We start from the raw sequence: 140757 nt of genomic DNA on the forward strand, positions 1-140757 counted from the left end.
TACATGCCACTTTTGTCAAATTATATGCTGTTCTCTTTATTTCCTAAGTGTGTGATTGCACTAAAAACTGCTCAGAGCTGTAGGAGCCAACAGATGCTTCAGACTACAGTTCCTCGCTCCTGATTCCAGAAGCTCACCACCAGCTGAACAGCCAAACCCACATAAAAAGTTTTCAAGCAGTAATTGGGTCTCTAATCATAGGTTTTCAATTAGCAATTTATTTTCTTTACGGGTGGTATATGAGGCGGGAGCAAAAAAACACACTGAACAATGATTCAGCTCTTGATTTCAGAAACTTTCTGTTTAAGGATTGGACTCAAAGGGTGCTGTTCACTTTAAAGCCATTAGCCATAGCTCTACATACATAAGAATGATCAAATGATCTTTAAAAAATATGAACATATATATAGTGAGTCTAAAAGTCCACGATCATAAGTGGAAATGCTCTTTATCAATAAAATGAGTGAAAGGGTTAAATGAAAAATGTACATAAACTGTAGAATAATTTAATATGTGGTATATGTGGAATATATTTAATATTCAGTGTTAATGACAGCAACACTCGTCATTATCCGGGATAATCTGAGATGTTTCAAAAAGCATCTTGTGCTTCAATAATAGCATGCAAATCTGACCCTTTGTACAAAGTTCACATGCAAAATTGCTCATAAATAAAATCAGCAGGATTTGAAATCATTCTTATTAAGTAAAGAAAATCTATATTTTAACTTTGATTTATTTCCTGTTTGCTAAACAAGGTTTTCCATGTGGTCTCAAACTGCTGTATATGGGCCTACAGAAATGGTCCAAAGGCAGAGCTGGAAATGTCTTGGAAACAAAATGTGTTTTTTCCAAAAGCTGTGTATGTATCCAAGTTACAAAATCCTAGTAATTGTCCAGTTATTCCAGTTTTTCTTTGTAAAAGGCAAAAGGTTAATCATACTGATTTCAAAGTTAAGGATCATAACATCTTAGTTGATAATTTTTGACAAAACATCCCATGAATTGGTAGTGACAGCAATGCTACCACATCACATTACAGAATTTTAACTTGCATATTAAAAAAACTACTAAAACACACTAAAATACAAATAATTTGCATAACTGTACAAAAATTTTGTTTATTTCCCCCAAATAAAGAATTATGCATTCCCTTTTGTTTCGGTAGTGACAATTTTATGGGATAACACCCAAAAAAACAAAGATGTCACATTTGGTGAAGTTTCGGTAAACTATCACTACCGTAATGGTCATGACCGAAACATCTGGTGGAGTTTCATTTGTGACCTTTAAGGTAGTGACAGTTTCATGGGATAACACCCCAAAAAAAGTTCCGGTAGTGGCATATTTGCCTTTTTCTGTCGTAATGGTCACGACCAAAATATTTGGTGGAGTTTCGGTCGTGACCATTACTGTAGTGACAGTTTTATGGGATAACACCTAAAAAAAAAAAAAAAAACACAAAGATGTCACTACTGAAACTTCACCAAATATTTTGGCCATGACTGTTACAGTAGTGACAGTTTCATAGGATAACACCCAAAAATAAATTAAGATGTCACTACTGAAACTTTACCAAATGTTTTGGTCGTGACTGTTACGGTAGTGACCGTTTTATGGGATAATAATACCCAAAAAACAAAGATGTCACATTTGGTGAAGTTTCGGTAAACTGTCACTACCGTAATGGTCATGACCGAAACATCTGGTGGAGTTTCAGTTGTGACCATTACGGTAGTGGCAGTTTCATGGGATAACACCCAAAAAAAAAAAGTTCCGGTAGTGACATCTTTGCCTTTTTCTGTCGTAAAGGTCATGCCCAAAACATTTGGTGGAGTTTCGGTCGTGACCATTACTGTAGTGACAGTTTTATGGGATAACACCAAAAAACAAAAAAAAAAACAAAGATGCCACTACCGAAACTTCACCAAATATTTCGGCCATGACTGTTACAGTAGTGACAGTTTCATGGGATAACACCCAAAAATAAAGGAAGATGTCACTACCGAAACTTCACCAAATGTTTCGGCCGTGACTGTTACAGTAGTGACAGTTTCATGGGATAACACCCAAAAATAAAGGAAGATGTCAGTACCAAAACTTCACCAAACGTTTTGGCCGTGACTGTTACGGTAGTGACAGTTTCATGGGATAACACCCAAAAATAAAGGAAGATGTCACTACCGAAACTTCACCAAATATTTCGGCCATGACTGTTACAGTAGTGACAGTTTCATGGGATAACACCCAAAAATAAAGGAAGATGTCACTACCGAAACTTCACCAAACGTTTTGGCCGTGACTGTTACGGTAGTGACAGTTTCATGGGATAACACCCCAAAAAAATGTAGATGTCACTACTGAAACTTTACCAAAAGTTTTGGTCGTGACTATTGCGGTAGCGACAGTTTTATGGAATAACACCTAAAAAAACAAAGATGTCACTGCTAAAAACGCCACCAAATGTTTTAGTTGTGACCACTGTGGTACTGACAGTTTTACAGGATAACACCCAAAAAAAACTAAAATGTCACTACTGAAACTCCACCAAATGTTTCGGTCGTGACGTTTCAATAGATAATAGAAGGATCTTAGTAAGCATCTAAGATTTAAATACGGAAATGCTTTTTAAATGTGTTTTTGGTTGTGGGACAACAGTTTGCATCAATTCTATAGAGTGGCCATATACAAAACCATACCTGTGGCAGAAAAAAACTAATTATATCATAAGACATCAAATAAGAGCAAAGGAAGAATCAGTAATCCAGAGCTCAGATTTTTCAAGACACCAAATTCTGCAATTAAAAGTCAGAGATCTTGTCTTAAGTCTCCGGAGACACAAAAGAGCAACCTCTAAGCAATAAAACTGTCCTCTGCATAAAAGCGCTGCTACTAATGATGGCTGTAAGGTTGTGTTAAAAGAATCAACAGAGTCCTCAAAAGTGTCTGGCGGCAGATTAGTCTTTGAGTTTGTCATATTATTAGGACATACACTTACTAAATTATATCAAGACTCCAAATGAGTAGTCATAATGGATCTGTTCCAAAACTTAGTAAGCTGCTTTACTGCCGGCTAACTAAATAGACAGCTGTCTTATAAGGCGGCAGATGGAACATTAAGAATTGTTATAATAACAGTTTGTTCCAATACAGTTTAGCATCAGTGTGTTGCTAATGATCAGTGAGTAAACAGCCCAAATAAGAATAGAAATTCCATTAACAAATATTAGATAAAAGAGTCATAATGTAAATGGAGTTAATTATCATTACAACAGATTTACTATTGAATGCATTATGGCTATTGCCAATGTAATGGCGTTATGTAATTTAATTACAAAATAAATGTAACTGTAATCGTTACAGTTACTTAGAAAAAATGTGTAATTAAATTACAGCTACTTATGAAAATGTTAAAGGGACAGTTCTCCCAAAAAATTCTGTCACTAATTACCCATATGTCGTTCCAAACTCATAAGACCTTTGCTTATCTCAAGAACACAAATTAAGATATTTTTGATGAAATCTGAGAGCTTTTTAACCCTGTATAGACAGCAATGCAACTGACACATTCAAGACCTCAAAAGGTAATAAGGACATTGTTAAAATAGTCCACATGGCATCAGTGGTTTAACCGCAATGTTATGAAAAGCATGGAAGACTGACACAGAAAAGAAGAAATTGTTGAATAAAGTTGCTATTTTGTTTTCTTCACACACAAAAAGTATACTCATAGTTTCATAACATTTATGGTGGAACTACTGATGTCACATGGACTATTTTATCGATGTCCTTACTACCTTTCAGGGCCTTGAACATGGTAGTTGTGTTGCTGTCTATGCAGGGTCAGAAAGCTCTCAGATTTTATCAAAAATGTCTTACAAATGTACGTTTATTTGTGTTACGAGTGAGCCTCCCGCAGTGTCTCTCCCGCACCATCAGAGGGAGCCTTCACCCGAGTACTAACCTGTCAATTCGGACTCCATTTCCCATGTGCCCCATGCCTAAATGTTATGTAATAACTCACAAAAAAGTGTGCTTAAATGCAGAAAAAATATGATTTTATATGCATTAGGCTTACTGATATTTTAAATATTATTGAATTGACAGGTTAGTACTCGGGTGAAGGCTCCCTCTGATGGTGCGGGAGAGACACTGCCGGAGGCTCACTCGTAACACAAATAAACGTACATTTATGCCCAGGATTGACCCCTCACCTGTAGCTCATTACCCACTTCCTTTATAATGGCTGCCTTCCTGTCTGTTCCTCGTGAAGTTTTGGTTTGCCACGATGATCAACTTTTTCCTTGTGTTGTTTTCCTCGTTGTCGATTGGACTGTTTCCTCGTGCATGACTCTAGCTGCCAGCCCCGACCATTCTGCCTGTGTATCGGACTTTGATTCTAACCGCTTCCCATCACACTGAAACTATCCGGTTCTACGTCATCCACTCACCCAACCACCCGCTTATCCTTGGACTTCCCTGGCTGAGAGAGCACGAACCATACATCTCCTGGAGGAAGGGTGAGATTCAACAGTGGAGTCCAGGCTGCCATGACCATTGCATATGTCCTCAGTATCTATCATTCCAGTTAACACCATCACCTGTGCAGAATCCTCCAGCGATATCCTAGGCATACCTGCCGAATACCACGACCTTGCCATCGCCTTCAGTAAGCGCAAAGCATCCCAACTTCCACCACACCGACCCAGCGATTGCGCCATTGAGCTAATTCCAGGGAGTTCACCACCCCGGGGCAGGATTTTCCCCCTATCCCAACCCGAGTCAGAGGCAATGAGGACATATATTGAGGAGGAGATTTCTAAGGGTTTCATCAGGCCATCTACTTCTCCTGCATCAGCGGGCTTCTTCTTCGTTAAAAAGAAGAACGGTTTCCTCAGACCCTGCATAGACTATCACGGCCTCAACGACATCACAATCAAATTCAGGTACCCTCTTCCACTAGTCCCAGCAGCCCTAGAGCAATTACGTCAGGCCAAATACTTCACTAAATTAGATCTACGATCTGTTTACAATCTCATCCGAATCCGAGAGGGAGACGAATGGAAGACTGCTTTCTCTACCTCTACTGGCCACTACGAGTACTGCATCATGCCCTTCGGTTTGGCCAACAGTCCATCAGTATTTCAATCGTTCATCAATGATGTTTTCAGAGATGTGCTGCACCGCTGGGTGATTGTGTACATTGACGACATCCTTATTTATTCAAGCTCCTTCCAAGATCACATTCTCCATGTCAGAGCAGTTCTTCAATGACTCATCCAGCACCAACTCTACGCTAAGGCTGAGAAGTGTGAATTCCACCAGACTTCCATTTCGTTCCTGGGCTACATTTTCAGCCACGAAGGCGTCTCTATGGACGAGTCCACGGTTCGAGCAGTCACACAATGGCCACAACCCCAAACCCTGAAGGAACTACAACGTTTTCTGGGTTTTGCTAATTTCTACCACCGATTCATCCGAGGATATAGTATTATTGCGGCTCCCTTAACGGCCATGACCAAACGTAATGAAAGCGGCAATGGAGGAGTGGCGTCACTGGCTAGAGGGCGCTCAACATCCATTCTCACCTTCACCTCCGTACCTCCGTTCTGCCAAACGTTTAAACCCAAGACAGGCAAGATGGGCTCTCTTCTTTACTCGTTTCAACTTTACCGTGACTTATCGCCCTGGAAGTAAGAACACCAAGGCCGACTCTCTGTCCCGCATGTCAGAATCTGTGTCACAACCTACCACCGAAGAAACCATCCTCCCAGAGAACCTGCTTATCGCACCCGTCCAATGGGATATCGTTACAGAAATTAACCTGGCCAATTCTCAACAACCACCTCCACCTGACTGTCCACCACAACTTACCTACGTTCCCGAACCACTACATAAGCAAGTACTACACCATGTCCACTCCTCGCTCAGTTCTGGGCACCCGGGTATCACTGCTACGCTCCATCTTCTTCAAAATCAATTCTGGTGGCCTACCATGAATCAGGACACTCAGGATTTCGTGAGTTGCACTACCTGTAATACTTGCAAACCATCTCGCCAACTCCCTGCCGGACTGCTTCAACCTTTGCCTATACCACAACATCCATGGTCCCACATTGCTATCGACTTTGTCACCGACTTACCCAACTCTAGAGGTAGTACCACCATACTCACCGTGGTGGATAGATTCTCCAAGTCATGCCGCCTCATACCGTTGCCCAAGCTCCCCACGGCCTTAGAAACAGCAGAGACTCTGTGTAACTTCATGTTCCGATTCTATGGACTAGCTGAGGACATAATCTCGGACCGAGGCCCCCAATTCACCTCCCGCGTCTGGTCAGCCTTCTTCGGTCTCCTCAATGTTAGTCTCCGCCTCAGACGTCACGCCCACGGAACGTTGGCTAAACGTCTGATGCATATGGTACACTTAACTGGAAACACTTCAGGAATGTCGAAGTCGTCATCTGATTAGTTGAATTTGACCGGAATTCCGGGAGACGCAAGTGTCGCGTTTATTTTCGGTCCGCCGGGAAACAAAGCGAGACCTACTCGATTTAAGACGCCGGGGTGGGGTACTCCAGTACCTAATCGATTGGGAGGGGTACGGTCCGGAGGAACGGTCTTGGGTCAATGCCAGAGATGTGTTGGACTCCTCGCTCAAGGAAGCCTTCCATCAAGCCCATCCGGAGAGGCCGGCCCCTCGCCCACGAGGAAGACCCCGGCGTCAACGGTTTCCTCGCTTCAGGAGCCGCTCGCAGGGTGGGGGCTCTGTTACGAGTGAGCCTCCCGCAGTGTCTCTCCCGCACCATCAGAGGGAGCCTTCACCCGAGTACTAACCTGTCAATTCGGACTCCATTTCCCATGTGCCCCATGCCCAGGATTGACCCCTCACCTGTAGCTCATTAACCACTTCCTTTATAATGGCCGCCTTCCTGTCTGTTCCTCGCGAAGTTTTGGTTTGCCACGGTGATCAACTCTGAGCGTTTTTTCCTTGTGTTGTTTTCCTCGTTGTCGATTGGACTGTTTGCTCGTGCATGACTTTAGCCGCCAGCCCCGACCATTCTGCCTGTGTATCGGACTTTGATTCTAGCCGCCTGCCCCGACCATTCTGCCTGACCTGGATTACGATTGTTGTGTATAGTTTGTTTGTACTACTTGTAACATCAATAAACGTGCTGCAAATGGATCCACCTGCCTCTGACTGACAAATTGTGTGTGCTCAGAGTACCGACAAAACATTGCACTTTTATAAAATAATGAAAGCAAACAGGCGCTTTCTGCCATCTCGGTCTCTCTAAACTTGAGAGTGAAACTCTTGCCTCTTGTGTATAAACTCTTGTGTATACTTGCCTTACAGACATGAAAAACGTATCTATAGAGAGTGAAATGTCTACTTTTAAATAAACCAGTTCAAATTAAAAACAAATATTCTCATATATAATAATTTGTTACATTTATATAGCGCTTTTCTAGACACTCAAGGCGCTTACAGTGTCAGGGGTATCTCCTCATCCACCACCAGTGTGCAGCATCCACCTGGATGATGCGACGGCAGCCATAGTGCACCAGAACGCCCACCACACACCAGCTTACTGGTGGAGAGGAGACAGAGTGATGAAGCCAATTGGAATATGGGGATGATTCGGAGGATATGTTGGTCAGAGGCCAATGGGCAAATTTGGCCAGGATGCCGAGGTCACAACTCTACTCTTTTCGAAAGACATCCTGGAATTTTTAATGACCACAGAGAGTCAGGACCTCGGTTTAACGTCTCATCCAAAGAACGGTGCTTTTTGGCAGTATAGTGTCCCCATCACTATACTGGAGTGCTAGGACCTACACAGACCTCAGAGTGAGCACACCCTGCTGGCCCCACTAGCACCTCTTCCAACAGCAACCTAGTTTTCCCAGGAGGTCTCCCATACAGGTACTGACCAGGCTCAACCCTGCTTAGCTTCATTGGGCGACCAGTCTAGGCCTACAGGGTGATATGGCTGCAGATATGCATGCATACAGGCGAATCACTACGGTGGAGATGACAAATCAGTGCCGCCGACTTCATCTCTTCAGCCAAAAACAAAGAAAGCACTAGTTTATCAATAAATTATTAAAACATCAATGCTGTCTTCTTGCTGACACATTCATATTTATTAAATCTGCCGATGCATTGTGGCAAGCTTTTTTGCATTAAAGGCTCATTATTATGATTTATATAGTTTATTAATAAATGTGCGACTAATTGTCGACTAATGCTTAAAATGAACGACTACTAGATGTTTAGTCGAGGACAGATATAAAGCAGCACAACTATTTTCAACTTAGATAATAGTAATAAATGTTTCTTGAGCATCAAATCTGTGAGGCGGTCATGGATTGATCCGGAGACGATGGATCCATTTGCAACGATTTTATTAATACAGATAATGTAAACAGGCGTGAGTCGTCAACGGCAGACAGGTATAGAGGAGACAGTTCAAAAGAGTTGTTCAGAGTCCAGGCAGAAGGTCGAGGCTGGCGGCGATCAGATAGGATAGTCCGAACAACAAGCGAGGGTCGATATGAGGCAGGCAGAAAACGTTCACAGAGTCGATAAACAGTCCGGTTGGCAACAGATAGACAGTCCGATGAAAGAACGCTCAGGATTGCTAGCATGACTAAACAAAACTTTGCAAAGAAAACTCCGGCACGGCACTCCTTAAAATGGCCGACGGGGGGAAATGACCCGGGGGACCCGGAACCTGAAGTTAGCGCGCCAGGTACGGGAAAGATGGGAAATGTAGTGTTAAAAGTCCGGTGAGGGTTCCCGCTGGCGGAGGTTAGAGGGAGCCACAGAGACCGCGTTTGTGATAAAATCAGCATATTAGAATGATTTCTGAAAGATTATGCGACGCTAAAGACTTGAGTAATGACGCTGAAAATTCAGGTTTGCATCACATAAAAAAAACACATTTTAATAAATATATGTAAATAGATATCAGTTATTTTAATTTGTAATAAAAAAAAATTAAAAATCATACAAATGTAGCCTTGGTGGGCACAACTGACTGCTTTAAAAAAAAAAAAACTTTTGTAAAGTATTGTGTGCACAATGTTTTAAATTAGCACTTGTGTGGGCCACTAACCATGTTTTGTAACAGAGATAATAATATCACATACTCCATATTCAAATAAGCCTCACTGAGCTATGATCTGTAATCGTTTTGTTTATTTATCCACATGAGGGGGTGGAAAAGTTTAGCCGAAACTACTACTTAGAGATGGAAAGCTGATTCATGATAAGACCCGGACACGAGTGAAATGCACAATCCCGTAATTCCCCCATCTGTATTTTCACCGCATATCCGTGTGCAGAGCAACTTTAAGCTACAGTCTGCTGTCTGCTACAATGTTTGTGTCTCTGCAGAATAAAGCTACGTGGTAATGAACACAGCTAAGGCATTGCAGTTCTAACTGCCGGTTTGTTGTGTAATGCTTCAACAAAAGCCTCAAAGACACTGTGCATAAACAATGTACGTTGTAGTAAGAAACTATCTAACAATACAGGCATTTCCTTTACATCACGCAAGAGCCCCTACGAGCTCAATCACCCCGCGAGTCTCTTTCCTTTTCTTATGCAGTCGGGGGAGTTTTCTGGCTGAGTTATTACTGATCAACATGCAATATTCATCTGAGGAGGCATTATCATTTTGCCGAGCTCCGTAGCCCTTTGCCCCTTCGCGTTAGACTGGCTGAAAGATAAATTGCCTGGGGGCTGCTCCGGGCCCTGATTGCCTACCGCCGCAACTTGTCAGAGACAGGGGAAAAGGAAGAGGACACTTGGAAGGGAAGAGATAGCTGACACACAGGCTAGTACGGGTGCCATGCATTTTTCATACCGCTCCCCTAATTGAGGCACCTGCGTGAGAAACTCACAGCCGTTTGCTTGCTGCCGCTGTTGTTGTTGTCGCCGTTCAGATTTACAGGGATTCGCCCACTTTTGAAATCCAATCTCTTTTCTCCCAGAGCAGACGAGGCCTTGATTTGCCTCTTTTTGAAGAGCTCAGGTGAAAACAGAATGGAAAATTTGTGGAAATGTCTCGTTTTGCCGCAGAACTTTACGGTAGCCAGTGTGAACCCTCAATTTTGTCTTAAGTGCACTTCAGAGACATAAAACTGTGGCTGTCTGTTAGAATCCAACAATCAAGCGCAAAAACACGACCTCAAAAAATGTCTAGGGATGCTTTAAATATTAACAGCCGAGATCACAAGGACCTACTTCCATTTGCAAATCAGTTTTATCTTCAATGTTTTTTTTAAGTCAGAGAACACCATGTAAAAAGAACTACAAAGCTTCTAAATCTATTCCAAGACTCCACCAGCAAAGCATTTAGAAATAAACAAGGTGCTCCAAACTAACATGCTTTGTGCTGCTTCTGACACACTTAAGAGAACATCAACATGCTTCTTATCAATGATAAAAGCTTGGCTTCTGGGAAACAAGCATCACAAACAGATATTTTCAACAAAACACTTGAAACCCAGTGTGATGAATCAACATATTCCATGCTTTAGTATCACTTGGAGGGCACAGGAATATTGCAGTAACTTTTTTTTAATGCTGCAATTTCTAAGTAGTCAATCTGTTAGTCTGAGGCAACACTGCCACCTAGTTGTAGCTTTCATTGTTGTGTTCTCTCTGTTTAGATGTAAGCACGGTTTGAAATTAACATCCACCAACCTGCCAAATGCGGGTAAAAATCAGCTGTGGCGGGTGACACTGTCAAATTACTAGCATTTCATTTTGTGTATGTTCACTCATTAACTTATTGGGGAAGTTCATGCAAGTCAAATCTGCGCAGGTTTAGCGCAAATACTGAACTTGTGAGACATCATGATATCATAGAGTATATTGCACAAAACAAACAAAACACTCCTACAGAAATGCACGCATTCAGGTGCATTGTGATATGTGATAATGTCTGGTTAGATTTAGTGCGTGTGCGCATTTAGAGTGCGTTCTTTCGCTGCATGAATCAGTCTATTTATATGCATTAAAAATGATCACATAATTCAAGATATGGGACAGAAAATGTATATATTTATATCATTTCATATAGTTATAAAATCACACAAAGAGTGCTGTTTTTTATTACAAATTACAAATGTGATATTGATTTTATACAGTTTAATAAATAAGAGACTTACATATGTTTTAGACACCATATTGGCTGTTTTTGCTCTATTTCGCCAAAAAAAAAAAAATAATTTCAAACACAGCCACAACACTGTTTTGCATCTTACAGCAACATGATGGTGTTTCTTTCCTGAATGAATCAACCTTTTAAATTATTCGGTTCAATTGCAATGACTCACTTATTAACAGTGACTTACTGCCACCTACTGGTGGTTTTAATTTTACATTTAAAGCATCTTTTGACTTTTAAAATAATTTCAAATATCAGTATTCAACATTTTATGTTTCAAAATATCAAAACATTAGTTATGCATTTGTAACTGCAGGTTAAAGCATTCCATGTCCCTCTGTGCTTCATTAAACAGTGTGTAAATGACACCTTAGATGCAACTTCTGCAAAGATGAATTTTGCTGATACTGATTTAATTTGTTTAGTAACAGCTTAAATGTATTACTATTATAATTCACTCATTAAATGTAAGAATTTCACTCTAAAGATGATGCACACTTTTAAAAAAGTGTCTATTGGGAAAGATTAATTTTTTATCACTGCAGTGAACTGGCCACACAGAATATATAGAATATTAAAGAATTCAGGAGTCAGTTGTTCATGCACAATAACACATTCCACATGATATTGTCTAATTATCTTTAATACCGTTATTGATAAAATCCCAGAAAATATTGAGATAGTTTTGTCATCAATATCACACGCCCCTAGTAATGACACCAAATGATTTGCAACGGTCGCTTTGTCACGTCCGGTGTAGATAGCCTCAAGCTGTTGGTTTATTTCTGGTTGTTTTTTTTTTTTGTTTGGTTTTTTTTGGGGGGGGGGGGGGGGGGGGGTCATAATAATAAAAAAAAAATAGTAGCCAGTTTTAGATCTTTTCTGCCAATATGTAAATACTGAGAATGTATGATGTATGAGCTCTAAGAAAGCCAAATACCCCATGCAGTATGATCAAAAAGTCAAATCAATACATTTTTCTATTACAAACTATATAATCAGCATAACAGGGTAAGTAAAACTCAGAATTTCAATCATCGAAATGTTATTGTTAATGTTATTTTAGTATTTTTTACATATTATAGTATTTATTCATATTGTGAACTATCTTTATTTTTATATTTTCAAATTTTTATTTTTTTTAATCTTTATTCTTAAAATGTTTCGACTTTATTTCCATAATTTTGACTTTATTCTCATAATATTTTGACTTTATTTTCGAAACACTTTGACTTTATTTTCGAAATATATCGACTTTATTCTAAAAACATTTAGACTTTATTCTATATAATTTTGAGTTAATTGATGAAATATTTTGACTTTATTCTCATAATTTTAATCTTTATTCTCAAAATGTTTCGACTTTATTTCCATAATTTTGACTTTATTCTCATAATATTTTGACTTTATTTTCGAAACACTTTGACTTTGTTTTCGAAATATATCGACTTTATTCTATATAATTTTGAGTTAATTGATGAAATATTTTGACTTTATTCTCATAATTTTAATCTTTATTCTCAAAATGTATCGACTTTATTTCCATAATTTTGACTTTATTCTCATAATATTTTGACTTTATTTTCGAAACACTTTGACTTTGTTTTCGAAATATATCGACTTTATTCTATATAATTTTGAGTTAATTGATGAAATATTTTGACTTTATTCTCATAATTTTAATCTTTATTCTCAAAATGTTTCGACTTTATTTCCATAATTTTCACTTTATTCTCATAATATTTTGAATTTATTTTCGAAATATATCGACTTTATTCTCAAAACATTTAGTCTTTATTCTTTATAATTTTTAGTTTATTGACGAAATATTTTGACTTTATTCTCGTAATTTTAACTTTATTCTCAAAATGTTTCGACTTTATTTCCATAATTTTGACTTTATTCTCATAATATTTTGACTTTATTCTCAAACACTTTGACTTTATTTTCGAAATATATCGACTTTATTCTCAAAACATTTCAACTTTGTTCTCATAATTTTGACTTTATTGACAAAATATTTAGACTTTATTCTCGTAATTTTAACTTTAATCTCAAAATGTTTCGACTTTATTTCCATAATTTTGACTTTATTTTTTTGCACCCTCAGATTGCAGATTTTCAAATAGTTGTATCTCGACCAAATATTGTCCTATCCTAACAAATCATACATCAATAGAAAGCTTAATTATTTAAATTCAATTAAAATAGTTGACCTTTATGGACTGGTTTTGTGGTCCAGGGTCACATATATTAATCAATAAATCAATCATGTAACTAGAGTCATAATCTTCCAGGTAAAAATCCCACTGCTTAGAAAGGTAATAGCACACCTCTCCTCAAAAAGTCACATGTTTAAGCTATTATTCAAGTCTGAAGCACAAAGTGGGTTGTGAAAAAGTATAAACAACACTAACACAAAAGGTTTCAACTTTAATCTCGTAATTTTGACTGTATTAATGAAATATGTTGACTTCATTCTCGTAATTTCGACTTTGTTCTCAAAACATTTCGACTTTATTCTCATAATTTTGACTTTATTGACAAAATATTTTGACATTATTCTCATAACTTCAACTTTATTCTCAAAATATTTCGACTTTATTCTCGTAATTTTGACTCCATTCTCAAAACACTTCAACTTTATTCTCGTAATTTCAACTTTATTCTCAAAACTTTTCGACTTTATTCTCGTAATTTTGACTTTATTAACAAAATATTTCGAATTTATTCTCGTAACTTCAACTTGATTCTCAAAATATTTCAAATTTATTCTCAATATATTTAAACTTTATTGTCATAATTTCGACTTTATTGGCTAAATATTTTCACCTTATTCTTGTAACTTCAACTTTGTTCTCGATATATTTTGACTTTATTCTCATAAAATTTTGACTTTATTCTCATTATATTTAAACTTTTTTCCTCGTAATTTTGACTTCATCACAAAAATATTTTGACTTTATTCTCAAAACATTTCGACTTTATTCTCATAATTTTGACTGTATTAATGAAATATTTTGACTTTATTCTCAAAACATTTCTACTTTATTCTCATAATTTTTACTTTATTGACTACATATTTTCACTTTATTCTCATAACTTCAACTTTATTCTCGTTTTCACTTTATTCTCGCAATTTTGACTGTATTAATGAAATATTTTGACTTCATTCTCGTAACTTCAACTTTATACTCAAAATATTTTAACTTTATTCTCGTAATTTTGATTTATTCTCAAAACATTTTGACTTTATTCTCATAATTTTGTCTTTATTGACAAAAATATTTTGACTTTATTCTCATAACTTCAACTTTATTTTCGAAATATTTCAACTTTATTCTTGTAATTTCGACTTTATTCTCAAAACATTTAGAAAGGTAATAGCACACCTCTCCTCAAAAAGTCACACGTTTAAGCTATTATTCAAGTCTGAAGCACAAAGTGGGTTGTGAAAAAGTATAAACAACACTAACACTAAAGGTTTTCCTTTGCAAACACCTCGAATAAACACATAAGAAACAGAGTAATCAGTGTGGCTGTCTGCTAAAAAGCTTGCTTTTTAATTCACAGTGTTTTGTCAAAACTTTAAAATCGTTTGAGAGCTAAACTATGTGCAAATTGTTTTGTCAGATGTATTCTTATTCAAAGTCAGTCCACAAGAGGTTTTTAATGGTCCTCTCTGTTGCTGCTCTAATCATTCCACAGAGATCAATAACCCACCCACCATGACTGATTCCACAACTTCTACAACAAATACACCATTTATAACAAGCCACGGCCTGACATTTCTCTTCAAGCAACAACATAAGGCCATGATCCCCTTGCTTTAAAGGAATAGTTCACCTAAAAATGAAAATCTGCCATCATTTAGTCATCCTCAAGCCTTTCCAAACATTTCTTGAAGAAGGTTTTAAAGGTGAAAGGGTACTTTCATTTAAAGATCTGGGCTAATGAGAGGTCAAAACATCATAGCTGCTGAATAATATTTCCAAAAGATCTTCAAAAAAGTGCAAGTACTTACTGAAATTGTGAGCGATCTTTGAATTCAGCATGATTTCCATAGTACTGATGGACTCTGATCTGCCCACGCAGCCTGTCTCTTTCACTCCAAAGAGCTCGTACAAGCGTGCGGTGTCAATTTCAGTCTTCCTGGGGTTCTTGCGAGACCACATCGACTTCTCAATCTGCAAAGGCAGGGAACAGTCAATACCTCCATTATTTCATATGATATTATTTCATATCAAGACATCGCCTTGACTGCAAGTGATCTTCATCAGGCGTAAAAATGATTGCATAATAGAAAATCTAGCGCAAGAACTATTTCCCTGATGAAACAAACATGCTGGGATTGCATTATGCAATGCTAAATTACTCTTTTTAGTGAATTTATAAGCAAACAACATCATCAGACACACATTTAACAAAAATGAGCCCCAGTTGGGACCTTCCTTCATCAAAAACAATAATGGTCGTTTGCATTTTAAATCCAATTTTTGTGTAAAACAAAGTTATTATAGTTGATTATAACTAAAACTTAAAACTAAAATTAAAACCATACAATAAAATAATATATACTTTTTAATTTAAGCTAGTTTCCATTGTAATAACATTTCACAATATTACTTTTGATCAAATAAAGGCAGCCTTGGTTAGCATTAGAGACTTTTTCAAAAACATGCTCATAATTAATCATCTTAAATAATAAATCAACAATTAATTTAGCAATTTTTATATTGTACAAATGCATTTAAACTGAAATGGCAATTCAGTAACATTAAAAAACATTTTTACTTAAATAAAATATATTTTTTTTTAAATTCAGCTATTTCAACATTTCTCATTTTATTTTAATTAACAATAAAATACAAAAGAAAAACAATTAAAAAAATTAACTAAAATATACTAAAACTGTAAAATTAAATGAATGAAAACTGAAAATATAAAATAAACAAATTAAAAATATTCATAAAAATAATAAAATCATCTCAAATACACGAAAACAACACTGTCTAAAAGAAAAAAAATATAGACGTATTTAAAAAAAAAATACAACTAATACTAAAAGGTTATATATAAAAGGTTAAATAATAATAATTTACTGAAATTATTTATAAATTACAATGAAAACTGGAAACATAAAAAATATAATAACATAAAAAACTAATTCAAAATAGTAATAATAGTATCTCAATGACACTAACACCTGTCTTAAAAAAAATTATATATATATATATATATATATATATATATATATATATATATATATACACATACACATACATGCATATAGTAATTCAAAATATTTATAAAAATATGTAGACACATTTAAAAATAAACATAATAAAAAAACATAAATACTAAAAGATTACCTAAAATGAAATAAACAGAAAATATAAAAAGAAAAATGTATTTTAAAATATACATAATAACCATAAGAACGGATATATTTGTAGCTATAGCCAAAAATACACTGTATGGGTCAAAAATATAAATGTTTCTTTTATGCCAAAAATCATTAGGATATTAAGTAAAGATCATGTTACATGAAGATATTTGGTAAATTTTATACCGCAGATTAATTAAAACTTACTTTTTGATTAGCAATATACATTGCTAAGAACTTCATTTGAAAAACTTTAAAGTTGATTTTCTCAATATTTAGATTTTTTGCACCCTCCGAATAGTTGTATCTCAACTAAATATTGTCCTATCCTAACAAACCATACATAAATGCAAAGCTTATTTATCTCAATTAAAAAAAAAATTGACCCTTATGACTGGTTTTGTGGCCCAGGGTCACATAGTAATTCAAAATATTAATAAAACCAAAAAAGCATCTCAAATACACTAAAACAAAACTGTCTAAATGAAAAAAAAAATGTATATATATATATATATATATATATATATATATATATATATATATATAAACACAACAAATACTAAAAGGTTACCTAAAACAGAAAAATTAAATTAAATTAATTTAAAATATTTATAATAACCATATATTATCTCAATGACACAGGTCTAACCAAAAATCTGCCAAATCTGGAGCCCTTCCAAATATAAAACACAACACATAAGCTGGCTGATACCTTATCCTGAGCCACCAGGTCCCAGTGAAAAGCTTTTGTCCTCTCTGAAAGCGGCTTGGATTTCATGGGCAGCGGAGGGGGCAAAGGGGCAGGCGGGACACAACCTGGCATTGCTGACGGCACAGGCAACGGCGGGGGCAAAACAAACGGAGCCGGTGATGAACACGTGGCCGCTGCGGAGGTCACGGGCACTGCTGAGGGCGTCCGGTCTGGCTTGCGCACAGCTCTACTTGGTGCTGTAGGGACTGACTTTGGTTTTGCTTCTGGTGTCTCCAAAAAAACGCTTTCTGGCACTGGTCCTGCTGGAAAAGGTGAAGGAACATTTGGGGATGTTCTGGCCAAGCGTGGTCGCACTGAAGGTGGCACTGGTGGAGGTGCGACTGGCACGTGGTTGTTCTGCGTCTTACTTTCTGTCTCTGTATCATCAGTGTGCTCTTTTTCAGGGGCTTCATAGAAGTGTTCAAGTTGAGATTTTCGTCTCCAGTCCACACATAGCTGTTTAATCGCTTTCACCCAGGCATCTCGCTCACTTGTTATGGCCTCTGGGGTCATGTGGTCACTTTTTGCTATTCGGAACCTGACAAGAAAGAGCGTTGTTAGGAAACATTCAGTCTTGCAATCATCTTCTCTTTACTGTTATTTACTGAGAGGTCAAGATCAATCACTGAAAGCGCACTCGACTCACACAAAGTCATTCTTGTCGTCGTGCATCGTGAAGGTGTCGGTGTTGCAGGGGGTGTCCACCCTGACATTACCGTCTGAGAGATGGATGACAAGAGCTGCCCCATCAACCCTAACTGACCTGACATCATCCAAACTGGTGTAAATGTCGGAGAAATTCCAGACAGACTCGTTGGAGGAAACAGAAACGCCTGCATCACCGCCAGCAGATTGCTGAGCAACTGGGAACAAGGTCAGCTGACCGGTCTGAAGATGCGCCTCATATCTACAAATGCAGAACATACCATAATCTTTAAATAAACACAAATAGTTTAGATCAATGCTGACCTTAAGGACTCATATGCAACTATTACAGAAGGTTTAAACGCTCACTGATGCTTCAGAAGGAAACACAATGCATTGAGAGATGGGGGAGAAAACTTTTGGAATTTGAAGATCAGGGTAGATTTAACTTATTATGTCTTCTGAGAAACATGCAAATATCTGTACACATTTTCATTCTGTTCAAAATTTTTCACCCCCCAGCTCTTAATGCAGTTTTTCCCTCTGAAGCATTAGTGAGCATTTGAACCTTCTGTAATATGTGCAAAGAAGTACCTCAATTGTCCTCAGTGTAAAAAGATAGATCTCAAAAAATCATACATTCATTGTTGGAAAGGGTTCAAATACACACACACACACACACACACACACACACACACACACACACAAACACACGTTTGTTTTTGTGAATTGTGGGGACATTCCATAGACGTAATGGTTTTTATACTGTACAAATGATATTTGCTATCACCCTACACTTTCCCTACACCTAAACCTAGCCCTCACAGGAGACTGTGCATATCTTTACATTCTCAAAAAAACGTATTCTGTATGATTTATAAGCCTTTTGAAAAGTGGGGACATGGGCAATGTCCTCATAAGTCACCCTCTCCTTGTAATACCTATGTCATACCCATGTTATTACACCAATTTGTGTCCTGATATGTCACAAAAACAAACACACACACACACACACACACACACACACACACACACACACACACACACAAACACAAACACATACACACACACACACACACACACACACACAAACACACACACAAACACGGGACCTGAAGGATTTTTTCTGAAGAACAGCAGACAACGATCAAATGAACAACTATCACTAAACAAAAACACAGCTGTGGATCATTCAGGTAACACAACAGTATAAAGAATCAAGTGTATGTAAACTTTTGAACAGGGTCATTTTTATAAATTCAGCTATTATTTTCTCTTGTGGACTATATGTAAACATCTTTTGTGTGAAATATCTTATTCAGGTTAGTACCTATGAAAAAATAACATGCATTTTGTATGATCCCTCTTATTTTGGTAAAATAATGAACATTTTGCAGATTCTGCAAGGTGTATGTAAACTTTTGACCTCAACTGTACATTTGACACTTTTTATTGATTGACAGCAAAACACATTGCGGAAAACAATCAGAAAGCCCTATTAATTAAGGTTTGATCCTCCAAAAGAAATTCAAACAAGAATGTTGACATTATACATAGATACACTGCTGTTTAAAAATTTGGGTTCAGTAAGATTTTTTATGTTTTTTAAAGTCGTCTTTTCTGCTCATTGAGGCTGTGTTTATTTGATTAAAAATACATTAAAAAAAATAGTATTGTGAAATATTCTTGCAATTCAAAAAGTGGTTTTCTATTTTAACATACTTTAAAATAGAATGTATTACTGTGATGTAAAGCTGAATATTCTGCATCATTACTCTATTCTGATTTATTATTAATGTTAGAAACAGTTGTGCTGCTTAATATTTTTTTGGAACCTGTGATATGTTTTTTAGGATTCTTTGATGAATAAAATGTTAAAAATAATAATAAAAAATAATTATTTATTTAAAATGGAAATCTTTTGTAACAATATACACTACCATTCAAAGACTGGGGCCAGTAAATCTTTTCTTTGTTTCTGTCTTGGGGAAAAAAAATTACACTAAAGACTATCAAGATTTCTATTTTGGATGAATGGTGTTCTTTTTAAACTTTTTAACATTTCCATATCACAAATATATCACAAAAACACTTTGTTTAAAAAGTCTAGGGGTGTCTAGAGGTGTCAAAAATGAAAATGAAATGTTATGGTGTTTGCAGTACAAAACCTGCTGTGACACTGCTAGGCTATACACACAGTTTGCTAAATTGCTGCAATGCAGGCCCTAAGGCGTTTTTAGCACATTGCTATGAGGTCGCTAGGGTCTGGATTCAGATTATTGCTACAGGGTGTCTGGTGTGGTTGCAAGGTTGTTGCTGATATTCTGGGTCTGGATTTATGAAACAATAAGAAGAAATTAAAAAATTTAGAACATTTTGTATTCCCCAAAATACTTACGAATGTTCTTATCTTTTTACTTAAAATTATTCTTAAGACAAAAAAGTCCTTGAACCTTGTTAAAATTTGAAGGGGAGACACTGCAGGCAAAAACAGTTTTTTCATGCACCTATCAAGTATGAGATTTTGGGCTTTTTGGTTTATCATAAAGTGTTTTTTTCAGACTAGTGGAAAGAAAACATCCAAAAAACACCGTTAAGCATTTTTTTTGTATAGCACTTTATCTATTTGTGTCAATAGATTTCAATTACAATGCATATTTTTAGAGGCTGTTTTCTCAAAATGAGTTTTTTCTTCTACATTGAGCCATAAATCTCCACTTCAATAACACTTACACACACCAAACTTTACATTTTTATTCCTGTCTATATCCTGAAGGTTTTAGGGGGATTGTTCATTTATATTTTACTTGATTTTATGAAACATTTTATTCCCCAAAAAATGGTAAAATAAAAAATATAGTGTTTTCTGTCTGTCCTTTCTGAATTATGGTGTATCGAAATGAGATACCCAAAATTCCCTCTGTAAAAACTTTTGACTCTAATATGTCAAAAAATTAAACAAGAATTTTGAAACTGACTTCATCCAGTGTTTAGATTTTTGTACTAGAAATGTATGCAAATTAGCACATATTTAATTAAATAGTGCCTCATTTGCATATTTAAGCCTAACATTTTAGAAAACTTGTAACACAATAAATGTTTGCAATTATCAATGTAATCAATCAACTGGGTAAGTAAGGGGATAACTATTAGTTTTTTTTAACCCTATTCACCTGCAGTGACTCGACTTAAAATTAAAATAGCCTCAAACTTGTCTTAAATCCCCAAAGGCTAATTCAGATTAATTCAAATTATTCAGATTCAATATAATACATATTACTAGGGATATAATACATATTACTAGGGATTTGCATGTTTTCAGAAGTGACACACTAGTGATCAATAATGGTCATGAATGATTATGCATGATTACACAACTATTTGTTATACTGAAAAAACAGTAACTCTATACAACTCTATACAGTCAAATAGGGAGTTTGTTTTTTTATTTTAGCCTATAAATAAACTATTTAAAATAAACAGCGCTTTAAACAATGTGAAGCCGAGTGCTGAACACCCGTCGAGCAAGTTATGAAAAAAATAGCTTATTATAATGACTAAGGTAATCTGCAGGCAGTGCAAAAAAACGGCCTTTGAAGTGTTTTTCGAGTCTTCAGCCATGCAGTCAACCATATAACTTCAAAGACTATAATTTTCTTCTTAATAAAAAAATTAAATAAAATGTTCTAAAGAACATATTTGAGAACTTTTCAAGAATTGCACTCTTACAAACGTCAAATTATCTTAAAACATTTCCTAATGTTTTTCACAAGATTTTAGCAAATCCGGACCATAGTTCCTATTTATGATCAAATGTAAGCCTATAGGATTTTTTAGCCTGTTTATAGGTGAAATAAAACAAAGAAAGTTGTTTTAAAACATAATGTTATTTTGAAAAGCAAAACATATGAGTCAGTGGATGCCTGTCTTATTGAGTAAGCACCACTAAAATGTTAACAAAGATGGCCTAAAGCTGATAAGATGTTTGTGACTTAATTCCTAGTCAAACTAGTATAACAACTGCTAAGCGCTGGTTTGCAAGAAGCAGACAAAACATAAAAAGTCCATTCATGTTCATACTTCTTCCATTTGAATGATGCCAGTCCTCCTCTCTGGAGTAAAAGGTGACCCTCTTTGAGGTTGTCTGGAGTTGGAGGCAAGCGTAAAGTTTCCCTTTCCACAGAGCCATTCTCAGGAGGGCTGTATATGTTACTGTAGATGACCTGATTTACCAGCTCCATGATCTGAGAATCACAGTTTGATTAAATTAATAATTGTGCATTATCATCGACCGAGCATGCAAACTTAGAATAACAATAATGATTTTTTAAAAAGCAGCAGATTTGCTATGCATTTAAATAAATATTTTTGCCGAAAACGTACTCACCCTCAGGCCATCCAGGATGTAGATGAGTTTGTTTCTTCATCAAATTTGGAGAAATGTAACATTACCTCTTGTTCACCAGTGGATCCTCTTTAGTGAATGGGTGCCGTCAGAATGAGAGTCCAAACAGCTGATAAAAACATCACAATAATCCACACGATGTAGTCCATTAATTAACATCTTGTGAAGTGATAAGCTGTGCATTTGTAAGAATCAAAACCATCACTAATGTGTTTTAAACCTAAAGCAACGCTTTTGGCCAAAATAGTCGATAATCCATTATATTGCTTGAAGATCTACTAACATATTTGTTCAGCTCTTTTTGCTTTTTTGGGTTGAAGTTGAGGTTTTAATATTAAGGATTTGTTTCTTAGAAACACACAGCTTTTAATTTCACAAGATGATAATTGATGGACTGCAGTGGTGTGGATTACTTGTATATTATTGTGACATTTTTATCAGTTGTTTGGAGTCTCAGTCTGACCGCACCCATTCACTGCAGACAATCCATTGGTGGGCAAGTAATGCTACATTTCTCCAAATCCAGTGAACAAATAAAGTCATCTACATCTTGGATAGCCTGAGGATGAGTACATTTGCATTTTTGGGTGAACTATTAATTTAATGATCTGGTACAGAATTAATATTCATTCCACATTGCTTGTGATGTTCTCACCTGCTGCTTGTCCTCCAAGGACGCAGCTTCCAGCTCATAGTCGGACCGATCTCTAAACGAAATGGAGAACCTGGTACCTGGACCATCATGGCAGTTTTTCACATCAGAGAAGCAGAGCTGCCGTTTTATAATGCCTTTCTCGATGCTGCACAAACAGCTTGTCCTGAAATCAATCTAAAGCAAAAAAAGTGTGCACTTGTTATATGAAACCCTGGCACATGGGTATATTTGTAGCAAAAGCCAACAATGCACTGTATGGGTCAAAATTATTAATTTTTATTTTATGCCAAAAATCATTAGGATATTAAGTTACCATGAAGATATTTTGTAAATTAAATCTTAAAAATAAAGGTGCTTCACGATGCCATAGAAGAACCTTTTTGTCTAAATGGTTCCATAAAGAACCTTTAACATCTGAAGAACCTTTCTGTTTCACAAAAGGTTCTTTTTGGAGAAAGAAGGTTCTTCAGATTATAAAAAGGTAAGAAAGAGATGGTTCTTTAAAGAACCTTTGTCCGAATGGTTCTTTGTGGAACCAAAAATGGTTCTTCTATGGCATCGCTGTGAAAAACCTTTTAAAGCACCTTTATTTTTAAGAGAGTACGTGGTTTCTAGAGATCAGAGATGTATTCGAGCAGCTCAGCTTGTAGATACACACCTGCAGCACCCGTTTCTGCCATATGTAGCGGTTGAACTTACGGACACTGAAGTTGTACTGTGACTGTTTTTCCTGCAACAGAGATATCAATGATAATGTGAAACAAAGAATTCGAGAAATAACTAATAATACTTCCTCATCACAAAAGGTCGCATAACAAAACTCAACTAGGACAGATTACAATCACCATAGAGAGCCACTCATAATATAAGGGCTCATCCTATGAAGACTGGTTGAACAACAAACCATTTCCTTAAGAAGAACAGTGTCAAAACATACCTGCCACTTCAAAGTTGTTAAGAAAAAATATGCCACTAATTTAGTCTAACTGCTCTGAATAACTAACACACCCATTTTGCCGGCCTATTTTTAGATTTTTTTAAAAGATAAAACTCAATAGGAAGACATTTTTTAAATTTTAAGATCTTCATTTAACATGAAGGTCAAGAGTTTTAAACATATTGCATACTGCACCTCCAGCTCAAAGTTCCTCTGCTTGTGTAACATGCCATTGTTAGCACGAATCAGAGCTTCATCGATACTCATTTTCCCTGATTTCACCCAGTTCATGACATTCAGCTGCATTTCATTGCTAAGCTGTAGAAACAATGACAGTTTAAATCAAGAACTGTGATTTTTCTTCAGACAAGCACAAGCACATGCAGTCTCCATGCAACATTATTTGGCAACAACGAGGAAGTTTGCTTTTTTCATGCTTTGGTAATCTCAGAATGATTTGTGGACACCAGTTTACATGACACGTTCACTCTTTTTATACTATTTATAACACATATTTATCTTTTTTTGTTTTGTTTGTGGGGTATCAAATGCACTGATTTGTTCTTGAAAGCAAAAAAAAAACTTATTTCCAACAAATTCACAACATTTCATTATTTTACAGCAACGTAAAATGTGTTTTTGAGGTTTGATACCCATTTACTAAATTTGAATAAAAAGGATTAATGATTATCTATTTCAACAAAGTTGGAGTTTGATTTTTTTTTCACTGAATACTTGCTTAATAAAGCCACTATTAAGAAAATAAAGTCCTTACCTGAGGAACATGCACTGTCTTTCTGTAATCCATGTTTCTTCATTGGACTTCAGATCAATGTCAGATCACCCATCAAGTGTTGTCAAATAGTAAACCAACTTAGACTGAGGTTTGCAGACATCTGAAAGAGGATGTGTGTTTATGTGAGCGAGAACTAGTTATGCTTGCATAGGTATGGCATGAAGATTTATTACTACGCAACTTCCTTAAATGCGGCTTACCTGAAGGAAAAAAAAAAAAAGATGAAGTCATACACCTCCACCCTTTATCTGACTTCTCATCTTTCTGTGGAACACGCAATGTCCCTCCCTCAGTTGCAAGGACATTTAAACATGTTGTATGGCTTATCTTTTAAATTTTCTCTGCTGTTGTATTGATATATAGTTGGTTGCACTTTATTTTAGGAGTAAAATAATACATGGATATCCAAATCTGTGAGTTGTAACGCACTGGTTCAACCCTTAGATGGCGTACGGCTGACACAAATAAATCACTACGACGCACAAAAACAAACTAGACATTCGTTCAAGTGCAAACTAGATATGTGTATATATTAGTATTGTGATCATGAAAGTAGCACGTTACTTAGTCACAACTAATTTTAAATCGATTAAACACGCAGCACCCGGACTCCAAATTGAACTTGTCTTGGATCCTTCTGAGTCTCTTTTTCCTCTTTTGACACAAAACTAATCCAGAACTATGAAATTATGGTTTTATTTACAGCGTTTAATCATAACAGAGATTAAAAACCATGTAAAAATATAAAACAAACAGTGAGTAAACAGACACCAGCTAAGTGTCTTTAGTACTAAGTGACTAGCACTTACAAGTGGTTTTATTATCAGCGGGCTGAAGATCTGCAGCGCACCCTAGTGTTTATACTTACCTATTCAGGACTAGATTTATCGAGGATGAATCTCACTTTCATATCTTTACAAACGAGGAGCTATATGGGACGTATTTATGTACAGGGACTGTCCTGTGGCACACCGTCCGGAGGGAAGATCACGTACTGTTTTATCCCCTGTGAGTATTTTTTTCGTGATTGTTATTTTACATGTTTACCTTCTTATAAACGTCTAAAAACATAGTTTTATTAAGTTATTATAACATAAAAATTAAACAAATTCAGTACTCACAGATCTTAGCTCAACGAACCAAGATTTCTCCTCAGAATAACCGTTGAAATTTAAAAGGCTGAGATTCGCGCTTCAGGATCGCGACGGTTGATAACTTAAATCGGTATTTGCCATTATTGTAATACAAAAAGGAACAAATTAAAACGACACAGATATTCAAAAAGTTTCTTTGATTGTACTTTTACATACTCGATGAGTGTTGTATTGTATATTAATGAAATGGAAATTCATGAATTCGCCTGGATATGTCATCTCTGAAGGTGAGTAAAAGGTGAAACTCTTCAAGCAGAGTTTTCATTCAGACACTCTGAAAGATCGCAGCTGATATTCAGGGTAATAAGCGATGCAAACCATGAAATAGTATCAAAATATTCTTAATTAATATGTAATGTAATTGGCTGTAAAGCTGGGTTCCAGTTGTGCTGTCGAAATAAAGAATGAATGAATAAATACAGTCCAATAAAAAAAAACTATTAAATTAAATTATGCATTATTTTGTGTCGAGAAATATTTTGAGGGTTAAATGTTTTAAAAAATAATAATTTAAACATTTTTGGCACGTTGTGTTTCATACATAGAAGGAATTCGCGTTATAAAAATATTTTACAGTTTCTGAATTAAAGTTTTTTTTTTTCCTACAGGACAGGGATGACTATTAAGTGCTTTGATTTGAAAGAAAAATTAACTAAGATAGGTATAGGCTCACTGTAATATTTCCAAACATAAAATTACCTTTTTGTTTTGTTACTTTATTACCTTACTTATCATGACTTAAACACAATATGACGTTTTGTTTTCTCGAAAAGGAAACTGTAAGCAAGCAAGTTAGACCAGTTTACTAGAATGAACAATAAGAGGTGTTGTGAGTAACTGCTGAAGTGTTGCTATAAATGCCGTAGTGTATTGTTACAAAACTGTACATGCCCATATGTGACCCTGGACCACAAAACCAATCATAAGTAGCACGGTTATATTTGTAGCAATAGCCATCAATACACTGAATGGGTCAAATTTTTTACATTTTTACTTCATGCCAAAAATCAGGATATTAAGTAAAGATCATGTTCCATGAAGATATTTTATAAATTTCCCAACGTAATTAATTTTTGATTAGTAATATGCATTACTAACTTAATTTGGACAACCTTAAAAGCAATTTTCTCAATGTTTTGATTTGCATCTTCAGATTCCAGATTTTCAAGTGGTTGTATCTCGGCCAAATATTCTTCTATCCTAACAAACCATACATCAATGGAAAGCTTATTTATTCAGATGGTGTACTGACCCTTATGACTGGTTTTGTGGTCCAGGGCCAAATATAACCAACGAAAGCCCTGGCCATATCAGTAAGAAGTATTAGTGTTATCCACTCTGTTCAATTCAGCATTGTAGATGGAATATTGTTATTGTTTGCCTTTTCAGCCATGGCATCCTCCAATGGTCCACTAAATGAGGAGCTCCAGTGCTCCATCTGTCTGGATGTGTTCAATGATCCAGTCACTACTCCATGTGGACACAACTTCTGCAGAGCCTGCCTGAACAAGTGCTGGAAAACCAATCGAGGCTGTTTCTGTCCAATCTGTAATGAAAAATTCAGCAAAAGACCTCATCTCAAGATTAATACGACACTCAGAGAGGTTGTGCAACACTTTAAGGAGAAGCTCGAGGTAGGAAAACCCGAGGTGTTCTGTGACATCTGTGATGAAAGAAAGCAGAAAGCCGTGAAGTCCTGCCTGATGTGTCAAAGCTCTTACTGTGAGACTCACCTTGAGCCTCATCACAGAGTCTCACGTTTAAACAAACACACGCTGATCAACGCTGTGGAAAATCTGGAGGATTATATATGCCAGAAACACCAGAGACCATTGGAGTTGTTCTGCAGAGATGATCAGATGTGTCTGTGTCTGTCCTGCACTGAAGGAGAACACAGGATGCACAACACTGTTTCTATAGTGGAGGGAACTCAAGAGAAGAAGGCAAGAAACACAAACAAATCACTATAAAGACCCATGAAATGCAATGTGTGTTGACAGGTTCAAGGATTAGTTCACTTCCAGAATAAACATTTTCTGGTATTTTATTCACCCCTATGTCATCCAACATTTGTATGTCTTTTGTTCTTCAGTCGAAAAGAAATTTAGGTTTTTGAGGACAACATTCCAGGAATTTTCTCCATGTAGTGGACTGGTGGCCAATGGATGATGGCACGCATTTGCATCGCAGACCTAGTGCAAAACAACCATTTGTGGTTAAAATGTATATAATTATTATTATTATTATTTTTTTTTTTTTTTTTAGAAAAATCACAGATCGTTTTGTCAGATAAGACCCTTATTCCTCGACTGGGATCGTGTTGAGCCATTTGAAGCTGCACTGAAATAATTTGGACCTTCAACCCATTGGCCACCACTGAAGCCCACTATGTGGAGAAAAATCCTGGAATGTTTTCCTCAAAAACTTTAATTTCTTTTTGACAGTAGAAAGAAAGAAAGACACGACATGTCATCTTTGATGACATGGGGGTGAGTAAATTATCAGGACATTTTTATTCTGGAAGTGAACTTATGCTTTTAAGATCACATCCCTGTTTTTTTTTTAAAGCCAATATTCTTTCATTACATCTTCTAAAGGTTGATTTTCTCAGACTATAAGTTAGCCTTGAAACTGTCAGACATGAACTACAAGATACAAAAATACAATTATGAATATCTGGGGTGGTCAAATGTTTTTGAAAATCAATATTCAATTAAGACCGTAGTCAGAAGATGGAAAGATGTGTGGTTTTCCCTGTAGAATCAGATGGTTAAGGCACAGACAGATTTGCAGCACATGATCCAGGAGAGAATGAAGAAGATTCAAGAGATCCAGCACTCAGTAGAGCTGGGAAAGGTCAGTAGAAGATAAAATAATATAAAGTTAATAATGCATTTCAATATTTCAATCTGCATAATAACAGTTTACCTAAAAGATGAATCTCATAATTGATCTCACAGAGAGAGAAATCAGCCAGTGTTGAGCTCTTCACTGACCTGAGCTGCTCCTTTGAGAGATGTCAGTCTGAGCTGTTGGAGAAAATGGAGAAACACCAGAAAGCAACAGAGAAAGAGGCCAAAGATCTCATTAAAGAGCTGCAGCATGAAATTGCTCAACTTAAGAAGAGACATGCTGAGCTGGAGCAGCTCTCACACACTGAGGATGATCTGCATCTCCTACAGGTCTGTGAACATCTCTCATTAATAATAATGCATTATAAAACACTTCCCATGCTGATAAATTTCTTCTCGCTCCTGTTTTAGATTTGCCCATCCATTTGCACTCCTATGCGAACAAAGAACTGGACAGAAACTAATACTGACTTTAATACGAATGTGTGCGCTCTCAATAAAGCTCTAATTCAACTGAAGGAGTTAGAGACTGTACATAAAAAACTTGGTCAAACTGGTAGGTCAATAATAAATTTAGTGTATAGACTTTCTTGTCAGTAACAGTCTAAATTAAAGGGGTCATATGATGCAATTTCAAGTTTTCTTTTGTCTTTGGAGTGTTACAAGCTATGTGTGTATACTGTATATAAGATCCTTAAAGTCGCAAAGATTAAAGTCTCAAACCCAAAGAGATATTCTTTATGAAAGTTAAGACTCAGCCACGCCTTCCTAAAATGCATCATTCAAATCTATGTCACTGTGTGGGAAGATTTGCATAACACTGCCCAAATTTATGTGCAAAGAAAAAAGGCATAACTTTTATTCTTGCTGTAGTATTTTTGCAGTCGCCGCCATGTCATGGAGACGCTATGTTTTGTTGTAAAAGTAAAACTACTTTGTTTGGGCTTAACAAAAGATGGGACACAATATTTTTTTATGTTTACATAGTATCGTTTCTGCGGTGCGGCGCAACGCAACACTTAAAAACACAGTACAAGTCATTATAATAAGTAATTATGTCCCCACTGGATGCAACAAATGCCTCTATAATGGGTTTTATTGTCTTTGTCTTGTCGTAAGACAATAAACGTAGGTAGGGCGTAACTTTCCATCACACGCTTGAGGTATTTGGCCAATCACAACACAGTGGATAGCTGGCCAATTAAAACACACTGAGCTTTTCAGAATGATGAGCTTTGTAAAAAAAAAAAATCAACGCATTTCAGAAAGGCAGGGAGGAGCAACAGTAATGTACAGTATGTGGAGAAAAAAGTTTTTGAAGCATAAACCGCGTAAACATTGCATTACACCAAATACACAAAATAATGTTCTTTTTAGCAATGTCATATGACACCTTTAAAGTTATAGTTCACCTAAAATTTAAATTGTATGTTTATCTGCTTTATCTAGGGCATCCAAGATGTAAATAACTTTGTTTCTTCAGTAGAACACAAACAAAGTTTTTTAACTCAAACTGTTGCAGTCAGACAGTCCTATAATGGCAGTCAATGGGCACCAAATCTTTGAAAGTAAAAAAAAAAAAACATACAGACAAAACGAATTAAACCTTGCGGCTCGTGACAATACATTGAGGTGTTAAAACATAAAACGATCGGCCTATGCAAGAAACTTTTTGTCTGGATATGTTTTTATATATATATGACTGACAGACTGCAACGGTTTGAGTTAAAAATCTTTGTATGTGTTCTACTAAAGAAACAAAGTAACCTACATCTTGGATGGATCTATTGCTCTATTGAAGCATGTGACATGCTTTTCAGAGGAAATAATGTGGACATATCATTAGTTTGTAAAACCAAAGTTTACAGCACAATTTTATAGCAAATACACTTACACATGAAAGTCACTGAATAAACATTTAAAAAATACAACTATCACAATTTCAAATAAGTATAAAAGTAGTTGAATATAATCATATCAACCTTATCGTAAAATTATGTTTTATTATGAAACTGGTGTGATACAGTTGCCCATTTATGGTGTAATGTAAATAAACCATACTGATTGTGATGCAAATAGGCTAAGTGCATCTCTAGATTTTTGTTCTTCATGTTTACCAACTAAAATACAAGTTAGCATTATTTTTTGAGACCATTGGATTTGAGTTGTTGCTCAGAGTTTCGTTGTCATTTATTGTCATTTGTGTCCACAGTGTTGAGGAGGATGCGGCAATATGCAGGTACACTTCTCATATACACTTGGCATTATAAACTAATCTGCTGCACGATTGTTCATATTCTCTGATCTCCTTCTTAGTGGATGTGACTCTGGATCCCGACACAGCTTATCCTGAACTCATCTTGTCTAAGGATGGAAAACAAGTCCATCATGGAGGCATGAAGCAGAAACTTCCTGACAATCCAAAGAGATTTGATTCATGTTTAGATGTTCTGGGAAAAGATGGTTTCTCTTCAGGGAAATTTTATTTTGAGGTGCAGGTGAAGGGAAAGACTGAGTGGGATTTAGGAGTGGCCAGGGAATCCATGAATAGGAAGGGGAAGGTCAGACTGAGTCCTGAGGATGGATGCTGGATTTTGGTTTTGAGGAATGGGAGTCAATATAAAGCTTGTGAAAATCCCTGTGTCTCCTTGTCTCAAAGAGAGACGCTTGAGAAGGTGGGTGTGTTTGTGGATTATGAAGAGGGTCTGGTCTCTTTTTATGATGTGGAGTCCAGCTCTCATATCTACTCTTTCACTAGTCAGTCTTTCAGTGATAAACTCTTTCCATTCCTCAGCCCATGTTATAATGATGAAAGTAAAAACTCAAGCCCACTGATCATTTCACCTGTCATTTCAAATGAATGAATATACATACCAAATCAAACATCCATGATCAAAATTTCACTGAAAAATTCTAAAAAGTTTTAACCAAATCACAAGATATAAATCTGGAGATATGCAAAATAAAAATGACATCATGTCAACATCATGAAATGTAAATATGTTTTGTGTTACTTGTTACATGTCCCAATTGACTAGTGGATCATTGACGTATAGTGATGAGGTCTGATGTGCGCAGTCTGAAGTTGAACTGTTGGGCCAGAATCTGTCAGTCAGATTGAGAGCGTGCTGGTCAGATGGTTCATGTACTCCTTAGACTTAGAGTCCAACGAATAGTCTTGACTGAAAGGAGATAAGTGAACATGGCATTAATGACAGTGAAAAAATCATAAATTATAAAAAGAAATAACATATTAGTTTATTTAGCACAGTAGAGCCTGATCTAATTTAAAACAACAGCTTTGTTGGGGAGAAATCTAAAGGGGTCATGACATGAGAAATCAAATTTGCCTTGATATTTTGACATATAAGAGGTCTTTGTACCATTAAAACGTCCTGCAAGTCCCACAGCTGAAAGCGTCCTCCTCATTATAAACAAAGCATTTATTTAATCAAGCTTCAAAAACGGCTTGTTTGAATCTGAGGTACAAGATGACATCAACTGTTGCGTCAAAAGAAAAAAGAAATTACAATCAATGCCGCTGCCTTGTCTACAGTCAACATTTGAGGTGGATCAAAACCTTTCATTAAATTTGTCCTAAAAGAAAAAAATGCATGTTCCTGTCTTAGAAAAATTTTAATGAACTTCCTTGATCCACTTCAAATGTTGACTACATACTGGATACAGTATAAAGATACGTGCTCTTTCTGACAAGGTCCACATGCTTGAGTCATCAATAGGACAAATGGAGTGAAATAACATTCGCTTTGGCACGTTTGGTTTAAACAGCTCGTTCACATCTTTGTACCGGTTGCTTTTCTTTGTGCAAAAAATTTGTACATTATAAGGACTCCTCAAGGAATACATTAAAATCTTTTTTTAAAAATCCATGTCATGGCCCTTTTAAATTGAAACTAAAACTAACTTTTTACTACTTCCTTTTCCATTTTCGCTCTTTGCTCACCACTCATAAGACGTATATGAGTGTATATTTTTTTCTATTTGTAAAAAAAAAGTTTTCTCTTTTTAAATTCTGTAACTTGAATATTTTGTTCACTTGTTTTCATTCAGCCATCACCCATGCACATTTATATTCATAATGCAAACAACATCATTTTGGGCCAATGACTTTTTGCAATTTCATAAATAAATGGAAATTCAACCAATATTCAACCAATTCCTCAAATACTGTGTGCATGAGGCTTGATTGTTTTGTGAATTTTCCCTCCCAAAAAACTCTAAATTTATGGAAAACAGATGCAACATCTTCTAATGAAGATCCATGAATCACAAGACTGATCATCACCAAATGATTTTTGACAATTGCAGCTACCAATTCAGACATTTTGGGACATAATAACCAGAAAATACTCTCTGGTGGGACTGTTTAATAGTCAAACACTCACTGTTTTGCAGTTTGAGGTAGACAGGAATCTGGTCCTTCTTCACAGTGGCTTTCAGCACTCCAGAGTAGAACATGACCATCACCTCATACAACAGACTAGCCAAGCGCTGTTTTGCTCTTCAAGATGGTGGAGAGTTACAAGGTCCATGACAATCTCGGCGTTCACAACGTTGTCGGTGGGAAACAGATACAAAGTCTGCAATATTAGGACAATTCTAAACACAGTTTACAACCCTGGCTTGTGTGAATTTTGTAATTTTATATTGATAGACATTAAATAAGCATCAAATTAAATGCACAAAATTACAATTAAATAGTCTACAGTCCATAGCAGAACTGTTATGATTAAAAATAAAAATATTATTATGGCTTGAATTACAGATAAAATCTTGATTTTCATTGATTATGAAAATAGTCAACAATTATTTACATTAATGATTAGTTGGGTTTGTTGAGCCCAATTTACAGTAAGAAAAACGCATTTTTGAGTATAATGCATAGCATAGACAGTAGAGCAAGTGACTTTTGAGGGATCTGAAACCATCATTTTGAATTAGTTCTAAAGCCAAAATAATGTATTACTAGCCAGTTTCCATTCAAAGTTGTGAATTTAACTTATGCACAAAATTGGAATATCATATAAAACATTTGCAAATAAGTATCATTTCGATCCAATAAGTCAAAGAGAACAAAATCATCACTTCCTGATAAACTGGCACTAAATATCACCTAGAAAAGTAAGAGATGAATATAATAGTTTTCATATATAATACATTTCTTGGGACTCAAAGAGAGCAGACAAAACATAATAAATGCAATCACTGCTTTCGGAGGCGGATGCCAGCTGTTTGGAAACAGTCTTGAAAGACAGTTATGGGAGGATATTATACAGAAATACTTGGACGACAGACTTTACTAAGGCATTTCAGAATAACCATACCAACATTTCAGATGCTGTGCAATGATATCTGACCACCGATAGTCAAGTTATTCCATGCCATAGCACAAAGTCACATGACTTTTTTGGTGCGCGTGGAGGAATCCATTCGCAAAAACGCGTTTCATGCTCCTATTATTCGCACAATTCAAAAACCACCCCAAGTGAGCATAAAAACTTATTTTTCCCATTTCAATCACTCATTTTGACGCTTCAAATTGGGCATAAAAACAGGTGATAAAAATAGCTACGGTTTACAGTTTGACTTTTCTCCAGAGTGAATTCGTAGATGATGATCTTTGACACTCTCTGCCCGTGTGAAACACTTTCCACACTCATGGCAAGAATAAGGTTTCTCTCCGGTGTGAACTCTCATGTGCACATTAAGGATTCCTTTATGCGCAAAACTCTTTCCACACTGAGGGCATGTGTACGGTTTCTCTCCGGTGTGAACTTTCAGATGATCCTTAAGGTAATGTTTACCAATGAAACTCTTCCCACACTGAGGACACGTGAACGGCTTCTCACCGGTGTGAGTCCTCATGTGAATACTGAGTCTTCCTTGGCGTGTAAAACTCTTTCCGCACTCATTACATGAATATGGTTTTTCTCCGGTGTGAGATCTCATGTGCGTGTCAAGGTGTCCTCTTTGAGAGAAAATCCTCCCACACTCAGGGCACGTGTACGGTTTTTCTCCAGTATGAATTTTCAGGTGATTCTTAAGGTATAGCTTGATACTGAAACTCTTTCCACATTGAGGACACAGAAAAGGCTTCTCTCCAGTATGGACTCTCATGTGCACATTAAGGCTTCCTTGACGTGTGAAACTCTTTCCACACTCACGGCAGGCAAAAGGTTTCTCTCCGGTGTGAACATTTATATGCATTTCAAGCTGTTCTCTTTGTGAGAAACTCCTCCTGCACTGAGCACATTTGTATGGTTTTTGACCTTCCTGAATTAAACTCGTTCCACGTTCGTGGCCTGTTTCTTCAGATATAAGATTATGAAGGTTGTTGTGCTGATGTATCTCTTCCGCTTCATTCAGGGTTTCACTTTCCTCTTTTACAATTATCAAGTCTGAAAAAGAACAGTATATAGTCAAAAATCAATTCTACTGTAACAAATGTAAAGCAAAAAGAAGTTATAACAACAATGACAATGCTTTTGGATATAGCATAGACTACATTCATACCTTTATATTTGTTTATAGCCTTCAATATGTACATTTTTTGAAGGACAACATTAGACAGAATGAAGAATAATTATTATTTTTTTAAATATGAGCACAAAATAAATGAATATAACCAAAATAGCATTCATTTCAGCCCGTAATAATGAATATATCATGGTTAAAAGCCAGCCTTTTGCACATGGATGAGAAGCAACAATAAAAAAGTGACTTTAAAATCATCTTTCCATTACCTGATGGAAAAAAAACATCGTCATCATCATCTTCGCTCTGTTCTTCATCATCTGTGATTTCTCTTTTCATCTTCGTTAGGTTCCTGCAGTCCTCCAGCTTCACTGTGCACATTTTAAGTGGCATCTGCTCTTCTTCAGCATTACAGTCTGAACCCAGAGACTCTGTGAAGATTTGATTGGTGTATCCATGACCGTCACACACACTCTCTTGAGTGTCAGTGTAACAAAGTAAATTGAGGCCGAGGTCTGAGTCTTGCGTTTCTCTGGATCTCTGTGGAGAGAGTCGATCGCTGTCACTCCAGACAGAATCCGTCCCTTCATTCACACACACTGAAGCTTTTTCCATGTCCTAAGAAACACAGAATCAATGTGCCTTTGAATTGATATAATGACTGCTCTTATGAAGGAAACTATTTTAAAGAATTTTAAAGAATTAAAAAGAATTAAACTGATATGTCAAAATAGTAATACAGACTATGGAGCTATGCTAGGTCAATATTTACACGTTTAGTATGCATATATTATATGACCCTGGACCACAAAACCAGTAATGAGCAGCATGGGTATATTTGTAGCAATAGTCTACAATACATTGTATGGATCAAAATGATAGATTTTTCTTTTATGCCAAAAATCATTAGAATATTAAGTAAAGAAGATCATCTTCCAATAAGATATTTTGTAAATCTCCTACCGTAAACACATCAAACATTTTTTTTTTTGTATTAGGAATATGCATTGCTAAGAACTTCATTTGGACAGCTTTAAAGGCAATTTTCTCAAAATTATGATTTTTTTGCACCCTCAGATTCCAGATTTTGAAATAGTTGCATCTCTGCCAAATATTGTCCTATGCTAACAAACCATACATCAATTAAAATGTATTTATTTAGCTTTCAGATTATGCATCAATCAATCAATTTCAAAAAATGGACCTTTATGACTGGTTTTGTGGTCCATGGTCACATCGTAAGCACATTTATGTTCAATTTTAATCATTAAACAAGTTTGGAACTGGTTTACCACTGTGTATACAATCAGATCTTGAAGCAAAGCCAACTGAAAACTGAGGAAGGTGTTTAAATGTAAGAATGGATTAAATGGATTAATTTAAGAAGTTACATCAGCAGAAAGAAAGGAAGAACTAGAAAGACAGGCACGTATAGTCAATCAGGAAGTGAATCTTTCTCATGCACAAACCTCTCTATTCAGTTTGTTGTCTCTCTCCATCAGGTTTACTTCCAGGGACGCCTCCTTTTTACGTAACTACGTAAGATTTACGTAATGAAACAATCAATATCCAGCATGGACAGACGTATATTATCTGCTTCGTTCAACACGTTTACATTTAAAACACGCTGTTCTCAAAATTGTGCTGTTTTTTTTGTAAACTGAGCACTGTGAACTTCTGTAAAAATGTCAGCTGCTGCTTCGTTTCGTTTACAGCAGAGGTTAAACTACAAAATAGTGCATTACTGCCACCTTGCAGTATAGACAAGAAATACATCACCACCTCCTCCTCCTTTTAGTTTTATAAGGAGTTACAGACACATCACCCTTCATCTCTGGAATAATGATGGACGCTTTCGAAGCACTGCTACGTTAAGTTTAGAAACCTTTGCAAATCATTTGTTTAGAGACAGTTTATTACATTAAACAATAGTTTTGTAAAGTTTGTAAAGGTTTTTGGGTTTGTAAAGTCTATTTTATACATGTTTGGCCTAGGTTTTTGCATCATTTACCAGCAAGCGACACCCGCGTGTGTTGTTTCCAGCGTATTCTTAGTATCTTAGTGTTCAGCTCCTCCAGTATCCAGTAATCATTTACCTGCCTAGAAAAGTCACAGTTTTAAGCAGTATATTACTTATTCTGAGATGAAAATGCTTTTGAAAACAAAGTAATACTCACATGTATTATATAGACGAACCAATAGATTCATTCACCTCAGGTGGACTGTCAAAATAACCGTTGAATTTTAAATGACAGAAATTCGCGCTTCGAGATAGTCACGTGTACACTGAATAAAAACTTTTTATTTTTATATTAAGGTCACAGAGGCATTGTCTTATAAACATTTTACTGTAATGCTTTTATCGTTTAATTTGTTTATTTTTCAAATGCTGATATTGTTTTACCCTTGTACGAAGCATTAAATAAAGGAGTATTAAAAATAAAGATAAAATGACTATGTTTTGCATTAATACTAATAATATTAGATGTTCTTGGTTATACACATTTGGCAGTAAAGCACTGAGTTGGGAACATACAACATTTCTGGACCACAAAACCAGTATTTTTGACACTTTTGTCACTTTCCATTGATGTATTTTTTGTTAGGATAGGACAATATTTGGCTGAGATATAACTACAAAATTTGGAATCTGAGGGTGCAAAAAAAATCAAAATCCCCTTTAAAATTGTCAAAATAAAGTTCTTAGCAATGTGTGAAATATTAAGTTTTGATATATTTACAGTAGGAAATTTACAAAATATCTTCATGAAAATGAACTTAAATTTCCTTACGATTAAACGATTTACGATTTCTTTCATTGTGGATTCAGGTTGCAGTATTTATATTTGAGCATGGACCCCAAAACCAGTCATAAGGGTCAGGTTTTTTTTTTTTTTTTTTTTTAATTGATTGATACGTCATGAAAGCTGAAATCTGAATAAATGCATTTTCAATTGATTTATGGTTTGTTAGGATAGGACAATATTTGGCAGAGATACAACTATTTCAAAATCTGTAATCTGAATTTAAAAAATCAAAATATTGATAAAATTGCCTTTAAAGTTGTCCAAATGAAGTTCTTAGCAATGCGTATCATCTTGGAACATGATCATTACTTAATATCCTAATGATTTTGGCATAAAAGACAAATCAATCATTTTGACCCATACAGTGTATTTTTGGCTATTGCTACAAATATACCTGTGCTACTTAAGACTGTTTTTGTGGTCCAGGGCCACATTTACGTACTTTAACAAGTTACTTGTAAAAAATCTAATTTTAATGTTGAAAATGTATATATTCTACTATTATACTTCAATAGTATTACTAAACTCACCAACAAATTCAGTGATCATAAAAGGAGCGGTCTTTACTTTGTGATTCAGTCACAAGCTAAAAAGTTTGTTTTTCAAGGCACTCTGTGACTGTCACTGTGCTAAGACTGTGTCTTAAGAAATAATTTGAACAGTTAGCCAAGAAGTAATCAGTCTTACTTGTCTGACTCAGATCACAAAAATGTAAGTTTATGTGACTAAAAAGTTATGACCAGTCCTTAAGAAAACAAATTAGTTGACTAACTTTTCAAGACTAGTCTAAGCCGTTTTTTGCAACTGGCCTCTGGATCACCTACTGTACACTAGAGGAGGCCAAGTGTCAATACAGGCCCGGCCCTGTACAAAACAAAACAAACAAAGAGTAGAGCAATACCACACAGATTAAAAAAAAAAAGAAAAGACAAAATAACACAAACAATATTTAATGTAATCCAGTGAAAAGTGGAAACACCGCCAAACATTGAGTTGCATCATGTCGCAAGCATTCACCAGAGAGAGAAAAAAAGGCAGCACATTGTGCACAACATTCACCATACATCACCGTGACAGCTATTTATGCAGTCTTTAGTCATTTGACTAGCTACTCACACCTGAAGCTCATTACAAGCTTATTGGTATATATTAAAACTAATATTTCTACTCAATATTTGCCACTATGAACTCAGTGTTTATATGAACATTGAACTCAATATAAATATGTTAATATGAACTCAATATTTGCCACTTCTCTAGTCAAGGAAGTAAACAACCAACACAGATCATTCAAAAATTTTCTTACATCACTATTTGCACATTAAAAGTGCAATTTCTAAGAAACACTGGTGATATTTGAAATCAACCCACAAACAAACCCAGCCAGACAGGATATAAATAAAACACAAAGGATCTTTATTGTTGACTTACAGCAGTTTCAAATGAAAGTACTTGGTAATTTGTAACTCTAAATAACCATTTCATCTTGGAAATATTCTTATATTCTCAAGACATCTGAGAGCTTTAGAAGGCTTTGCAATGACAGTGCTTTTTTTTATTTTGGTTTGACGACAATATCAGCAAATCCATGCACTTGAGTGAGCAGACGGCAATCCATCGATGCTAGGAGCTTATGAGGGCCGGCAGCAGTGGGAACAAACTTCTCCATCAGTGTAACCGTCCCAAGCTTATCTATATCACTGAAAGACAAAAATAGATTATAAATTTCTGGATGCGTTATTATACTTAATGTAGTAAAGCAAATTTAAAGTGCACCTCAAAATGCTCTTAAAACGTACCCGTATGCAACCTTTCTGACGCTCTGCATTCCCAATCCCTCCATACGAAACAAAACGTTCTTCAACACTTGTGACAGCGGGTTCTGGAACATGATCTTCACTATTAACTCTTTACCAACCACAGCTTCCCCTTGAGGCTGAAACATTAAAAACACAATTAATAGATGTCGATTTTTTTTTTATTTAGGACACTTGATTCTCAATTCTCATTTGCACTTGTGAGCAATTCAAATAAGGTGACTTTAGATCCATTGAACCAAATTGAACACCAATGTGCAAAACCAAGAATGAGGTTTGAGAGTAAGAAATGCGTACAGTGATGATGAGGTCTGGTGTGCGCAGTCTGAAGTTGAACTGTGTGGCCAGAATCTGTTTGGTCTCACTGACCCGTCCAGTGACCACAAGCAACAGAGCACCCTGGTCCACCAGATGGTTCATGTACTCCCTATAATTCAGAGTCCAAGGAATAGTCTTGGCTGAAGAGAGACAAGGGAACATGGCATTAATTACAGTGAGCTCATTGGAATCCATAAATTTCAAATAAATCAAATTGTTGTTCACATACAGAAATTCTATTTTTTAAAACTACGCATTAACACTTTTAGGCATATAACAGCTTGTTACTGTGGCAGTAGCATTTAAGATAGTTCACCTAAAAATGAAAATGAAATGAAAATTACCCAATGATTTACTCACCCTCAAGCCAAGGTGCATATGACTTTCTTCTTTCAGATGAATACAAAGTTATATTAAGAAATGTCCTGACTCTTCCAAGCTTTATAATGGCAAACTAATATTTTTAACTCAATATTTGCCACTATGAACTCAGTATTTATATGAACAAACCCAGACAGGATATAAATAAAACTTTTTTTAGGCCCAAAAAGTGCATCCATCGATCATAAAAAGTACTCCACATGGCTCCAGGAGGTTAATAAACGACTTCTGATGTGAATCGATGCATTTGTGTAAGAAAAATATTCATATTTGAAACTTTATAAACCTTATATAACACGTACATTGCTTAATGCAGCAAAAACATGTTGAAACAGAAACCGACCACACTGGATTGTTTGCTAAATCTGCAAGAAAATGCCATTATTACAACTTTAACTGAGGGTGCTATTGATTACGTTTGAAGGTGCTTAGAAGAAAATATAAATTAAAAGTACAAAATGAGGATTTGTAAAGAAAAATTTTTTCATTTTCCTTCAACATAAACCAAGAGGAGACCTACATTATTCTCTGGAACGCCACTCTCTCATGAATGTGCATATGACAGTTAGCGGAAACTAGAGGTTACAGTTTTCAAAGTTTTAAATATGGATATTTTTCTTACACAAATGCATCGATTCAATACAGAAAACGTTTATTAACAGCCCAGAGCCATGTAGAGTACTTTTTATGATGGATGAATGCACTTTTTTGGGCTTCAATCTCAACAGCCATTCACTGCCAGTATAAAGTCTTGAAGAGCCAAGACTTCTTTTTTTTTTTTTTATAAAACTCTGATTGTGTTCGTCTGAATGAAGAAAAATCATATACACCTAGAATGGCTAGAGGGTTAATAAAACAGGGTGGTCATTTTCATTTCTGGGTGAACTATCCCTTTAAAAGGACAACTTTTTTCTTTATTCACACCTAAATAGTTTAGTACCTTAAGAACTCATATTATGACATTGAGGTTCTAGTATGCCCCTCTTAGCTCCACTTAAAGTAGTAGTTCACTTTCAGAACAAAAATTTACAGATAATGGACTCACCCCCTTGTCATCCAAGATGTTCAAGTCTTTCTTTCTTTAGTCGTAAGGAAAAAATGTTTTTAAGTAAAACATTTTACGATTTCTCTCCATATAATGGACTTCTATGGTGCCCCCCGAGTTTGAACTTCCAAAATGCAGCTTCAAAGGGCTTATCTAGCAAAATGATGGGTTATTTTCTAAAAAAAAAAAAAAAAAAAATACAATTTCTATTCTTTTTAACCTCAAATGCTCGTCTTGTCTAACTCAGCAAGACGAGCATTTGAGATTAAAAAGTATATAAATTGTAAATGTTTTTAGAAAATAACCGATTGTTTCGCTAGATAAGACCCTTATTTCCTGGCTGGGATCATTTAGAGCCCTTTGAAGCTGCATTTAAACTGCATTTTGGAAGTTCAAACTCGGGGGCACCATAGAAGTCCATTATATGGAGAGAAATCCTCAAAAAACACCATTTCTTTACGACTGAAGAAAGAAAGACATGAACATCTTGGATGACAAGGAAGTGAGTGCATATATCTGTAAATTTTTGGTCTGAAAGTGAACTACTCCTTTAACAGCTAATTAACAGCTCCACTCACTCTCTTGTGATCCGAGATCGACAGAAATGTTGTCCTTCTTCACAGTGGCTTTCAGCACCCCGGTGTAGTACATGACCATCACCTCATACAGCAGACTGGCCGTGCGCTGACTTGAGCTTTTGTTCTTCAGGACGATGGAGAGTCTAGCGTCTCCACCAATACGAGGTCCTGACCCATCCATGGTAATCTCAATGCTCACGTCGTTGGCGGTGGGGGACGGATAGAAAGTCGGTTTGGAGCCGAAGCGACTGGCTCTTTCCACAGCAATACGTTCCTCCTTTGAACCTGATGGACGTGAGCAAAGAGTGTGAGTTGCTGTTGTTTTGGAGTATTAACTCCAAACTCATTATTCCAAACCCTAGTGTGCTGCTTCCAATGTTTTCTAATTTTCCTTTTCCTCTTTTATGACTTAAGTTAACCTAGTTCTATGTTTTCGACCAGATGCATTTGTTTGGTTACCTTCTGGGAATTTGTAAAGTTCTGTGATGTCCACACGCGACTCAGATCCCACAGCTTTAGTACTGATTCGCACACCGATGGACTTCTTCTCCACGTTAAGCTGACTGAAACTTCCATCGGATTTCTTCTGCCAATAGATTCTATCACTGTTCACCTGAGAAGCACAGTAAAATTATTTCAGCCATGTTTTGAACAGAGTGCAACATTTAAAATGTCATCAGACAGAAATGAGGGTGAGATGAAAGCACTCACTTCAGCAAAGACAAATGGAGTGTCAAATTTCAATTCGACTTGTCCGTTACGGACGGCGGAAACGGAGGTGGGACCACAGCGGAACGAACCCTGGCTGGTCTCCTGAGGGGTCGCATCCACCACCTGCCACCCACCGTTACCTGGTGGGAGGTCAGGACGGGTCATCCAGGACTCGTTCCACACGTGGAAGTTCCTACAGAGAAAGAGAGCCAATGTGAGAGAGTTTATTTTGCAAAATTATTTACAAAAAAAGCAGAATTTGCTTGAAACTGTTTTTTACAAATAGACAACAAAAATACACTGGTTTATTTACCAAAAAAATCTTAATTGGAACTGTTCCACAAATAGTGAAATACACTTTTATTGTTTATTTTATTGCACTTGATCTATATGCATCTTTAAATTTTAATTACAATGCATATTTTTAAAACGTTTTTTTTTTTTTTTTTTCAGTAGCAGATACATACACCAAACTTAGCAGTTTTATTCCTATCTATATTTTGAAGGTTTTTACTGTTTGTTCATATATAATTTGAAGTGATATAGACCTTTTTCCTGAGTAAACGATGAGCGCCGCCATTACGAATTCTAACGTCAGATTGAATGCTTTTCTGTTTCGGTTTCCATAGGAACCCATTCAAATAGCGTCCGCTGCTTCGTGTCATCTACACACTCATTAAAGTGAGGCACTGACAAATGACGTTCATTGCGACATTGCCAAGTCATAGCGCTATGGAGACATGTGCTTTTTAAAAACATTTTGATAGGTTTAACATCAGTTTATTAGCTCGGAATATACCCTAATTTGACTAGAAACAATGCAGACCGGAAATGCAAAACATTCTTTCAGTTAAGAGTCGGACTTACTTCCGTGTTCAGGAAAAACGTCTATATTTAGCATTTTATACATTTTCACACTTTCTACTGAATTTCATTTTCATTTGAAAGTGTTTTAACAAATAGACAGTGAGATACACTTTTAAGGCTTATTTTAATGCACTTTATCTATATGCATCTGTAGATTTAAATTACTATAATAAATAATAGATATCTTGAGTTTTTTCTTCACTTAAGTAGCACTTACATACACCAAACTTAGCAGTTTTATTCCTATCTATATTCTGAAGGTTTCTGCTGTGGAGTTATATGTCATTTGAAGTTATATTTTTTAACATTTTCACAATTTCTACTGAATTTCTTTTTTTTTTTTTTTTTTTGTGAAAACAATGTGAGAGAATTTATTTTACAAAATGATTTACAAAAAAGGCTGAATTTGCCTGTTTTTTCAAACAGAAAATGAAATGAGGCACTTTACCTTTAGAAATCGAATCATCAACTAAATATTTTCAGCGACCATTTTTTCAACCCTGATACAACCTTTAATTTGTGTGATTGTTAAGCTGAATAAATAAACCTTCAATAAGCATAAAAATCAAATGGACAAAATATATTACAACTAAATAATAGATTTTTAAAATACATGAAATTCCAAAAACTAAAGTTATGTAAAACTAGCTGTTTTTCATGCTTTTTCATTTATTATTTCATTTTTTGTTTTTATTTTAAACTAAACTAAATGTTGAAATAAGTCAATAAATATGTTTATATTATTTTGTAATTTTATTTCATGTTCTTTTTTTTTTTTTTTTGGTAGTTTTAGTTAAACATAACACTGGTACCATCAAGTGTCAGTAATGACGGCTGTATTTGAAACTGTTAGTTCACTAATGAATAAAATTTATTTTAAAATTGATCGGAAAAGCTAAGTATAACATAAACTTTACATTAATGACAATAAAAAGAACTTGTGAGGTAATGGTTGTTTTTTTCGAACCAGACAGAATCGTTGGTCTTGTCTTTGATGATTTCCAGTTTCTCATCAATATAAATGTCTGTGGTCAAGGAATGGTCTGTGTCGTGAGCGGAGTTAAAGTTGGTCACACAACGGGTGGGAATACCAAGACATCTCAACACTGAGAGAGAAATAGAAAAAACATTACAAAAACAATTATTCACATTCTGACTGTATGGTGCGCAAATATTGCAAACACAATGCTGGAGTTAACCTGAACATCACCAGCCTTACAAGGATTTTGATAAGGCAAGACGCTACAGGCAAAATCACAGTTTTTTCATGTCTTCTTTCAGACTAGAGGAAAGAAAACATCTGAAATGCACTTTTAAGATTTAGTTTATTGCACTTTTTCTACTTGCATCTGTAGATCTTTAAGACGTTTTTTCTCCACTTTGGCAGTACTTACAAACACCAAACTTAGCAGTTTTATTCCCATCTATATTTTGAAGGTTTTTACTGAGGGGTTTGTTTATATATAATTCGAACTGATTTATATAACATTGTCTTTTCTAAATTATCTTTTACTTTTACACATTACTACCAATTTCACTGCATTTTATGTATTTGCATCTGTTCTCTCCTTCAGCAGCTCTTACATGCACCAAATTTAGCCATTTTATTTCTATGTTTCGTGACAGTGCTTTCTGATTGTTAACAGTGTTTTCTGATTTATAGAGTGATAAATAGAAATATCAAAACATACCAGTATTAGTGACTCCTGCAAAGACCCAACACTGGGCGAATTTGACAGGCTTCCCTGAAGCTTTGAAATACTGTCTCAGGATGTCGCCGCTCCCAGTCCAGGCAGTGGGTGACGTCCCACCTTCATAGGTCTCTTTCCAATTACCCGCTAGAACACCGGAGTCATCGTTGGAGTTCACCTGCCATAGAAGAACAGAAAACCTTTTCATCTTACTTTTCTGTTCCTCAAAGGAAAAACAGTAAATGTTGAGGTAAATGTCAAATCCATGTCATATAGTTTTGATGATTCCTTATGAAGCCATGCCAAAGTCTTGTAAACGTGACTCACCAGAGCTGATACCATTCTGGAAACGATCACTGGATCTCTCCATTCGGTCATAGCAACCTGACCTCTCTCCAACAGGAACAGACACGTTTCCAGGATATCCTTTTCGAACTGATAAAACAAATGCAAAATAATAAAAATCATTGGTAATAATGTTAATTCAATTTAATTAAATAATTAAAAATAATAATAGAAAGCTACAAAAAAAGCTACATGACATTTCTCAGTAGCGAGGTAATAATGGCGCTGTATTTGAAGCAGAAATTATAGTTTCGCTATTAATAGACGTTGCTCTGAACACTGTTAAGAGCCGCACAGACTCATGCAATTCACACACAGTTATCTCTCTCTAATAACTTAATTATTAACTGCATTAGTCTGCTTTCAACGACTGATGCGTAAGAATGCGATGCGTAAGAAATTAGTCCTACTCAGAAGAGTGTTTTATGGACAAGCATTGTCTGGAAATACAACATGTGAACAATGCCTTGAGGTGTGGTAACTGTAGTATAATGGAAATAACTGACTTGTTGAATTGTTAGAAAGTAATGCACACCCTCTGCTTCACATCACCACCTCGGGGACTTTCTAATAATTCAACGGTCTGTTGTCAATTATTCTTTACAGTTGAGGTCAAAAGTTTACATCCCCCTTTCATAATCTGCAAAATGTTAAGTATTTTACCAAAATAAGAGGCATCATACAAAATGCATGTGGTTGCTTATTTAGTACTGACCTGAAGATATTTCACATAAAAGTCCACAAGAGAAAATAATAACACAGCTGTTTTTTTTTTTAAAGTGATAGTTGTTCATGAGTCCCTTGTTTATACTGAACTGTTAAACTGTTTGCTGTTCTTCAGAAAATTACTTCAGGTCCCACAAATTCTTTAGTTTTCCGGGATTTTTGTGTATGTGAACCCTTTCCAACAATGGCTGTATGATTTTGAGATCCGTCTTTTCACACTGAGGACAACTGAGGGACTAACTGAGGGAGCCAGAGGGTGAAAACTTTTTACATTTGAAGATCAGGGTAAATTTTATTTCTTTTGTCTTCTGGGAAATATGTAAATATCTTTTTGAGCATAGTACTAAATGAAAAAAATATCATATTTAGGCACAATAAGAAAAATGTACATGTACAAAATGCATTCTTTCCTTCTGGAGCATCATTGAGTGTTTGAACCTTCTGTAATAGTTAGTCTCTCAGTTGTCCTCAGTGTGAAAAGATGAATCTCAAAATCATACAGTCACTCCTGGAAGGGGTACACAAAATACTAGAAAACCACAGAATTTGTGGGACCAGAAGGATTTTTCTGGACAAACAAGGGACTCATGAACAACTATCACTAAACAAACAAACAAACAAACAAAAAAACACAGCTGTAGATCATTCAGGTAACAAAACAGTATTAAGAATCAAGGGGATGTAAACTTTTGAATTCAGCTATTATTTTCTCTTGTGGACTATATGTTAACATCTTTTATGTGAAATATCTTATTCAGGTCAGTACTAAATAAAAAAAAACAACATGCATTTTTTATGATCCCTCTTATTTTGGTAAAATAATTGACATTTTGCAGATTCTGAAAGGGGGGTGTACACTTTTGACCTCAACTGTACAAAATAATGCTAATAAAGCTAATATTAATAATAATTCTGTATTTCCCCACCTGGGCAAAATTCCATGTTCTGGTTCCAATTTGATGTTCAGTTCCGTAGTAAATTCTGCCCATGCTATTCAGAACATATTCTTGCCTTTCTGCTTCATTGTGTATATACACAGGGTCATCTGAGAAAAGACATAAGTACAGTGTTACTTCATTGATGTAAATGAGGAAAAAACAAGTGTAATTGTCATCTGTTGACTCCGTACCTTCACACCAGGGGTTGAAGAGCATGTAGACATCATTCGGGGTGCAGGGGAACAGGAGCTTGCCCTTTGGTGAGAAAGACTGCACGGTCACCTTGTAGCGGCCGATGGAGGCAGTGGGGAGAGTGTTGACCGCCAGTTGGATTTGTTTGTCTTTCTGCTCAACAATCTTCATCTCCCAGACGCCATCTTCCAGTACATCCACCAACGGGACGGAGATGTTAATCCCAGTACTATTGCTATAGATGGGCTCTGTGTCAAAAACACATCAAAGACATGGAAACGTTACCATCAGCAAACGGCATCTTAATGATTTAACTTTAATCAATTCATCTGTCAGTGACTCTGCTGGAGATGTATTAAAAAAGGAGCAGCTGGATTAGATGGATTAAGTCGCATAATCGCTAGTCCTGGCCAAGCGCTTCATGACTCACATTGATCACGAATGAGCAAATTCATCTGATAGTTTTCTTTTCCAAATAAAGTGCAAGATATTTTAACTCTTCGTCACACACTGATTTGTCATTCAAACAATGCTAATGCATCAGACTCCAGATAAAAAACATTGAACGAAAAACGTGTCTTCTTTTCTTTAGCCACTGCATGTTTTTGTTTCATGAGTTTCCACTCAGAAATGCAACAAAACACCAGTTAAAATAAGAGGAAATCATTTTAAACTGACCTAATTGCCTGATTTTGGTTGCATTGTTTATTATTTTTTATATTATTATGCTCTTTAATTATGCATATAATAGTATCTCAATTTGAGATCTGCAAATTAAATTAGTTTTTATATTTTTTGTTTTATTTTAATTAAATTTTATAATTTTTGTATTTTTTTAATATATATAATTTGTATTGTTTTTCATTATTATTTAATTTTAATTCACTATTTAATTATTTGTGACCCTGGACCACAAAACCAGTCATAAGGTTAAATTTGACAAAACTGAGATTTATACATCATATGAAAGCTCAATAAATAAGCTTTCTATTGATGTATGGTTTGTTAGGATAGGACAATATTTGGCCGAGTTACATCTATTTGAAATCAGAAATCTGAGGATGCAAAAAAATCAAAAAGACTGAGAAAATCACCTTTAAAGTTGTCCAAATTAGGTTCTTAACAATGCATATTACAAATCAAAAATTACATTTTGATATGTTTACAGTTGGAATTTTACGAAAAATCTTCATGGAACATGAACTTTACTTAATTTCTTAATGATTTTTGGCATAAAAGAAAAATCAAAAATTTTGACCCATGCAATGTATTTTTGGCTATTGCTACAAATATACCCCAGCGACTTAAGACTGGTTTTGTGGTCCAGGGTCACATTTGTTATATTATTTTAAAATGTATCGGTTTTGCCGATTAATCGGCACCGATAGTTGATTGGTGGAACTATCGGTTATCAGCAAAAAGCTGCATTTTCACCCGTTGTGTGACTAACATATTTTGATAAGATAATCACAAATGTTCTAGAATAGAAGCAGTTAAATTGTGAAAGTACACAAAATCCATATGTATGTAATTTTAATACTGTGGTCTTTCTGTAGATATGTAAAGATGACCATTTTTAGCTTGACTGCTGATGTAATAGTAACACTTTACAATATGAGTCCATTTGTAACATTAAGATTTATAAAAACTGTAGAACAATAATGAACTATGAACTAACTGTAATGATCAATATATAACTAATATTAATACTTGTATGCATTTACAATATATTGGTTCAGTAGGCTACTTTTTATTTAAATAGTAGAAAACTATTTCTTTTCCATTCAGTAACCACTTTAAAAACTTTGGTCGATTAATCGGTATCGGCCAGTGTGGTCCAACATAGCCTTGGTATCGGTAAAATCCAATATCGGTTGACCTCTAGTTATTTTAGTACAGCAAGGTCAACTAATCAGAAATGTTGCACTGGCAACTAGCTGAAATAAAATAAGTTACAAAAAATATATATATTTTAAGTAACTTTTTATGGTTTTTAGTATTAGTTTTAACTATAATACCCCTGATTTTTAATTAGATTTCATTCTAATGCTGATTTCATTTCTGCTACTGATTTTAATGGTAATTTTGATTGAAGAGAAAGGTTGCTGAGCACATCCCTAAATCCGATTATGCAAAGAAATGCAATATCAGAGGTGCGTCCGGCAAGCATAAGAAGGAATAACTGCTGTAATTATGGAAAAATATTCACTTAACAAATTCAAACAGTTAGGGGAAATCCAGACAAGTCCAGATTTGACTTATCTGTGGAGAAGATGTTTGACTCCTTAACATGTGTCAAATTAAACGATTTTAATTTCATTCATTTCTGAGAACCTTGTGAAACTACATGTAAAAGTAGTGACTGTTGTCAAACTGGTTTTGTGAAACTAACTCACCTAACATCATCTGCAGAGCCAGGTTGTCAGTTTTACGGTTAAAGGGTCTTGAGAACTCGATCGTCATGTAGAAGGTCTGTCCTCTGCGGACGATCAGATTGTCGCTGAAGTAAGCATCTGTGTGATGCTGGCGTCGGTTCAGCCCACCCTTGGATTTCAGGAGGTCGACGGATTGAACCGTCAGAGGCGAATCTGAGAATAAGAGAGGAAATGGAAATCAGAAAAATGTGTTCATGCAAATGAACAGCACTAGAATCTCCTTCATCCTCTTCCTCATCACCTGGAGCAGCCGTAGTCGCATTTGAAGTTGAAGCTGAAGTCGTAGTCGTAGTCGTAGTCGAAGTCGAAGCTGAAGTGGCGGTCGAAGTCGAAGCTGAAGTTGAAGTTGCAGCCGAAGTCACAGCAGGCCTGCCGGTGCTTCCAGGGCTGAAGTTAAAGCGATGCATTTCTAAAAGCAAACTTAAATATTAAAAGAAAAAAAAAATACACATGTTAAATGTTTTTTAATCAATCAATAAATTATACTATTAAACAAATATATATATTTGTCTTTATGGAAATTATCTTCTGTAGCCTCTGAAGGGCAGTAATAAATGAAAAAATATGATATATATAAGCAAAATAAGAAAAATGTGCACATCTCCATTCTGTTCAGAAGTTTTCACCCCCGGCTCTTAATGCATTGCATTTTCTTCTGAAGCATCAGTGAGCGTTTGAACCTTCTGTAATAGTTGCATATGAGTGCCTTAGTTATCCTCAGTGTGAAATGATGGATGTCAAAATCATACAGTCATTGCTGTATCCATCATTGCTGGAAAGAATTCAAATAAACAAAAATACAGGAAAACCACAGAATTTGTGGGACCTAAAGTTTTTTTCTGAAAAATAGCAGGCAGTTCAGGACAAACAAGGGACTCATGAACAGCTATCATTAAACAAACAAACAAACAAACAAACCCCAGAAAAGACAGGATCATCCAGTTAACAATAGAGTATTATGAATCAAATGGATGTAAACTTTTGAACTGGGTAATTTTTATAAATTCAATTATCATTTTTTTATTGTGGACTATACTTATTCAGGTCCATACTAAATAAACAACATGCATTTTGTATGATCCCTCTTATTTTAGTAAAATAATTAATGTTTTGCAGATTCTGAAAGGGGGGTGTAAACTTTTGACCCCAGCTATATATGTGACCCTGGACCACAAAACCAGTCATAAGGGTCAATTTTTGAAAATTGAGATTTAAACATCATCCGAAAGTTGAATAAATAATCTTTCCATTGATGTATGGTTTGTAAGGAAAACATCTGGCCGAGATACAACTATTTGAAAATCTGGAATATGACGGTGCAAAATCTAAATATTGAGAAAATCACCTTTAAAGTTGTCCTTTACACTTCCTTCACTTAATATCTCAATGATTTTTGCCATTAAAAAAAAAGAATGTATTTTCGGCTATTGCTAAAAATATACCTGTGCTAATTAAAGGTCCAAGGTCTCATAATACACATACACAAATAAGTAAAAATATATATTTTTTAAAAAAATGTATTCAAATGTATTGCATTGAATTCATATTTACATTTCACATTCTTTTATTTAATATGAAATAAAAGTTAATAAATAAGTAAATACCAATAATATAAATAAGTTTACATATTATACATTATGAATATATTTATAATTATATATTTTAGAATTGCATTTTATTATTAAAAAACATAAATGCATAACATAAATAAATAAGATTGGTCACTTTGGATACAAGCGCCTGCCGAATGAGCAGATGTAAATGTCAAATTAATTATGTAATTACATGTAATTACAATTAGATTTGATCTTGAGTGATAAAGATCACACATGTTCACAAGTGAAAATTCAGACATACTTGATTCAGTTTAAGATATTAGCAATCTTTTGAAAAATAATATCTTTTGAAAAAATAGCTTGCTCAAGTGCTAAAACAAAACAATAAGCCTTCTACTTTTATTTTTCCTCTTTGAAATGCCATGACAAGGCCTACCGCCTAATAATATCCGCCTTCACGTTTCTCTCACGTACGAATTCATATAGCAATTAATGACAAATTCTGCATTCGGTGAGCATTTTAATTGTACAATTATAAAATCATTATCAAGAGCTACTTGCTTTTCTAACACCCATCACCTCCCACAGTGAACCCGTGGAGCAGCTGCTAAAAGTGACACACAATCATTTATATTTGAAAATAAACAAATCAAAGCTTAATGACATATTTAATGATCCTTGTGAGCTTTATCGGTTTTAATATGAAGTATGATAGAAAGAATGTTGGCAAGGTCTCAGATGACCTACATGCTGAAAGACTTATAGGTTTGTTCCCATCTGTATTCTTAAGGTTTATTTCTTTATATATTTACTGTATATATTTACAGTAGGTGTTTTACTCCTAAAAGTGTTTTAAAACATATTGTTTTTCTGGCTGTTGACAGTATTTCCTTATTTACAGAGGGATAAAAAGAGATTTCCAAAACCCCCTCTATAAATATGTTTGACTCTAATATAATCAACAATAATAAACAATGCATATGTCAATATAATTCATTTAAGCTATTCACCTGTGCCTCAATGCAATAAACGCAAGCTGTTGATCACTTAATGAATTATTGACAAATATACAACAACTTATAATGCAGTATTTGTAATGAAGTGTTACCTGTGTGCTCGAGTCGTCTGGTGAGTGAAGTTCTAGTGCTCTGACAGACCGTCTTGTGTTTGTGCTGATGATTTCAATAAATGTTTGGCACTGCATCACCTACTCATGGCTCCTATTTAAGTGCATTTTGACACTCCTTCTTCATAATGGACGAGGTGACAGACTGATGAACAACATTAGCGACAGCCCAGGAAACTGGATCTCTTCCTTCTGTTCTTGGAAATAGGTAAAGAAAAACAAATCATCATGAATCACTGAGATTCAGAATCAGCGCAAAATCTGTGAATCACAAAGCATACATATTTCACACAAAACCTATGACATCGATTACCTGAAAACAATTAAAATATGTTGAATAGGAACATAAAAGAAAATTATAGAATAATTACCATTAGTATTAGTATTATTCTACTGTCATTTCTGAATGTTTACTAATAAGAATATGAATAATAATAAATGTGACCTTGGACCACGAAACCTATCCTAAGTGGCACTGGTATATCTGTAGCAGTAGCCAAAAATACATTGTATGGGTCAAAATTGTCTTTTTATGCCAAAAATATTATAGGTCATATTCTATGAAGTTATTTTGTAAATTTCCTACTGTAAATATATCAAAACTCCATTTTTGGTTAGTGATTTGCATTGCTAAAAACTTCATTTGGACAACTTTAAAGGCCATTTTCTTAATATTTTGTTTTTGTTGCACCCTCAGATTGCAGATTTTCAAATAATTGTGTCCTGGCCAAATATTGTCCTATCCTAACAAACCATGCATCAATGTAAAAGTTTATTTATTCAGCTTTCAGATGATGTATAATCATCTCAATTGCAAAAAAAAAAAAAAAATCTTAATATGACTACTATTATTAATAATAATGATAATAACAATAATAATCTAATTTCTCAAGGCTTAATAATAATAATAATAATAATAATGCAATTAGTATTGCTATTTCTAAATAGCAATAATAATATTAATGATAATAATAATAATCTAATTTACAATTATTATTATTATTGACATTTCTAAAAGCTTATAAATACTACTACTACTACTAATAATAATACATTTAAAATATTATTTGTCTTGTTTTTATTAGTAACAGTTCTGGATTTATATCACGTACAAACGTTTTAATTAATACCAATTATTATTGTTGCTGTTTTGTTATCTGTTATCAAATGTGTATGTTTACAGTATATTTAAAGGTGAAGTACATTATTTTTGATTCACTATTTTACAAGCATGGGTCCACTTTTATATCAGGTGGCCTTAAATGATATGTACTTGCATATAAAGGGTTAGTTCACCCAAAAATGATAATTGGCCCGTAATTTACTCACCCTCAAGGCATCCTAGGTGTACATGACTTTCTTTCCGCATAATCCAAATTTTCATCACTAAAAATTATCCTGGATCTTCCAAGCTTGATAATGGCAGTGGACGGGTCTTTCTGTGCCCATCGTAAGAAGAATATCCATATTCACAGTTGAGATCAAAAGTTTACACCCCCTTTCAGAATCTGCAAAATGTTAACTGTTTTACCAAAATAATGGGGGTTCATACAAAATGCATGTTATTTTTTAGTTAGTACTGACCTGAATACGATATTTCACATAAAAGACGTTTACATATAGCCCACATGAGAAAATAATAGTTTTATTTATAAAAATGCCCCCGTTCAAAAGTTTACATCCACTTGATTCTTAATACTGTGTTGTTACCTGAATGATCCACAGCTGTGGTTTTTGTTTGTGATAGTAAAGACTGTATGTTTTTGAGATCCATGAATTTTTTTTTAACAAATATCTTTTTTTTTTTTCATTTAGTTCTGCCCTTCAGAGATTACAGAAAATATTTGCATGTTTCCCAGAAGACAAAATAAGTCAAATTTAGTACGTACAAAATGCATCATTCATTCATTCAAATTTACCCTGATCTTCAAATTCAAAAAGTTTTCACCCCCAGCTCCTTCTGGAGCATCAGTGAGCGTTTGAACCTTCTGTAATAGTTGCATATGAGTCTCTCAGTTGTCCTCAGTGTGAAAAGATGAATCTCAAAATCATACAGTCATTGTTGGAAAGAGTTCAAATACACAAAAATGCTGGAAAACCTAAGAATTTGTGGGACCTGAAGGATTTTTTTCTGAAGAGCAGCAGGCAGTTTAACTGTTTAGGACAAACAGGGGACTCATAAACAACTATCACTAAAAAAAAAAAACAGCTGTGGATCATTCAGGTAACAACACAGTAATAAGAATCAAGTGTATGTAAACTTTTCTAGCTTTCTAGCTTGCACTAACTGTGGTACACATAAGCCTGGTTTTACTTTGCTAAAGTATTGCTGCAGATGATGTATAAATCTCAATTTCAAAAAACCTATGTGACAAATATGGATATTTCTCTTACAAAAATGCATTGATTTGCTACAGGAGGCCTTTATTCACCCCAGGGAGTCTTGTGGAGCACTTTTTATTATGTATGGATGCACTTTTTTTTAACTTTTTTTTTGGACTATTAAACAGAAACACCCACCCACTGCCATTATAAAGCTTGGAAGAGCCAGGATAATTTTTAATGTAACTCCAATTGGATTCGTCTGAAAGAAAAAAAATGGATGGCTTGTGTATGAGTAAATCATGGGCTAATTTTCATTGAGTGAACTAATATCATTCGATGAAACACAATGCACTTCCTGTGTGCACACATGATTTTACATGCACTTAAGTTTTTTTTGCATGCACTTAAATATTTGAAAAAATACCTGCATGTGATTAGATCTGTGATTAATTTCTATAATTACATTTATAGTTACACTGACCCATCACTTACAATTTAACACGCCCTTAAACCTACCCATACCACCAAACCTTTTCTATATCCCACCTCAACAGCAGTAAAAGTGCTTTGTAATACAATATAAACACAATAAGCACATTGTACTTATTTATTTGTTTATTTTATGTGAGTATATAGTAGTTAAGGCCACCTAATATAAAGTGTGATGCATGTAGAATAAGCATGTCTCACCTTACAGATATCAATATTGTGCATATCTAACCCCTGAACCTTCACACCCAAATAGCAAACACACAAACATGCAACATTTAAATATTAATTAAATTAAGCCCTCTTGTGTTTCCCATAAGGTGACACAGAAGAAGAGAAACCTGCTTGGCATATTTGACAAAAACACTTAAAAAGTGAAAAAGAGGGAGGAATGATATTAGGATGAAAAAAAAAAGACAAAACAGGTGTGTGTGTCCTATCATATTGTCACTGGTCTGGTATGATTCAAGCCAAATATATGTGAAAGGGTAGGTCAGTCGGGGTTACGCTGTCCAATTTATAATAATTAGACAGTTTCAGGCCAAACGATTGATCGGTTTATTATTAAGAGGGTATGAACTGGAACAAATTGTACTGATGTGGTTTGCATAATAAAACATTGGCATATTTGCATTTACCTTCTTCTCAATGCCAGCAAAGTACACACTTGAATTGATTGTTATTGTTAAGAAAAGAGCAGACGTTTTTCTAAAGAATTATTAAATGTAAAATAAGACTGAGCTGTGAAACTAAACTCTTTTCTATTTTTACTTTATAATTAATAAATGCTTAAAGCAATCAAATTGTTAAAAGCATTTGCTAAATTAATAAATGTAAAAGTTATTATTATAGACAAAATAAAGGCAAAAAAAATTGCATGAATGTGTAGCATAAAAAAGCCTGTTTTATAACATAAAAACTATGATAATAAATGAAAGCATAATGGTTATAAAGGTGATTTATTTAAGGTGATTATAAATTAATGTATAAAACATTTGATAAATAAACAAACACTATTTATCTTTTTTCCCCCCAAAAGATTGTAGCCCAAAAAAGCTGATGCAAAAGATTTTAATTTAGTTATTTTATCAGACAATAAAGCTTGGTTCTGATTATAAATAAATAAATAAATAAATAAATGCAGGGAGAGATGTTACAATAAATAAGCAAACTTATTTTTAAACATTTATTATTATTATTATTATTATTATTATAGATAGACTCGAAATGACTTTGTAAAATACATTTATATTGAATTTAATAAATAAAAAGTCAAGTTTAATGACTGAAGCCCAAAAAGAACAAAAATGTAAAGTTTTGTTGTTGTTGTTGTTGATTCACAGTGCTTATAGATTAATTTATAACATTTTTAAAAGACAAGACATAAATTAAAAAAATATATATTAATTTCTTAAAGACTGAGGCCCAAAGTGTTGAAAAATAAATAAATAAATGAATAAATGCAGAGAGATGTTAAAATTAATAAGCTAAACTATTTAACACAATTATTATTATTATCATTATTATAACAGACTTGAAATTACTATAAATAACTTATTTATATTGAATTTACTAAATAAAGTCATTTTCTTAATGACTAAAGGCCAAAATTAACAAATGTAAAGATTTGTTGTTGTTGATTCACAGTGATTATAAAATAAATACATGTATTAAAAAATTAAAATTAAAAATAATAATAATAATTTTCTTAAAGACTGAGGCCTAGTTTAATAGATAAATAAACAAACAAATAAATGCAGAGAGATGTTAAAATGAAGACACAAAATTACTTTATTTTAAAATGAATAAAAAAATTATTTATATTGAATTTACTAAATAAAAAGTCATTTTCTTAATGACTGAAGAAGCCCAAAATGAACAAATGTAAAGTTTTTTTGTTGTTGTTGTTGTTGATTCACAGTGATTATAAATTAAATATATTTACAACAAGTTTAATAGATAACTTATAAAATAATTGATAAAATAATAATAATAATAATAATTTTCTTAAAGACTGAGGCCTAAAGTGTTGAAAAATAAATAAATAGCTTACAATTAATTTTTTATAAAAATAAATAAATAGCTTACAATTAATTTTTTATAAAAATGAATGTTAATTGTCTGCTATAAGATTAGTTTAATTTAGTTAATCTATTTATTTATTTATTACTCTTTGTATAATAACTGAACACAATCTGAAGTCTCAGGTGAAGAAGCACATACCTAGAAACACTGATTTAAAAAAAGGAAAAGCTTTGAAGCCATCAAAAACAGAGCAAAACAAACATACTGCATTGACCTAACCATTAAAACTATTAAAAATATTTAGGTTATAATCAGAAATATGAGTGTCGGCTCAAACTAATCCCGTTCGTTTCTTATGATTACAAAGAAAGGGATTTATAATATCCCAAAACGATTAATAGCCATACTTTGGTTTAATTGAGTGATGACAATTATATGACAGCCTCATGAAACACACACCCACATATTAGCATTTTCACAACTCTCGGCCTGAGTCACTGAAGAACTTCGAACGTTAAAAAACTGTTATGTCAAACTTTCTTGAAGTCGCAGTTACACTTCACCTGGACGTCACACAGCTGTGCAGAATCAGCAGAGGTCAAACAGTGACTCAGCAGAGACACGCACTCAATTAAACAGCAGTTCTGACACTCCTCACTGACGAATTAAACAATCATGACAAAAGTCACAAATATGTCATGCATTTAATCATTTCACTTGTTTTGTTTTTTTACATCGACACCCACATGATCTGAAAAATTGATCATTTTAAGTTGGGTTTGTCCACAGATCAAAAGCATTTCTTTTTATGATTCATACTTTTTATTTTCTTCAATAGGCAAACTATATATTCAATTTGCAGATAATTAAATGGATCAAGAGCATTTCTAATGCTTTGTTTTAGTGAGTTTTAATGATATTTTTTAATTTATTTAAATGGAAGCCACCACAGAATAAAATAAAAAGGAATTTTTCAACATTTTAAATTACAATTATGAGTTTAGATCTTGCAATACGCCAGTTTTGTCTTTGCAATATCTGAGAGAGAAAAAAGTCATGATTGTGAGTTCATTTCTCTCAATTCTGAGTTAAAGTTTATTCACAATTTCCGATTCATTTGTTGCAAGACATAAACTCAGAACTGTGAGATATAAATTTATACTTACAAAAATACCAGAACTGATTCAAAACTCATAAATTGTGAGAAATTGAATCAGAATTGTGAGATGTAAAATGTAAAAAGTCAGAATTGCAGGATATAATCTCGGAATTATGAGATACAAATAAAAAAAATAGTGAAAAAGATTTGTGAGATGTAATTGTGAGATCTAAACATTATCTAAATTTTTACTTCCTCGGAATGACTCAACCAAAAAAAAAAAAAAAAAAACAGTCAGAATGGTAAAATATAGTCAGAACTGCTAGAATCGTGAACCATCAAAATTGCAAGATATAACCTCAGAACTGTAAAATATAAATTCATACTTGCAAAAATAAAGTCATAATTGCAAAATGTAATTGTGAGGTAAAAAGTCAACCCAGAACTAAGTGATAACTCATAAATTCTGAGAAATTAATTCAGATTTGTGAGAGGTAAATTCAGAATTCTTTAAAAAAAAATGGTCAGAATTGCAGGACATAATCTCAGAATTATGAGATACAAATTCAAAGATTGTGAGAAAGAATTGTGAGAAGTAAACTTAGAAAGGTCAGATATAAAATCTCAGTTAGGACATGATCTAAATTTTTACTTCTTCCTCAGAATGATTAAAAAAGTCAGAATGCTAAATATAGTCAGAACTGAATTGTGAAATTTGACCCTTTACCACAAAACCAGTCATAAGGGTACATTTTTGGAAATTGAGATTTATACAACACCTGAAAGCTGAAAAAATAATAAATAATCTTTATTATTTGTTAGGACAGGACAATATTTGATTAAGATACAACTAATCTGGAATCTAAATTTTGCGAAAATTGCCTTGAAAGTTGTCCAAATAAAATTCTTAGCAATGCATATTACTAACCAAAAATTTACAGTAGGAACTTTACAAAATATCTTCATGAAACATGATCTTTACTTAATATCCTAATAATTTTGGCATATAAAACAATCTATAATTTTGACCCATACAATGTATTTTTGGCTATTGCTACAAATTAACCCATTTGTGGTTACAAATGTTGACTGAGAATTCACAGAAAAAAAACGTTTGTGAGAAATAAACTGTGAATTGCAAAGTTTGTGAAATGTAAGAGAAAACATAATCACATTATAATTTTATTTAATCCATGCTGCTACCATATAAATAAATGAATGAATAAAAAAAAGTACAAACACTTACTTTCACCGCAGTTTGGCAGATAATCCCCCGGATTCACAAACAAGCTTTAAACCTAGTCCTAGACTAAATTATGTAAGTCTGAGCAGTTTCAACTGAACGAAACTTGCACTGACTGATCTGAAAATATATTAGTGCCTTTTCTTTGTCTTAAGATGCACAACAGTAATTTCATAAAAATGACTTCAATGTTTATAAATATGACTTAAATGTCCTAATTGAACTATGGCCTAATCCTGGCTTAAGCCCTGTCTGCGAAACCAGGCCAGTGTATGCTATTTACTCTTTCATCATCATAGTCCTGCTGCTTGTGTGCCATCATCTTCTTGAGCAAAATTATTTGGCCCTCCAAGACAAAGCAAGCCCAGAATAAAATGTTATTATTATAGACCAATGGCATATAGGTTTGATTTTGGCACCCAATAACTACCCCAACATTCGTGTATCTATGACAGACTTTTGACCACAGTTTTATGTCATCTAAAGTCTTTAGCGATGATAGCTAACATTCTCATAATTCATTATGAGAGTGTTTTTTAGACATATTCATCAGATGATAATAACACAATTTTGATTATGTAAAGCCAACAACATTACAGCAGCGGTTACAGAAGACTGATTCTTTGGATTGTTTGACTACTCAAAATAGCTAAATAAAGCTATTCCCTGCTAGCTAAATTTCACATACATAAACAAAAATCTGGCCTCTGTTTTAAAAATCAAAAGAAACCTCTCTTACTGTACAGGTTACTAACAGGGGCGAGGCCAGAAATGTTTAAGTGGGAGGGCCACCATTAAACAGGTGAGCATATGAAAATTGCATGCCAAATTGGCAACAGAACAGCACAAAGGTTGTACACAATACTAGTAAAGCATTGATTAACAATGTTAATTTCAACATTAACTAATGCATACCTGCTGAAAAAAAAAAAAAAAAAAAAAACAGCTAAAACAAGCCTAGACTGGTTGGCTGGTATTAGCTGGTTTTAGCTGGTGGTTTTCCAGCCTGACCAGGCTGGAAAAGTGGCCAAAACCCCTCTAAAACCAGCTTGCTCCGAATACAGATCTGAATCAAAAGATTCATGAACCCATTTCCAAGTTCCAATCTAAATCAAGTTATTCGCAAACCCACTCCGAATTACAGATCTGAATAAAATGATTTGCGATACACGCTTTAATCCAAATAATGATTTACGAACCCCGTTGCGTTCTTATCTAAATGAAATATATTTGCAATAAGTGCTCAGATGATTTGCAATAGGCATTGAAGTCCTGAGCTAAATAACATGATTTGCGATCGATACGCCATCCGAAGTTCCAATCTGAATTAAATGATCTGCGAACTCGAAATCCCAATCTGAATCAACTGATTCGTTATACGCGCTTTAATCTGAACAATAATTTACAAACCAGCTGCGTTCCGATCTAAACCAAAAATGTGACCTTGGACCACAAAACCAGTCTTAAGTCGCTGGGGTATATTTGTAGCAATAGCCAAAAATACATTGTATGGGTCAAAATTATAGATTTTTCTTTTATGCCAAAAATCATTAGGAAATTAAGTAAAGATCATGTTCCATGAAGATTTTTTTTGTAAAATTCCTACTGTAAACATATCAAAATGTAATTTTTGATTAGTAATATGCATTGTTAAGAACTTAATTTGGAGAAATTTAAAGGTGATTTTCTCAGTATTTTGATTTTTTGCACCCTCAGATTCCTGATTTTCAAATAGATGTATCTCGGCCAAATATTGTCCTATCCTAACAAACCATATATCAATAGAAAGTTTATTTATTGAGCTTTCATATGATGCATACATCTCAGTTTTGTAAAATTTAACCTTATGACTGGTTTTGTGGTCCGGTGTCACATATATGATTTGCAATAATCGCTCCGAAGTCCAGGCCTAATTCAAATTATTCGCGATACGTGTTTTGAAATCCAGATCTGAATCAAATGATTCAGTTAATCATTTTGCGACTGCGACATAGCCTACCCATTGTATAAACATTCTTACAAATGATGTCGAAATTCAATGAATGCCGAAACATCCAACACAAATCTACGACCAAATTCATTAAGGTAACCGGTTTCCTGATAACTAGTGAAACACTCCATTTATATGAAGAGCTGCACCTCAAAATACATGTTAGATGGAAACATTGTGCATTATATCAAGTTTAAAGCTTTATTCACTATATATTGAATAGTTTGACCTCTGCAATTTAGTCCAATAGAAAATCAGTCGAAATTAACGTAATTCAAAAATAAGTCAATCAGATATTTGAATTCAGTTTAAAAAATAAATTAATTGTTCTATATTTTTAACTATTTATTAAACCAGTATTCACGTCTTATGCTCATTCATTAATCAAACTCTGGTAATTCAAGTACTACATTCAGTTTCTTATTTCTGCAGCAATTCTGCATTTCAGATGAGTTCATCTTATTTTAAGGATATTTAGATACTTTGACCAGAAAACAATAGGAAGCTACTGACGAAGCCTTAGATTTTCTGCAGTGCTTCAGAACCCAAGCTGTTATTAAATCAGCTCGCTATTACTCAGCCAAAATATCCCTGTGTCTGACATGAAGAACTAACTTTACTCATTTAAGAGTAATGAAGCAGCGTTGAAGGTCTCATTTCTGACACAGGCAGACACTAATCAGGATTCAACTGCTGTGGATGAGTTTCTGCCCAGCAGAAGGCAGCATTTACAATATAATTCACCGCATCAAGCCTCTGGGACTGACTCCACATTCAGATAAACAGATCAGATAAACCTAATCAATCATACACATACATTTTCACTTCACAAGATGTTAACTGATGGACTGGGCCCATTCATCCAAATCTGTTCTGATGAAGAAACAAACTCATCTACAAAATGGACATATATGTACTGTGAGTTTTGGCTTCGCCTATAAACCTTTATACTCTGGTGCAGAGTTAAAGGGATTTGAAAAATACTGTTTGGCATTTTAAAAGAAAAGTTTTGCCATTTAAATCATATAACACTACATGTGCATACAATTTATTACAAATTAAAAGAAATGCATTTATAATAAAATGATTCTAATAAAAACTGTCAAAATGACAAGTGAAATTTTAATGTAAATTTTGATTACATGAACACAAAAAAATATAGCTGTGCGTAAATAGTGTTTGGCCTTTTTTTCTTTATCATTTTTTTTTTAGTAATCATGGCAAATTATATACCGTTTGAAAGCTTAGAAGTTTATTCTGTAAAAAAGATGGAAACGTTACTTTAAAATCTTTTGGCGGTCTCCAGCGACGTGTCAAGTGTCATCAATGCATTATGGTCTTTTATAATCAAAACTTTATAATCTTGACACCAAATATATCATTGGAAAGGTTTGAGTCTTAGGATTCCATAGTTGGTGGGATTTTTTATGACAGAAGTAAAATTGACAGAAATTTTGACATTTGTGACAAAAAAATGCATTAAAAAAATTCTATGGAGTTTGGATGACACATTGTGGCTGTCTGTGGTATAACACCCTAAATAAACTCACAGGAACCTCAATTTTTTTCACTTCAACTTCAAATTTGGAACAGAACTTATTTAGACAAAAGGCTTCAATTTTATAGAAAATCTAGGGTAAAACCTGTTATGTCAAATATTTATTTAATATCAAATAAAATAAAAATTGTGCATTTTCTTTACAGTAAATGTAACTTCTATAACGTATTGATACTTTATTATTTTGAAAAATACATTTCTGCAATTATCTGCCGATTGTCTTCTTTAAAACATTAGATCTGTATTCCAAAGTGTTCATGAATTACAACAATTTAGGATAGTGGACAGTTAATGGGTTAATCTCAAGTAAGCAAAACTGGACAAACAAGATTTTTTTTACTGATGGTCACTCTTTAGTATCTCTACTGTGGCAGACAATGTTGAAGCTCTGAGGAAAGTGAAAAACACCCATGATCGAATTCATGTCTATGGACTGTGGATCAGGTGGCCAGGCGAACTGAATCCTCTGTAGGAGAGATGTCATGTACAAGAAAAGCTCTGTCCTCGCTAGCGTCTCCCCAAGACAGACCCTCGGACCTGATAAACAAACACACAAATCACTCTAGTAACTTTTGCTTGTGATTAAATCTGTTTAATTTCACAAACAGCTGACTTACCCAGCGAAAAGGCGATGAAAGACTCCGGTTTGCAGAAGTTCCTCTTCTCATCCAAGAAATTCTCTGGGTTAAAAGCATTGGGATGCTTCCAGTGCTCCTTATCACTGAAAATTGCTGCTAAGTTTGTCATGATCATAGTGCCCTGAATTAGGAAAATTCAGCAGAGTTCAATTAAGCTGTTCATAAATGAAAAACCTAACCCATACTCTTAATAAAGTTGTCCCTTTGAGGGTTCTCTCCCTGTGACAAGCTGTTGTATCCCTAAAAGTACCATTTTTGCAAATTGTTATGACTGTGTTTCATACTACAGTCGTGGCCAAAAGTTTTGAGAATGACACAAATATTAGTTTTCACAAAGTTTGCTGCTAAACTGCTTTTAGATCTTTGTTTTAGTTGTTTCTGTGATGTAACTGAAATATAATTACAAGCACTTCATACGTTTCAAAGGCTTTTATCAACAATTACATGACATTTATGCAAAGAGTCAGTATTTGCAGTGTTGGCCCTTATTTTTCAGGACCCCTGCAATTCGACTGGGCATGCTCTCAATCAACTTCTGGGCCAAATCCTGACTGATAGCAACCCATTCTTTCATAATCACTTCTTAGATTTTGTCAGAATTAGTGGGTTTTTGTTTGTCCACCCGCCTCTTGAGGATTGACCACAAGTTCTCAATGGGATTAAGATCTGGGGAGTTTCCAGGCCATGGACCCAAAATTTCAACGTTTTGGTCCCCGAGCCACTTAGTTATCACTTTTGCCTTATGGCACGGTGCTCCATCGTGCTGGAAAATGCATTGTTCTTCACCAAACTGTTGTTGGATTGTTGGAAGAAGTTGCTGTTGGAGGGTGTTTTGGTACCATTCTTTATTCATGGCTGTGTTTTTGGGCAAAATTGTGAGTGAGCCCACTCCCTTGGATGAGAAGCAACCCCACACATGAATGGTCTCAGGATGCTTTACTGTTGGCATGACACAGGACTGATGGTAGCGCTCACCTTTTCTTCTCCGGACAAGCCTTTTTCCAGATGCCCCAAACAATCGGAAAGAGGCTTCATCGGAGAATATGACTTTGCCCCAGTCCTCAGCAGTCCATTCGCCATACTTTTTGCAGAAGATCAATCTGTCTCTAATGTTTTTTTGGAGAGAAGTGGCTTCTTTGCTGCTCTTCTTGACACCAGGCCATCTTCCAAAAGTCTTGGCCACACTGTGCGTCAGATGCGCTCACACCTGCCTGCTGCCATTCCTGAGCAAGCTCTGCACTGGTGGCACTCCGATCCCGCAGCTCAATCCTCTTTAGGAGACCATCCTGGTGCTTGCTGGACTTTCTTGGATGCCCTGAAGCCTTCTTAACAAGAATTGAACCTCTTTTCTTGAAGTTCTTGATGATCCTATAAATTGTTGATTTAGGTGCAATCTTAGTAGCCACAATATTGTATACAACATTTTTATGCAACGCAATGATGGCTGCACATGTTTTTTTGCAGGTCACCATGGTTAACAATGGAAGAACAATGATTTCAAGCATCACCCTCCTTTTAACATGTCAAGTCTGCCATTCTAACCCAATCAGCCTGACATAATGATCTCCAGCCTTGTGCTCGTCAACATTCTCACCTGAGTTAACAAGACGATTACTGAAATGATCTCAGCAGGTCCTTTAATGACAGCAATGAAATGCAGTGGAAAGTTTTTTTTTCGGGATTAAGTTAATTTTCATGGCAAAGAAGGACTATGCAATTCATCTGATCACTCTTCATAACATTCTGGAGTATATGCAAATTGCTATTACAAAAACTTAAGCAGCAACTTTTCCAATTTCCAATATTTATGTAGGCTAATTCTCAAAACTTTTGGCCACGACTGTAGAATACTGGAAATTCTGCAAACTGACAACCCAGGATGTCAAAATATTATTGGGTAAACTAAGTGGGCAGAATCACAGACCAAAACAAAATCAGACATTCCAACACAGAATGCACATTTTCAAAGTAGAACGTCTAGCTGTTGCATAGTATGTAAAACATAGCATGTTTTCTGAATACAGCTGGGTCAAAAGTTTACATACACCTTGCAGAATCTGCAAAATGTTAATTATTTTACCAAAATAAGAGGGATCATACAAATTTCATGTTATTTTTCATTTAGTACCAACCTGAATAAGATATTTCAAAATAAAAGACGTTTCCATATAGTCCACAAGATCGAAAAAATTGCTGAATTTATAAAAATGACTCAAAAAGTTCATACGCTTGATTCTTAATACTGTTTTGTTACATGAATGATCCACAGCTGTTTTTTTGATAGTTGTTCATGAGTCCCTTGTCCTGAAGAGTTAAACTGCCCGCTGTTCTTCAGATAAAATCCTTCAGATCCCACAAATTCTTGTGCATTTTTGTTTATTTGAACCCTTTCCAACAATGACTGTATGATTTTGAGATCCATCTTTTCACACTGAGGACAACTGAGAGACTCATCACTGATATGCATTATTACTATTTTACTATACATTATTACTATTACAGAAGGTTCAAATGCTCACTAAAGGAAAAATTATGCATTAAGAGCCAGGGGTGTAAACTTTTGAACAGAATGAAGATGTGTAGGCGTATTTTTTTATTTTGCCTAAATATCGTTTTGTTTCTAATTTAGTACTGCCCTTCAGAAGCTACAGAAGATTTGTTTACCAGAAGACAAAAAAAAAGTTAAATTCACCCCCGGCTCGTAATGCATTGTGTTTCCTTCTGGAGCATCAGTGAGTGTTTAAAGCTTCTGTAAATGTTGAATATGAGTCCCTCAGTTGTCCTCAGTGTGAAAAGATAGATCTCAAAATCATACAGTCATTGTTGGAAAGGGTTCAAATACACAAAAATGCTGGAAAACCAAAGAATTTGAACCTCAAGGATTTTTCTGAAGAACAGCGGGCAGTTTAACTGTTCAGGACAAACAAGGGAATCGTGAACAACTATCACTAAACAAAAAAACACAGCTGTGAATCATTCAGGTAACAACACAGTATTAAGAGTCAAGTGTATGTAAACTTTTGAACAGGGTCATTTTTATAAATTCATCTATTATTTTCTCTTGTGGACTATATTTAAATGTCTTTTATGTGAAATACTTTATTCAGGTCATTTTGCAGATTCTGCAAGGTGTATGTAAACTTTTGTCCTGCAAATGTGATGCAATGTATGCTTTAGTGCAGTCAAAAAAAATTACATAAAGCATCTTTAATGCTGAGCTGTATTATCGCGATAATCCTACGGTTTTAATGATAATTAAAATAAAACGCGGTACTACTAATCCTCTGGATTTTTTTTTTTTTATCATGGTTTACTGTCAATATATTATATTGTTATCTAGTCTCTTTATTCTTAGTTTAATCTATTTTATATATTTTTTTAAAAAGCTTTATGACTTATGACGTTATTCTGAATACAATTTCGGATCCTTTTGACACCCTGAAGTCATGTTCATTCAAACGGGTTTTTCTGGATCAACCAATTCTTTGAAAAGAAGTTATTCATAACAAATATATTGCTAAGGAAAACTTATTGCTAAGTCAATAATGACCTAAATAACTTCATATATCCATGCTTCATTCATACCTTGGGAATGTCGTATCCTCGTAGTTTTGTGGGCTGAGTCGTTTCATGAATCACTCCAAGAGGTACAATGTTGGCACAGCGCTGAATCTCGTGAACAGTGGCGTAAGTGTACGGTAGTTTGTCACGGTCATCCATACTGGGCAAGCGGTCATAACCCAGCACCCGAACAATCTCCTCATGGCATCGCTCTGTTTTGATCAAAAAAGGAAGCAGATTTGCATTTTCTTAAAGAAACAGTGTACTTGCACTTCAACAAAACAATAGTGCCACATTAGATTTGTCGTTTTAAACATCATACAGAAATTTTGGGATAAACTGCCTGCTGAAAAAACCAGCTAAAACCAGCTTAGGCTGGTTGGCTGGTCTTAGCTGGTTTAAGCTGGAAGTAGCTGGTTTAAGCTGGTCTCCCAGCCTGACCAGCTAAGACCAGCCTGACCAGCCTGGCCAGGCTGGAAAAATGGCTAAAACCAGCCTGCCTCCCAGCTATGACCAGCTAAAACCAGGCTAGTTGACCAGCTAAAACCAGCCAACCAGCCTAGGCTGGTTTTAGCTGTTTTTTTCAGCAGGGCTAGCTAATGTTTAGCTTTAACACCTTGTACATCTGGATTTTGAATCAAGAAGATGAGCCCCCATCTGATGGTGTTGGCTGTGGTGTCGGTTCCAGCCAGAAACAGGTCAAGTGTTGACATAATCATGTTCTCCTCATTAAACGTAGAGCCCTCGTTGGACTTTTGCTGCTCCAGAGAAAACAAATCCATCAGTTTACTGAAGCTACATGCATAAATGAGAACGCTTTCATTAATGGCAATCTCACTTTCTCGATCTCCAGCAGGTAGGCATCAATGAAGTCTCGAGGGCTGTCTGGATCCAGAGTTTCTTGATGCTCTTTTATTTCATCCCGGATGAAACCTAATAGCTCAGTGAAGTTCTGCATGATCTTCTGGTGTGGTCCAGGGAAATGCCTGATGAAGGGGGCCAAGTTTAAAATCTAAGACAGACAAACCATTATGGTATTAAAATTCTGAAAATAATTAGTTTCATGCTGGGTGGCCACAGCCAATAACAAATAAATGAATAAAATACAATAAAATAAAACAAAGAATGTTACCTGTCCCGCAAGTGACCCTGTGAGCATGACGTGATTATTCAGGATTTTCAGAAGGTATGAGAAGCGTTTGTTATCATAGTCGAAGCGCTCTCCAAACACGATGGAACAGATAATGTTAGAAACTGCATTGTGTACGTCATGCTGGGGGTCCACCGACTTGCCTACAGAGAAACATACATCAGTATGTGTAGGAAAAGGCCAGTGCCAGTTTATATACAACCCAATTAGAATAGAATTTTAAACTGAAATATTGGAAATACTTGAAAAAAGTCAACATTTTTAATGCCGCAAATACAAGAAACATTTTAGAAAAAGTTCTTGGATGCGGTTTGACCTTTGAAACAGTTCAAGTAGAGCATGAACATTTCATACCTTCTGCTTTAAGCATTTCAGCAATCAGATAACGGCTTTCTTCCAACACACGATCTTCTACTGATTTCTTCCCCAGGCCAAAATTCCTGAGCGTGTGCAGAGCAAAGCGTCTCTGCTGCCTCCAGGAGTGACCAAACGGAGCCATTATTATGCCTTGAAAAAATGGAGAGAATAAAGCAATAAGCCGTGGTTTTCAGTGAATTTAGAACAGCTAATTGTTAGGCATGTCGCAAAGCAGAATAAATGTATTAATATAACTTTACTAAAGTTGAATGATTTAATGCTACTGATCCGGACAGTGATAGTAGTGATAGATCATGGTTTGGTCAGTTGCGCGGCCATATTGGCGATACTCAGATGTAAACAGCAGCATTGATTGCACCGTCAATGTACTACTGAATAGTTTTTCTGCTAATTTTTGCTGTCTAAACCATGGAAAAAATGTGTGGAAGCTGCTAAATCATATGGAAAAGGACTTAAAAGTAATATAAGTCATAATAACATAACCTTACCCTATATAAAAGCCAACAAGCCTATAACTTTGCCAACATTGTTTTATTTCCCCTCATAAATCAGCCAGTTAACTGAGTTGAAGCCTACGTTTTTATTACTGTTTTTCATGTTAAATGTGAAGGCAATACGGAGTAGGTGGAATTTTCACATTAACTTTACGCAATTTAACATTATTTTATTACATAAAACGTTTTTGCTGATATTGTGAGTGCACACAAATAAAAGTAGACCTTTTGCATTTCTGAATGATATATTCCTCTTACTTTTATGAGCAAAAATGATGGCGTATTTTAGGTTTCCACTGTTATTAAGAAAAAAAATGCAAGTAATCGTGCTGCTGCTTGGTGTCCTGAAAATCTACATCTCGTACACGATAATGACAAAGCACAAAACAGGTTTGTAACAACTTTGCAAATGTTTTAGAAATAAAAAAACTGAAAAGATCCCATTGTATTTATAAGTATTTATACCCTATTCTGAGGCACTCGAAATTGAGCTCAGGAGCATTCATATTGTTTCTAGATGTTACTACACTTCAAGTGGAGTTAAACTGTGGCAAATTCATTTGAATGAGTATGATTTAGAAAGGCACACACCGCTCAGAAAAGGTCTAACAGCTGAAAATGCATACCAGAGCAAAAACCAAGTCCTGAGGTCAAGATAACTGCCTGTAGAGCTCAGTGACAGACTTGCGTTAAGGCAATGATCTAGGGAAGAGTTCAGAAAAAAAATCTGCTGCATTGAAGGTTCACAGAAGCATGTAGCCACCTTTATCCATAATGGAAGACGACTGGAACAACTAGGACTCTAGAAAATGTCTGCCAGCCCCCATCCAAGCTGACAGAGCTTGAGAGGTGAAAAGGTGAGGCAAAGAATGGCAGATAATTGCCAAATGCAGATGTGCAAAGCTTGTCACATCATACCCAAAAAGACTTGAGGCTGTAAAGGTGCTTCAACTATGTACTAAGTTAATGAATACGAATATTCAAGTATATGAATACTTATGCAATGTACTTATTTCAGTGTTTTATTTTTAATAAACTTGTAAAATTTGCCAATCTAGTTTTTGCTTTGTCATTATTATGGTGTATGCAAATTGATGTGGGGGAAAAATAATTTAAAGCGGTTTAACATAATGCTGCAACAAAACGTGAAAAAAGAAGAAGGGGTAATAAATACTTTTGCAAGGCACTGTATCTAGGTTAAATGTTTAAATTAATATTGTAAAAAGCATCGAGTGTTTTATGTCTATAGATTTTATTTTAGGCAACTCATTTCTAAATTAACTTAATAAAGAAACGAAACGAAACCTATAGCTACCTTGCATATCCAGACGCTACAACTGCATACATCTGCTTATATCAAAGCAGATTTATACTTTAAACCTATAAGAAACGTCTTTAAACAGTGTAACTTGATAACCATACAGGACCGTACCTGAAACAAAAAAAAAACACTTTTCTGGCACACACGTCAACGTTTTTCCCGCATGAGTTTCTTTTACGGGGGAAAATTAAAGGTAAATGACGCAAACCTCATGCCAGCAGGGGTCACTCATACTTCATAAAAAATACAAAGAGTTCATTTCACAGGTTTATGTTTGTAGAGTAATTTACAACGGATTCGAACGCAGCGCAATCAATCAGAATCATGGACCGGAACTATCCGTTTATAACCGACCTTCGACCTCGAATCTGATAAAGTACTAAATCCAATCATGGTGGCTCTCAAGAACGAAGAAACATTCTTAAATGTAAGTTCTTTCTACTGTGGAAACCTCTTTTTTGCAACCTTTTACTGAAAGTATAAAAAAATTCCACATTTCAGAAATCAAATACTGACCGCGTCCCTTGAATAGCCAGTCAACAAGAGGCATAAATGGTCTTCCAGAAAACGCTTCCTGAACGAAGGCTTCCTTAGTGACCTGGATTGTGTTAAGCACTATCATTGGTCTCCTCCCAAAATACACAGCAGAGATGTCTCCATACTGAGATAGCTGCTCGGAGAAGATCCACAGTAAATTAGTGCATCAGAATTTTAAAACAGATAGTTGTTAAATCCATACCAGAAACACAGCAAAGACTTACTGATATTATAGTCTCAAATGGCTTCTTAAAACTTGGTATGGTTCCTATAAAAGGCAGAGGTCTGGGACCAGGTGGAGTTTGACCTCTGCGTGAATTAATGCTGAAGATCTCAATCAGAAGCATAAAGATAAAGCCCAGAAACAGAGCCAGGCACACAGAGGTCAGGTCTAACTTCAACAGAGTCGTCCACATGTTGACAGATTCATTCCAAGACAAATTCAAGAGCAGCGGACGGCCTGGGTTTTATAAAAGAAAAGCGAAAGAGGGTGGAGACACTGGAAGAGTTGGACTTGCTGTTAACCCTTTCAGTTGTGTTCATATGGCTGATATGATGAATGCATATAATGAGTACCATCAACCCAATGTGTCAATCATAAAATAAACAAATTAAATTATTTATTATGGAGCCAAATCCAACATTAAGAAACAAATCCATCATTACTGGAATCAGACATGATTTACAGTGGATTAGTCATTTATTTCAGATAATCTAGGTTTTTAGATTTCATTTGTAAACATAATTTGTATATTTATGTGATTAATATAGGTGACTGGACAAGTATAGCACACAATGTTTTAATGTATGATTTGTTGGAATAAAAATATAGGCTAATCTCTACACTGTAAAAAAAAAAAGCCGCAAAATTTAGGGGAAAACCCTGGCAGCTGTGGTTACCAGAGTTTTACTGTAAAAAATACAGTAGCAATGTTTTGCATTTTACGGTTTTCCTTTAAATATACAAGTAAATACCGTAATTTCTTTTTTTTTAACTGATATAATGGTGACCAACCTTTTGAAGTAATGAAATCTGTTTTGTACCTTTGCAATATACTGATAACCACCAAAAGCAGGTGGTGATGACAACATCACATGATCAACCAAAGCCCATCACAAGGAGGTTTTAAATAATAACTTTAATATATAGAAGGTGCACAGTGTCATTCACACAAACACTAAACACCATCATGGTAACACACATAAAACTGATTTAATGCAAAAAACATTAATTTAACAGCATTATATGTAACATATAACCCTAATGTACAAAACTGCCAAGAAAAATCTAAGAAGAAAAAGTTATTTCCACAAAAAACATCAAATAAAAAAAATGAAACACAGGGAATTCTGGGAATGTCAGTTTACGGTTATTCACTGTAAATTTTAATCACAGGTTTTTACCGTAGCATTTTTACAGTTTTTTACCGTTAAATTCACGGTCATTTTTTACAGTGATAGTCTCTTTATTTTTATTTTTTACTTTAGTTTACTTTTTATATAAAAAAAAAAAAGTGTTTTATCACTTCTGATGTTATTCTAATGATGAATTCTAATATGTGACCCTGGACCATACATAATCTGAATGCTGAAAAAATACCCTTCCATTGATGTATGGTTTGTTGGGATGGGACAGTATTTGGCCAAGATACAACTATTTGAAAATCTGGAATCTGAGGGTGCAAAAAAAAAAAATCACCTTTTAATTTGTCCAAATTAAATTCTTAGCAATGCATATTACTAATAAAAAATGTTTCGACACATTTACGGTAGGAAATATGTATAATATAATAATATTCATGGAACATGATCTTTACTTAATATCCTAATATTTGGGGGCATAATTTTGACCCATACAATGTTTTTTTGGCTATTGCTACAAATATACCCGTGCTACTTAAGACTTAAGGTTTTGTAGACCAGGCTCACATATAGTGTTGGGAAAAGTTACTTTTAAAAGTAATGCATTACAATATTGAGTTATACCCCAAAAAAAGTAACTAATTAAGTTACTTAGTTACTTTTTATGGAAAGTAACGTGTTACGTTTATTTTGCGTTGCTTTTTAAATCTGGGCAGGGCTTGCTTGTTTGTTTTTAATATAAAAAGTTCTATTTTTGGAAAATGTAAAAGCCTTTTTACACCAAAAGCCTCAGGCTTAGAGAAATTAAATTGACGTCTGTACAGTAGACCGCAGAAGAAAAATGTAAACTCTTAAGCAATAAAAAAATAAATAAAAAAAATGTTAGATTATCTTGAGTATTTTTTTGCATATTCTTATGGATGAGTTGGATCATTGAAGGTCGGCCCCAAAGACATTGGTTAATAAAATGGGATTTAATACATATAGGATATTTGTATTATTTAACATATTTAATTATTGCAGGTTTGCTTTGAATTTCACTGTTTGTTATTCATTTTGTACTAAAGTACAGAACTAAAGTAACATATTACTCACAATTTCTCTCAACATGGGGACAGGAGAGCTTTTAATTTTTTCTTGTTTGAAAAAGTTACTCAGATATTTTCTTGTCAATTAAAAACGAATGCGTTACTTTACTAGTTACTTGGAAAAAGTAATATTATTGCGTAACTTGAATTACTTGTAATGTGTAGACCCCCCCCCCCCCCCCCAAAAAAAAAAATTTTTTTATATATATATATATATATATATCCTCAAATCATATTCCTTGTGAACAATTTGTTGAGGCAGAATTTGTGAGCTGGATCAATTGCTTCATTGAAAAGCTTTGAATCAAACAAATGTTTTGGTTATATAACAAACAACGGCTTGGAAACCCAGGCCAAACGTCAAGAATTTTAGTGACTAAGGACTTTAACTATTCATCCATGCGTCATTCATTACCTTAGGAAAATCATATCTTCGTCTGTGGGTTGAGTCGTTACATGCATCACTCAAAGAGGTGCAATTGGCACATTGCTCTTTAATTCAGATTGGGACTTCAGAACGCGTATCGCAAATCTTTTAATTTAAATCAAAATTTGGTGCAGGTTCGCAAATCATTTAATTTATATTGGAACTTGGAGCGGGTTAGTGAATCTTGATTCAGATCAGGATTTGGAGCGGGTTTGCAAGTCTTTTGATTCAGATCGAAACTTTGGAGCTTGTATCGCAAATCATTTGATTTACATCAGAACTTCGTAGCGGGTTAGTGAATCTTTTGATTCAGATAGGAACTTTGGAGTGGGTTTCGCAAATCTTTAATTCAGATTGGGACTTCAGAACACAGATTGCACATCTTTAAATAAAAAAAAAAACCTTGGAGCTTGTATCGCAAATCATTTGATTTACATCAGAACTTCGTAGTGGGTAAGTGAATCTTTTGATTCAGATCAGAATTTGGAGCGGGTTCGCAAATCTTTTGATTCAGATCGAAACTTCGGAGCTTGTATCGCAAATCGTTTGATTTACATCAGAACTTCGTAGCGGGTTAGTGAATCTTTTGATTCAGATAGGAACTTTGGAGTGGGTTTCGCAAATCTTTAATTCAGATTGGGACTTCAGAACGCAGATCGCACATCTTTAAATTAAAATCGAAATTTGGTGCAGGTTCACAAATCATTTAATTTAGATCGGAACTTGGAGCGGGTTAGTGAATCTTGATTCAGATCAGGATTTGGAGCGGGTTCGCAAATCTTTTGATTCAGATCGAAACTTCGGAGCTTGTATCGCAAATCATTTGATTTACATCAGAACTTCGTAGGGGGTTAGTGAATCTTTTGATTCAGACAGGAACTTTGGAGTGGGTTTCGCAAATCTTTAATTCAGATTGAGACTTCAGAACGCAGATCGCACATCTTTAAATTCAAAAAAACTTTGGAGCTTGTATCGCAAATCATTTGATTTACATCAGAACTTCGTAGGGGGTTAGTGAATCTTTTGATTCAGACAGGAACTTTGGAGTGTGTTTCGCAAATCTTTAATTCAGAACGGGACTTCAGAACGCAGATCGCAAATCATTTAATGTAAATCGAAATTTGGTGCAGGTTCGCAAATCATTTGATTCAGAACGAAACTTTGGAGCATGTATCACAAATCATTTGATTTACATCGAATTTGGAGCGGGTTCGTGAATCAGGACTTCACAATGCATATTGCAAATCTGTTTTTTGTGTGTGATTGCTTTCATTTTTTTTTTGCCAGCTGCAATAATTCAATAATAATTGTCAATTTATGAAACACCTTGTTATTAGTTTGTACCTATAATTGTTAGGTAATTGTAGGTAATCAGGTACACTAAGAAAAAAAAAATGTAGAAAAACAGATCTGCTAGGACATTATCCAGAATACAGAAAATTCTTTCATACTAACAGTACATTTTGCCCTATTTTTATGGAATTCTTCCTATCATGGTCACATCATCCAATGATATCACAACATCATTTAGCTCTTTTTACAACAAATCAACCTGCCTTCAGCAACTTTCCTTGAAAATCAGCTGGCAAGACTGATATGATATAGCAGCTTTTCACTTCACACGACATTGGTTGCTTGACTGGAGTGGTGTGGATTACTTGTGGATTATTGTGATGGTTTTATCAGCTGTTTGCACTCTCATTCTGGCACCCATTCACCTGCAGAGGAGCCACTGGCAAGCAAGTTATGTAATGATACATTTCTCTAAATCTCCATGAGATGAAGAAAACTCATCTACATCTTTAGGGTGAGTAAATGTATTCTTAATGTTATGTTTGGGTGAACTATTCCTTTAAAATAGTACTCTCTGTTCATTTATGTACAACAATTTGATATTAGGTTAAAAATTTAGCATGATTGTCCATTACCATCTGTTCAGCCTCTGGAAGTTGACCATGCTGTATATGTCACAACATGATTACTCAAGTAACATGATATAGTAACTCAACCAATTCTACAACTTAAACGCATGGACACAAATGAACATATGGGTTTTGGCTCCACCTATAAACTCTGGTACAAAAGATACTTACTAAATGAGAACTGTTCGATTGCACATTGTTTTTCAACTGTAGTAAAAGCACTTACATTTATTATACAATAAAATACAATTCATTATAAAGCTATTACAATAAAAATTGTCAAACTTACAGATCTAAAACTAGTAAAATTAACTTAATTTGATTTGCAAAAACTGAAAATAAATGATTTTATGTGGTATGTTTCTGATGCTCAATCTTTAGTATCTCTGCTGCGGCACACAAGGTTGTAGGTCTGAGGATAGCGGACGACACCCATGATCCCATCCATGTCTATGGACTGTGGCTCAGGCGGCCAGGAGAATTGAATCCGCTGTAAGAGAGATGTGATGTACAAGAAGAGCTCCGTCCTCGCCAGAGTCTCACCGAGACAAACTCTAGGACCTAAAAAAAAAAAAACACACAAATGAGTCCAGTAACTTTTCCTTGTGGTTAAAACCCTTTAATAATTTCACAAACACCTGACTCACCAAGCGAGAAGACTATGAAAGACTCCGGTTTGCAGAAGTTCCCGTTTTCGTCTAAGAAATTCTCCGGGTTAAAGGCGTTGGGATGCTTCCAGTGCTTCTTATCACTGAAAATTGCGTTTAGGTTTGACATGATCATAGTTCCCTGAATAAGGAAAGTTTAGTTTAGCTTAGTTTAGATGTTTATTTAACTTATTACAAATGAAACTCTGTCTAGTTCCATGTTTCATACTAGAATCAGTCACGACATTCAAAGAGCACTCTTACATAATCTTATATAGTTACAAGCTGCATTTAATCATGACTTAACCTCTTTCATTCACTCATCCATGCTCCATTCATTACCTGAGGAATGTCGTATCCACATAGTTTTGTGGGACGAATCGTTTCATGAATCACTCCAAGAGGTACAATGTTGGCACAGCGCTGAATCTCGTGAACAGTGGCGTATGTGTACGGTAGTTTGTCACGGTCATCCATACTGGGCAAGCGGTCATAACCCAGCACTCGAACTATCTCCTCATGGCATCGCTCTATGTTAGGTGACAAAAGGGAAGTAGATTTAGAAACCAGCCACTCTTAAACTTAAACATGAGTTTTTCTTTGTTTGCAGAATATTTTCACTTACAGTTAAGGTCAAAAGTTTACATTCACCCTGCAGAATCTGCAAATTGTTAACTTATTTTACCAAAATAAGAGGGATCTTATAAAATGCATGTTAGGTTTTAATTAGTACTAACCTGAATAAGATATTTCACATAAAAAAAAAAACATTTGCATATAGTCCACAGGAGAAAATAGTAGCTGAATTTATAAAAATTACCCATATAGGCTTGATTCTTAATAGCTACCTGAATGATCCACAGCTGTGTTTTTGATCAGGGTCTTTTTTTATTTTTTTTTTATTCAACTACTATGTTATCTCGTAGACTATAAATGTCTTTTATGTGAAATATCTTATTAAGGTCAGTACTAAATAAAAAAAATTATGTTTTTTAATGATTCCTCTTAATTTGGTCAAATATTTAACATTTTGCATAAGTAACTGCATGTTGCCCTCTAGAACAAGACTGTGGTGATCTTATCTAATGCTAATGTTTGGCTTTAGCACCTTGTACATCTGGGTTTTGAATCAAGAAGATGAGCCCCCATCTGATGGTGGTCGCTGTGGTGTCGGTTCCAGCCAGAAACAGGTCAGCTGTTGACATCATCATGTTCTCCTCATGAAACGTGGAGTCCTTGTTGGACTTTTGCTGCTCCACATGAAACAAATCCATCAGTTTACTGAAGCTACATGCATAAATGAGAACGCTTTCATTAATGGCAATCTCACTTTCTCAATCTCCAGCAGGTAGGCATCAATGAAGTCTCGAGGGCTGTCTGGATCCAGAGTTTCCTTGTGTTCTTTTACTTCGTCCCGGATGAAACCCAGTAACTCAGTGGCGTTCTGCATGACCTTCTGGTGTGGTCCAGGGAAATGCTTGATGAAGGGAGCTAAATTGAAAATCTAAGAGAGACAAACTATTTATGAGATCATGGACCTGCCATGATTAAGACGTTTTTGAAATATTAAAAGACTTGAATAAGAATAATAATAAAAAAAAACAATTATTATAAATGCAACTATACATTAAACTAAATTGCACCCAACTTTATGCAAAAATACATAAGAGAATGCAGTGATAATACAGTGATATATAGTAGGGATGCATGTATAATAATTTTTTTTTTTTTACAAAAGGTGATTTTTAATTACAAATAAAAATAAATCAACTTAATGCCAAACACTGAGAATTTGATCATACCTGTCCTACAGGTGACCCTGCGAGCATGAAGTTTTCATTCAGGATTTTCAGAAGGTATGAGAAACGTTTGTTATCATAGTCAAAGCGATCTCCAAACACGATGGAACAGATAATGTTAGAAACCGCATTCTGTATAGGATGCTGGGGGTTCATAGACTTGCCTACAAAAAAAAAAAAAAACATGAATCAGTAAGTGTGGAAAAGATCTGTGCTTTTATATCCAATCCAACGCAAATAGAAATTTGAATTTAAACACTGAAAATATAGCTGCAAGCAGTGATTACTGGGGCTTGCAAGCAGTGATGTTCAAGTGCTTTAAGGTATTTGAACACATGCAAAAAATACATTATTTACAAGACTGTAACCACCTAAGTCAAAGATTTAAAAAAACATTTTTGGCAGATCCACGTAATTAACCATAGAAATGCCGTGCTTTTGAGACCTTTTTAACTGTTATAGCGTCAACTGTGGTCCGATCTCCTTAAAACTTTGCATGCTTGTTTAGTCACCTGTCGCATGTGCCATGAAGTTTTGAGTTTTCCTTTAGGCTTTATAGGATTGGATTTGGACAGGCCCCTTTTCTAAACGACCTCCTTATAGCTTCCCAAAGGGTAAATTCCAACATTTCTTTGATAATTATTGACCTAGAGAGTCCAGAGAATGTACTGCATCAACATTAGAAAACTAAGCCTGCGAGTGATTGTTTATGAGCGATTACGTATTTTGATCGCTGTAGCGCCCCCGTCAGGCCAATTGGGGTGAGCATTGGTGACATTGTCGGTGGTGTGAGTACTACCATCTTTCCAAGTTTCAGGTCTCCACAACTTCTGGTTTGGTCTGCACTATCAGATTTACAATAGGGTTACAGTGTTATACGCTTGAACCCCTACATATCGGTAAAAGTCAACATTATTATTGTTACAAATACAAGAAATGTTTTAGAAGTTGTTCTTGGATGCTGTTTGACCTTTGAAAGCACAGACAAGTTTGTTCGCAGCCTGATACTGTGGAATGTGTTCAAGTAGAGCATAAACATTTCATACCTTCTGCTTTGAGCATTTCAGCAATCAGGTAGCGGCTTTCCTCCAACACACGATCTTCTACTGATTTCTTCCCCAGGCCAAAATTCCTGAGCGTGTGCAGAGCAAAGCGTCTCTGCTGCCTCCAGGAGTGACCAAACGTGACCATTATGATACCTATGAAAGAGAACTGTTCACTGAAATGTTCTTTGGGGAACCAAAAATGAACGGAATGAAAGCATTTCAAAAATCTAAACAATGTTACTGACCAAGTCCGTTAGTTATCCATTCTATAAGAGGCATAGCTGGTCTTCCAGAGAAGGCTTCCTGAACCAGTGCTTCCTTGGTGACCTGGATTGTATTTAGGACTATTGTGGGCTGCCTCCCGATGTACATAGTAGAGATCTCTCCATATTGAGACACCTGCTCATAGAAGAGCACAAAGGTGTTATTACATTCTAAACATGTAGTAACATTTCATTTTAAAACACATAAGAGTTAAATGTTAAATCCCTACCAAGAAACTACCAAGCAAAGACTCACTGATCTTATGAACTCCATTGGATTCTTTGCTAATTGTGGTAAAACTCCCACGAAAGGCAGAGGTCTGGGACCAGGAGGAGTTTGACCACTGTATGAATTAATCCTGAAGATCTCAAACAGAAGCATTAAGATCAAGCCCAGAAACAGAGCCAGACACACAGAAGTCAGGTCTAACTTCACCAGAGTCGTCCACATGATGACACTTGAATGTTCATTCAAGACTAACACAAGGACAGCGGCCAGCTGGTGAACTTTATAAAAGCAGAAAAGGTGGAAGAGGGTGGAGTCAGTGCGGGAGTGTACCATGCAGTTAACCCTTTCAGTTGTGTACCTATGAGTTAATGAATGCATATAGAAGTAGGCCTACCTTCATCCTAATATGTCAAGCATAACAAACAACTGAAACTACTAATCTATGAACAATCAAAACAGAAGGTTTAAGCATTGCAGCTGCTTACAAAAGAAGGAAAACACACCCTGTTCCCATTTCCTTTCCTTTCCCAGAGGGAATTTCTCCAAGTTCACAACAGTTCCCAAGTAGTGGTTTGCTGCAGAAGAAGAGACATGCTCGAAGACTGAATGGCTGTGCATAAAAGACTGATTATTTTGCAGATTTTTAATCAGGAAGGATAATTGTTCCTCATCAATCACATGATGCAAGAGTGTGTAAAGGTGAGAAGAAAAGTAGGCTACAACTAGGAGTCGGACAAAGGTGAAGCTGAAATTAACCTGATGCAACGTCAAGCAATACGATACCTCATTTACACATTTAGGCGATATTACAGGCTATTTGACGAAACCTTGGTGTTTCCGCAAGTAGCTACTTAGGTCTATCTCATGTGAATAGCCTAGCAATCATTTAGTTCAACTATATCAATCATGCAATAACTTCCACATTTAGCAAATTCCTATCTTATGTAAAATTGTCAAAAAAAAGTGAGTTTGTTTTAGACCATTCATAATGTTGGGAGAGAACTGTTAGCGTAAACTGCATCACAGATAAAGGAACACAGGAAAAAAGAATAAACTAACGCTTATCGTTTAGATTAAATTGAACGGTAGGGTAGAGTGGGGGAAAACGCCCCCCCTTAAGGAAAATGTGACATTACAGTGTAACAAAACATAAATGTGACTAGAATTGCCATCCTGATTTTGAGTGACTATGGCAGAAGTTATTCACCAAATATTAAAATTGCTCAGCCTTCATAATTAATTAGTATTTTGACTGAACATATTTTTGTACAAAGGGGGCGTTTTGCCCCAGCAGTGGGGTAAAATGCCCCCTTTCTTACCAACCAGTTTGCTTCATAGATCAACAGCAAAATGAACAGACTATAGTTTTTAATCTCTAAAAGTAAAAGGCAAGTAATGTATCAACATGTATATATATTTATATTTATTTGAGGAATGTCCAAAATATCCAAATTTTTTAACATTTATATTTATACATATAACTAAGCCATGCAAACAAATATGTTGAGGTAATTTTTTTATTTTTTTTATTTTACCACCTAGTTATACTGCATTAAGTGTAAAACAAAGAATTTGATAGACATAAATATGTTATCATAGTAATTATGATAGAGATAAACCGGGCACGGTTTATCTCTATCATAATTACTATGATAACATATTTATGTCTATATTTATGTCTGGGGGGCGTTTTACCCCTCAGCGGAGGGGGCGTTTTACCCCACAAGCTATGTCTTTTTTAAATTGTTTTATAATTTTTAAAAGACAATTATATTCCTTATAAATAACATATCCTCTCAAAATACACACTTCACTTTTCATGTATCATACATCACTGTAGTATCCTACAGAACTATATTCTCTTAAACACTTGTTTACTAATATCGGAAAATTATAGCATTTACCACGTAATCCTCTTCTCTTAAAACACGTCGCTGGTTTCAGCTTCTCCAAGGAGATTTGTTTATCCCCGTTGTCAATGTAGTGCATAGCAACAGTGAAAATGTATATTGACTTTCTCTAGTGGTTATTTTGGCAAAAATAGGTGGGGGGCGTTTTACCCCAGGGGGGCGTTTTCCCCCACTCTACCCTATTTCTGAAGCACGTTTCCGTGATAAACTAATAGGCGATGTCTGAACGCGAAGAAACATAATAAACTGGGCTTCTTCCTTGAAAACGAAGGCGAAAACGAAAGCGTAAAGTTTGGCTCGCGAATCGTTCTTAGGAACCGGTTCTTTTTGAACGAATCGATCGAACCGCAAAACTGCAACTTTACAGGTTAAACTTAACGTTAGACCACCAAAAGACCTTACAAATGCAGTTTTTCAAAGACAGCTGACTAATATATACACTTTTACAACTGGTGTACAAATAGTGCTACTGTTAGCTATTCTGTGTGGTAGTTCAAAGAACACCACTTTTACAATATATCGAATAAAACTTGCCGTGCTTTTTGTAAGTGGTGATGCCAACAAACTCTTTAATCCACTGATAAATGTCAATAAATTAACCAAGGCTAGGTACTATATTGTTAACCGCTATATCTGAGCTAGTTTTAAACGCTTCAATGAGTCTAAAGTTCAAAAGAGTCGATTCAATAAAATGATTCGGACCCAAATGAATCATATGTTAGTTTCGATAGCGTTTAAATGCCAGAAGTAAAAGCCAGTGGAATAATAGGTTGTGCTTGTTTTATCGATTTGTACACAATAGATACGTTACCAAACGGGTGATTTTTAACGCTTTACATTAACAATTCGCTGTCATCAAGGTTTGTTAAAGATGACACAGAACGGTGCGATGCTGTACAGTAAAGTGCTCGCCAAGGGAGCACCACCATCATCCGATACACGTAAGTAAATGTTAGACTTCTAGAACTACTTTGATAGTTTTAGTCATAGAGAATTACAGTTTACGCGACATCTATAGGCACAGTTTAAGGAACAAACCTGCTGGTAATTTATAAAATACCCATCTTTGTTTTGGACCATGGTATAATACCATATTTAAACATTTAACGTGGTATTATTTTAAGTTCTTTGAAGTACAATTTAAGCAGGTTGGCTGGTTTTTCCAGCCTGGTCATAGCTGGTTTAGCAGGCTGTTAAAAGGAGTTTTGACCACTTAGCTGGTGAGGCTGGGAAACCAGCTGACCAAACAACTAAAACCAGCCAAATAACCAGCTTGACCAGTTTACTGATACTCGGATACATGTTGTTCTACTAATTTATGCTGTCTAAACCAGAGGAAAAATGTGTGGAAGCTGCTTAATCATATATAGAAGGACCTAGTAAGCAGGAAAGGGTACAATATGTTGACAAACTAAAGTTAATAGGTGGCAAAGATACATACAAGCAGTAATAATCAAGATATTAGCATAATATTTTACCTCCCTGACTGGAACTGATAAGAACAAACACAATATCCTCAAGTTTTCCTTTTTATGTTAGAACTTTTGGCAGTCTATGGTACTCCAAATGTTTTTTCTGGTCCGACAGATTAGTACAGCCCAAAACATGACAATAACTGACCATTTTCAACAGCAATAATCAACTAAATATGCAAGCGTTGTGAATACACACTATAGTATTACCACAGTGTAACCACTATTATTTGAGAATTTCCAGTGTTATTATACAAGTTATAGCTTACTGCACATTATATGTGACCCTGGACCACAAAACCAGTCTTAAGTAGCATAAAAAAGGTACATTTGTAGCAATAGCCAACAATACATTGTATGGGTCAAAATTATAGACTTTTCTTTTATTCCAAAAATCATTCTAATCGTTCTATGAAGGTATTTTGGAAATTTCCTACCGCGAATATATCAAAACGTTTTTTATTAGTAATACGCATTGCTAAGAACTTAATCTGGACAACTTTAAATGTGATTTTCTTTATATCTCGGCAAAATATTGTTCTATCCTAACAAACCATACACCAATTGAGAGTTTATTTATTCAGCTTTTTGATGATGTATACCTCTCAATTTCCAAAAATTCACCCTTATGACTGGTTTTGTGGTCCAGGGTCACGTGTGCTACAATTGCAGTAACCAGTTTTTGTCAGATGTTATATTATCTATTCATTCATCCATCCATTCCCAGAACCAAGCACTGACCTGATGCAGCTGAAGAAAGCACTTCGGGACCTGATGGCCCAAAATCCTAATGGTGTCACTTTGAGCAAAGCACGCAGATCCTGTCGGCTCCTCGTCGACTCTAAGGTGCTGGATGGCTACGCTTCTGTCCGCCAGCTCTTGGCATCCATGCCTGATGTGGTGACACTAAGAGGAGTTGGTGTCCAGACATTCCTTTTCCCCGCTGGTACTAAACCACAGGACATGACAAGTCTGGAGGGATAGCCATTGTTTACAGATCATGTATCCCACAATACATCGCAGTCAAACTGGACATTTGACTAGGTGACCAAAGCCATTACTACAAATGTAAACATTGTTCTCCACTAAACTGTGACCACAGACAATCTCGTTAACTAGGACAACCTGGATATTTTTTATACATCACAGCATTTTTTTCAGTGTGACTGGATTTCAATCAAGAACAGAGAGCAAGGGGTAGTTCATGCAACAATGAAAATTCTGTCATTAACTACTCACCCACATGCTGTTTCAAACCAGAAAGACCTTTGGTCATCTTTGGAATACTTTTGATAAAATCCAAGAGCTTTTCTGGCCCTCCATAGACAGCAACGGTCATTCCAAGTTCAAGGCCCATAAAGGCACAAAGAAAATCAACAAAATAGTCCATGTGACATCAGTGGTTCAACCATATTTTTATGAAGCTATGAAAATTTTGTGTGCAAAAATGCTGTCTATGAAAGGCCATAAAGCTCTCGAATTTCATCAAAAATGTCTTAATTTGTGTTCTGAAGACGAACAAGGTCTTAACAGGTTTGGAACAACACAAGGGTGGAATTTTAATTAATGACAGAATTTTCATTTTTGGGTAAACTAACTCTTTAAAATGTGTGTATTCTTAAAATATATTATAGAAATGTTTTTACTATATTGTTTACATCTTTGAAGACCACAAAAGCACTTTTTTTGTATGTGATCATGTGCAAATCAGGAAATAATGATATGATTGTGGAAGTTGCATGAACTGTGATTAGGCAGCTCAGGGATTGTTTTTCTTAGTCTTAGAATATGATATTTTAAAGATTCTAACATATTTTAACTACATTCCACTTAATGTTTCGGAAGAAATGTTCATTAGAACTTGTAACCTTTATATTTATAATACGATTTTAAAAAATTACTACACTTAAAGCATTTGTGTGTTTTGTCATTGTCAATTGGTCGTTGAGGGCATGTACATGAAATGCATACAATGATGTAGATGATGCATTAACCCAACCGGTTTTACAATTTCAAACATGCACATGAACAGGGTGTGTTGTGGCTCCATGTGAATATAAACCAATGCCGGCACGATATACATCTAGTTTAGACCTGTCCGTAACAATACCAGCTGTCATATGAGAGATTACATCATAAGTGAAAAAACAAACTGTTACAGTGGTGTTACAGCACTGAAGTAATTTGTTGTGATATCAGATTCTACATTTTATAATAAGTACAGCACATATGTACATTTTAAAAACTGGAATTTAATTTCTTCGGGGCTACACGTTGTTTTAAAACAACTATGGAAACATTCCTATAAATGTTGGAAAGTGATCACTTTTTGGATCCTCTGCTGTGGCAGATGATGTCGTATGCCTCAGGAGAGCGGACCACACTGACAACCCCATTCATGTCTGGCCACTTCGAACCAGGCGGCCAGGAGAAATGAATCCGCTGTAAGAGAGAAGTGACAAAGAGGAAGAGCACTGTCTTGGCTAGGGTCTCACCAAGACACACCCTCGGACCTGATAAATGAAGACAACAACAATCATTTTGTTGGCCGCAACAAAAAATGTGGTATAGTTCCCATAAAAGGCAGCGGTCTTGGACCAGGTGGAGTTTTACCTCTATAGGAATGAATCCTAAAGATCTCAAACAAAACCATAAAAATAAAGCCCAGAGACAGAGCCAGGCCTACAGAGGCCAGATCTAACTTCATGAGAGTCATCCACATGATGACAGATTCATTTCAAGACAACATGAGCAGCGGATGACCGTGAGCATTATAAAGACAGATCAACAGGGGGAGGAGACAGTGGTAGTTTGACATGCCGATTTATTTTTTCATTTTGCAGTTATGCTAGTCATTACTGAGAAGGCTGCAAGGTTTTAAACATTCAAGGCATGATGAACAAAAACAACTAGAAAATATTAATATATCTAAATGCAGTTCAATCACTGCAAAGAGGAAAAACATGCTGCAGAATACAAGTTACGCAAGTTTAGTAAATAATTGACTAATTCAAAGCTGTCTACTGCCATGGTGTAGATTGTTGACATTAAACCTCAGCACAGCCAATGAAAACTGTACACTCTAATCTTGTCTTTATTAATGGGTTCATGCAATATGTTTGTAAAGGTGAGTGTGAAATGACAGTGAATTGGCATCATGTAAATATCATACATGGTAATTACTGAGTACCATAGTATCTACCGAAGTATACAGAATAGAGGGTTTGCACTTACATCAAGATTTGTTCAGTTACCCGGATTCGCAGCCATATTGGAGGTACTCAGATTTATTTTTATTAAAAAATATGTGAAAGCTGCTAAATCATATAGAGAAGGACTTAGGAAGCTGGAAAGGGCACAATATTTTGACAAACTAAAGGTTATAGGTGTTAAAGATACGTACGAGCAGTGTTAATTAAGATATTAGCCTAATATTTTACCTACCTGACTGGAAATGATAAGAACAAACACTATGTCCTCAAGTTTTCCTTGATATGCTATAACTTCTGGCAGTCTATGGTACTCCAAATGTTTTTTTCTGGTCCGACAGATTAGTACAGTCCAAAACATGACAATAATTGACCATTTTTTTTTAGCAGCAATCATCAGCAAAATATTCGAGTTTCATTTGGTTCACCCACTACTCACCCACACGCTATTCCAAACCAGAAAGACCTTTGGTCATCTTTGTAACACAAACTAAGATACTTTTGATAAAATCCAAGAGCTTTTCTGGCCCTCCATAGACAGCAATGGTCCTTCCATGTTCAAGGCCAATAAAGGTACAAAAAAAAAAAAAATCAACAAAAGAGTTAATGTGACATCAGTGGTTCCACCATATTTTATGAAGCTATGAGAATTTTGTGTGCAAAAATGCTGTCTATGGAAGGCCACAAATCTCTCTGATTTCATCAAAAATGTATTAATTTGTGTTCTGAAGACGAACAAAGGTCTTACAGGTTTGGAACTACACAAGGGTGGAATTTTAATTAATGACAGAATTTTCATTTCTGAGTGAACTAACCTTTTTAAAAATTGTGTATTCTTAAAATATATTATAAAAATGTTTTTAATATATTATGTTTATATCTTTGAAGACCACAAAAGCACTTAATTTTTGTATGTGGTCATGTGCAAATCAGGAAATAATATAATTGAGGAAGTTGCATGAACTGTGATTAGTCAACTCAGAGATTGTTTTTCTTAGTCTTGGAATATAATATTTAAAAGATTATATCATGTTTTTACTACATTCTACTAAATGTTTTAGAAGAAATGTTCGTAAGAACTTGTAACTAAGAACTTGTAACCTTTATATTTTTAATAATTTTAATAATAATAATAAAAATTACTATACTTAAAGCATTTGTGTGATTTGTCAACTCAAATGAATTGGTCGTTGAAGGCATATACAGTGCCCTCCACTAATATTGGCACCCTTGGTAAATAAGAGCAAAGGTGACAGTGAAAATAAATCTGCATTGTTTATCCTTTAGATCTTTCATTCGAAAAATTCACAAAATTCTAACCTTTCCTTTAAGTAAAACGGTGGAAACTGAAGGGGAAATCTCATTATGAAATAAATGTTTTTCTCTAGTTCACGTTGGCCACAAATATTGGCACCCCTAGAAATGTGTCTAAGTAAAATATCTCTGAAGTATATTCCCATTAATATTACATTTTTTTTTAGCACACCAGGGTGGCTAGGGGTATAAAATTGTCCAGCCATGACTTTCTTTTCCACAGGATTATAAATATGAGGAACACAAAAGCCAAATTTCCTTAATCATCCATCACAAGGAGTAAAACAAAAGATCTGTTCTCGTATAGTTCTGATGTGCAGAAGTAGTTTGTTGAGCTTCACAAAATAGAAAGTGGCTGTAAAAAAAGAGCTAAAGCATTAAAAATCCCCATTCCCACCATCAGGGCAATAATTAAGAAGTTCCAATCAACTAAAGATGTTTCAAAGGATGTGTGTCTATATCATCCTAATGCACAATAAGGCAGAGAGTTTGAGTGCCCAAAGACTCACAGTTGGATAACAATTGGAGAATTGCAGAGAATTGTTGAGTCTCGGGGTCAGAAAGCCTAAGATAAAATGATCAAACAGTCCCCACATCACCACGAAAAAAATAATAATAAATAAATAAAATCCTCCTGGCTCATCCAGAAACAAATTCCAGCATATTCACTTGTCAGACATGATTGGAACTTCAAACAGGACTGGCTTCTATGGTCAGATGAAACTAAAAATGGGCTTTTGGCAGCTAACCCTCCAGAAGGTTTTGGTGCAGACAGGGATAAAAAATCAAAACCTGACCGCTTCTGTTGGGAATCTTATATTGGGCCATGGTTGCATCTTGCAGCAGGACGATGATCCAAAACAAACATCAAAATCAACACAAAATTGTGTCACTGAGCACAGAATGAAGCTTCTATCATGGCCGTCCCAGTTCCCTGACCTGAACCCTATACTGAAACTGAAGAGAAAAAGCACCAACATGAAGCTGGGAAGAGAGAGATTCTGGAGAATCTAGATTGTCTAGATTCTGTTTGAAAGAATGGTCTCCGATCTCTTTTCAGGTGTTCTCCAAACTCATTACACATTGTTGGAGAAAACTCAGATCTGTTATCTTGGGAAAAGGACGTTGCAATAATTGGGTGCCAATAATAGTGGCCAGCGTGAACTAGAGATAAAAATATTTATTTCATAATGAGTTTTCCTCCCAGGTTCTATTGCTTTACTTTAATGACAGGTTAGAATTTTGTGAATTTTTTTAATGAAAGATAAAAACGATAAATTATGCAGATTTATTTTGTTACATCCACCTTTGCTCATATTTACCAAGGGTGCCAATATCAGTGGAGGGCACTGTACATGAAATGCATACAATAATTTACATGATGCATTAATTCATCCAGTTCTACAATTTCAAACATGCACATGAACAGGGTGTGTTGTGGCTCCATGTGAATATGAACCAATGCTGGCAAGATATACATCTAGTTTAGACCTGTCCGTAACAATACCAGCTGTCATATGAGAGATTACATCCAAAGTGAAAAATAACTTTTACAGTGGTGTTACATCACTGAAGTAATTTGTTATGATATCAGATTCTACATTTTACAATAAGTACAGAATATATTTCACTTTATCCAAACCATAACTAATGAACTGGAATTTAAATTCTTCAGGCTACAAGTTTTTTTTAAAACAACTATAGAAACTCCTATAAATGTTGGAAAGTGATCACTTTTTGGATCCTCTGCTGTGGCAGATGATGTCGTATGCCTCAGGAGAGCGGACCATACTGACAATCCCATTCATGTCTGGCCACTTCGAACCAGGCGGCCAGGAGAAATGAATCCGCTGTAAGAGAGAAGTGACGAAGAGGAAGAGCTCTGTCTTGGCTAGGGTCTCACCGGGACACACCCTCGGACCTGATAAATGAAGACAAACAACAATCATACCAACCTAGTTGTGTTCACTCTTGGTCTACTGAAGTGATATTCACAGGTGACTCACCCAAGGAGAAAGGGAGGAAAGATTCCGGTCTGAAGAAATGTCCGTTATCATCTAGGAAGTTCTCTGGGTTAAAAGTGTTTGGATACTTCCAGTGCTTCTTGTCGGTTAAAATTGCTGTTAAGTTAGCAAATACCACAGTGCCCTAGAGCAACAACATTTGTTATCAAAACAATTAAGAAAACAATCAAGAAACACAACACAGCCATGTTCCATTCATTACCTTGGGAATGTCATATCCTCTTAGTTTTGCAGGCTGAGTGGTTTCATGAAAGACGCCAGAGGGTACAATGTTGCCACAGCGCTGAATCTCGTAAACAGTGGCGTAAGTGTACGGTAGTTTGTCACGGTCATCCATGCTGGGCAAGCGGTCGTAACCCAGCACCCGAACAATCTCCTCATGGCATCGCTCTGTAATGAAACAAAAGCTGATGAGCATATGTTTTCCAATGTTACACTACTAGTACAAGTACGCCTCTGGACACACTGTGGTGCTTTCAAAACCTTGCTCTTCTAGCTCATCCAATGGTGTGTTTGGAATGGGACTACAGTGAGGGAAAATTATTTGATCCCCTGCTGTTTTTGTATGTTTGCTCAATGACAAAGAAATGATCAGTCTATAATTTTAATGGTAGGATTATTTCAACAGTTAGAGACAGAATAACAACAAACAAATCCAGAAAACGCATTTTAAAAAAGTTACCAATTAATTGCCATTTTAATGAGTGAAATAAGTATTTGATCCCTTCGTGAAACATGACTTGGTGGCAAAACCCTTGTTGGCAATCATAGAGGTCAGACTTTTCTTGTAGTTGGCCACCAGATTAGCACATATCTCAGAAGGGATTTTGTCCCGATACTCTCCAAGTCATTAAGGTTTTAAGGCTGATGTTTGGCAGCTCGAACCTTTATCTCCCTTCACAGATTTGAATCCCATTCCAGCCTTGTGTAAGTCTACATTCTTGTCCCTGACATCCCTGGGCAGCTCTTTGGGCCTTGGCCATGGTGGACAGTTTGGAATCTAATTGACTGCTTCTGCGGACAGGTCTTTTATACAGGTAACAAGCTGACAGCAGGAGCACTGCCTTTAGGAGAGTGCTCCTAATCTCAGCTTGTTAATTGTGTAAAAGACACCTGGGAGCCAAAATTCCTGCTGACTGATAGGGGATCACATGCTTATTTCACTCATTAAAATGCAAATTAATTTGTAACTTTTTTTGAAATGCATTTTTTTCTGGATTTTTTGTTGTTGTTGTTGTAATTCTGTCTCTCACTGTTCAAATAAACCCACCACTAAAATTATAGACTGATCATGTCTTTGTCAGTGGGCAAATGTACAAAATCAGCAGTGGATCAAATAATTTCTCACTAAACCTTTTTGGTTCAATCTGTATCAACCTACTTGCATTTACAGGTTTTGCAATTTATTCTAAAATAAATGTCACTTTGCGACAATAGTTGTGGGAAATGAAACAAGAATATTATAGTACAGAAATCTTCAAAGCAGCATAAGACCAACAGGAGAGCCATGACCCAGCAACTGTTAATATATATGGATTTGAGCATATTCAAGACACGTCACACCAAGTTTGATAATACCAAATGTTTTGTTTGTCTCAAAACCAATAGTTATATGATCATGCTGTACTGAAATACTGTACAAATGAGATTTGAGAACTGTGCAGAAGGGGATTTCAGTGAATAAAGGAAAAAAACTTGGTCTGGTCCTCAAACAAAGCTATAACCTTTGATAGAAGACAGAATTCTCACTTTTTAAGGTGAACTAACCCTTGAACTGTACGCAAAGGAACAGAACACATTATGAACTTTACAGCTACTGTCGCGATGCACCCTCTCACCCTTAATTTGGGCACGGGTCATCACCTAGTATGACCCGTGGGGGGGCAACTTTCCGAGCTTAGGGAATTTAGGCATTTACAAACTTGGCAGTAGTTTCTATCTAAAGCAGAAAAACAGAACATGTAAGATATACATTATCAGTTCATGCATTCCTGGAGAATCAACCTGGCATTTCCCAGCACCATGATCAACTGTTTAAGCTACATTACCTTGTACATCTGGGTTTTGAGTCAAGAAGATAAGGCCCCATCTGATGGAGGTCGCTGTGGTGTCAGTTCCAGCCAGAAAAAGGTCAGTTACTGACATTACCATGTTATCCTCATGAAAAGTTGAGTCCTCATTGGACTTTTGCTGCTCCAAAAAAAAAATAAAGCATTTGGTTTAACCAAGCATATGTACTTCCAAAGCAACTTACCATGATTTCACTTCTAGAATATTGTTGGTGCTGAAACAAAACTCCTGTCAACCTGTCAGGGTTAGCACTGGGAATGTAACTCCCACAAACTATCATCAACGAGAGTGAATTATACAGGTTTTAGAGCGGTTGTTCATGATGATCTCACTTTCTCCATCTCCAGCAGGTAGGCATCAATGAAGTCCCGTGGACTGTCTGGATCCAGAGTTTCTCTGTGCGATTTGACAACATCCTTGATGAAAGCTTTTAACTCCTCTGCGTTCTGATAAATTTTCTGGTGTGGTCCTGGGAAATGTTTCATGATGGGAAGCAAGTTAAACACCTGGAAAAGAAAAAGTCTACATATAACAATTCTGCCTCGAGATCTGCTCCTGGAATTCCACCTTCAAACTGCTCCAAAACACCTGCCTAATTTCTTATAACAATAAAGACACTGATGAGCCTGTTCAAGTAAGTTTAAGAGTTTGAGTTAAACCCTTAAAGAAGGTGGACCTCCAGGAGCAGGACTGGATATCCCTGGTCAAGTAATTGCCTACAGCCTTATTGGTGCAGTTTAGTAGAGGTTAACTCAACATGTCGACAACCCGTGGAAATGCAGACAGTGAACATGATCGACCTTCTGATTCAGTTGCCTTGGTCAAGTGAGCCATCATCTGCGAACATGCAGTCAACCCACAAATAGTCGTGCAGGAAAATCCAGATGGTGGCTCACTTGACTGTGGTAATCCAGTTGGATACTAGGATAGTCGTACTTATTCATACCTGTCCAATAAATGACCCTAATTGAATGATGTTCTCCCTCACAATCTCCAGAAGGTATGCAAAGCGCTTGTTATCATAGTCGAAACGATCCCCAAACACGATGGAACAGATAATGTTCGATACAGCATTCTGAATTGCATGTTGGGGGTCAAAAGGCTTGCCTTCAAGAAAGAAAACCATGTGTTAGTCTCTGGCAAGCTCTGTTTTAATACTTTAAAAAGAATCTTGCCTAATACATGCATTTAAATTGACATAACAGAGAATACATTTTCAATAACCTTCCAATTTGAGCATTTCAGGAACAAGGTAACTGCTTTCCTCTGTCACACGTTCCTCCACAGACTTCTTCCCCAGGCCAAAGTTCCTGAGCGTGTGCAGAGCAAACCGTCTCTGCTGCCTCCAGGAGTGACCATATGTGGCCATTATGATACCTTATAGTGAAAGAACAGACATTTCGAGTTAGAAGGATATACACAGACACGTTGAACAAAGACAGACAACTTAAATGGATGCATAGCCCTAATTATCTCGACTACCCAGGTCTACCACGTTGACCTTGGCCCCAATGGTTTGTAGAGTCTTAGATTTAGACTCGCAGTAGATGGCTTTTTACATTTACACAGTCTTTAAAGGTTTCTGAAGACATCAAGATCAAAACTTCAACTTCACTGACTAGTTGCTCAAATGATCAAGACCATCTTCAACCAGACACCAAAAACTATGCAAGAAGCTTCTTTTAGTTTTTGATTCTAGCATAGTCTGCCATGACATCTACTTGATAATGGAGATCATTTAGTTTCAACATCCATCAACAATCTTGCAATTAATTTGCTGCTTCTATTTGATTGAAATTTGGATATACTAATACACCCTACAACACCAATTCATTTTCAGCAGTACTGACCATATCCTTCAGTGATCCACATTAGAAGTGGTATAGGTGGCCTTCCTGAAAAAGATGAAGCATTTTGGACCATGGCTTCCTTCGCAAGTTCGATTGTATTGAGGAATATCGCTGGCTGTCTCCCGAGATACACAGTGGTCATCTCTCCATACTGAGATAGCTGCTCAGAGAAGACATCACAATAATTCAACACAACTAAAGATGAACAGGTAAACGTTAGATATTTTCCGCAAAAACAAAGTCTCTACACTCAAAGCAAATACTCACCGATGTTATGAACTCCATTGGCCGCAACAAAAAATGTGGTATGGTTCCCACAAAAGGCAGCGGTCTGGGACCAGGTGGAGTTTTACCTCTATAGGAATGAATCCTAAAGATCTCAAACAAAACCATAAAAATAAAGCCCAGAGACAGAGCCAGGCCTACAGAGGCCAGATCTAACTTCATGAGAGTCATCCACATGATGACAGATTCATTTCAAGACAAACATGAGCAGCGGATGACCGTGAGCATTATAAAGACAGATCAACAGGGGGAGGAGACAGTGAGAGTGGGAGTTTGACATGCCGGTTCATGTTTTTGCATAGTTTTGTTAGTCATTACAAATAAAGCTGCAAGGTTTTAAGCATTGAAAACATGATGAACAAAAAAAAAAACTGCATGTATGCAGTAAATATATCTAAATGCGGTTCAATCACTGCAAAGAGAAAAAACAAGCTGCAGAATACATGCTACGCAAGTTTAGTAGATAATTGACGATCTCAAAGCTGTCGACTACCATGGTGTAGATTGTTGACATTACATCTCAGCACAGTGAATGAAAACTGCACTCTAATCTTGTCTTTATTATTGGGTTTATGCAATAGGTGTGTAAAGGTGAGAGCGAAATGACAGTGAATTTCCCTTCTACCTATTCCATATTGTATTTCCTTATTCTTAAGAGTATATTTATATAATTGTAATTTTCCATACTAATATTTACATGTTTAAACTGTTTAAATGCATGTACAATATAAAATATACTGAAGGTTTGATGAAATATTGTCAGAAAGATAATATAACATGCATCTAGTATAAGAATACTTTAACTGAACAGGTTCAACAACATGCACATGCACAGGGTGTGTTGCGACTCCATGTGAATATGAACCATGACTGCAAGATACAAATCTGGTTTACACCAGTATAGGACTGAATGTTGTAATATAAGCAGTCACATGAGAAATTACAACATGATAGAAAAAAAAAACTTTAGTGTTACATTGATATTACATCAGATGATTCAACACTTTACAACAAATAGGTTTAGTTTAGTTTAGTTTAGTGGTTTAGCACAAGTTTAGTACACGTACAGATCTGTGCAAGGAGGGAACGAAGCCACTCTAGGCTTGTACAGAGTTCCACTCCTATTCATATTTATTCATGACATACAGGCTAAACACACAATAAAAAACAAAACAACAAATGAAACAAAGCAAAAGCATAAACAACAAATTCAATAACAAAAAAGATGATCAATCCAGGTAAAATGCAAAAGGAGCAAGCAACCAATGATCAAAAGGATTAATAATACCTAGAAAGGAGTACATAAAGGCTTCAGGCTGGCAACAGAAGTCTCTTCAAATGCCTTTTGAAAGCAGAATAAGAGGACATTGATCGCAAAGATGGACTTAATTCATTCCAGAGCTTAGGACCTCTAAACGAAATATTAAATTGATGTCTTGTAGTTCGCGTGTAGGGTAAAAGTAAGGTGTTGTTACTGTGTCTAGTTTGATATGAGTGTACATATGAAGTGGGGATAAACAAATTCTGAAAAGTATCTGGAAGATCTTGTTTCCTATATATAAACTTATGCATAAATAAACATGTTTGATAAATATTTACCTTGTCAATAGGGAGAACTTTGAATTTATTATAAAGGGGTACAGAGGGTGCATATCTATTTGAATGGGAAATAAATTTGAGATATTTCTTCTGTATGACTGTTAATTTCTTCAGGTGAGTAGTATAGGTAGCTGCCCAGACAATGTTGCAATAATTAATAAATGGGAACAAAAAACTATAATATAAGGTTAAATAAGCTGAGGAGTGAATTAAAGGACAAACCTTCCTCAATATACCCAGCATTTTAGCAGACCTCTTAGATACGAAGTTGATATGGTCAGACCAATTAAGACCACTATCAATAATGACTCCTAAAAATTTAGTATGCTGAACCAAATCAATTTGAATGTTATTAATAAATATTTTAAATAATTCTATTGGGTAATGTTTGTTAGTATTACAAAAAAATCATAAAGTTACATTTTTTTTATATTGAGGGTAAGTTTGTTCCATTGAAACCATTCTACAATGGAAGATAGTTCTTCATTGACAGTTTTAATTAAAATATTGAAGTCTTGGTGAGAAGCTACAAGGTTTGTATCAGCTGCAAATAGTACAGGGAGGAGTTTGGTACATATCGTGGCCATGTCATTAATATAAATTAAAAATAGAAGAGGCCCCAATATTGATCCTTGAGGAACACCAATCATAATTTGTGACTTCATGGAGGTATAGCCTTCCAGGTATACATATTGCTCTCTGTTAGCTAAATAGCTTCTAAACCATCTCAGGGCAGCATCCTGCACTCCAAAATATCCGGCAATCAAAATATTGTGACTAACCGTATCGAATGCCTTACTCAGGTCCAGAAAGACTCCAAGAGCAATTTTTTTATTGTCAAGAGCTGAAGAAATGTAGTTCACAAGTTGAATGAGAGCATGCTCAGTAGAGTGTCGCTTCCGAAAACCATATTGATGTTTGTATAAAATATTATTGGCATCCAAATGATTAAGTAATCTGGAAAAGACAAGTTTTTCCAAGATTTTCGATATACACCGGAGAATTGATATTGGCCTATAATTGCTAAATTGGCCTATAATTGCATTTTCTTTAAACCTATTAAACCAGAATAAAATTAATTCAGGGCTAAACCTATTAACTTTAAAGGGATAGTTGATGCAAATTCTGCCATTAATTACCCTTTTGTCATTCCAAACCAGTAAGGTCAGTTCATCTTCGAAACATAAATTAAAATATTTTGATGAAATCCGAGAGCTTTCTGTCCTTGCACAGACAGTAAGGCAACTACCACATCAAGTCACATAAATGTAGAAATGACATCGATAAAATAGTCCACGTGACATCAGGGGTTCAACTGTAATGTTATGAAACTACAAGAACACTTTTTTTTCACAAAAGAAAACAAAAACAAGAACTTTATTAAACAATTCTCCTCCCTGTCAAGATGAACGGAGGTCTTTTGGCTTTGAAACGACATGAGAAAAGTAATTAATGACAGAATTTTCAATTTTGGGGGAACTGTCACTTTAAGTAGCAGAGGTATGTCTAAAAACAGATGGAAACAGATGATGAATGTTGGAAAGTGCACTGCTGGATCACTCTTTGGATCCTCTGCTGTGGCATATGACATCAAATGGCTCAGGAGAGCGGGTAAAACTGACAATCCCATTCAAGTCTGGGCACTTCGCCCCAGGTGGCCAGGAGAAACGAATCCGCTGTAAGAGAGAGGTAGTGAAGAGGAAGAGCTCCATCTTAGCTAGGGACTCACCGAGACACACCCTTGGACCTGATAAATAAAGACAGACAACAGTTGCATCAACTTAGTTGTGTTCGCTCATGGTCTACTGAAGTGGTATTCACAGGCGACTCACCCAAGGAGAAAGGGAGGAAAGACTCTGGTTTGAAGAAATGTCCGTTATCATCTAAGAAATTCTCTGGGTTAAAAATGTCTGGGTACTTCCAGTGCTCCTTATCGGTTAAAATTGCTGTTAAGTTAGCAAACACCACAGTGCCCTAGAAAGACAACATATGTTCGCAAAACAAGAAATGAATCAAGAAACGCAACATAGCCATGCTCCTATCATTACCTTGGGAATGTCGTATCCTCGTAGTTTTGCAGGCTGAGTCGTTTCATGGAAGCTGCCAGAGGGTACAATGTTGGCACAGCGCTGAATCTCGTGAACGGTGGCGTAAGTGTACGGTAGTTTTTCACGGTCATCCATGCTGGGGAAGCGGTCGTAACCCAGCACCTGAACAATCTCCTCATGGCATCGCTCTGTAATGAACAGTGTTGGGGAAAGTTACTTTTAAAAGTAATGCATTACAATATTGAGTTACTGGATTCTCTGGTCTGATGAACATCAATTCTAATGGTGCGTTCACACCGCCCCAAACGACAGCGTCAGTTGCGACAAGATTACATGTGAAGTCTATGGTTGAGTCCGTCAGAGGCTCTGCGGTGCGTTGTGTGCGTTGGATCCGTCAACTTTTCAAGCGTTTCCTGCGTTTCAAGCGTCAACGCAGCAAACGCAAGCAACGCAGAAGTTCAGCTAGCTGAACTTTTGACGGACTTGACGGAGTGTGTCAACCAATCAGAGCGTCTCACTGTAGCGATGTCACCACACGTATCTTGAATGAAGCGGGAGCAGAAAAAAAAAAAAAATTTCAATTATATTATATTATATGTATATATATTAGTGGTGGGCATAGATTAATTTTTTTAATCTAGATTAATCTAGATTAAATCTTGAAATTAATCTAGATTAATCTAGATTAAAATGGCTAATTTGAAGGCATTCAGAATATGTGTGCTCCCCAATAATGACTAAAAGTAAGTCTTTGAGAACGGGTTTCTCAAGCCAGGTGGCGCATTAGACCAGGCGCTCATCTCCTGTTTCCAAAATGCATTACAAACTGCTTGACAATGGCATTTACAACACAATTAACTATACAAACTTGTGTAACCAAGTACTTCTGCGCAAAAGGCTGTACGACGTGCGCGTTCCCGTAAAATACACAGGCGCGCGGGTATGGATAGCCTATCTGCGTGCATAGTCTTCCAATAAACTGCGTTGCTTTTAGAAGCGTCAATTCAGTTGTTGCATATAGTTTAATGTCTTTATTTCGGGATTATCAAAGTAAATTATAACTCAAATTTGAGATTTTACTGGGGCACAGCAGATTTTCACTGGGGCACGTGCCCCAGTAAAAAGGGTCTAGCAACGCCCTGCCCTGAAGCGGCTTCATAACTGCATCCATGTCTGCGCGTCTCATTTGATGTGGTCATTTCACAGAAGTTGAAGACTTGTTCTCGCCCCCCACAGTGCAATTCAATTAGATATACGTCATCCGCGCTAAAATATCAAGGTGAAAGTCATCATATTTTACGTAGTTTAGACCCAGCTGCCAACCCAACTTTGAGAATAGATTAATGGCGATATTTTTTTTATCGCGCGATATGAGTCTCACGTTAACGCAGCACGTTAACGCCGATAACGGCCCACCACTAATATATATACATATATTGCTCATTGTAGGGACTCATCAGAGTGTAAGGAAAGCTCAACATAGCTCAACATAGCAAAATATAGAGATAACCTTAATGAAAACCCAGTCCAGAGCATTCAGAACCTCAGACTTGGCAGAAGGTTCACTTTCCAACAGGGCAATGACCCTAAGCACACAGCAAGAGTGGCTTATAGACAACTCTGTGAATGTCCTTGAGTGGCCCAGTCAGAGCTTGGGCTTGAACCCATTCAAAAATTTTTTGAGAAACCATAAAATGTCTGCCAGCCCCTAATCCAACCTGACAGAGCTTGAGAGGTGAAGAGATGAGAAGAATGGCAGATAATTGCAAAATGCAGATGTGCAAAGCTTGTCGCATCATCCGCTAAAAGACTTGAGGCTAAATACAGCGGTAAGGGTATGAATACTCATGCACTTATTTCAGTGTTTTATTTTTAATACATTTGCAAAGTTGTCACAAATCTGTTTATTATTATTATTATTATTATTATTATGGTATGTGATTGATGTGGGAAAAAAAGTTATTTAAAGCAGTTTAACATAAGGCTGCAATAACAAAATGTGAAACAAATGAAGGGATATGAATACTTTTGCAAGGCACTACAAGTTACTGGAAGGTTGACACACTGTGGTGCTTTCAAAACCTTGCTCTTTTAGCTCAAATAATAGTGTGTCTGGGATGGGACTACCTGTTTGGTACAATCTGTATCACCCTAGTTGCATTTACAGATTTTAGTTTATGTTAAACTCAGCAGTTTCATAAATCTTGCATGCTACAGATGTGTGACAATAGTTGTGGGAAATGAAAAAAAAAAAAGAATATTTAACTACAAAAACAAAAAACAAAAAAACAAGACCAACAGGAGAGCTGGCAACTGTTAATATATGCATTTGGGCATATTTAAGACACGTCTCAAAACCATCTTCAGCCTAAGTAGTACCTTGTATATCTGGGTTTTCAATCAAGAAGATAAGGCCCCATCTGATGGTGGTCCCTGTGGTGTCGGTTCCAGCCAGGAATAGGTCACATACTGACATTACCATGTTATCCTCATGAAATGTAGAGTCCTCGCTAGACTTTTGCTGCTCCAAGGAAAAAAAAACTATTTCAATTTACCCAAGCATATCTAGTTCCCAAGCAGCTTACTGTCATTTCATCTTGTAAAACACTACTGGTGCTAAAAAAAATTCCAATTAATCAATCCGGGATAAATATGGAAATGGAACTACCACCAACTACCATCAAAAAATTGATTATACAGGTTTTAGAGTGTTTGTTCATGTTGATCTCACTTTCTCCATCTCCAGCAGGTAGGCATCAATGAAGTCCCGTGGACTGTCTGGATCCAGAGTTTCTCTGTGCGTTTTGACTGCGTCCCTGATGAAAGCTTTCAACTCCTCTGCGTTCTGATAGAGTTTCTGATAGAGTTTCTGATGTGGTCCTGGGAAATGTTTGATGAAGGGAAGCAAGTTAAACACCTGGAAAAGAAAATATCTACATATAACTATTCTGCATTAACTACAGGAGCCTCCAGTCCTGCTCCTGCTTCACTTTCCTGCAGAGTTTAGCTTTAACTGGCTCCAAAACACCTGCTTAGATTCTTATAAAAACTTACTTTTCAAGTAAGTTTAAGAGTTTGCATTAAACTCTTTAAGAAGGTGGACCTCCAAAAGCAGGACTGGGCATACCTGGTCGAGTAACTTCCTACAGCCTTATTTGTAAAGTTCAGTTGAGTTAAAACAACATGTCGAAAACCTGTGGGAATGCAAACGGTGAATCCATGACAGTTGGATACTAGGATATAATTATATATTAAAAACATATTTAGAAGTTGTTCATACCTGCCCGATAAATGACCCTGACTGAATCATGTTCTCTCTTATGATTTCCAGAAGGTATGCGAAGCGCTTGTCATCATAGTTGAAACAATCCCAAAAACCCGATGGAACAGATAATGTTGGATACGGCATTCTGCAATTCATGTTGGGGGTCAAAGGGCTTGCCTTCAACAAAGAAAACCATGAGTTAGACATTGGCAAGCACTGTTTTAATACTTCAAAGAGAATCTTACAGATTAAATTAATTTAAATGGAAATTACAGCTAGACTTCTGAACACAAACACTAAAATTCTCAACAACCTTCCAACTTGAGCATTTCAGGAACCAGGTAACTGCTTTCCTCTGTCACACGTTCCTCCACAGATTTCTTCCCCAGGCCAAAGTTTCTGAGCGTGTGCAGAGCAAACCGTCTCTGCTGCCTCCAGGAGTGACCATATGTGGCCATCACAATACCTTATAGTGAAAGAACAGACCTTCAGGGTTGAAAGGATATACACAGGCAAGTATTTTTTTAATCTTTAAAAGTAAATCTCCCTTTTTAATATCAGGTCATTCTCAGCTTCTTGTCGTTGTGACGAAACACAGTTGATTGACATGAGCTTCTCACCACCCTCACCGAGCTGAAACTGTCCGAATACGATCGCCATTGTGTGACTCAGGTGCAGAGGAAGACTCTGATTGAGCGATTGAGGTGTTCTGTTGTTGGATGTAATAATGAACATAGCAGTCGTTATTTACTCCTGACATCTGGGGCCCTTTTCAGAAAGGAGGTTAAGTGAAAACTGAGTATGTCAAACCTGAAATGAGGGAAACTCTGGGTTTTCCATTTCAGAATGGGAGGTTCTATATACATTAATGATGTTGCTAGTAGGGTTGTTCCGATTCCGATACTAGTATCGGAAATGCCGCCGATACCACAAAAAAAATCTAGCATCGGAATCGGCGAGTACTTGAACCCACGTACCGATCCGATACCATTTTCTTAAGATATAAGTTATTCCCGCTAGCAAATCAGAAGCCAGTTCTTCTTCGCGGCTCAGAATGCAAACAGTGTTGCCACAAGCAACCACTGTTTAGAGCAGCGAATAAGAAATACAAATGTGCTAGCAGTTTGTCCGCTAAAACGGCGGCATGTCTCATATGTAGGGCTTTATGATTTCTGCGATGCGGAAAACACGGACGGAATCGCGGAATCCAGTCAAAATGGAATTTACAGTTTAACGCGGAACGTCACGGAATTTGTCAAAGTTTGATGCATTAATCAAAGGTAGTTCATTACATTTAAATCAAATCGTGATATGGACTAATATTAAGCCAAAAACCGACTGTTTAAATATGAATTAATGCGTGGTTCTGTGTTAATGAATTGTACAGGCGCGTGGTTTGTTTACTCCTTGTACTGAAGCGCGCGGGACACTTGCGGTAATATTAAAGGGCTCCAGACTGTGACCAATTTTTCTGCCAGTGTTACTAATTTTCGTGAGCGGTCACACTGGCGCGACCACCGCGTTGTTCAACTCGTAAGCTCTGCCATTTCTGTCTCAGATGAGAAACATAAAATGGCACGCGAAACGAAAGTGAAACTAACACGACACGTTTGAGCTGCTCAGCGCTGACCGTTTATCAGCTTGGACTGCAATGCAAACAAACTTGCACAAAGCTTTATTCGGGAGCCAACGTTGATTTTGCAACACTGTTACTGCTGCGAGATGCAGTGAGGAGCATTTGAAAATGCCGCACAATGAATAAGGTTGCTGCGAGATCTAGTGAGAATCTTTCAAATTCTGGCCAAAATTCTCTGTTATAAACAGGGCTGATGTACGTCAGAAAACCAGATTAGTAATACTAACTATATGAAAAAATATTACTGTCAAATGTATGTCATATAATAAAAATACTCTAGTTCACTGTATATATCACTGTATATTTGTTTTATTAAGGAATAAGTCTGAAGCACACAATAAAATAATTTATTAGTATTATCTACAGCTGTATATACAATTACACACCCAGGTATCGGATTAGTACTCGGTATCGGCCGATACCCCGAGCCCAGGTATCGGAATCGGTATCGGGAAGGAAAAAAGGGTATCGGAACATCTCTAGTTGCTAGGGCTGCTGGTGATTCGCTGATCCATTTGTATGCAGACGACACCATTTTATATACAATCCGGCCCTTCTTTGGATTCTGTGTCAATTAACCTTCAAACTAGTTTCAATGCCATAAATACGCTTTCCGTGAACTCCAACAGCTTTTAAATGCTAGTAAGACCAAATGCATGCTTTATAACCAAATACTGCCCATAGCGGCAAACCATTATATTACAGACTTTTCATTAAGACCCTAAAGAATCATATGAACTTGTGGAAAATGGGCATCCGATGACCCCTTTAAACAAAGACAGACAACTTGGCAGAATCTCAGATTTAGACACGGAGTAGCAGGGGCGTTGCTAGACCCTCTTTACTGGGGCATGTGCCCCAGTAAAATCTCACATTTTAGTTATTATTTACTTGATAATTCCAAAATAAAGAAATTAAACTACATGCAACAACTGAATTAACAAGTAATGGGGGCCTGTGTCCCAGTATCAATATGCCAATATCAGTGGAGGGCACTGTACATGAAATGCATACAATGATTTACATGATGCATTAATTCATCCGGTTCTACAATTTCAAACATGCACATGAACAGGGTGTATTGTGGCTCCATGTGAATATGAACCAATGCTGGCAAGATATACATCTAGTTTAGACCTGTCCGTAACAATACCAGCTGTCATATGAGAGATTACATCCAAAGTGAAAAATAACTTTTACAGTGGTGTTACATCACTGAAGTAATTTGTTATGATATCAGATTCTACATTTTACAATAAGTACAGAATATATTTCACTTTATCAAAACCATAACTAATGAACTGGAATTTAATTTCTTCAGGCTACGAGTTTTTTTTTTAAAACAACTATAGAAACTCCTATAAATGTTGGAAAGTGATCACTTTTTGGATCCTCTGCTGTGGCAGATGATGTCGTATGCCTCAGGAGAGCGGACCACACTGACAATCCCATTCATGTCTGGCCACTTCGAACCAGGCGGCCAGGAGAAATGAATCCGCTGTAAGAGAGAAGTGACGAAGAGGAAGAGCTCTGTCTTGGCTAGGGTCTCACCGGGACACACCCTCGGACCTGATAAATGAAGACAAACAACAATTATACCAACCTAGTTGTGTTCACTCTTGGTCTACTGAAGTGATATTCACAGGTGACTCACCCAAGGAGAAAGGGAGGAAAGATTCCGGTCTGAAGAAATGTCCGTTATCATCTAGGAAGTTCTCTGGGTTAAAAGTGTTTGGATACTTCCAGTGCTTCTTGTCGGTTAAAATTGCTGTTAAGTTAGCAAATACCACAGTGCCCTAGAGCAACAACATTTGTTATCAAAACAATTAAGAAAGCAAATCAAGAAACACAACACAGCAATGCTCCATTCATTACCTTGGGAATGTTGTATCCTCGTAGCTTTGCAGGCTGAGTGGTTTCATGAAAGACGCCAGAGGGTACAATGTTGCCACAGCGCTGAATCTCGTGAACAGTGGCGTATGTGTACGGTAGTTTGTCACGGTCATCCATGCTGGGCAAGCGGTCGTAACCCAGCACCCGAACAATCTCCTCATGGCATCGCTCTGTAATGAAACAAAAGCTGATAAGCATATGTTTTCCAATGTTACACTACTAGTACAAGTACGCCTCTGGACACACTGTGGTGCTTTCAAAACCTTGCTCTTCTAGCTCACTCAATGGTGTGTTTGGAATGGGACTACAGTGAGGGAAAATTATTTGATCCCCTGCTGTTTTTGTATGCTCAAATGACAAAGAAATGATCAGTCTTTTTAATGCCATTTTAATGAGTGAAATAAGAATTTGATCCCTTCGCGAAACATGACTTGGTACTTGATGGCAAAACCCTTGTTGGCAATCATAGAGGTCAGACATTTCTTGTAGTTGGCCACCAGATTAGCACATATCTCAGAAGGGATTTTGTCCCGATACTCTCCAAGTCATTAAGGTTTTAAGGCTGATGTTTGGCAGCTCAAACCTTTAGCTCCCTTCACAGATTTGTGAAGGGAGCTAAAGGTTGGTCTTGTAGCCCATTCCAGCCTTGTGTAAGTCTACATTCTTGTCCCTGACATCCCTGGGTAGCTCTTTGGTCTTGGCCATGGTGGACAGTTTGGAAACTAATTGACTGCTTCTGCGGACAGGTCTTTTATACAGGTAACAAGCTGACAGCAGGAGCACTGCCTTTAGGAGAGTCGACATGGCCAAGCATAAAGCCCCATTCACACTACACGCGACATGCAGCGACTAAGCGACGCGATCCCATTCATTTCAATGGAGAGCCGGCGATTTCCGGCGACAGCGGCTGTCAGCGACCGTTGGCGACCGGATGTGGGCGTGTCCAGCAACGCGACAAAGTTCAGAATCTCTAAACTTTATGCAAATGAAGAGCGACTTTCGGGAGCGACAGCCAATAGGAAAGAAGATGATAGTGCTCGTGATCATTCTCCTTTCAGCTCCAGCAGTGATTGTCCTGTTTTATATGACATGTCCATGGCCACATACAAAAATAATGTCAACTGCATTAAAATGAATTGTAACCTGCTTGTCTTTGTTTCTAAAGTGGCTTTGGATAAAAACATCTGTTAAATGACGTTACTAAGCAACCAGTAATGAGAACGCCCACTAGCGACCTCATCGCCAGCCTCTGGCGACATGCAGCGACAGAAGTCGCGTCTAGTGTGAACGGGGCTTAAGACCAACAGGAGAGCCATGACCCAGCAACTGTTAATATATATGGATTTGAGCATATTCAAGACACGTCACACCAAGTTTGATAATACCAAATGTTTTGTTTGTCTCAAAACCAATAGTTATATGATCATGCTGTACTGAAATACTGTACAAATGAGATTTGAGAACTGTGCAGAAGGGGATTTCAGTGAATAAAGGAAAAAAACTTGGTCTGGTCCTCAAACAAAGCTATAACCTTTGATAGAAGACAGAATTCTCACTTTTTAAGGTGAATTAACCCTAACCCAGAACATGTAAGATATACATTATCAGTTCATGCATTCCTGGAGAATCAACCTGGCATTTCCTAGCACCATGATCAACTGTTTAAGCTACATTACCTTGTACATCTGGGTTTTGAGTCAAGAAGATAAGGCCCCATCTGATGGAGGTCGCTGTGGTGTCAGTTCCAGCCAGAAAAAGGTCAGTTACTGACATTACCATGTTATCCTCATGAAAAGTTGAGTCCTCATTGGACTTTTGCTGCTCCAAGAAAAATAAAGCATTTGGTTTAACCAAGCATATGTATTTCCAAAGCAACTTACCATGATTTCACTTCTAGAATATTGTTGGTGCTGAAACAAAACTCCTGTCAACCCATCAGGGTTAGGACTGGGAATGTAACTCCCACTAACTATCATCAACGAGAGTGAATTATACAGGTTTTAGAGCGGTTATTCATGATGATCTCACTTTCTCCATCTCCAGCAGGTAAGCATCAATGAAGTCCCGTGGACTGTCTGGATCCAGAGTTTCTCTGTGCGATTTGACAACATCCTTGATGAAAGCTTTTAACTCCTCTGCATTCTGATAAATTTTCTGGTGTGGTCCTGGGAAATGTTTCATGATGGGAAGCAAGTTAAACACCTGGAAAAGAGAAAGGGTACATATAACAATTCTGCCTCGAGATCTGCTCCTGGAATTCCACCTTCAAACTGCTCCAAAACACCTGCCTAATTTCTTATAACAATAAAGACACTGATGAGCCTGTTCAAGTAAGTTTAAGAGTTTGAGTTAAACCCTTAAAGAAGGTGGACCTCCAGAAGCAGGACTGGATATCCCTGGTCAAGTAATTGCCTACAGCCTAATTGGTGCAGTTTAGTAGAGGTTAACTCAACATGTCGACAACCTGTGGAAATGCAGACAGTGAACATGATCAACCTTCTGATTCAGTTGCCTCGGTCAAGTGAGCCATCATCTGCGAACATGCAGTCAACCCACAAATAGTCGTGCAGGAAAATCCAGATGGTGGCTCACTTGACTGTGGTAATCCAGTTGGATACTAGGATAGTCGTACTTATTCATACCTGTCCAATAAATGACCCTGACTGAATGATGTTCTCCCTCACAATTTCCAGAAGGTATGCAAAGCGCTTGTTATCATAGTCGAAACGATCCCCAAACACGATGGAACAGATAATGTTCGATACAGCATTCTGAATTGCATGTTGGGGGTCAAAAGGCTTGCCTTCAAGAAAGAAAACCATGTGTTAGTCTCTGGCAAGCTCTGTTTTAATACTTTAAAAAGAATCTTGCCTAATACATGCATTTAAATTGACATTACAGAGATTAAATTTTCAATAACCTTCCAATTTGAGCATTTCAGGAACAAGGTAACTGCTTTCCTCTGTCACACGTTCCTCCACAGACTTCTTCCCCAGGCCAAAGTTCCTGAGCGTGTGCAGAGCAAACCGTCTCTGCTGCCTCCAGGAGTGACCATATGTGGCCATTACGATACCTTATAGTGAAAGAACAGACATTTCGAGTTAGAAGGATATACACAGACACGTTGAACAAAGACAGACAACTTAAATGGATGCATAGCCCTAATTATCTCGACTACCCAGGTCTACCACGTTGACCTTGGCCCCAATGGTTTGTAGAGTCTTAGATTTAGACTCGCAGTAGATGGCTTTTTACATTTACACAGTCTTTAAAGGTTTCTGAAGACATCAAGATCAAAACTTCAACTTCACTGACTAGTTGCTCAAATGATCAAGACCATCTTCAACCAGACACCAAAAACTATGCAAGAAGCTTCTTTTAGTTTTTGATTCTAGCATAGTCTGCCATAACATCTACTTGATAATGGAGATCATTTAGTTTCAACATCCATCAACAACCTTGCAATTAATTTGCTGCTTCTATTTGATTGAAATTTGGATATACTAATACACCCTACAACACCAATTCATTTTCAGCAGTACTGACCATATCCTTCAGTGATCCACATTAGAAGTGGTATAGGTGGCCTTCCTGAAAAAGATGAAGCATTTTGGACCATGGCTTCCTTCGCAAGTTCGATTGTATTGAGGAATATCGCTGGCTGTCTCCCGAGATACACAGTGGTCATCTCTCCATACTGAGATAGCTGCTCAGAGAAGACATCACAATAATTCAACACAACTAAAGATGAACAGGTAAACGTTAGATATTTTCCGCAAAAACAAAGTCTCTACACTCAAAGCAAATACTCACCGATGTTATGAACTCCATTGGCCGCAACAAAAAATGTGGTATGGTTCCCACAAAAGGCAGCGGTCTGGGACCAGGTGGAGTTTTACCTCTATAGGAATGAATCCTAAAGATCTCAAACAAAACCATAAAAATAAAGCCCAGAGACAGAGCCAGGCCTACAGAGGCCAGATCTAACTTCGTGAGAGTCATCCACATGATGACAGATTCATTTCAAGACAAACATGAGCAGCGGATGACCGTGAGCATTATAAAGACAGATCAACAGGGGGAGGAGACAGTGAGAGTGGGAGTTTGACATGCTGGTTCATGGTTCATGCAGTAAATATATCTAAATGCGGTTCAATCACTGCAAAGAGAAAAAACAAGCTGCAGAATACATGTTACGCAAGTTTAGTAGATAATTGACGATCTCAAAGCTGTCGACTACCATGGTGTAGATTGTTGACATTACATCTCAGCACAGTGAATGAAAACTGCACTCTAATCTTGTCTTTATTATTGGGCTTATGCAATAGGTGTGTAAAGGTGAAAGCAAAATGACAGTGAATTGGCAATTTCCCTTCTACCTATTCCATATTGTATTTCCTTATTCTTAAGAGTATATTTATATAATTGTAATTTTCCATACTAATATTTACACGTTTAAACTGTTTAAATGCATGTACAATATAAAATATACTGAAGGTTTGATGAAATATTGTCAGAAAGATAATATAACATGCATCTAGTATAAGAATACTTTAACTGAACAGGTTCAACAACATGCACATGCAAAGGGTGTGTTGCGACTCCATGTGAATATGAACCATGACTGCAAGATACAAATCTGGTTTACACCAGTATAGGGCTGAATGTTGTAATATAAGCAGTCACATGAGAAATTACAACATGATAGAAAAAAAACCTTTAGTGTTACATTGATATTACATCAGATGATTCAACACTTTACAACGAATAGGTACACATTGCATTTTCTTTAAACCTATTAAACCAGAATATAATTAATTCAGGGCTAAACCTATTAACTTTAAAGGGATAGTTGATGCAAATTCTGCCATTAATTACCCTTTTGTCATTCCAAACCAGTAAGGTCAGTTCATCTTCGAAACATAAATTAAAATATTTTGATGAAATCCGAGAGCTTTCTGACCTTGCACAGACAGTAAGGCAACTACCACATCAAGTCACATAAATGTAGAAATGACATCGATAAAATAGTCCACGTGACATCAGGGGTTCAACTGTAATGTTATGAAACTACAAGAACACTTTTTTTCACAAAAGAAAACAAAAACAAGAACTTTATTAAACAATTCTCCTCCCTGTCAAGATGAACGGAGGTCTTTTGGCTTTGAAACGACATGAGAAAAGTAATTAATGACAGAATTTTCAATTTTGGGGGAACTGTCACTTTAAGTAGCAGAGGTATGTCTAAAAACAGATGGAAACAGATGATGAATGTTGGAAAGTGCACTGCTGGATCACTCTTTGGATCCTCTGCTGTGGCATATGACATCAAATGGCTCAGGAGAGCGGGTAAAACTGACAATCCCATTCAAGTCTGGGCACTTCGCCCCAGGTGGCCAGGAGAAACGAATCCGCTGTAAGAGAGAGGTAGTGAAGAGGAAGAGCTCCATCTTAGCTAGGGACTCACCGAGACACACCCTCGGACCTGATAAATAAAGACAGACAACAGTTGCATCAACTTAGTTGTGTTCGCTCATGGTCTACTGAAGTGGTATTCACAGGCGACTCACCCAAGGAGAAAGGGAGGAAAGACTCTGGTTTGAAGAAATGTCCGTTATCATCTAAGAAATTCTCTGGGTTAAAAATGTCTGGGTACTTCCAGTGCTCCTTATCGGTTAAAATTGCTGTTAAGTTAGCAAACACCACAGTGCCCTAGAAAGACAACATATGTTCGCAAAACAAGAAATGAATCAAGAAACGCAACATAGCCATGCTCCTATCATTACCTTGGGAATGTCATATCCTCGTAGTTTTGCAGGCTGAGTTGTTTCATGGAAGCTGCCAGAGGGTACAATGTTGGCACAGCGCTGAATCTCGTGAACGGTGGCGTAAGTGTACGGTAGTTTTTCACGGTCATCCATGCTGGGGAAGCGGTCGTAACCCAGCACCTGAACAATCTCCTCATGGCATCGCTCTGTAATGAACAGTGTTGGGGAAAGTTACTTTTAAAAGTAATGCATTACAATATTGAGTTACTGGTCTGCTGGATTCTCTGGTCTGATGAACATCAATTCTAATGGTGCGTTCACACCGCCCCAAACGACAACGTCAGTTGCGACAAGATTACATGTGAAGTCTATGGTTGAGTCCGTCAGAGGCTCTGCGGTGCGTTGTGTGCGTTGGATCCGTCAACTTTTCAAGCGTTTCCTGCGTTTCAAGCGTCAACGCAGCAAACGCAAGCAACGCAGAAGTTCAGCTAGCTGAACTTTTGACGGACTTGACGGAGTGTGTCAACCAATCAGAGCGTCTCACTGTAGCGATGTCACCACACGTATCTTGAATGAAGCGGGAGCGAAAAAAAAATAATTTTCAATTATATTATATTATATGTATATATATACATATATTGCTCATTGTAGGGACTCATCAGAGTGTAAGGAAAGCTCAACATAGCTCAACATAGCAAAATATAGAGATAACCTTAATGAAAACCCAGTCCAGAGCATTCAGAACCTCAGACTTGGCAGAAGGTTCACTTTCCAACAGGGCAATGACCCTAAGCACACAGCAAGAGTGGCTTATAGACAACTCTGTGAATGTCCTTGAGTGGCCCAGTCAGAGCTTGGGCTTGAACCCATTCAAAAATTTTTTGAGAAACCATAAAATGTCTGCCAGCCCCTAATCCAACCTGACGGAGCTTGAGAGGTGAAGAGATGAGGAGAAGAATGGCAGATAATTGCAAAATGCAGATGTGCAAAGCTTGTCGCATCATCCGCTAAAAGACTTGAGGCTAAATACAGCGGTAAGGGTATGAATACTCATGCACTTATTTCAGTGTTTTATTTTTAATACATTTGCAAAGTTGTCACAAATCTGTTTATTATTATTATTATTATTATGGTATGTGATTGATGTGGGAAAAAAAGTTATTTAAAGCAGTTTAACATAAGGCTGCAATAACAAAATGTGAAACAAATGAAGGGATATGAATACTTTTGCAAGGCACTACAAGTTACTGGAAGGTTGACACACTGTGGTGCTTTCAAAACCTTGCTCTTTTAGCTCAAATAATAGTGTGTCTGGGATGGGACTACCTGTTTGGTACAATCTGTATCACCCTAGTTGCATTTACAGATTTTAGTTTATGTTAAACTCAGCAGTTTCATAAATCTTGCATGCTACAGATTTGTGACAATAGTTGTGGGAAATGAAAAAAAAAAAAGAATATTTAACTACAAAAACAAAAAAACAAAAAAACAAGACCAACAGGAGAGCTGGCAACTGTTAATATATGCATTTGGGCATATTTAAGACACGTCTCAAAACCATCTTCAGCCTAAGTAGTACTTTGTATATCTGGGTTTTCAATCAAGAAGATAAGGCCCCATCTGATGGTGGTCCCTGTGGTGTCGGTTCCAGCCAGGAATAGGTCACATACTGACATTACCATGTTATCCTCATGAAATGTAGAGTCCTCGCTAGACTTTTGCTGCTCCAAGGAAAAAAAAACTATTTCAATTTACCCAAGCATGTCTAGTTCCCAAGCAGCTTACTGTCATTTCATCTTGTAAAACACTACTGGTCCTAAAAAAAATTCCAATTAATCAATCCGGGATAAATATGGGAATGGAACTACCACCAACTACCATCAAAAAATTGATTATACAGGTTTTGGAGTGTTTGTTGATCTCACTTTCTCCATCTCCAGCAGGTAGGCATCAATGAAGTCCCGTGGACTGTCTGGATCCAGAGTTTCTCTGTGCGTTTTGACTGCGTCCCTGATGAAAGCTTTCAACTCCTCTGCGTTCTGATAGAGTTTCTGATGTGGTCCTGGGAAATGTTTGATGAAGGGAAGCAAGTTAAACACCTGGAAAAGAAAATATCTACATATAACTATTCTGCATTAACTACAGGAGCCTCCAGTCCTGCTCCTGCTTCACTTTCCTGCAGAGTTTAGCTTTAACTGGCTCCAAAACACCTGCTTAGATTCTTATAAAAACTTATTTTTCAAGTAAGTTTAAGAGTTTGCATTAAACTCTTTAAGAAGGTGGACCTCCAAAAGCAGGACTGGGCATACCTGGTCGAGTAACTTCCTACAGCCTTATTTGTAAAGTTCAGTTGAGTTAAAACAACATGTCGAAAACCTGTGGGAATGCAAACGGTGAATCCATGACAGTTGGATACTAGGATATAATTATATATTAAAAACATATTTAGAAGTTGTTCATACCTGCCCGATAAATGACCCTGACTGAATCATGTTCTCTCTTATGATTTCCAGAAGGTATGCGAAGCGCTTGTCATCATAGTTGAAACGATCCCCAAACACGATGGAACAGATAATGTTGGATACGGCATTCTGCAATTCATGTTGGGGGTCAAAGGGCTTGCCTTCAACAAAGAAAACCATGAGTTAGACATTGGCAAGCACTGTTTTAATACTTCAAAGAGAATCTTACAGATTAAATTAATTTAAATGGAAATTACAGCTAGACTTCTGAACACAAACACTAAAATTCTCAACAACCTTCCAACTTGAGCATTTCAGGAACCAGGTAACTGCTTTCCTCTGTCACACGTTCCTCCACAGATTTCTTCCCCAGGCCAAAGTTTCTGAGCGTGTGCAGAGCAAACCGTCTCTGCTGCCTCCAGGAGTGACCATATGTGGCCATTACAATACCTTATAGTGAAAGAACAGACCTTCAGGGTTGAAAGGATATACACAGGCAAGTTAAAGGGGTCATCGGATGCAAAACTAACTTTTCCATGTTGTTTGAACATTAATGTGTTGGCAGTTTGTGTACACAACCACCCCACAATGATAAAAATCCACCCAGTGGCATTTTTTTAATCTTTAAAAGTAAATCTCCTTTTTTAATATCAGGTCATTCTCAGCTTCTTGTCGTTGTGACGAAACACAGTTGATTGACATGAGCTTCTCACCACCCTCACCGAGCTGAAACTGTCCGAATACGATCGCCATTGTGTGACTCAGGTGCAGAGGAAGACTCTGATTGAGCGATTGAGGTGTTCTGTTGTTGGATGTAATAATGAACATAGCAGTCGTTATTTACTCCTGACATCTGGGGCCCTTTTCAGAAAGGAGGTTAAGTGAAAACTGAGTATGTCAAACCTGAAATGAGGGAAACTCTGGGTTTTCCTTTTCAGAATGGGAGGTTCTATATACATTAATGATGTTGCTAGGGCTGCTGGTGATTCGCTGATCCATTTGTATGCAGAAGACACCATTTTATATACATCCGGCCCTTCTTTGGATTCTGTGTCAATTAACCTTCAAACTAGTTTCAATGCCATAAATACGCTTTCCATGATCTCCAACTGCTTTTAAATGCTAGTAAGACAAAATGCATGCTTTTTAATCGAACACTGCCCATAGCGGCAAACCATTATATTACAGACTTTTCATTAAGACCCTAAAGAATCATATGAACTTGTGGAAAATGGGCATCCGATGACCCCTTTAAACAAAGACAGACAACTTGGCAGAATCTCAGATTTAGACACGCAGTAGCAGGGGCGTTGCTAGACCCTCTTTACTGGGGCATGTGCCCCAGTAAAATCTCACATTTGAGTTATTATTTACTTGATAATTCCAAAATAAAGAAATTAAACTACATGCAACAACTGAATTAACAAGTAATGGGGGCCTGTGCCCCAATAGAGCTTCAGGTCTAGCAACTCCCCTGCGCAGTAGTCTGCTTGAGAAGCTGCTTTTAGTTTTACATTCTAGCATGGTCTGCCGTAATATCTACTTGATAATGGACAGCATTAAGTTACTGCATCTTTCAACAATCTTGCAATTAATTAGCTTTTTCGATTTGTAACCCTGGACCACGAAACCAGTCGTATTGTAGCCTGGGTATATAAATACATTGTATGGGTCAAAATAGATTTTTCTTTTATGCCAAAAATCATTAGGTTCTTAAATAAAGATCATGTTCCATGAAGATATTTTGTAAATTTCCTACTGTAAATAAATGAAAACTTAATTTTTCATTAGTAATATGCATTGCTAAGAATTTCATTTGGACAGCTTTAAAGGCGATTTTCTCAATATTTAGATTTTTTGCACCCTCAGATTCCAGATTTTCAAATGGTTGTATCTCTGACAAATATTGTCCTATCCTAACAAATCATACATCAATTGAAATTTTAATCATTCAGCTTGATGTACAAAAATTAAAAAACACCATAATGACTGGTTTTGTGGACCAGGGACATTTGAATGTACTAATTTACCCAACAAACACAAATTCATTTTCAGCACAATGTATTACTGACCATATCCTTCAGTGACCCACATTAGCACTGGTAAAGCTGGCCTTCCTGAAAAAGATGAAGCATTTTGGACCATGGCTTCCTTCGCAAGTTCAATTGTATTGAGGAATATCGCTGGCTTTCTCCCGAGATACACAGTGGTCATCTCTCCATACTGAGGTAACTGCTCAGAGAAGACATCACAATACTTCAACACAAATAAAGTGACTTAGTGGATCTCATTCACAAAAAAATGCGTGGATTATTTCATATGTGTAGGCACAGGAGAACTTCTCACGAGAAATCTCATAATTCACAACATTTTCGTACGTACATGAATTTAAAAAACGCTTTCCTTTCAGCCTCTTGTCACCGTCGTCAAACTTAATGCTTTTTGCAGACGCGCTCTCGTTTATGGATAAAAAATAACTGCTGCTCATCTAAAAAATGTCAAGTTTACATCTTGATTTAGAATATGTAAAGTCGCAATTGTGAGATTTAAAAAGTCGCAAGTATCTTTTATAAAGTGTTATTATGTGGCGCCCAATCCGAACAATTTCACACAATAAAACATTTTTTGGTGAATCATAATTTGTTCTTAAAATCGTTTCTATACGCACATTTCACGCGCAGACCACCAGTGAATGAAGTCGACATAGCATGCAGATTTCACAGAATAAATTGAACATGAAACATCTTTACACTAAAGAAATCCTCAATAGCAAAAATGAAATAAAATAAAATAAAAACCACTCACGTACCGATCTTATGAACTCCATTGGGTTCTTCACAAAATGTGGTATGGCTCCCACAAAAGGCAGCGGTCTGGGACCAGGTGGAGTTTTACCTCTGTATGAATTAATCCTAAAGATCTCAAACAAAACCACGAGAATAAAGCCCAGAGAAACAGCCAGGCATACAGAGGCCAGATCTAACTTCAGGAGACTCGTCCACATGATGAGATTCTTTTCAAGACAAACACAAGAGCAGCGGATGACCGTGAGAGTAATAAAGACTGAGCGATAGGAGGAGGAGACAGCGGAGTGGGAGTTTGACTTGCTGGTCAGGGCCGTGCAGAGACCTTTAAAGGGGCAGGTGCTCAAAGTATAAAAAGGGGAACAAGACATTAAAGAGCCCCTCGGGTCCATCACCTCACTCCACTCCAAGTAGGGCTCGCTGCAGCCTGCGGTGGACATCCAACCCCGCCCACATCCATGCGTCATCGTGTGACTCCCCTCCCCATCGGTAGCCTTAAAGCGGTGCATTTCAAAATACTTCACGAAATTTATCCATGTAAAGTAGCTCTTTCTAAATTCATGGACATTGATAATACCTGCAGTTTCTGTAACACACATGAGGAAGACTTGTGTCATTTGTTTTATAATTGTGAATTGTCTCTTAGTTTTTGGTCTGATGTTAGCACCTTTCTATTTCTGCAAAGAAATGTATATGCTTTCTTTAAAAGATGTTATCTGTACTTATTCTCATAAAAGTAAAATGATTGAGTACGTTGTTAACTTACATTTTGCAAGGCAAATATTATATTCATAAACAGAAATTTGCTAAATGCATACCAAAATGTAATTTATTTTTATCAGAAATAGACGTTTTTAAAGAGTCATTAAAACAAATGAATACATTTGTTGTTACATTTCACGGAGAACTTTTTTTATGGTTATGCTCCCACAATATAATTTTTGTATATGTACGGGAAAAGGAAGAAAATTTGAACTATTGTTTAGTTTTTTCTAGGTTTTAATTTAGTTTTTGTTTATTTATTTACTTTTTATTTATACGTTTATTTATTTTATATGGTATTAGTTTATTTTTATTTTTTATTTTTTCCCCCTCTTATTACATATTGTATTACTGTGTACAGATTAAGCTTGTATTTTGTGTATCTGGATTTCTATTTCAATATTTTTGTAATGTCCAATTTTATTACTTACTAATAAAATAATAATTAAAAAAAATCCCGATGTTGTACGCATGTGCAAGAATGGCGGAAGTATGTTGTATCGGGGATGTAAACAAAACAGTTTGTATTAAATAATACAAATTAAACCTAGGTCATCTTTCATATGGAACTAATTACATTCAAACAGCTGGTAAAACGCTTGCTTTGGTTGATTAAAGTTAGGAAAATGGTAATTGGTAATAAAACATTTAAACCCTACCCTATTTGTTTGTGTAATGACATAAATTCACGTTTATTATAATCGATTTTGACATAGCTTAGACAAGATCAGATTTAGACGGACAATTAAGTTTTGTTATTGTAACACTTAGCATATTTTCATTTTCATCTAATTCTCTAAAGATATATCCACAAATGTGAAAATTGCTAATCATATTATCACTATTTTAATATATGTGTTAATACTATTTAATATGTTGGATGTGTGACGTGTTTGAACATGGGCGTGGCGTCTGGCGTCACACTTGGATGTGGGCGGGGTTGGATGTCCACCGCAGGCTGCAGCCAGACGCTACTCCCTCATTGTAGGCATCCAGTTACTTACGTAACAAGTAACAATGTCATTAATAAGACAAATAATGCATTATTTGAAGTTGTTTTAATTGCAATTATGTTTAGTTCAGGACTCAAACGTAGTAATATTTTTTATCACTATGGCTGTGCTCAAAACATCAGTACAGCAATACTGTACTGTATATTGTGATACATTCCTTGCTGATATACGTATTATTACAGAGGCTTCTAGCAGCCAATGCTGTGAAGCAGTTTTGAGAAAGAAACGGAACATAAAAGACCATTTTAATGTTTAAAAGATTAAAACTATTTTCTTTGGACCTATTCATTTTGATTAGAAATTGTTGTGTATTAAATTTTCAAACCTAAAGATTTTCTTCTCTCTGTTAAACACAACAATAAATGACAGTAGTTATATTAAAACCTGTGTGCTCACTATTGAATATATATGTTGCCCCTGATGTATTGTATTGTAAGATTGTAGACGGTAAGGCATAAAATGGCATGATTTATAATTCAGATACAGGTTCACACAAAAACAAAATATCTTATACACCTTTATACCATTAAAAGGGATCAATATAGCTTATCATTTATTATATTTAGGCTATATAAAACTTAAATATTACTGTCTTAATTGTTTTTAGGTGGCACATTAACTTTTCTCACATTTACAACTCTATGTGTTTGCTGCATAAAAACGTAGGTCGATAATTGCAATAATTTGACCATAGAGCTGAAAAATGTGGAAATAAATTCATTCTCTGAAATACTACGCTCTGAAATACGGTTTCCATAGGAACGGCTGTACACAAAGCAGCATTAATGCTGTTTTATCAGACGTGAAATGAAAATGCCAACGACACCATTCTGAGGACAGTCGGTTCCCTTCAGATATGTACATAAAGACATCAGTGCAGCGTTTTGACTTTGAAACGTGCAGCGTGCATTTTTATTCATTGACATCATTGCCTTTTGAAGTTTATTCCAGCCCTATCGCGAATCCAAATGTAAGACCTCCTAAATTATAATTAAGTCTTTTCTTATTCTTTTTAACATGTATAAAACTTTTTATGGCTTTAAATTTGATACAACCTAATTGAGGAGTTAAGGACCTGCAGGAGCCCTCTATTTTACGATAGCCCATCGGGCAGTCCAGTTAAGTATTGGTAGCCCTACTGAAAAACATAGTAGCCCCGGGACGTCAGGCTAGCGATTTTGCGAGCCCTGCATTACATAAACAAAGAAAAAAACAGACACAGATGCACATGACGTCCTTTTCTCCCCCAAAATGAAAGAACGATTCACGCCTGAAATTCTGGATGGGGTCGTCACGTGAGGGTCTTTCTATTTACAGCTAAAACTATATTAATTAATTTTACTAATAGTTCGATTGGGCAGGCTGTTGCGAATTCGTTATTTTTTTATACATTTATTTTTTTATTATTATAAAAAAAAAAAAATCTTAACAAAAGGGCACTTTGATCACTAGTGGACAAAAGGGCAGGTGCTCAAGCACCTTTTTACAGTAATACATGAGAAAATGATTTTGCAAATTAAATGTAAGTGAATGAAAAATGAGCTGAGGCCAACATATCTACTATGAACTCTTTCTAATCTTTGTTGGATATACAGTCGTGGCCAAAAGTTTTGACACAAATATTAGTTTTCACAAAGTTTGCTGCTAAACTGCTTTTAGATCTTTGTTTCAGTTGTTTCTGTGATGTACTGAAATATAATTACAAGCACTTCATACGTTTCAAGGGCTTTTATCGACAATTACATGACATTTATGCAAAGAGTCAGTATTTGCAGTGTTGGCTCTTCTTTTTCAGGACCTCTGCAATTCGACTGGGCATGCTCTCAATCAACTTCTGGGCCAAATCCTGACTGATAGCAACCCATTCTTTCATAATCACTTCTTGGAGTTTGTCAGAATTAGTGGGTTTTTGTTTGTCCACCCGCCTCTTGAGGATTGACCACAAATTCTCAATGGGATTAAGATCTGGGGAGTTTCCAGGCCATGGACCCAAAATTTCAACGTTTTGGTCCCCGAGCCACTTAGTTATTACTTTTGCCTTATGGCACGGTGCTCCATCGTGCTGGAAAATGCATTGTTCTTCACCAAACTGTTGTTGGATTGTTGGAAGAAGTTGCTGTTGGAGGGTGTTTTGGTACCATTCTTTATTCATGGCTGTGTTTTTGGGGCAAAATTGTGAGTGAGCCCACTCCCTTGGATGAGAAGCAACCCAACACATGAATGGTCTCAGGATGCTTTACTGTTGGCATGACACAGGACTGATGGTAGCGCTCACCTTTTCTATTCCAGACAAGCCTTCTTCCAGTAATTTCCTGCCACCAGATAAGCTTCGCCCACAAAAACTAAAAAACAAACGGCATCACAGTTTGCAAACACCAGATTGGTCTATAACTGGCTGTAGCGTTGTTTTTCTGTGACGTAGTATTTCTAGCTTTAGTAGAGTCAAAAAATTCAATTACACACACCTTTAAAAAGTGTATGTACTAGTACCAACATTTTCAGTGCAGGCGAGTAGAGTTTATTACTGACCATATCCTTCAGTGACCCAGATTAGCAGTGGTATAGCTGGCCTTCCTGAAAAAGATGATGCATTTTGGGCCAGGGCTTCCTTCATGACCTGGACTGTATTGAAGAATATCACTGGCTTTCTTCTAAGATACACAGTGGTCATCTCTCCATACTGAGATAACTGCTCAGAGAAGATATCAGCACTTCAACACAACTTAAGTGGCTTAGACTTTGTCTCGTCTATGAATGAAGTAGAGTAATGTGAACACAAAAAAAAAGCCTCTGCACTCAAAGCAAACACTCACCGATCTTATGAACTTCATTGGGTTCTTCACAAAATGTGGTATGGTTCCCACAAAAGGGAGCGGTCTGGGCCCAGGAGGAGTTTGACCTCTGTAGGAATTAATCCTTTCAAACACAACTATAAAAAAGAAAAACAGAGACAGAGCCAGGCCTACAGAGGCCAGATCTAACTTCAGGAGAGACATCCACATGATCACAGGTTCTTTTCAAGACAAACACAAGAGCAGCGGATGTTTGTGAGCATTATAAAAACAGAGCACAATGGGAGTGGAAGTTTCATGTTACATGTTTTCGTATAATTATGCTAGGCATTACTACTAAGGCTGCAAGGTTTTAAACATTCATACATCATACTTCTGCACAGCACTCATTTTCCCTTTATAAAACACACTGGATCTAAGCAGAGTTCATTTACCGCAAAAAGTTGTGCAAGGTTAGCAAATAACTGACTAGCCCAAAGCTGTCTTTACTACGGATAGTTCGTACAGATACTGTAAAATGAAATTCCTGGACTTAAGGACATAAATCAAGAGATCTCTCTCATGGAACATTTGTCTTCTAAAAAAAGAGAAATATATAATAAGAATATACTAATAAACATGGGAAAAAATTAAGTAAAGCACATCCAAAGTAGTACTACAAAAGTATTATAAAGTATACTAAAATTTTACTATAGTAAAACCACCGTTATTTTTTCTTAAGGGATTTGTGTTTAGGCCTACTTTCTTTTAATTTTTTCTGTTCTTTTATAATTGTACTGTATTAATGGTTTGATGTTTTCATTGTTTAAGAAAAAAACAAAAAAAACAAAGAAAGTTTCACAAAATCGCTGATATGGAACAATAAATGATTTGCGAACCCAATTCCAATCTTTCACGAATCATTTGATTTAGATCATTAAATTCACTAAATGATTCACAATTCCATTCTAATCTAAATCAAATGATTTGGAATCTATGCTCCATCTTAAATCATTTGATTCGAATCATTCAATTCACCAAATGATTCACAAAACCATTCCGATCTTAATCAAATGATACATGATCCAAGCTTCAAGGTTTGCAAACCTGCTCTGAAGATGCGTAAATGGTTCGCGATCCCAATCTTTTGTGTATCATTTGATTTAAATTATTCAATTTGCTAAATGATTCACAATCCTGTCCCGATTTAAATCAAATGGTTCGCGATTGAGCGTGGATCGCGAATCATTTGATTTTAATCATTCAATTCACCAAATGATTCACAAAACCGTTCCGATCTAAATCAAATGATTCGCGATCCACGCTTGGAAGTTCGCGAACCCACTCCGAAGTTGCGCGAATGATTCACGATCCCGATCTTTCTCGTTTCGAATCATATCGTTTGGATCATTCAATTCAATGAATGATTCACAATCCCATTCCGATCTAAATCAAATGATTCGTGATCCATGCTCTATCGCAAATCATTAGTTTTTAATCATTCAATTCACCAAATGATTCACAAAACCGTTCCGATCTAAATCAAATGATTCGCGATCCACACTTGGAAGTTCGCGAACCCACTCCGAAGTTGCGCGAATGATTCACGATCCCGATCTTTCTCGTTTCGAATCATATCGTTTGGATCATTCAATTCAATGAATGATTCACAATCCCATTCCGATCTAAATCAAATGATTCGTGATCCATGCTCTATCGCAAATAATTAGCTTTGAATCATTCAATTCGCCAAATGATTCACAAAACCATTCTGATCTAAATCAAATGATTTGCGATAAATGAAGTTCCAAAACCATGAAACATAATTTGAAGACCCAATCTGAAACAAATAATTCTTGTTAAATCATTACAAGCAGTGTCAAAATTCGAAAATATACATATTTTTTTCATTTGACCTGGTTCTTGCTAGTGAATGACTTGAAATGAATGACACAAGTCACAAGTTTGAATCAATCAGAGCAGTTCCAAGATAAATGACTAAATTGATTTGGTTCATCTGTTTCTCTTTTCGCATCTTCAGACCTGTCCCAATCTGAATCAAATCATTTGTGACTCTGAATGTGCTTCACTTCATCACAAATCATTTGATTAGAATCATTCAATTCAACAAATGATTCACAAAACCTTTCTGATCTAAATCAAATAATTTGCGATCCACGTTCTATCACAAATCATTTGATTTGGATCTTTCGATTTGCTAAATGATTCACAATCCCAAACCATCTATCGCAAATTATTTGATTTGAATCATTCAATTCGCCAAATGATTCACAATCCTGTCCCGATTTAAATCAAATGGTTCGCGATAGAGCGTGGATCGCGAATCATTTGATTTTAATCATTCAATTCACCAAATGATTCACAATCCCGTTCCGATCTAAATCAAATGATTTGCGATCCAAGCTCTATCGCAAATCATTAGTTTTTAATCATTCAATTCGCCAAATGATTCACAAAACCCTTTCGATCTAAATCAAATGATTTGCGATAAGTTCCAAAGTCATGAAACATGATTTGAAGTCCCAATCTGAAACAAACAATTCTTGTTAAATCGTTACAAGCAGTGTCAAAATTTGAATATATATATATATATATATATACACACACACACATACATATATATATATATATATTTTTTTTTTTTTCATTTGACCTGGTTCTTGCTAGTGAATGACTTGTAATGAATGATCTAAGTCACGAGTTTTAATCAATCGGAGCAGTTCCAGCATAACTGACAATTAATTTGGTTCATCTGTTACTCTTTTCGCATATTCAGACCCGTTTACACGCCACTGTCAGTACTACTACTTGTTTAGCTCGATTGTTTTCTGACATTAACTGAAAAAGGTATAATGACAAAATAAACACTTATTTCATAAATACATTGTCTTTCAATAATTCAAGCACTTTTCAAATACCTCTTCAGGAATATTGCTATTTTCAAGGGTTTTCCAGGCCTTTAATTACAAAATTCACATACTTCAAGGAACCTTTTACAAACCCTGCTACTACCACGATGTATAATGTTAACACTGAATCTCAGCACAGCCAATGGAAATTGTACACCCTAATTTTATGTTTATTAATGAGTCTCTGTAAGAGGTCTGGAAAAGAATGTAAAAGGGAGAGTGAAATGATTGCAAAGGCAACGCATGGGGTTCTTGTTGCATAGACATGCATTTAAAAAGAAATATAAAAGGCAACACTTAAGCATGTTGGTTTGCTTTTTCTTTATTTTTTTGGTCTTTTCCTGTTTTTTTTTTTCCCAGCTCTTTTTTTGTCTGTTTTCTTGGTTTGCTATAGGGCAGTTTTTTTTGGCACTACATAATTGTCTTATTGGGTTGTTATGTTTGATTTTCCTATCTAAAAGCCTTTGTCCTTCCGCAAGCAAAATAGGAATACAGCTAATAAAAATAAAGCGAATACATTTGAAATCCTTATTTTACACATAAAATAAAAACACTTTTTTGGACCCCTCCAAAAATAGGGGTATTAAAATATTTGACATTTTCGTATCACAAATCAATGTGATGATACACACAGAAATAAAAGGAAAATAAAACATAAAAACTGTACAAAATGATAAAATTCATTTTTAAAAAGTTTCCAAATGACCAAAGGATGCAAAGTTAGTCTCTTTTGTTGTCTATAAGGACCTTGGGCATTGGTTTTACAAAGTAAAGTGTCTTTCTTCATTTCTTCTGCTGAATGTAGTTGAGATTGCCGCCGTGCCGACCGTGTTGAATCAGTGGGTAATGTTGATTTGCCACCATAGAACCTGCAAGAGAGGCAAAAAGAGGCTGTTGTTAGTTGAAATGTTTCTTGATTTATTAGTCTGTGCACCTGTGGCCTTTAAAAACCACAGAGACAAATATTCAGTATGAACTTAATGTCTATGGATAACACGTTGCATTAATAAAAAAAGTTCCTCTTAATGCACAGAAATGGCAAATTTGCTCAGAAGAATTTCGCAAAAATGTCCAGGTTTAATTTCATCCCAAAATTAAAAGAAAGTAAAAAAAAATACTGTTCTACATAAGTTTTATTACTATTAAATAATTTTGCAGTGACAGTAAAGACAACTAAGCATGTTCCCCATGCAATGAATAAAATTATTAATACTATGAAATAAAAACAACATTTTGCTTTTCTCTCTTTTTTTTCTTCTCTTTTTTTTTTATAAAATACAATTAAACAAAACAAAATAAAATAAACACCATGACAGCTTTTTTATTCTACTTTTATTTTCTAAAGGGAAGATTTGTGGGCTTATTGGGTTTGATCTAATGCCTTAATTCTTAAAATAAACTAAAGTAAATAAAAAAATTAGGAACAAGTAATGAAGGTTTGCTACTTCGATTTGTTTTTTGGTCTTTTCTTAATTTTATTGTGCTAAAGGGAAGATTTTTGGCACTAAATAACTTATTGGGTCTGATCTAAAGCCTTAGTCCTTAAACAAAATAAAATAAATAAACTAAATTTTAATGGAAAATTCCACCGTTACTTTCCTCAACTTTGTGCATGTGTTAATTTTGTTTTCAGCATGTCAGACAAAACAGCACTGGTACCTTGTGAGATGAAGGGTTTGTTGGGCTGCTGCAGGTAGGGTGGCAGTCGGTAGGGCATGAAGGATGGAGACAGCGAATATGGAGCAGCACCGCTGTGTTCCCAGGACCGAGAGCCTTGACTCACACCAGCAAACTGAGATGGGAAATTACCATCTGAGATATAGAGAGAAAACAGTGAACAAACATCTCTCAACCAATAGAGCAAAGTAACCAACACCACTTTTAAACCGTCACGTAACCATTATTAAAACTACAAGCTTTTAGGTCACTTTCCTTATTTAAATGCGACTTTGATTTCAAAGGGTTACAGGTGAAGCAACACTATAATTAAGGACAAGCAATCCAGTAAAACCAGTTCCCAGTGTTTAGTCTACAGCTGTGGAGTCACCCAGTGAACCCAATTCACCTGTGACACTTACCTGAGCTCACAAACACACCGCACTGATTTCACTCAGCCCTGAACACAACGATATATTTAGCGGCAAATAATTCAGAGCTGGATTTTATTGGATAGTAACACTTCAGGCTACTAAACTACAGGTTAATATTTTGTTTAAAAGAACCATTAGGTTATTAATTTATTTTATTAAAAAAGTTGGGATTTGCCCTCAAAAGATCAAATGAATTAGTAATTACTAAACAGTATTTTTCTTAATGCAAAATAGAATTTCATATTAGAAAAGCAAAATGCTAAAAGGGTCCTAAAATTATTTCTTATTTTTGGGGGGGATTAAATATTTTATTTTACCAGTCATTACATTTTAATGGCATATTTAAAAAAAAAAAAAAAACTTTAGTAGAAATTATAAAAAATGTTTTAAAAAAAGTTTCTAATATTGTTTTCCTTTTGTTTACGTAATGCAAAATAATCACAAAAAGCAATTTAACTATTTATTAATTATATTATGTTTTAAGTAAACTCTTAAGACAAAATACAGGTTTATATTTGATTTTGACATTAGAAAAACAAAATGTATTTCTTAAGAACAACTTGCTCTGATTGCACAAAATAATAGCTAATAATTTGCTAATATTATAACTTTCAGTTAGAACCTTTTAGTGAAAAATAGTTACTAAAGAAAATACACACATACATACATACATACATATACACACACACACACACACACACACACACACACACACACACACACACACACACACACACGTACGTATGTGTATATATATGCATGCATGTGTATATATATGTATGTGTATATGTATGTGTATATGTGTGTGTGTGTGTGTGTGTGTGTGTGTGTGTGTATATATATACACACATACATACATACATACATACACACACACATACATATATACATATACAAACACACACACACACACACACACACACACACACGTACGTACGTGTATATATATATGCATGTATGTGTATATATGCATGTATGTGTATATATATGTATGTTAATATAATTATTAATTAATATATATTATAAAATAATTAACTAAAACATAACAGGTTATTAACTTCATTATATAAAATTGTAAGAAAATGTATTTCCCCCCCTCATTTATACTATGATGTATTATAGTAACATGCAACAAGCTAATGTCAAAATTAATTGAAATCTAAGTGTTATATTTGTATAAAGCTTAAATCTCCTTAAGGAAAATCTCCCTAGGTTTTGAAACAGAGTGACAGACGCACTAACCAGTGAGTGCGAGCACCACGTGTGTGTACCTGTCTTGTTTACTGTGCCGTTTCCCACCAGTGGCCCCGGATTGAGATGGTGATTGTGCCAGGGGTGTCCTCTATCTCTGCCCGGGCCGCCGCCCACTCCACCAGCCACCCGTGCCGTCGACGGCTGAGCGAAAATTATACTGGGGTCGTTCAGGTTCATGGGGGCGGGGCTCACCGTCTGCCCGCCTCCGTTCCCGCCTCCGCCGCCCCGGACGGCAAACTTCAGGCCCGGGGAGGACGGGTGGCCAGAGGCGGTAGAGGCCCCGGAGCCCGGGATGAGAGGGCCGTGGATGGGCCAGGAGGTCGAGGTGAGGGGCGGCTGCTGGGGGTGGGCAGGCAAGAGGCCCAGCGCAGAGAGGCTGGCGTGGTACTGGCCCGGGTGGGAATGGGGGAAGTTGAAGATGGGAAGCTGGACCTGGGGAACCTGCTGCGGCTGGGAGGGTTTGGAGGTAGAGGACGCAGAGGAAGGCTTGCTGTTCTGGGGCGAGATGGACGCCTGGCTGTATGGAGACGGCTGAGGGGAGTAGGGAGGCGTCTGACGTGTATCAGACTGGATGGAAATAGACAGAAAAAGTGTCAGTGCATCCAAAAATGAATCTGTGAAATTCTGTTCTATATATACATACAAATGAAGTAAAACCTAATATGCAGTTTATATTAATACTTAAAGTTAATATCAGAAAATATCAGCGTGTGTAAGTTTCTAAAACTTTTCTTCAGTACAAAAAAAAAAGTTCTTTAAGAGAAAAGGGTAATTATTAAAATAAAATTATTTATATATAAATATAATTTTAATATAATTAATAAAGTTATAATTTTTCATTTTTAAAAGATTATTTTGTGAAAATGAATTACTAATTACTGAAAATAAATACTTTATTTACTATAAATAAGATGATAAATATAACAAGTCTAATTACTAAATACTTGTTTTATTTAGTGAAGAATAAAAATAATAATAGTAATAATATTAATAGCGATTAATAAGATACTTATTGTATTTTACATATATTATTTTAAAATTTATATATTTATATGACTTTTTTATTTTCTTAGATTATTTTGTGACAATTACTAATTACTAAAAATAAATACTTAAAAAAAATTATAAATGCATATACAGACATGTTATATACAACAAATCATATTACTAAATTGTTTTATTTAGTGAATAAAAAGGGAGGTTATAAAGTATTTTTATTATTATTTTATTTCTTATTTATAAAAGATTTATTACCTAATAAATATTATAATAGTAATATTATATACTTTATAATATATACTATATTATTACTAAATAATATCATAAATATACACATCAATATATTATATATAATAAAACTAATTAGATGATTTAACAATTAAAAATGTGTTTATGTAAATTAAATCAAATCATTTTTTGTTTACTTAAAATGACTAAACAATTTAATTCATTATAATTAAAAAAAATATTATTTATTAATTATATTAGAACTATGTAACTATATATTTAAAATTGCATTTTTTCTTAGATTATTTTAAGAAAATTAATTACTAATTACTAAAATAAATACTTTATTAATTATAAAAAATTATAAATGCATATATAAATTTAACTTATCTAATCTATAACTCAATCTAACTACTAAATAACTGTTTTATTTAGTGAAAATTAAAAAATGGATTACTTATAATTATAAATATTATGATAGTAATAAATAAAATACAGTATACTTTATAATATATACTAAATTATTTCTAAATAATATTAAATACATACTACCAATAATCAGTAATTACTAAAAATAATTAGATAATTTATTAATATAATTGAAAAAACCCCCACTAAAAATACATTTAATAAGATAATTTATTAATATAATTAAAATGGAAATGATGAAATAAGATAATTTATTAACATCATTAAAAAAACATATACAATATAAATCTAAATAAATAAATATCATATAAATTAAATAAAACATTTTTTTTGTTTATGTACTGAAAATTCCTCAAATGTTTTAATTATAATTCTAAATAATGCATGAATAAATATAAATAAAAAAATAAGTAAGTTATAAGTTATAAGTAAGTAAGGTCCTTACACATTCTGAGGGCTGCCTGTTCCGTCCGCCCCGATCGTGGACTGAAGCACCTTGAGGAATGGGGATGGACTGAGAGCTGGCCATGGCCCGGACCATATGAGGAACTAGAAATAAACAGAGTAAAGAGTGAAATGCTGTCATATGGTGCCCCCTATTGGACACAGATGAGTCAAGACTAAAAACAACACCATTAGGGAAAAATAGACACACCTGAGCATCTCTATTTGAAATTATTTAAAAATCGATTGGTTTACCTCAGAATAATTATTTTACTTTTCCTAATAAGTGGTGGGTAGAAGATACCGCTTTTATTGCAACAGAGGGCAAAATGTATGTTATTTTTAATGGGATGACCAAAATATACTTCGCGGTAAACAAAGTAAAAAAAAAGTTTTGGCTGGGAAAACATGACTAAACATGAATAAACGGTTTGCAAAGTCACATAGCATGTTATTTTATTTCAGAAAGTATTTTTTCTACTCATTTTGTTTAACATTTGAATCGGCAGACTAGCCCATCATCACAGCCCTAATAGCAATATCAATTCGCAATACTTGCAGAATCGAAATTATAAAAAAAAAATAATAATAATAATAATAAAAATAAAACGCAACACATCGTATCATCACCCAAATATCATGATAGTTTTGAATCCAGTGGTAGGTGTATCGTCCCATCCCTACGGACTATAAAAGTCTTTGGCCATAACTATCCAATCATATCTTTTCAATCAATCCACGAATCACGATGCACTGATTTATCATCTCAGCCCAGATATTTTGGCTGTTTGGGCTCTCTAGAGAGCTCTAGAAAGGTTGCATTAACAAATAAATCAAAAGAACAAACGGCTGAATGAAATTGAGCTGTACCTGGTCCAGCTGCCACTCTCTGACGGAGGTGTTTGTAATCGGGACAGTCTCTCCTCACATGACCCATATCGCCACAATGAAAGCATCGTCTCTCTCTGGGCTCTCTGTCCTCCTCCCTGACCTCCTCCTCTCGCTCATTCTCTTTTTTCTTCATTCTGAAAACAAACAAGATCAGCTAAGCACTTTGCTTCACTAATATTGCTGTGGAACATAATTTCTTCATGCATAAACAATGCACCTGCGCCTCTTTGGGCAGTCCTTCATATAATGACCGATCTTCCCACAGATCCGACAGCAGCGGTCATTCGGAGCCAGTTCGCCGTCTGTCAGCACCTTTGAGTCAAAGAAGTAATCCTGATAGAGAGACAGAGACATGAAGATGAAATAAGATATGAAAAGAAGGTTAATGGCGCTCAGAAGCAGTTTTAGTGTGACTTACAGCCTCTGTTCCTGGTTGAGGGTAAAAAGGGGTGCCGAAGAGCTTCCTGCCGTTGATGAAGGCCTTCATGATGAAGTTAGTCACTGTGTACAGAGAGAATAAGTGAGATATAATAAACTGTATATTGACTAGTATTGCGGTTTGGAGCAGAAAAACACTGAAAAGGTGTGGAATGGGATAGGGATTTTGCTTACTTTTGCGAGAGACTCCAGCCCCAAGATTGTGATTCAAATCAAAGGGATCTGCGTAAAAACACAACATATAACATTTAACCTCACAAAACTCAGTTGTCTTGTTGTAATAAAAAAAATTGGCTAAATACAAATATAAAAAAAACTTTTTTTAAAAATAAATTATAACAGTAATGCTTATTATTATTAGTATTATTACTATTATTATTATTGCTACTACTACTATTATAAAAAAATATTTTAAAATATAATACAATATAAAAATATTAAAAAAAAAATTTAACTTGATTTTAACGCATTAAACATTTTAAAAACCAAACAAATCTACAACTTAAATTAAAAAACACTTATAAAATCTAAAAAGTATCAATAATACAATTAATAAAATATCAATAAAAATGTTAAAATTATAAATATAAATAAAACTATTATTTTTCTTAGTGTATTTAGTGAAACAAATCACTTTTTAGATTTCTTATTGATAATTATAAATAATATAATATAATAACATGCATTTTATTTTATAGCATTAAACATGTAAATAAAAAGTATAAAATTACAAAAACTAAAAATATATATATATATTTTTAAATAAATATAAGCAACTCTCTGACTTATAGATTTCCTATTAATAAATTATAAATAAGCAATATAAACAAGTGATTATATATTCATTTATATTTAATTATAAATTAATTATAATTATTATAATAAAAACTAAAAGATTTTTTTAACTGCATGTTAGTACATTAAACATTTTAAAATGTACTTGAAAACAAAGGAATTAAAGGAACTAAAATTAACACTTATAAAACTAAAAAAAGTATAAAATATAAATAAAAATATATAAACAAATAAATATAAACAGTCTATTATTTCCTTTTGTGTATTTAGTGAAACAATCACGTATACATTTCTTATTAATAACTATAAATCAATATAAACAAGTGATTATATATTAATTTATATTATAAATAAATTATAAATAATATAATAAAAATGTAAATAAAAACATGCGTTTCAAAACTGTATTTTAGAGCATTAAACATTTTAAAATGTACTTGGAAACAAAGTAAACTAAACTTAACACTTATAAAACAAAAAAAAGTAAAAAATTAAAATACAAAAATGATATATAGACAAATACATATAAATGATCTATTATTTCTGTGTATTTAGTTTCTTAATTTCTAATTTCTTAATAAATTATAAATAAACAATATAAGGAATAATTAAGATACATTCACATACACTTATAAAGCTAGAAAAAGTATCAAATTAATAAAATATTAATAATAAAAAATTAAAATTATAATCAACTAAATATAAGCTATTATTTTTATTAATTTTATTACTTTTCTTATAGATTTATTAATTTAATTATAAATAATATAAACAAGTGATTATATATTAATTTATATTCAATTATAAATGAATTATAAATAATGTATTTTTTTTACTGTATCTTGCATGTATCGTGCATTAAACATTTTAAAATGTACTTAGAATGAATGGGATAACTATAAAATACTATTATGAAAAAAATAAAACAAGTACAAAATTGAATAAAATGTTTAATCTAAAATCCATGCATTAGGTATCAGTTTGTGGGCTTATGAAAATAGTTTTTCATTTCCAAAAAATGTAAGAAAAAGGCAGATCTAGATGACTGAATTGATTACATTAACAAATAAATAAATAGAATAAATTTGCTGAATTGTAATATTTGTGTATTTCAGAACAGAGCGACAGCAAAATAATACTGTAAGCGTTTCAAACCTTCGATAGCGATGCATTTGGACGTCCACTGTTTCTCAAAGGTGGTGAGGCGTTTGCACTGGCGGATGGAGATGACGTGCTCTTTAAAATCAAACTCTTCTGTGTAAAAGCGCAGCAGGCCGAGCCACAGCTCGCCGACGGTCTCCTTATTCTGATGGAGCTCCGGCATACGCTGCCGCTGGACACAAAAAACACACACGTTAACTGATGGATGTTGAGAGCACTTGAAAATGCATTGGGTTGCATAATTCGATGACATATAAAAGATATATTCTGTCAGTTACCATTTTTCATTGTGTATCTAGTGACAAGTAATTACTAATAATATTCAAATTATTTAATTTAATAAAAAAGAATAAATCTCAAGCCTGCTTACCAGTTCATCGAGGTCATTGAAGAAGAAAGCGTTCCAGCCATCCACCATCCTTTGAGGAACAGTGTTCCCATCAAATATCTGCAGAAGAAAAATGGGAAAGCATTTCTAGCTTGCAAATGCGTTTACAGAGATATTTTGACTAACACAAACTTTTATTAAGAGGTTTGTACCTCTTGTAATACAGGGATGACTGGTGGTTGTCTCTGTTGTAGGAAATACAGCACCATGAGGATGTAAGCATAAGAGGAGAGACTTCCTCTGGAGGCGTCGCCAATGTCACAGCGCTGCAAAACACATGTAATAATATTTATTGAAGAGAGCAGTGACATGCTACAGGCACTCAAAAATACTGTAAACAACATTTTTTAATTTTTATTTTTAGAAAATGTTATTTTATGACCTCTTATTTATTTAGAAAGTACAATAAATATATAGGAAAAAATATTTATATTTAACCATCATTTATTTTTCTTCACTATTTCTTACCATTACACACACGTTTTTACATGTTTTTGACAGTCTCCTCTGTATGACAGCATTTTAGTACCACATAAAAAAAATTGAAGATTACAAGATGAAAGTCAAAATAATTCGAGAATTTAAATCGTAGAAATTAAAGTTCTAATATTTGGAGAGTATAGAAACAATTAGAAAACATAAGAGTATAGAATATAGAAAACAATTTGACTTTATTCTCGTAGTATTTCGACTTTATTCTCGTAGTATTTCGACTATTTTAAAAACATTTAGACTTTATTCTCGTAGTATTTCAACTATTCTCGTAGTATTTTGACTATTTTCCAAACATTTAGTTATTCTCGTAGTATTTAGATTTTATTCTCGTAGTATTTCGACTATTTTAAAAACATTTAGACTTCATTTTCATTGTATTTCGACTTTATTCTTGTAGCATTTCGACTATTCTCATGGTATTTCAACTATTCTCTAGGTTTTGCGACTATTCTCGTAGTATTTCGACTATTTAAAAAAAAATCTACTTTTTTCATAGTATTTTAACTATTCTCGTAGTATTTCGACTATTTTAAAAACATTTAGACTTCATTTTCATTGTATTTCGACTTTATTCTCGTAGTATTTCGACTATTTTAAAAAAATCTACTTTTTTCATAGTATTTTAACTATTCTCGTAGTATTTCGACTATTTTAAAAACATTTAGACTTCATTTTCATTGTATTTCGACTTTATTCTCGTAGTATTTCGACTATTTTAAAAAATTCTACTTTTTTCATAGTATTTTAACTATTCTCGTAGTATTGCGACTATTTTAAAAACTTTTGACTATTTTCATAGTATTTCAACTATTTTCATAGTATTTAGACTATTCTCATGGTATTTCAACTATTCTCTTAGTTTTGCGACTATTCTCCAAGTATTTCAGCTATTTAAAAAAAATCAACTTTATTTTCATAGTATTTCAACTATTCTCATAGTATTTTAACTATTCTCGTAGTATTGTCACTATTCTCGTAGTATTTCAACTATTTTAAAAACATTTTGACTATTTTCATTGTATTTCGACTTTATTCTCGTAGTATTTTGACTATTCTCATGGTATTTCAACTATTCTCGTAGTATTTTGACTATTTAAAAAAAACTACTTTGTGTAGTATTTAAACTATTCTCATAGTATTGCAACTATTTTAAAAACATTAAGACTATTCTCATAGTATTTCAACTATTCTCATAGTATTGTGACTATTTTAAAAACATTTAGACTATTTTCATAGTATTTTGACTATTCTCATGGTATTTCAACTATTCTTAGTTTAGCGACTATTCTCATAGTATTTCAACTATTTAAAAAAATTTCAACCTTATTTTCATAGTATTTCAGCTATTTTCATAGTATTTAGACAATTCTCGTAGTATTTAGACTATTCTCTTAGTTTTGCGACTATTCTCGTAGTATTTTGACTATTTAAAAAAAAATACTTTATTTGCGTAGTATATTAACTATTCTCGTAATATTGCGACTATTTTAAAAATACTAAGACTATTCTCATAGTATTTCAACTATTCTCGTAGTATTGCGACTATTCTCGTAGTATTGCGACTATTCTCGTAGTATTGCGACTATTCTCGTAGTTTTGACATTATTCATTTATTCTTGTAGTATTTTGACTATTTTAAAAACATTTCGACTTTATTCTTGTAGTATTTTGACTTTATTCTCGTAGTACTTCAACTATTTTTAAAACATTTCGACTTTATTCTCCTAGTATTTTGACTTTATTCTTGTAGTATTTTGACTTTATTCTCGTAGTACTTCCACTATTTTAAAAACATTTTAACTTCATTCTCATAGTATTTGGAATTTATTCTCAAAATCTTCATTTTTTTTTAACGTGGCACTTAAACGTTGTCGTACCTCTGCTCATCAACGCTGCATTTATTTGATCAGAACAGCAGAGATATCTGGTCTTACCTTGGCAAATACTTTCATCGTGTAGCCCAGATACTGCACACGAGGGTCTATAGCAGCATATGTGGCCAGCATCCGAGTATTGTGCTGGGCCTGACACAAAGACAACATTAAAATAAATAAATAAAACACACTTTTTATATAAACATATATAGGAGAGAGTCTCTCACCAATGTGTTGTAGAGGCTGATGTCTCCCTCCAGTCCGCTCTGCCTGTGTTCAAACTTCACTATAGGCACTTTAGCAGTTGTGATAGGTAAGATATTCCTTAAACCTGCACCACACAAACAAATTAATCAATCAGCGCTGAAGAATCAACTCATGCTAACTTCACTTTTACAAAATAAATCACTCCCGTACCTGTATGTTTCTTTAGAACCTTGGCTAAACCCTCTATGATCTCTTTACAGTTCAGCTTCTGCAAGAAAAACAAGACAGCAAAACCTAATTTAACAATAGGAGAGTCAACAACTAACTAAAATAAAAACCCAATAACACAAATTTATCTAATTTTGAAAGTTTTAAACACAAAATACCATGTAAAATAAGTGAAAGCATGCATCAACACGTTATAATGCACATTATAAAAAAGGGAAAACTTGTTCAGTTATTTTGAAACTTGACATGACATGAAAAATAAAGAAATAAAAAGATGACATGTTTTGAATATTGGCCTAATCATACAGATATTTACAAACAAACAGTCTAAAATCAATATAAAACACTGCATCTACCATAAATGTCCCTCTTTTGAAGATTCATACCTCAGCGGTGTCGTGACCCTCAAGTGTCATACAGATGTCCAGGTCACTGTCACGAAACCCAAAGCCGTTCTTGGAAGAGCCAAACAGACAAAGCTGGGCCTTATCTGAATAAAAACAAACAGAATAGAGATTAATTTATGTTAAAACAAAAAGGGATGCTGCAGTTAACTTGTGTTACCTGTAATGATTTTACAGTTATTACCACTATAAATCCAAGATTTATCAACTTTTTTGTCAGCTGAATCTATATTTACTTTGAGTCAAATACTTTAATAATTCAACAACAAATTTGCATGTTCGTGGTTTTTTGATTTTCGTTAATGGTTAATGACATGCAGGTAAACAAAAAATAAACTGCTTTTTTTTTGGTATGTTTTAAAACGATTTACTTTTTAAATTGTACAATATTACGAATTATTAATTATTATAACTCATGAACCCCAGTTACACATGCATACATACATCCATACAGTGGTGGCCAAAATTATTAGAGCACTAGTATTTTTTACTAGTTAAAAATAATTTGAAGTCAGTTATTTCCATCTTTTGCTGTACAAACATTCATTTTGCCATTAATTGTAATAATTCAGTGAGATTTTTGTTTGCAGATCTGATCTCATCATCCAGTCTGTCTGGAATGACAAGAAGAAACAGAACAACTGACAAACTTAATCCAGAAGAACTGTGGCAATGTATCCAAGATGCTTCAAGAAACCTACCTGCAAAGCTGCAGTACTGTTAAAATCTTTAGGCACAGTTAGGTAAAATGAGGATGCTAAAATCTAAAACAACATTTGGTGTGACCACCCTTTGCGTTTAAAGCAGCTTTTGCCCACTTGCACATAGTTGTTCATGTAGTTTTGTAGGTAGGTTTCTTGAAGCATCTTGGAGACTTTTGACAGTTTTTCTGGATTTAGTCCGTCTCAGTTCGTTCAGTTTCTTTCATATCATTCCAGACAGACTGGATGATGACGAGAACAGATCTCTTTGTGAAGCAATAGCTGCTGTCAGACTCCTTGTGCAAACAAAAATCTCTCGGGATTTGTACAATTAATGGCAAAATGAATGTTTGGAAAAGTAAACTGATATTTTCTACAGCAAAAAATAGAAATAACTGACTTAAAATCATTTTTAGCTGGTGAAAATACTAGTGTTCTAATAATTTTAGCCATACATAGAGAGAGAAAGAAATACATTGCATTGCTATTTATTATATTAAAATGTAATTAATTTACAACAAAAATAGTTAACATGGGTGTTTCTAATATGTGGCATAATTTGACTTCTCAAATTATGCATTATTTCTGATCGCTGTAATCAATCTTTGTAGTTCTTCTTTTGGAAAATTCTAGAAATGCTATCAAGAATTAAAAATGTTGCTATTACAGCAAAACAGGCACCACTATAGAAGTTTTGTACATGTTTGAACGTGTTTCCACACCGTTGTACTCTTTTCTGATGAAGCGCTCCAGACTGCCCAGAATCTGCTCTCTCTTTTGCTGCTCGATGAGAGATGGCGACAGCTCACCTACAAACACAAAAACATCACAACTCAACCTAAAGTAACTATAAGGGAGCACACTCAAGCTGCTTAGAAAATATTGGAGTATGTTGGAGTATTAAAGGGATAGTTCACCCAAAAATGAAAATTTTATGTTTATCTGCTTACCCCCAGCCCATCCAAGATGTAGGTGACTCTGTTTTTTCAGTAGAAAACAAACAAAGATTTTTAACTCAAACCGTTGAAGTCTGTCAGTCATATAATGGCAGTCAATGGGACCAACGGCTTTCAGTAAAAAAAAACCACGCACAGACAAAACCAAATTAAATCCTGCAGCTCGTGACGATACACTGAGGTCTTAACACGCAAAACAATGGGTCTGTGCAAGAAACTGAACAGTATTTATATATTTTTTTTTTACCTCTGATCCACCACAATGTCCAACTGTCCTAAACATGTTCACAACAGCCAGCGCATGAGACGTCAATGTGCTCTGGCATAGTGGACGCATACGTGGAAGCGATTTGTCGTGTGTGTACATCACTCATTTTTTTTAGTGTTGGGGAAAGTTACTTTTAAAAATAAAGCATATATTGAGTTACTGCCTAAAAAAGTAAATAATTACATTACGTTACTTTTTATGAAAAGTAATGTGTTATGTTACTTTTGCATTACTTTTTAAATCTGGGCTGGGCTTGCTTGTTTGTTTTTAATATAAAAAGTTATATTTTTGGCAAATGTAAAAGCCTTTTTACACCAAAAGCCTCAGGCTTAGAGAAAAGTAAATTCACGTCTATACAGTAGACTGCAGAAGAAAAAAAGTCAACTCTTCAGCAATTAAAAAAAGAAAGGAAAACAAATGTTAGATTATCTTAAGTAATTTTTTGCTTATTAGTATAGATGAATTGGATCATCGAAGATCAGCAGCAAAGACATTGGTTAATAAAATGGGATTAAATGCATAAAGGATATTTCTATTATTTAACATTTAATTATTGCAGGTTTGTTTGAATTTCACTGTTTTTATTTATTTTGAGGAATACTGTATCTGTTTTTTAGTGAGTAGTTCTAGAATAAATGTGAACATGCATTAATTCATCTCAAAGTAACATTTTACTCACAATTTCTCTCAACATGGGGACAGTAGAGCTTTTAATCAATAAATGGGGGGAAAAGTAACTCAGATAATTTCTTGTCAATTTAAAAGTAATGCTTTACTAGTTACTTGGAAAAAGTAATATCACTATGTAACTTGCGTTACTTGTACATGCGCTACCCCCAACACTGCTCATAGTTTACACAATGAGATTGTGGACACGATGGCTACTCAAAATGGTAATTACTTGTGCTTATCCTGATCGTTGCAACCGATTAAAAACTAAAAGATTATGTTTGCTTGCGCAAACTCTTCCAGGAGTGTTGACTTTTCACTGACTCCCAACTTTTGAGCCCGATTACCTGGAGTTATGGTTGCTTGCTTTTCATCACCCACTCAGGACAGCTAGACATTGCGGTGGATCAGAGGTGTAAAAAAAATAAAATAAAAAATGATGTAAATACCATTCAGTTTATGGCACAGACTGATTATTTCATGTTTGAGACCTCAACGTATTGTCACGAGTCGCAGGGTTTAATTTGGTTTTGTCTGTGTATGTTTTTTTGACTCTCAAACCATGGGTACCATTGACTGCAATTATATGACTGACAGACTGCAACAGTTTGAGTTAAAATCTTCGTTTGTGTTCTATTGAAGAAACAAAGTCACCTACATTTTTTTGGATGCCCTGGGGGTAAGCAGATATACATAAATTTTTCATTTTTGGGTGAACTTTCCCTTTAAATACAGACAATAGTAAAGTATGGTAAGGCGCTCACGATAACACAGCATGCAGAGTCCATCCAGGATTTCTCTAAAGTGCTCAGTCATGGGCGGCAGAGGTTTTAGCTCAACCTTCTTAAAATCTTCAGGGCATTCGTCTTTAAGGTGGCCATCTCGCTTGCAGATGCTGCACACAACTGTTGGCGGCTGTGGAGTAAAACAACCAGACACTTCTGAATCACAGCACCAGATTATTTACTATAATACATCAGAAAATTGAATTATTGGATCCCTCTCTCAGATTTAAAGTATGTTTTGCACCAAAAACATTACAGCATCCTGTGCAACTACCTTTCCTCCAGTGAATATCATCCTGTCAAAGATGTAGTGCATGTCTTCTGGAGCAATACTGTCCTGTTTCTCCATCTCTTTATCTTTATCCTCCTCATCGCTGTCCATCAGCAAACCGTTCACGGTGGAAAGAGACACAGCTGTGGAGAGCTCCTGAGAAACAGCCTCAGATTCAGCATCCATCCTACTTTCGCTCACCAGGAGCTCATTGAACCCTGCTCTCAGGCTCTCTTCTTCCTCCAAATCCCTCTCATCATCATCATCACTGCTGTCTGCGTCCTCCTCGCCGCTTTTCTCTGCCTCCACCCGGTATTTTCGATCTAGGCTGCAGGATCGGGCCATGCGGGAACGTCTGGGTTTCTTTCTTAGTAAGCTGCGGTTTGCTCCGTTCCTGCTCTGAGGACAGGCAAAATACTTATAGGCCGTGCGGAAACGCTCCTGGATGTACTCGAACACCATCTGACTGTTCAGACTGCGAGCCACGTTCCTCTTTAACGCAAACGGATCTGAAACACACCATTTAGTCATTTACAAAAGCTTTTTCATATTTGTGACCCTGGAACACAAAACCAGTCATAAGGGTCTTTTTTTTTTTTTTATTAAGATTTATACACCACATGCAAGCTGTTGTATGGTTTGTTAGGATATGACAATATTTGTTTGAAATACAACCATTTGAATACCTAGAATCTGAGGGTGCAAAAAATTAATACTTAAAAAAAAAAAAAAAAAAAAAAATCGCCTTTGAAGTTATCCACATTAAGTTCTTAGCAATGCATATTACTTGTCAAAAATTAAGTTTGGATATAATTACGATAAGAAATTTACTAAATATCTTCATGGAACATTACTTAATATCCTAATGATTTTTGGCATAAAAGAAAAATCTATAATTGTGACCCATACAATGTATTTGTCGGATATTGCTACAAATATAACCGTGCTAGACTGGTTTTGTGGTCTAGGGTTACATTTCATCTTAATGTGACAAACAAAGTGAACTTAAAGGAGTAGTTCACTTTCAGAACAAAAATTTACAGATACTGTACTCATCACCCCCTTGTCATCCAAGATGTTAGGGTTAGGTTTTTTTTTTCTTCTTCACTCGTAAAGACATTTCAGGATTTCTCTCCATATAGTAGACTTTAATGGTGCCTCCGAGTTTGAACTTCCAAAATACAGTAAATGCAGCTTCAAAGGGCTCTAAATGATCCCAGCCGAGGAAGAAGGGTCTTATCTAGCGAAACAATTGGTTATTTTCATGCGTGTAATCCAGTTCATGACAGTTAGGGTATGTCGAAAAACCTCCAT

At 35.5% G+C, this 140757-nt stretch overlaps 9 protein-coding genes and 1 pseudogene across 9 annotated transcripts in view; 1 reads left to right on the forward strand and 9 right to left on the reverse strand.

The window, feature by feature from the left end:
- Positions 1-27303: 27303 nt before the first annotated feature.
- LOC141291148 (E3 ubiquitin-protein ligase TRIM21-like) lies at positions 27304-31631 on the forward strand. Its single transcript, XM_073823318.1, is given in 6 exon segments — positions 27304-27855; positions 28673-28794; positions 28875-29094; positions 29176-29320; positions 30977-31003; positions 31081-31631. Coding segments are annotated over 6 exon segments (1614 nt in total). The 3' UTR covers positions 31629-31631.
- Positions 31632-31692: 61 nt separating this feature from the next.
- LOC141291149 (uncharacterized) lies at positions 31693-36959 on the reverse strand. The gene is made up of 4 exons (XM_073823319.1): positions 36729-36959; positions 35529-35877; positions 33171-35183; positions 31693-31946 (listed from the first exon to the last, which is right to left on the reverse strand). Exons 1-3 carry the CDS (start codon positions 36756-36758, stop codon positions 34354-34356), a joined length of 1209 nt encoding a protein of 402 aa, XP_073679420.1. The 5' UTR covers positions 36759-36959; the 3' UTR covers positions 31693-31946; positions 33171-34353.
- Positions 36960-39621: 2662 nt separating this feature from the next.
- On the reverse strand, positions 39622-52870 carry LOC141290649 (protein-glutamine gamma-glutamyltransferase K-like). The gene is made up of 14 exons (XM_073822754.1): positions 52775-52870; positions 50371-50497; positions 50072-50263; positions 47675-47923; positions 47472-47590; positions 45802-45909; positions 45475-45652; positions 44751-44889; positions 42917-43109; positions 42665-42818; positions 42206-42490; positions 40181-40341; positions 39866-40002; positions 39622-39766 (listed from the first exon to the last, which is right to left on the reverse strand). The coding sequence occupies exons 1-14, from the start codon at positions 52868-52870 to the stop codon at positions 39622-39624; spliced, it is 2283 nt and encodes a 760-aa protein (XP_073678855.1).
- A 10198-nt stretch (positions 52871-63068) lies between these two features.
- LOC141290771 (cytochrome P450 2B4-like) lies at positions 63069-72055 on the reverse strand. The gene is made up of 9 exons (XM_073822881.1): positions 71825-72055; positions 71580-71733; positions 69225-69377; positions 68853-69013; positions 68559-68732; positions 68337-68478; positions 67745-67932; positions 64139-64280; positions 63069-64058 (listed from the first exon to the last, which is right to left on the reverse strand). Exons 1-9 carry the CDS (start codon positions 72014-72016, stop codon positions 63868-63870), a joined length of 1497 nt encoding a protein of 498 aa, XP_073678982.1. The 5' UTR covers positions 72017-72055; the 3' UTR covers positions 63069-63867.
- Positions 72056-76595: 4540 nt separating this feature from the next.
- Positions 76596-82037, reverse strand: LOC141290770 (cytochrome P450 2B15-like). The gene is made up of 10 exons (XM_073822880.1): positions 80887-82037; positions 80411-80661; positions 80137-80290; positions 79892-80044; positions 78849-79009; positions 78377-78550; positions 78155-78296; positions 77389-77576; positions 77047-77188; positions 76596-76960 (listed from the first exon to the last, which is right to left on the reverse strand). The coding sequence occupies exons 1-10, from the start codon at positions 80999-81001 to the stop codon at positions 76770-76772; spliced, it is 1671 nt and encodes a 556-aa protein (XP_073678981.1). The 5' UTR covers positions 81002-82037; the 3' UTR covers positions 76596-76769.
- Positions 82038-86572: 4535 nt separating this feature from the next.
- Positions 86573-94700, reverse strand: LOC141290772 (cytochrome P450 2B4-like). Its single transcript, XM_073822882.1, has 9 exons — positions 94500-94700; positions 94233-94392; positions 93607-93759; positions 93329-93489; positions 92715-92888; positions 92361-92502; positions 90515-90702; positions 90295-90436; positions 86573-90209 (listed from the first exon to the last, which is right to left on the reverse strand). The coding sequence occupies exons 1-9, from the start codon at positions 94692-94694 to the stop codon at positions 90019-90021; spliced, it is 1506 nt and encodes a 501-aa protein (XP_073678983.1). The 5' UTR covers positions 94695-94700; the 3' UTR covers positions 86573-90018.
- A 369-nt stretch (positions 94701-95069) lies between these two features.
- Positions 95070-103223, reverse strand: LOC141290815 (cytochrome P450 2J6-like; annotated as a pseudogene).
- Positions 103224-103391: 168 nt separating this feature from the next.
- On the reverse strand, positions 103392-108983 carry LOC141290814 (cytochrome P450 2B4-like). Its single transcript, XM_073822943.1, has 9 exons — positions 108772-108983; positions 108505-108664; positions 107879-108031; positions 107601-107761; positions 106987-107160; positions 106635-106776; positions 104941-105128; positions 104720-104861; positions 103392-104634 (listed from the first exon to the last, which is right to left on the reverse strand). The coding sequence occupies exons 1-9, from the start codon at positions 108964-108966 to the stop codon at positions 104444-104446; spliced, it is 1506 nt and encodes a 501-aa protein (XP_073679044.1). The 5' UTR covers positions 108967-108983; the 3' UTR covers positions 103392-104443.
- A 249-nt stretch (positions 108984-109232) lies between these two features.
- On the reverse strand, positions 109233-116349 carry LOC141290816 (cytochrome P450 2B4-like). Its single transcript, XM_073822944.1, has 9 exons — positions 115998-116349; positions 115261-115420; positions 113486-113638; positions 113189-113349; positions 112652-112825; positions 112306-112447; positions 110745-110932; positions 110529-110670; positions 109233-110443 (listed from the first exon to the last, which is right to left on the reverse strand). The coding sequence occupies exons 1-9, from the start codon at positions 116190-116192 to the stop codon at positions 110253-110255; spliced, it is 1506 nt and encodes a 501-aa protein (XP_073679045.1). The 5' UTR covers positions 116193-116349; the 3' UTR covers positions 109233-110252.
- Positions 116350-123774: 7425 nt separating this feature from the next.
- Positions 123775-140757, reverse strand: part of tut4 (terminal uridylyl transferase 4) — a 31713-nt gene continuing 14730 nt past the window's right edge. Inside the window, exons 8-25 of the mRNA XM_073822755.1 lie at positions 139447-139952; positions 139152-139302; positions 137217-137303; positions 135776-135879; positions 135372-135429; positions 135182-135285; positions 135015-135104; positions 132738-132851; positions 132568-132645; positions 132192-132369; positions 130416-130463; positions 130222-130304; positions 130021-130136; positions 129783-129937; positions 128914-129017; positions 126830-127379; positions 125128-125280; positions 123775-124337 (exon numbers count right to left, since the gene is read on the reverse strand). Of these exons, the coding sequence (XP_073678856.1) occupies positions 124252-124337; positions 125128-125280; positions 126830-127379; positions 128914-129017; positions 129783-129937; positions 130021-130136; positions 130222-130304; positions 130416-130463; positions 132192-132369; positions 132568-132645; positions 132738-132851; positions 135015-135104; positions 135182-135285; positions 135372-135429; positions 135776-135879; positions 137217-137303; positions 139152-139302; positions 139447-139952 (2765 nt within the window). The 3' untranslated portion in view covers positions 123775-124251. The remainder of the gene's footprint in view (positions 124338-125127; positions 125281-126829; positions 127380-128913; positions 129018-129782; positions 129938-130020; positions 130137-130221; positions 130305-130415; positions 130464-132191; positions 132370-132567; positions 132646-132737; positions 132852-135014; positions 135105-135181; positions 135286-135371; positions 135430-135775; positions 135880-137216; positions 137304-139151; positions 139303-139446; positions 139953-140757) is intronic.

Source organism: Garra rufa, chromosome 18 (assembly GCF_049309525.1).
Source record: "Garra rufa chromosome 18, GarRuf1.0, whole genome shotgun sequence".
NCBI lineage: Eukaryota > Metazoa > Chordata > Actinopteri > Cypriniformes > Cyprinidae > Garra > Garra rufa.

Excerpts from the sequence above, each read along its gene's own strand:
- LOC141291149 (XM_073823319.1), bottom strand. The coding sequence starts at position 36,758 with ATGGAGAGAGACAACAAACTGAATAGAGAG. Across the intron at positions 35,878-36,728 it reads ACAACAAACTGAATAGAGAG|GACATGGAAAAAGCTTCAGT; the intron begins GTTTGTGCATGA and ends TGTGTTTCTTAG. Across the intron at positions 35,184-35,528 it reads CGATGTTTTTTTTCCATCAG|ACTTGATAATTGTAAAAGAG; the intron begins GTAATGGAAAGA and ends GTTCTTTTTCAG.
- LOC141290649 (XM_073822754.1), bottom strand. The coding sequence starts at position 52,870 with ATGCAGTGCCAAACATTTATTGAAATCATCAGCACAAACACAAGACGG. Across the intron at positions 42,491-42,664 it reads ACTTTACAAATTCCCAGAAG|GTTCAAAGGAGGAACGTATT; the intron begins GTAACCAAACAA and ends CACGTCCATCAG. Across the intron at positions 39,767-39,865 it reads GTCAGAAAGGTTGCATACGG|TGATATAGATAAGCTTGGGA; the intron begins GTACGTTTTAAG and ends TTTGTCTTTCAG.
- LOC141290771 (XM_073822881.1), bottom strand. The coding sequence starts at position 72,016 with ATGTGGACGACTCTGTTGAAGTTAGACCTGACCTCTGTGTGCCTGGCT. Across the intron at positions 71,734-71,824 it reads CATTTGAGACTATAATATCA|CTATCTCAGTATGGAGACAT; the intron begins GTAAGTCTTTGC and ends TTCTCCGAGCAG. Across the intron at positions 69,014-69,224 it reads TGAAATGCTTAAAGCAGAAG|GCAAGTCGGTGGACCCCCAG; the intron begins GTATGAAATGTT and ends GTTTCTCTGTAG.
- LOC141290770 (XM_073822880.1), bottom strand. The coding sequence starts at position 81,001 with ATGCACAGCCATTCAGTCTTCGAGCATGTCTCTTCTTCTGCAGCAAAC. Across the intron at positions 80,291-80,410 it reads CAATGGAGTTCATAAGATCA|GTGTCTCAATATGGAGAGAT; the intron begins GTGAGTCTTTGC and ends TTCTATGAGCAG. Across the intron at positions 78,551-78,848 it reads CAGGGTCACCTGTAGGACAG|ATTTTCAATTTAGCTCCCTT; the intron begins GTATGATCAAAT and ends TGTCTCTCTTAG.
- LOC141290772 (XM_073822882.1), bottom strand. The coding sequence starts at position 94,694 with ATGTGGATGACTCTCATGAAGTTAGATCTGGCCTCTGTAGGCCTGGCT. Across the intron at positions 94,393-94,499 it reads CAATGGAGTTCATAACATCG|CTATCTCAGTATGGAGAGAT; the intron begins GTGAGTATTTGC and ends TTCTCTGAGCAG. Across the intron at positions 90,437-90,514 it reads GAGGATATGACATTCCCAAG|GGCACTGTGGTATTTGCTAA; the intron begins GTAATGAATGGA and ends TTGTTGCTCTAG.
- LOC141290814 (XM_073822943.1), bottom strand. The coding sequence starts at position 108,966 with ATGTGGATGACTCTCACGAAGTTAGATCTGGCCTCTGTAGGCCTGGCT. Across the intron at positions 106,777-106,986 it reads ACCTGCTGGAGATGGAGAAA|CAAAAGTCCAATGAGGACTC; the intron begins GTGAGATCATCA and ends TTCTTGGAGCAG. Across the intron at positions 105,129-106,634 it reads TCAAAACCCAGATGTACAAG|AGCGATGCCATGAGGAGATT; the intron begins GTAATGTAGCTT and ends GTTTCATTACAG.
- LOC141290816 (XM_073822944.1), bottom strand. The coding sequence starts at position 116,192 with ATGTGGACGAGTCTCCTGAAGTTAGATCTGGCCTCTGTATGCCTGGCT. Across the intron at positions 115,421-115,997 it reads CAATGGAGTTCATAAGATCG|TTACCTCAGTATGGAGAGAT; the intron begins GTACGTGAGTGG and ends TTCTCTGAGCAG. Across the intron at positions 113,639-115,260 it reads GTGGGTCACTGAAGGATATG|GTATTGTAATGGCCACATAT; the intron begins GTCAGTAATACA and ends TTTCACTATAAG.